The 144,179-nt window shown below is 39.7% G+C and overlaps 2 protein-coding genes across 2 annotated transcripts; both read left to right on the forward strand.

The window, feature by feature from the left end:
* The first annotated feature begins 18,400 nt into the window (after window positions 1-18,400).
* Window positions 18,401-92,983, forward strand: LOC124118066 (probable G-protein coupled receptor 83). Its single transcript, XM_048393522.1, has 5 exons — window positions 18,401-18,584; window positions 64,377-64,635; window positions 71,122-71,268; window positions 79,855-80,113; window positions 90,048-92,983. The coding sequence occupies exon 5, from the start codon at window positions 90,064-90,066 to the stop codon at window positions 91,405-91,407; it is 1,344 nt and encodes a 447-aa protein (XP_048249479.1). The 5' UTR covers window positions 18,401-18,584; window positions 64,377-64,635; window positions 71,122-71,268; window positions 79,855-80,113; window positions 90,048-90,063; the 3' UTR covers window positions 91,408-92,983.
* LOC125378280 (enterin neuropeptides-like) lies at window positions 26,935-28,260 on the forward strand. Its single transcript, XM_048393738.1, has one exon. The coding sequence runs from the start codon at window positions 26,935-26,937 to the stop codon at window positions 28,258-28,260; it is 1,326 nt and encodes a 441-aa protein (XP_048249695.1).
* Window positions 92,984-144,179: the final 51,196 nt, after the last annotated feature.

Raw genomic sequence — 144,179 nt, forward strand, 5'->3', positions numbered from 1 at the left:
CAGAATTTCCCTATCTTCATGTTCGTATGTTTATTAACATTAAAGATTGGAATATTCCGCTCCAATAAATGAGCAATTCTCGCTGTGTCCTTTATCAGTAAAAGAGAATGAACTAGTTGGCTTTAACACTAAATAAAATATAAGTTAAATCTCGACTTGTCATCTTAATGTGGAAGAGTGTAGGACCCAAATGTTTATAACTGTTACAGTAGCAGCAACAACACCGTCTGACGTTTTATCAAAGAAATACTTCTTGAGTGCCCGTATGTGTCTAATGTGTGCGAATGGATGCGTAATTTGCCTATTAAAGATGGTACTGCGAGTGTTTGTCTCTGGTCTATGGAAGCCTAAAAGGCCACTTGTTTCTCTTAAGTTTTTTCTTGAAATTTCAAGATATCATTGTAAGTTGAATGTTAACTAAGATGCTATGTTGAAATTCAAAGATACTATATGTTGAAATTTAAAGTTACAATACTAAAATTTCAATTTATAAACATGAAATTTCAAGATCATTATCTTGAAATTTCAACTTAATATCTTGAAATTTCAAGAAAACAAAACAAAACAAATGGCCTTAAAAGGCGTCCTCAGTGGTCTAAGATTTCAGGTTAATATTTACACAGCAACGGCATGGATCCAGATGATCGACCATCATGACGAAGGCAAGATAATATCTGGAAATTACAATGAGAGATGAACTTTCATCCTGCTCACTGTACATGTGCCTCCTCAAAGATTTAATACGACATAGTAAAAATTCCATATTGCTAGAGTCATACGTCTTCACAGTCCATACAAATCTAGTTAACACAACAACGCAACGCAGCACTCCCACATTTCATATCATCCAACGCCGCACATCCAACGACAAAACGACACTTTAATCCTGCACATATCTCTGTTAAAAATATCTGCTTTTCCTCCACTTGAAACTGAACAAATAAATGTATGTTGTACTCGCTTGCTACATGCTATGTATTTCCGTAACTGTCAGACTGGCCAAAAGCTTTTTGCTTACTGATCACTCAAGATAACGACGGAATCATCGACTCGGATGTACAGGATTGACTGGAAGAGGTTTACAAACATTGTGAAAGTAGAGACGCCATAGATTGGGTAGTAATATTACTTGAGAAGAAACAACATTTAGTTGGAACAATGCAGTCAAGCAGTCAAACAAAATTGACTCACAGCACGAAATCGTCTTTTTCAGGAAATGGATTCGGAATTTTAAAAATGTCCTGACAGAAATGTGTATTGTATTTAACAAAGCCGATTTTGTATTTATTGTAGCACAATGTGGTTTCTTTTGTCTAGGACCTTATGATAATACTTTATGTAATATTTCTTATAAAACTTCGTTTGGAAAGATGATTTCTGATGGATGTTTGCATACAAAGTTTTCTGATTTTTTTATATTAAAGTCATATACCTATACCGCCATAAATCCTGTGTTACCAAAATGTGGAAGGCTGGCATTATTGATTTTTTGTTGGGAAATTAGGACCGGTAATTCCGGTTTGGATATGTTGGTAAGATTTGAAAGAAGACGTTTTATTCTAGTTACAGCTAATGGATTTAGTGCTGTTGACTTCGATAGACATGCGATTCACCAATAATGCATATGGTAATAATATTACATCAGCATATGTTTCAAAAGAAAAAGAAAAGAAAAAGGACATACATCAACTGCATCTGACTTACTTCTCACTAGGAATTATGTCCAATGTTGTGTTCTCAATCCAATTAACCGATGGCATTCACACATTCCTTGTCAGAATTTTACACATCAATATCAAACATTATGTCATACTGGTATTCGGAATCGCTTTAGTGTTTGTTCATGGTTTCAAGTACACGACTCATGTTATGTCATAGTGTTAGGGCATTAACTGCTGAAACAGTATCGCTTTGGTTTTGTAACCGTATATCGTTGGCACCACAAGGTGGACAGAGATAAATGGAGTTGATTCAAAACAGCCAAATAAAGATGTCGAAATCAAACGTTAATGGATTTAATGGTGAAGACTCTATGCCAGAACACACTCTATTGTGAACTCATGTTCGCATCCACGTCCCACGTGGTCGGTGTAGGTTTCATGTGGAACATGTTTCTCATACATTGACGCTCTCAATCTGTTCTATTGACACCTAATCAATTTCATTTCAGTTTGGCCGGTAATGAATATTAACCAGTGATGGGGTGTGTGTTTACCTGCAGGTTAAAGGGAAACACCTGATTGATGCAAATGTTTTTTTCATTGCCATGCTGAGTGACATTTCGTTATCAAGAGTGGTTACAAAGAATGGTTTAGCGATAAAGTCGGTCGTAGAAATAAAAGCGATAAAACAATTTCTATAATAATAAATCTTTGCTAAAACAGCATTGTGCGATACCGACTAGCATATCATGTGTATGGATCACTATCAATTACTGAAATCAGATGTTCTCGAAGAAATCCTGCCACAAACACATGCAAAGGCAAATCAAGTGTGCACCTGAACAAATACGAACATACAGTACAATGTATATGCACCAATAAACATACATACTAGGGAACATTTTGATCACTAGTGCGTCAAATTTGAAATTCCTTCATATGCATAGTCCATACAACATTTTAAAAGCTTTACTAACTTAAGTCCTTGGATATTGCAACTCTGATAAAAAACTTTTGAGTAGTGTGACGCTCTTTGAATTCTTCGTTGAAAAGCATATTCGAATGTACCTCAAAAGTTGTGACAAATAGACATCAAAAGCCGGAGCTCCTGTTATATTTCTCTATAGAGAGGCAAAGTTGATTATTGGACCGTTGAAGCTATCCTTCACCTCCTCCTTTCCTTGACGTATGGCTACTTTATTAACACTCTTTATTCATAGATTTAAATATGAAACGGATAAGGCGATTTCACTGGTCTATTTTATTTCTAGTTCTGGTGGGTAAATCAGTACAAGACAAATGACTATTTGACAATTATTGGACGACCGATAAACGTGGAGCTAAAGTTCTTTGCCAATTTCAGTATTTTGATTTTACAGAAAGTGTAAATATATGAAACATATCTTCTACTTATATGAAGGTTGTAACACTAATTGAAAGTAAATCTCGTTTTAAAGTCCATATTTTTATCGTTTTGAGACATGATAAAGTTGTTCTATATGTTAATAGTTTTTAGATACAGCCCTAGCGACTTGCAAATAATAGAAGTATCACATAAGGACCGTCCGTGTCAGGTACGTGGTTTTAAAAAGGGCGTTTGTTAGGTTTTATCCTTGTCATAGAGATTAGTGTACATAACATGTAATGGTGATTGGGTAACCATTGACGTGTCCTCATGCCGACGACCAATGTTAGACTCTTCACATGTGTACTTTGCAGGAGGCCCACTCTGGGAGCCAAGCACCGTGATATAGCAGCTGGAATATTGCTAAAAGTGGCATCAAACCCAACTCACTCACATCATGTAAGAGGTTTCTTCTATCTGATCAGTTTACCCCTTCATTGTACTGTGTGAGAACAAATATTTGCACCAAATGAACGAATCGAAGTAGTTTACAGTGAGATCAGTTTATCATGGTTGCGCTCAACATTTCAGTTTTACAAGGCGCATCATCTAGTGGGGATAAACATGAACTTGATTAAACCAACGAGCACGGGTAAGTTGCTGACAGACTCGGGATAATCGGGGTAATCTCGGATTCGATAAAACTGATGCGACGATATATTGATACATCATGTGTATAGAAATACAATGACCAAAACTTTATTAAAGTTTAAGCACAAGTTTGTGTTACAGTTATATAACCATGAGTCCTGAATGAGCAAAATATCAAACATACTTCCAGAACTTGAACAAGACATTTACAATCATAATGCTCTGATGGCTAAAATGACTCCTTGCATTAAATGCTTATTATCCTCGGAGGCAACCAAACAAAAAGTGTGGATCGAAGACTGAAAAGCTCGACGGATGCGTCTTGTGATAAAAACGTAGCTTAAGCTTTTTTATTAAAAGTATTTCCGACTTGCCTTCCTGTAATGTAGGTCATCCACGCGAGAAGAAAGAGTACTTGATGTGAATCTTTTGTGTCGTTAGCAACTATGAGTGCTGTTTAAATGTGTTCTGCATGTCCTCAATGGCTGCATAATGTTCAATACCTTTCAGAATGATCACACAGAAGCAAATGGTGTATAAAGTTTCCGAAATCTGATTAAAGGCTTCAACAATAATAATACTTTCACTTTCACAAAAATGTATTTCTTGTGTTCTCGATTTGCGAGTGTAATTGGATATTTGATGTTACCGCGCATATTATGCGAGGCATAATTTCAGTTTGCAATATTGAAATTAATTCTTGACTCTGAAGTAATGGAAATCTTTAGAACCTTTATGGTATGCTTGTTTAGTCTAAATGTGAGGTGAAATGTGGGGGCACGTCGCGTACATGCACGTGTGTGGCTTCCAGTAATAGTGCCGGTTTTATAGTGCTTGCCGACTTAGATACCATGCAACAGTATACCTTGGATACCCCTCTGAGACAATCTGGCTCCAAGTCGACCTGTTCGTATGTTATCCCCTTAGTGCTTAGAACCAGGCAGGGTAAAATACGCCATGATCTTTCAATGATTTTGGTTTGACGCGGCAAGGGGATCGACCCACCGACCATTAGCTCTCCGAACCAAAAGAATCAGAAAAGAGTTTGCATTATATATGTTTGTGTGTGTGTGTGTGTGTGTGTGTGTGTGTGTGTGTGTGTGTGTGTGTGTGTGTGTGTGTGTGTTCTAATATAATAAAGTAAGAGTATGATTACAGTTGCATTTGTTTTTAAGTTGTATATCATGAATACAATATGTATGACACTGATAAAAAAATATACTTATCAAGTAAAACATTGCTGCACTGTTACATCTGGTATTTTCCTCGTGTACATTGAAATGCGTGTACTATAGGCCTGTGACCTTCAGTACTGAGAATAAATGATTATAACTATGACTATCCGTGATTCGAATGGTTTTTCAAACAACCAGATAACGAGACAATCTCCTAATACTCGCTTCACCATTCAGATTGCCCCCTTCTCCTCCAATGTATATCTGTAGTGATTGTAGAATTGTTTTGGGCTCCCTCATCTCTGAGCATCTGAGCCTCTTTGCCTCTGGGCCATTCTTCTGAAGGCTCAAACATTCAGAATAGACATCATCATTTAAATTAAAGTAGCCGGGTCATTGATACCAGAATATCATCGTCTGATGATATACTGCAGGTGTATTTTCAAACCCTTCAGGGGATTTCCGCCACTTTTCTAATCAGAGGAATTACCCTCTCCATACAACTGTCCCTACGTTATCTAAACCCGTTCCATCTTCCTCCGCCCTTTCTAAATCCTGGCGCGCATGTAAACGACGAAGTTTGGAGAAAGAGATCAAGGTATAGAGAAAACGTGGAATTCTGCATCACACAGTGTCAGGATCAATGGTGCCATCACAGTAGATGATATACTCCCAAATATTGATCTAGGCAATCACATCAACTTCGTGTTTACGAAATCTGGTCTTCGAGATTTTGGTACAACGAGTACGTCCGTAGGTGTACGAAATGGGAGAGGGGCAAAATCACGTGACAGTTCGGGCGACTGTAGCACCAAATAATTTCAGCGATTTAATCGTGTCACTAGGTGACTCGTTTTCGAGCAGTCAATAAGAACAATGTTTTGAAGCAATTCGATTTTTAGTGCTTCCTCTAATTGGGATATAGGTCACACTCTATATGAACAAAACAGAAGAGATATTTATTCATGAAAAAAGACTTGAGCTTCTGCCCCTTGTCTAGCAGATACAACAAAAATATATATTGACAATACAGGCAGGACACGATTTCATATTGACTGTAAACAGGATTTAAGATATTTAGAAATGTATAACAATTGTGTTTTACAACTTGGTTGTAGCAGGTTGACGAGTTTTAATTTAGATTGCCTTTCCCAAAAATATTTATGTATATATGTTACTCTGTTATCTTCAAACTTGGGACATGTTAATAGGAAATGATACTCAACTTCAAGTACGTTAACACTTCTAGCTTGACTGTAATCACAGTATCTAAGAGCTTTGATAATGTTGTGATAGCGTCCAACTTCTATTTTTAACTTGTGACTCGATATTCTAATCATTGTTACATATTTCATACAAATATGTATGACTGCGACTACTGCTGTTGCTGCTGCTACTACTACTACTACTACTACTAGTCCTTGCACTTGTATCACTCATAGTGTGCTCAGTGCGCTTTTCGATGTGCAGTACTAGTGATCGCTCATCAGTCAGACTGCGAAATGCAATGCCACATGTGCATGCGTGAGAGAGTAGATATTGGAATATCTAAAACCCCTATCCCCAAGACACTCCATTACCACCACAACAAACGTAAATTGTTACTGTTAACTTCAGCAAACACAGCTGATCGGTTTTTAGTTGACATAAGACTAGAGTTCATGAGGTTTGTTGATGAAGACGTTATTTGCCATATTGATCCTCGAATAAGTATATCGTGATGCTCTTAAATGATTCAATAGCCTGGGTCTGATCCGGGAGGGTGTTTCAATTAAATGAAGCTGCAAAGCTCAATGTCCATATCCTTTGGACTTAGCTCTTCGGATGTTAGAGAGTGGGTCTAAGTGGACATGATGAAATGGATACTGCCGAGTGGTCAGACAAGTAGCACGGGGCGTCATGTTGCTAACATTTGTGGGCTAGACCTCGGATCTTAAGGACCATTCTGGCTGATATGGGTGAAGCTTCACGGGAACAGGTGTAATACATATATAATCCAATGTTTTGCTTGTAATACACGTGACAGACTCTGTGGTCTAGCGGTAGACCGTCTGCCCGGAGAGTTGAAGATCGTGTGTTCGACCCCCGGCCGCGCCTACCAAAAGACTTTTAAATATGGTACTTGTTGTTACCTTGTCTGGCGCTCGACATTAAGGGGCTAAAACAAGGACTGGTCAGCTCGGAGTCAGTATACTGTGTCTGAGTGGGGTATTCATGTTAACCTGCGGCATGATATCTCAGTGGGCTAGCACTATGAATCGGCATAAGTCCGGACAAGGAGCCACACACACACGTGCATGCACGTCGCTATATAAGTGCAATAATCTTGGACCCGACGTTAAACCCCATTGGGGTGGGGTGGTTAATTAACATTGAGGCTCTTTATGATAGAATTGTTTTGTGCACATTTTCACACATTTAATTGTCTGATCATCCTCTTGTGAAGCATGTCAAGACTCATGCAAGACGAAAACAAGGCATGTTTAAGTTTTCTTAAACGAGCCAAGGGTGTGGGGCATATTCTCAATGTCAATTTTGATTTTGTTGATGGTTCTGTACTGCTGGATGGTGCAGATATGAGTGTCAACCAAGCGAAGTGCCATATCAAATCGGCCAAGACTCGTTCTGCATCGAGTTTTTGTGCAGTGTGTTGAGAAGTACAGCAACCAAACAAAGACCTTCGCTTGGATGAATTCGGCTAAATCAAACAGAAAGCTCTCTGATTGCTGCTCAGGGCCAGTCACTTCCCACTCGAAACCGTCAATGTGTGAATTTGCATCAAAATTTAAATATGAAATGTAGATTATGCAATGAATTTAACGAGAATGTGGAACCAATTGTCAGTGGATGCCCATCTTTGGCACAAACACAGACTTTTAAGCGACATGAAGGGGTGGCTCGATCCTTTTACTACCGTCTTCGCCATGCTTGTGGTTTTGACACAGATGCCCATACGACCCAGAATAAGTAGTGGGTGTCATGGAAAATGATAAATATAAATTTCTTTGGAATAGGCCCTTATACAAGCTCAGACCTATCCTAGCCATCAAACCTGATATTGTCATTTTTGATAAATCCAATGAAATAATATATATCATTAAAATCTCTGTCCCTTTTGACACTAATGTAATTGACAAGATTCAGGAAAAACATGGAAAATATGCAGACCTCGCTTACGAAATGTCATGCTTGCATCCCATGTACCAAGTTGTCCGACTCTCCATTGTTCTCGGTGCCTTAGGTTTGGTACCTCCCAATCCGTTGACTGACATTGGGAGAGTTCCCGTGTTTGTAAGACAGCTTTTCTGACAATCTTGCTAACGCAGAAGACTGCACTGTTTGGGAGCCTTCACATTCTCCGAAAAGTTCTCGATGGATTCGACTAGGCATGCGCAGCGCGTCCTTGGAGAAGTCTCATTCGCTGTCTGGACTGTGTGCAGAGGGGGCAAGGGTCCTGAGCTGATGATGAGCATGACAAACCTGACTGTGCCAGGATCACCCAGACCCTCTTTGCTGCATTTGTTATTTTAATCTGTAAACGACGATGGTGATAATAATAATATACCAAATGAATTCTACCTGGGTTGCAAATAAGATCAGAGATACCGATAGTGTCGTACGTACTTTGTCGGGTGCCTCCCAAATTCTTTATTTGTAAATATTTCTGCCCATGAGGTGTCCTCCTTTAAAATTCCAGTCCGCTCATCACTACCCACTGATGATTTGTCACTTAATTGCTGTCACTTCGATGTCCTTGAACACCATAAGATAACGACACACACATAAGACACAACAGCAGGACAAACAAGATACTCACGAAACATTTCTTCATATATCTAAAAGTGATTCCTGAGAACCCAAAACAAGTTATGTACATGTACATAATTATTTTTATTTCAATATTACTGTGTTTGTTACTTCGTACAATGTCAAGGTAATTCCACCATGAACAATTGTTTGACCAATTTGTTGAACATTCCTACTGTGGTGGTGTTTTCGTCCTCTATGTGCCTGTTATCGGCATCCAATCGTGAAGGAAATCAATGAGGGGATAAGAGCTTGCTGATGAAACAGGTGGCAGATAGGCCTGGGCAAACACTACTGACTTCTGTTTCGGCAGCAGCTGACCTGGCTTCAGGGTTAATGGTACCACTTGCTTGGACATAAGCTGGCTATAACAAAGAGATGGGTATGGTATCATATATTCATGTGCTAAAAATGAAACAATCGATGACTTTGTTATAGTCAAGGTTTTCCTTGAAACAAACACAATGTAAAGGACGTTTTGATTGTGAAAGGCCTGGATAACACCAAGTGATGGTGCGAAGATCATGTGCTCCTATAAGTAGGGTCTGTGGTAGGTTGAGGTAATTGTGCAGGAGAATTCGGATAAACGATCGGCGACACATTTCGCTAGGTATTTTTGAGCATCAGAATTGTCTGCTTTTGAGCTTTGAAAAAATAGTTTTGTGACGTTTGCTGATGAACAAAATGTTTCAGTTACCAATCTCCTCAAAGGACCTTAGGCGATGTATTACACTCTGAGCAGTTACAGTTCAATAAAAGACGAGATTTCTTGTCTTTAAAAAGGTTGAAGTCCAATGCATGTGATAGGCTTTTCTCTTTATTTTCGATTTTTCTCAGACGAAGACAACATGAGGACCATTTTAGCGATAACAATATTGGTGGGAGAAAATACGGAAATGGGGTAAATTGAAGCCTGTATTTAACGTGAGTGTGTCAATGTTGTTTTACGTTGCGTCACAAATATTCAAACTACACGTACATGTATATCTACGCCCAATGGAGTTTGTATGGACGGGCAATCGAGACTGGTTATTCTCTGGCGATAACGTTTTATACTTTCTTATAGACATGTTCGCTTATGACTTGGACTGAGTATATCTGTAGAGTTGCGATCAATGGGAATAGGAAGTTATATCTTGGCAATTGTATCCTTAAAGTGAGAAGAGTAATCCTACTTTGGAAAAGTATTAATTGAGTTGTGGGAATTGTGATTATATCGTGAGACATTTCTATAGGATTTTGAACAGTACGTCGTGCTGTAAACATCGATTTCATATCGAGTGTGACATATATAATTCACTATGTATTTCGCGTAGATTTTATTACTTCCATTTTGGTTGGACAAGCGTCTTACATTGACGAAAATGTAAAGTCATGACAAGTGTTGTCCTAAACAAACACGGGAAGTCAAAATAGGGAATTGCATCGGACATCATTTCGTTACTGATGCGTCACCTTTGTCCTCCATATGTCTAGCATCAAACATTTTGAAAGCTTCACTAACGCCTGGTATGCTGTAACACTGATCAAACAATTTTTTAAAAAGAGTCATGTGACCCTTTTGGAATCTTTGTAGAAAGAGCAAATATACCTCGAAGGTTGTGAAATGTAGACACCAAAAATCGGACCTGCTCGACATGAAGTGAAGGTTGACTGTTGGAAAGTTGAAGTCATCCCTTTTGTCATACAGTCTTGTGAGCTTTTTTTTGGCATTCTCAATCTTTAAGCATGAAACATGAGAGAGACATGATACTTTATTTCGGAACTTGGGGGCCAGTCCCATGGTACAATAGGCATAAGAATTCTTCTTGGCACGGTGAGAGGTTACATGATTTAGACACAAAGTGTCTGTAAGTCACAGGTAAGAATTAGCTTGAGCAATAATCTCATAACGTATGGTATTATGTTGCCTGTACATTACACAGGTTTAATAAATATGTAGCAATTTTTTGAACATGGTTAACATTGCTATTGTTCAATATCAGTGGACTAATGTACATGTATGTATGGACCAGTGCTAATGTATGGAGTTAATCTTCTATGAAAAATAAAGTTTCCTGGAAACAATCCAAACAATATATTCGATTGAATGGGGTGCCTTTAAATATACCCATTTTTGTCATTGATTTCAAATTGCTACCTTTGCAAAACATATTTGAGTTCACTTCGGATGACAATATCCAGGTAACTTTCAACATGTAGAGGGAGTGAGGATGGCTTTACGCCGCTTTTAACAAAATTTCAGCAATGTCACGGCGGGGGACACCAGAAATGGACTTCACACATTGTACCCACGTCGGGAATCGAATCCGGGTCTTCGGCGTGACGAGCGAACGCTTTAACCGCGCGCTAGGCTACCCGACCGCCCCAACATCTTAAAGACAATTTAATCTTTTACTCAGAGACATCTCGTTTAACTCAGAACACCAATTGTTTGTTTAAAGAAAAACAAAAACATTTTCTTGTTATCTGTCTCTTGTGATTCTAAGCATACCCAAATCCATACAAATATAGCATATTCTTTATCTTTAAAGCACAAGTATCTTTACCATTTTCTGTCATAGATTTTTTCATTTTTTTCAATTTGGGCTTATTATACAATCAAATATTCTGAACATGTATTCGATATTACTTTCCCTAAATTTCTTCTGAAATGCCAAAACGGACCCATCTACTTCTCTTGCTTGATTTCTTAAACAAAATGTTGCTTTCGTCCAAGAGAGGTTTGGTATAAACAACACACCTAAATATGCATAGATCTAAATAGGAAACAGTTGAAGCGGTTTCACTGGTCTCAATTATGTCTAGTTCAGGTGGGTAAATCAGTGGAAGGGGATTGGTTATTTCACCTTTATTGAACGATAAAAAGTGAAAGTAGAAACGTGTTTGATAGGCTAAAATGATACAGTCGATAAAACTGGAATATATTCGCAAAGTTTCAGATTTTATTTCTTTTACCGTCTTCATCTACTGTCACTTAATGATTAAATGTTTATATGGACATTAACGTATGGGACATTATCGTCGTTATGGTACAGACATTTACAGAGTTAAATCAAATAGACTTTTATGACGAATACTAGTATTTCATAACCACTTCCACTCCATCTTTAGTTTAACTCCCGAGACGCATCATGGACTAAATGTTATTATTTACTGCTGCCTCGTGTAGTAGTGTATACATTTTTTTATTGATACTATATGACGTTTATTATTTTAACACTCATTTTTCAGAGATTCCTACATTTAATGTGACAATATAATTCTCAGAGAGTATGCTGTTTGTACCGACAGTGTTTGATATGTGTTTATTTTAAGAAGCATATCGATTGTAATACTTCAAATATGGTAATAGACAATTACTGGAATTACCGATTTCCATACATTGACCACCACAAATACATATATCATACGTGTATTATTAATGATACATTGTAGACTCCGTGTATATTAATATCTGTTTTGAAGGTGAAGTCTAGAGTCAAAATTATTACACGTGTATATATGGCGACGTGCATGCGTGCATGCTTGTGTGTGTGTGTGTGCGCGCGTGCGTGCTTGTGTGTGTGTGCGTGCGTGCTTGTGTGTGCGTGTGTGTGCGTGCGTGCGTGCGTGCGTGCGTGCCATGAGTCCTGAATGAGCAAAATATCAAACATACTTCCAGAACTTGAACAAGACATTTACAATCATTATGCTCTGATGGCTAAAATGACTCCTTGCATTAAATGCTTATTATCCTCGGAGGCAACCAAACAAAAAGTGTGGATCGAAGACTGAAAAGCTCGACGGATGCGCCTTGTGATAAAAAACGTAGCTTAAGCTCTTTTCTTAAAAGTATTTCCGACTTGCCTTCCTGTAGATGTAGGTCATCCACGCGAGAAGAAAGAGTACTTGATGTGAATCTTTTGTGTCGTTAGCAACTATGAGTGCTGTTTAAATGTGTTCTGCATGTCCTCAATGACTGCATAATGTTCAATACCTTTCAGAATGATCACAAAGAAGCAAATGGTGTATAAAGTTTGAGAAATCTGATTAAAGGCTTCAACAATAATAATACTTTCACTTTCACAAAAATGTATTTCTTGTGTTCTGGATTTGCGAGTGTAATTGGATATTTGATGTTACCGCGCATATTATGCGAGGCATAATTTCAGTTTGCAATATTGAAATTAATTCTTGACTCTGAAGAAATGGAAATCTTTAGAACCTTTATGGTATGCTTGTTTAGTCTAAATGTGAGGCGTACATGCACGTGTATGGCTTCCTGTAATAGTGCCGGTTTTATAGTGCTTGTCGACTTAGATACCATGCAACAGTATACCTTGGATACCCCTCTGAGACACAACAATCTGGCTCCGAGCCGACCTGTTCGTATGTTATCCCCTTAATGCTTAGAACCAGGCAGGGTAAAATACGCCATGATCTTTCAATGATTTTGGTTTGACGCGGCAAGGGGATCGACCCACCGACCATTAGCTCTCCGAACCCAAAGAATCAGAAAAGAGTTTGCATAATATATATATATATAAATAATATATATATATATAAAAATAATATATATATATATATATATATATGTGTGTGTGTGTGTGTGTGTGTGTGTGTGTGTGTGTGTGTGTGTGTGTGTGTGTGTGTGTGTGTGTGGCTGCTTGTACTAGAATGGACTAATGCCGAGTTTGCAGTGGAAGCTCACTGAGATACCATGCCGCAGTTTAACACGGGTACCCCAATCAGACGAAGTATATTGACTCCGAGCCGATCAGTCCTTGTTTTAGTCCCTTAATAATGAGCACCAGGTAGACGCTTTACCACTACAGTGAGTGAGTGAGTTGGGTTTAACGCCGCTTTTAACAGTATTACAGTTTTATCACGGCGTGTCAGCTCATCGCGAGAGGAAAGCCTGAATTGATGCAGGTCTCAGACGTTTACCACTTCGGTGAAACCCACGAACCCGGGTATGGTGCTAGCAAACTTAGAAACATAATTGGGGCGAACCGGGATTTGAACCAATTCGAACCGGTGCCCCATTTACCACTAGACCACGAAGACTTGAAGAATGCATCAATATGAACATTATACCGATGGAGATATATGACAGATTCACACATTTTCAATTAGACTGATCAGGTTGAAATGTATTTGCATTTGGTATTTAGGACAACCAAATGAGTTCGAGAGAACCGACACATCCATGTAAACTTATCAGGGGTCAAATAGGGACCCTATTCCAGCTATATGACGGAAGCCTGCAAATATTCGAGTCTGGACCTGATAATCCAGCGATTAATATTGTCACCAATGATCCACACAATCGGCGTTCAATGACACACAATCAACCAAGACACCGGGCAGGACCGTCCGGTCTATTTGGTGGCGTCCTATCACAAACACAGGTTCTATTTTACCCCGAAATCCCCACAGGATATTAGAATACTTAATCAAGGTTGTCAATACTGAATTTAAAATAATATGATACTGTGTTACAATTATCAGTAATGCTTGCCTTAACTGGAAAGTAAATTGTACCCATTACAAATGCCATAAATTTACACTGACTATTTTAGGTAAAGTGTAAAACGACGAGCCGATTCATGAAGCTATACTCTTCATTTATTTTAAAAGTTACATTGATTTCACTAAGGGTGGGCACAACAAAAAGAAAACAACTAACTGGAAATGTGGCACAGTCCTAATCATGCCATATGTACCCTTGGTCCGTCAGTATGTCCTCGACAGGGGCATATTTTGCTCGACAGTGTATCCTCGGGCTGTCGATGTATCCGTGACAGTTGTATCTTCGGTCCGTTTAGGATATCCTCTCTCCAACGGTGTATCCTTGACAGGTGTATCCTCGTACGATGGTGATTCTTTGATAGGTGTATCCTCGGACGATGGTGACTCTTTGACAGGTGTATCCTCGGACGTCTGTGTATCTTTGACTAGTATCCTCGGACGTTGCTGATTTTTTGAAGGTGTACCCTCGGACTTTGGTGATTCTTTGATAGGCGTATCCTCGGACGTCGGTGTATCTTTGACAGGTGTATCCTCGGACGTCGGTGTATCTTTGACAGGTGAATCACCGAACGTTGGTGTATCTTTGACAAGTGTATCCTCGGACGTTGCTGATTTTTTTAAGGTGTTTCCTCGGACTTTGGTTACTCTTTGACAGGTGTATCCTCGGACGATGGTGATTCTTTGACAGGTGTATCCTCGGACTTTGGTGTATCTTTGACAGTTGTATCCACGGACGTTGGTCATTCTTTGACAGGTGTAACCTCGGACGTTGGTGATTTTTTTGACAGGTGTATCCTCGGACGATTTTGATTCTTTGACAGATATCCTCAGACGTCGGTGTGTTATGTCGAGCCGTCGGCTAATCCTTGACCAGTACCTTCGGGACGTCAGGGTGTCGGTGAACCCCTTGGTGTAACATGAAGCCATCAGTTTATCCTTCGGCTGTCGGTGATATGAAGCAGTTCAAAGGACCCGCAAATGGGCGGAAATGCCACTGACAGAAATGGTATTGCCCTGCACGTAAACTGCGATCAACTGAATGAATCCCTCACAAGTTTGGGTTCATGAAATTCTCAAAAGGACACATTTTGCATCCGTAAATAACTTGTTAAAAGCTTAGTGTCAGTTTGAGTTTCAATTTCAGTCGGAATTCAAATGACGATGACAATAAAAGATCACCAACATCCAATTGGAAAAACACTAATTGAAAAATTGCTTTTTTAAAAATAAAAAAAATACTGAGGGAGAACTACCATGTTGCAATGATATATTTCAACGCGTTGATTTGATTCATGTTATATATAAAAATGTTGTCAAGGTGTTCAAACCGTTTTATCTGATGATAATACTTTGATAATAACTATCCTAATCTCCGTTATCATCATTATCATCATCATCGCCATTTTCATCATCATATAATAATATCATAGGCAATGGTACTTTGCTCATTATGTCAACCTCTGGCTTGTCTTGCTCAGACTCGGCAATTAACCGAATATCGCTTATTAAAAAAGAAATAAGAAACGAATCGGTTCGGTTTGGCTAAACATATAATTCAAATCACCAAGGTCGCTCAACAAGTTGGTCAGTTATGAAACCAGCAACGTCTTCACTGCTAGCACGAATTCATACCCATCATGACTGCCATGACACTTTGTTTCCTGAATGGATTAGCTTGTCCTACCCTATCGGAAACGACCATCATAGGTTGACGGCCGTAGCGAATATAGCCATTTTCGATGTCCATATACTGTATTTTCGTCTTAAAATGATTCAGAGTATTTCCTGAGATGATAGCGAAGCCGTGGATAATGTACAGAAAGACGATTTAGCTTAATGTTGGCTGTCATGAACAATCTAACGAGACAGTTGTTAAATGTAAATCGGAAGTTCTCTTGAGTACATTAGGTTCATAATTTGACATTAAAACTCAAAGAAGAACATTCAGAAAAATGGTAATTCCACAGATATATATCCTGTCTGGCGAACGACAGTGAATAACAACTAACAGCACATTTCCAGGTGCAAGGGGGTGATGTGATGTGGGCTTTAGCGCCGCATTCAAGATTATTGCAGGTATGTAGCGACGTGCATGCACGTGTGTGTGTATGTGTGTGTGCTTGTACTAGTATAGATTAATGCCAAGTTTACAGTGCAAGCCCACTGAAATACCACTGCCGCAGTTTAACATGATTATCCCACTCAGGCACAGTATACTGACTCCAAACTGACCATACCTTGTTTTAGCCCCTAAATGCCGAGCGCCAGGCAGGGTAATAACAAATGCCATCTGTTAACGTCACTTGGTATGACGCGGCCGCGGATCGACACCATGACCTTCCGGTTTCCGGATAGACGCTCTAACCACTGAAGCGGTCCCCTTGTGCAAAGGGGGTCGTTGGAGTAGCCTAGTGGTTAAAGCGCCCACTCGTCACCCCCGATGCCGTGGCTTGACTCCCAGCATGGCCACGATGGGTGAAGATCATTCCCGGTGCCCCCCCCCCCCCCCCCCCCTAACGCCTCTCCCAACTTGTCGGTGAAATCCTCGAGAAAACAAGATGCGACGCTGGCCGTCACTAAACTCCTATACGAGTCTCTGTTCAGTCGCAGATTCGCCCTGATTATGTTTCTTGATTTGTCAGCACCAGTTCCGTTTTCTGGCTATTTCCCGTGGGTTTTATAAAATTGGCAAACGTTTCGGTCTGCATCACTTCCATCTTTTTCCTCACATGAATTGGGTCTTCAGCAACCCATGCTTGTCGTAAGAGGCAACACACGGGATCGGGTGGTCAGGCTCGGTGTAGATGCATGTCATGGTATCCAAATTGTATAGATCGATGTTCATGAATGTCAGTCACTAGATTGTCTGGTCCAGACTTTATTATTCACAGACAGCCTTTATATATATAGCCGAAAAATTGCTGAGTTCGGTGTTAAACATCAAACAAGCAAACACATTTTCCACATGAAGCTGTCACGCCGATACATAACTGAAATTCTGTTCAAAGTGGCGTTGAGCCAAACTCAGACACGACAAAGTTTTATAACTTCTGAGAACGACGTAAAGAAATGTCGAAACAATTCATTTTGATTTTCACACTGATTGCATAATTCCAGTTTGATATTTCACACCTGTTTTGTTTCACATGCCATGTTTCTGCGGCGTTCAGAAAGTCATCCCCTTGATGAAAGGGGCACTATTGGTCAATTATTTTTTCGAAGCGGCACGTCATATAAGCGCATATATAAGAGAACATATCATCTGACGTCGTTTGAAAAATTGGTTGGGTTTGACAGTGTCTTATTAGGACTAGCCATTTGATGACTCGAAGTTGCGGAATCTCTAACTATGGAGAGGTAACCGGTAATTCCTCATTACCTCGTTGGGGCGGGCGGTATTGCGTTTGTTCATCTCGTCAAAGCCCCAGGTTCGATTCCCCACACTGGTAAACAGTAGTGCCCATCGTTGGTGCATCCACCGTGGTAACTGGTATATTTGGTATAATTTAACTAACACCTGTGTAGCTCATTCAACTTAAGCTATTTTCAGAATATGTAAATAGTGTTGCAGTTAGTTGTTGTTTTCATATAGAAACATTTTATCACCGGTCTCGCAAAATGATCATTCCAAGCTGAAAAAGAAATGAACTCTTATTCTAAACTTGGTTTAGTGACATATTGTATCAAAATTTTGATTGCGCTGGTTTGTGAATTTGCATCACTGATAATATATAAACACCATTTAAAAAAAATAAAATATTTTTTTAAAACGATATGAAAGGCTGAACAGTTTTTGAGTATAAACATATTTTCTCTATTGAAACAATGTGTGTGGTGAAACAATGCTATTTATAAAATATGTTTTCATCCGCTGTCTTGATTTATCTGGAACATAAATGAAAAAGTTTAAAGAACGGATCTTAAACGGTTCTATTCATTGTTTGAACACAAAACGTGTTGCCACGCACCCAAATCAAATCAAATCCGTCATAAGCATTCGCTAGCTTTCACTGTTATACTTCCTAGATGCACGACTGATAAAGCAGGCAAATCCCTTCATGCCTCCTTCTCTCCTCCTCTCACAGGATGCTGAGGTACAGCAGCCAATAGTCACTCTCATTGTCATTTCACCAGTAATCTTCAATCTAACCTGATCGCAACCACTGGGTCATTTCAAACGAATTTCTCGGTAATAGATAGTGGGGAATCGCACTATCAAGTCACGGCAAATCTCGCCAAATCTCAAAGTTTCGAGTGTTTGTCAGGACGAGCAATGCGACAGCTGTTTGTGCCGGTAACTAAGTTCCCCGTGCCTCTCGATGAGAAAATCAATTTGGATCGTATAGGAGTTTAGTGACGGCCAGCGTCGCATCTTGTTTTCTCGAGGATTTCACCGACAAGTTGGGAGAGGCGTTATCGGCTACAAGAAAGGTACGTTGTATTGTTATAAAACGAATTCATCTTGCTTTGAAAGTTGAAGCAACGTTATTTTCTTGACGTCGTGGGTCGTTCTTGTGTTGCCAATGTGGAACTACTAATAACTTATGTTTTAGTTATGTTTAAGCTATAATAATAGTAGAATTGTACTTGTACACTATCAACTGATTAATATCAAGATGTAAAGGTGTCCACATCTTGGCATTTTGAATCATCTTTCATTGCTAAAACTTGAATACTTGTAGTATATATACTGACATGCTAACTGGAATACTGTGGAATACGACGTGAAACCCAACTCACTCACTCTCTAACTCACTCCTACATACATACTAACGAATATTATTAACGTTAACCTTTTGATATACGTTACGGTACCATCTGTATCAGGGTTTATTCATTTCAAAAGATAACAATGAAATACACCCATCTTTTGAAGTTTCGTTAAAAAAAAGTTAAATGTTGAAATTGTATTTGGATATCCTCAACGATATGCATGTCTGAAATATATTTTGTTCGGCTTTTATATGATCTATAATAAATAGAAACTCATCTGACCGAAAGCGAAAGTGTCTTTGATGAAGACGAGAACAACAACAGAATCATCCAATGTTCAAGCCGTGTGCCTGCATTATATTGTCTATCACGTACTGCAAATTAGTAGCGGCGCAGAGTTAAGCATCCCAATTATCCATTGAACACAATTCATCTGACTTTGCTCAAAGCTAGAATCAGTCACGTGGGAAACAGGAATATTTCGTCAGACCCATACAGTAAGGAAAAATGAATCGTGCAATAAGAGAATGTTTATATGTACATATGCCCCTACCAAGAACACCTAATTACAGATGCTTATATCTTTGATGGAAGTTATATAAACCTGAATACTACATGTACTGACACATGAACCTACCAAGAACACTTAATCTCAGACACCCGTAAAGATCCGGGTTAGAATAGGTCTTCAGCAACCCATGTTTCAGCAACTTGATTATTTACAGACCGCCGTCATATAGCTGCAATATTGCTGAGCTTGCGGTTAAACGAACAAACAAACAAAGTTAATCGCAGATGCTTCTGTCTTTGTTGGAAGTTGAATAATGAATACTTTATGTACTTGCGTATACCTACACATATGTACCGTCCAGGAGCACCTAATCACAGTTGCTCTATCTTTGCTGAAAGTATTACACGCTTCTGATTTAATTAATCCGATGACAGACTAAGATTAAATATCAGATATGAAAAAAAGTCCAAGGATTTCATTATTAAATCTTCCATGTTCTTGTAGTTGTAATACTGGGTTGTCTGATCACATATTTGACGACTTGACTGAGGGGTGGAATATTAGTGTAAACTCTCTCCCGTGTTTGATCTCTCCAGATCAATGTTTACTGGATCAATGGGCGGCACAGCCTTTACCCCGTCAAGTAGTTGTGGAGGGTTTACATAGCTATACCTAGTGTCCTTGGAAAACCGTGCATCATTACAGAGGGTAGGGATAGTTCTTAAATAAGTGTAGGGTCTGTATGCCTGTAATTTGTTAGCAGTCCTATCACATTTACTTTGTGTCATGTTCAGTACCATTAAGGTACTGTTTAACCCCATGACTCACAAACGAACGGGACCGGAGTGAGATATATTTCGGATTAATGAATCGTTGCTGCGTAGTAATGCCCCTTTTGTTACAGTACACACACGTGTATAACAGTAAGTGGGTTTTACGGACAAACGGGATCTGGATTAACGGGGGTTCATAGCTTACAGGGACTTGATAATTCCAACTCCTTTAATTTGGACTATCGTTTAGGGTGATGCAAGATTATGGTTCTGATATAATCCTTTTCTGATCCCGTCACTCCGCTTGTCTCGAAAAAGGGATAACTCGATATATTGCAATGATCCCCATGACGATGTTTAACTGTATATGGATATGATTGTGCGTGTGCGTTTTCGTTTGTGCTCGTGCGCGTGTTCGTTCTTTAAAAAAGCATATCTGCTTCACTATGTTATTATCATTGTTTGTTGTTCAACGCCGCACTCAACACTATTCCAACTATATGACGGCGGTCTGTATAATAATCGAGTCCGCACCAGACAATTCAGTGATTGGCATCATTCGCATCGATCTCCGCAATTTGGATACGATGACATGCATCAACGAAGTCAGCGAGCCTGACCACCCGAACCCGTTTGTCGCCTCTTACGACAAGCATGCTTCACTATGTTTTTTTTTAGTTCAATACATATACAGTTTGGATGTAAGCTAAAGGGTGACTGAATGTGTTTCACACTGACTTTACAAGGAAAAGGGAAAGATCGTTTGGCGTTTTATTGCGATTTGCTTTTACAAACGATCTGTCACACAAACTATCTTGAGTTGAGCCTTGCTTCTTTAAAATATAATTCTGACATAGGAATATATGAATTGGATATTAATAGTGTGCTAGAAGGTATGATAACAATATTGCATGATCGCTTGAAATGTTTTATTAAAGCATCAATCATAGTGTTATCGGTAACGAGAGGCGGACAAATGACAGCCCAGATCCCGTAATCGTTTTCATTAACGACGACATGAATAGTACGACCGCACAAGACGGAACGTGTTGTACAGCAATATTCAGTCCAGGGAAAGGTTGGACGATTCATTTATTGGAACACATCATGCACACTGTGGGATGAAATTGGGTTGAACATCGCGATTGTTGCACTTATACGGCGACGTGCGTGCTTGCGTGCGTGCGTGCGTGCGTGCGTGCGTGCGTGCGTGCGTGCGTGCGTGCGTGGCTGCTTGTACTAGTCCGGACTAATGTTGATTTAATAGTGCTAACCCACTGAGATACCATGCCACAGTTTAACATGAATACCCCACTCAGACACAGTATATTGACTCCGAGACGACCACCCCCTAATGCTGAGCCCCGTAGTAACGTTTTTTAACGTCTTTTGGTACGTAGCGGCCGGGGATCGAACCACCGACCTTCCGCTCTACAGGCAGACACTCTATCAACAAGACCACCGAGGCGGTCTGCACACTGTTAATGGGGCGTGATGTTTATATCTTGCAAATATGTCATTCTAGAAACAGTTTCGATCAGTTTTCAACTTCACTTGAAGACGTTTTGAAGAATCAAGTTCTATGCAAGCATTGCTGCCAACAGAAGACATATTGGCGAATAACCTCCGACAACCACAGAGTTATCTGCCCTGAGTATTTAGCGCTGCATTCAGCAATATCCCAGCCTTAACACAGTGACATTGATATAAGTGAGTCTGGACAGGCATGCTAGTGACTGAAATCATGAGCAAACGTGTACTGTATCGGGGTGCGATGACTCGCAGTCAGCCAAGTCGCAGAACCCGATCCCTAGTTGGGCTCTCACGGCGAGCAAGAGATAAGGGTTCTACTCGTATCCGCAATCCGAACAGTGAGTGAGTGAGTGAGTTGGGTTTAACGCCGCTTTTAACAGTATTCCAGTTATATCGCAGCGTGTCAGCTTAATGTGGGAGGAAAGCCCGAAGTGATGCAGGTCTCAGACCACGGTGAACCCACGAGCACGGGTATGGTGCTGACAAACCTAGAAACATAATCGGGGCGAACCGGTATTCGAACCCACAATCATAGGTTTCTGGCATCTCTGCACAGCGAATCGCGGCGCCTTAGACGACTGGGCCACCCGTGTCCCCAAATCCGAACAGAATTGACTTACAAACCGATTTGGACTGAGGAGATTAAGTCAGGTGTGCGTTCGTGCGTGCGTGCGTGTCTGTGTGTATCTTTGCGTGTGCGTGCATGTGTGTGTTTTGTTTTTTTGTTTCTTTTTTTCCGAGTAAATTATTCTATAGGGCCCATAAAAAGACAACGCATGGCCAACTGTTGTTGTGACGACGTGACATGAGCAATTCCGGGGTGTCATTAACTCTATATAGTGGATGACGTCATGTTCAATTATATCAACAATGAAAAGATATGTCGTTATCTTGCTAATGCACGCACTGTGAACAATTTCAACACAAACAGAATTGGTGTGATTTAGGCAATCATCGTGAAGCTAAAATTACGTTCCTCATTAAAACATTGCATATTCTTTTCTTATATACTTGACCCAATTGTTATTTATACCAATCACTGCGGGAATACGACGGCAAGGGTGAGTACGTCAGTTAATAGACCCGTGAAGATTCCGGGGTAGAATGGGTCTGCTGCAGCGTTGATGATTGGGCCTGACCAGCCCACGAGTCCACGAGACCTGTGAAGATCCGGGTTAAAAAAGGTCTTTAGCAACCCATGCTTTCCCGTAAAAGGCGACTATGCTTGTCGTAAGAGGCGACTAACGGGATCGGGTGGTCAGGCTCACTGACTTGGTTGATGCACGTCATCGATCCAAATTGCGTGGATCGTCGTTCATGATGTCAATCACTGGATTGTCTGGTCCAGACTCGATTATTTACAGACCGTCGTCATATAGCTGGAATATTGCTGAGTGCGGCATTAAACAACAAGTAAACAAAACAAACAAAACGTCAGTTAAAATGTTTGAATGTGCAAATATGCAATATATAGTGACTACGGGTTGGAATGTGTAACATATTTTCATTGTACACATTGGAACATGTAACATATTTCTATTGTACATTTGAATTTGTAATATTATTTAATTGCACAGATTGGAATCTGTAACATATTTGTTTTGTACAGGTTGGAATCTGTAAAATATTTCTATTGTACAGATTGGAAATATGTATCCTTTTTATCGTACATATTGGAATCTGTAAAGTTATCAAATTGTACGGATTGGAATCTGCAACATTTCTATTGTACATATTTGAATCTGTAAGATTATTTAATTGTACAGATTGGAATATGTAACATATTTCTACTGTACAGATTGGAATCTGTGACATTATTTAATTGTACAGGTTGGAATCTGTAACATATTTCTATTGTACAGATTGGAAATATGTATCCTTTTTATCGTACATATTTGAATCTGTAAGATTATTTAATTGTACAGATTGGAATATGTAACATATTTCTACTGTACAGATTGGAATCTGTGACATTATTTAATTGTACAGTTTGGAATCTGTAACATATTTCTGTTGTACAGAGTGGAAACTGTAACATATGTCTGTTGTACAGATTGTAATCTGTAACATATGTCTGTTGTACAGATTGGAATATGTAACATATTTCTACTGTACAGATTGGAATCTGTAATGTATGTCTGTTGTGCAAAATGGAATCTATAAAAATATTTGATTCGATAGAATGGAATCTGTAACACATTTGAAGTCTAAGTTTACAGACCAGTAAATATAAAAACTATTTCGATTTTACAAATATCGATTTCGATTGAAAAAAATCTGATCTGCAAATAAATCGATTGAACAGATTACAATCTGTAACAAATACCGAGTGTAAAGATCACAACAAAGTGTGTTAGTTTGTTGGCGTTAGTGTATCTCCATGCGTAATATGTAAGTCAGTTACTGATTTTGTGGCCTGTAGATCAAAGTATTGTACAGAGAAATAGTGGTTGGCAGCATGAACACCTAATTGTGACCACGAGGTTTACATTTGTGCCGGCTCTTACCACACACATGGATATTGTGGAGCCAAACTACAAGCAACAACAAACATCTTCAGTATCGCGAACCCACAATTCTGCGACTTATGCGACCTTGCCACCGGTACCCTCAAAGCATGGAAACCTCATATGGTCTGCGAATGTATAGAGGGGCTTGTAACCAACCGAATCCGATTGTATATATACTGAACCGCAAAAGAGACGTCACCCCAAGTAACATTGCATGAAAAGTTGTCATTTAAATATCTGGGTATTTTTTGTCAAAGTTTCTAAAATTTAAAATTACCTTGTCCGGAAAAATGAAATTTGATGATACAAAAACAAAGCAGATGACAATAAAACCGATCGCCCAAACGCATCACGGCAACGGCCATGGTAACCCGATGCACGTGAGTTCCGTGCAAATTGAAATGCACATGCGTTCCCCCATTTCTTGCCCTATAAACATCCACCCAGATCGGATAACATTCATTCGTTTTTGAATTGCTACCACATCAGCGACACCAAGCCCTTGGACGGTTGCAAGCTGGACAAACCGTCCGGCAAGTAGCCAAGGCATTTCAAGTCCAACCATATACAGGCTCCAGCAACGGTACCAGACCACCAACACTACAGATTACCGACCACATAGTGGAAGACCAAGTGTCACCAACCGACGTCAGGATCTTCAAGATCGCTTTGTTACTCGACAGGCCATGGGGAAACATTAGTGCGGACACCGTGCGTCGACGATTGACGAGCAGACAACTCCACTGTCACAGGCCACACCAAGGACCCAGAGAGAGAGAGAGAGAGAGAGAGAGAGAGAGAGAGAGAGAGAGAGAGAGAGAGTCTGGCGACGCCGTGGGGAACGTTATTTGGATACTTGTGTTGTTGAGAGAGACTCGTGGGGTAGCCCGAGCATCATGGTGTGGGGTGGAAATGGTCTTGCACAGAGGGTCGACCCTGTGGTCTTCAAGAACATCGGTCCAGGGAGAGGCAATGGTGTCCACAGCAGCTCAGTACATTGATCAACTCTTGAGACCACACGCCATACCTCATTTGGCACGTCGCCGCAACCACGAGTTTCAGCATGATAACGCCCCGTGCCCACACTGCGAGAGACTTCCTCCAGCAGAATGACAGCAGAACCATGCAGTGGCCTGCCCTCAGTCCCGATTTAAATCCCATTGAGTACCTGTGGGATGAGATTCAAAGACGGCTGAATGAGGTCCGAGCAGGGTCGACAACTGAAGCTGAACTGCGTCAGGCGTGTGGGATCAAGTACCTATAGCTATGGCCTTCATCAACCGCCTGATCCATTCCATGTATCGACGTTGCACGGCAGTCATCAATGCACATAGCGGACACACGAGATTTTCTCAGAGACTAGTCTTGTCTTTCACTTTAAGAACATTTGACACTTTAATTTCAACCTTGATGATCAGTTTTGCCAAGTTTCTTCTTTTTAATAAGTCTCAAAGTATGTTTACAATGTTTGGACAAATAATGTTTCTCATATATCTATCCATGGTGATGTTTCTTTTACGGTTCAGTATATGTTGTTTTCGAACAAAATGCGCGTTATTAAATTCCATGTCGATGAAAAAGCGTTCAACATTGTCATTACTCAAAAATATATTCCATTATATACGCAATATTAATTTACAATTATTGATGCCTTATATTCATGTCAAATTGACCGAAACAGACGGTCATTGTTTAGCTGAGGACATCTGTAGATTTTCAAAACGATTGACATAAACATAAAATGATTTAAATGTTTTGAAATAATCATGAGATTTAATTTCTCCAGAAAGATCTCATCCCCAGTGACATCTATGGAAACAGAAATGAAATGAAGACGTATGGAGTTTTAACTTATCCTTTCTTGCTTGAATTTCACACACATATTTGATTACTAGTCACTCAAGCATCATCAATAGAAAATCTACACAATTCAGTCCTTTCTGTCAGGAATTCTGATAGTAATGTGTCTGTAAGAACTGCCAAGTAAACTGTTTCTAATGACTCAAAACAGAGGCTAGTCACAGTTCTTTGAAGATTATGGACACAGAGACAGACTATCTTTGAGCAGTGGACACGATACAACCTGTGACGACTTCCCTGTTGTCATGGATAATCTAGATTCTACGTTTAAGTGAATTAGAAAGGCTAGTGCATCTCTTTGATAACTTATGTAACTGTATGACTGGCAAATCCCTCATGTTTAGAACAAAGCACCTGTGCATTTCTTTGGAACGCTTCTATCTAGTTTCTTTAATGTCAGCAATATGTGTTGCTTCCACTGGGGGATGGTGGAGATAATTTGACTTTATTATTGTCTTGACTGACGCAATGCCACCGCTGTTTTGTTCCAGGGCTGATTGATGAGTTCTGAGCCTCACATAGAACGAATTGCGTTGAAGCGAAATCTTTTGTTTTGGATATTACATGATGTCATAGAGGTATAAACAAAGCACTTGAGTGAAATGAGCAAATTATTTCGCTGCGAAATGTCAGTAGCTTGAGCAGAGATTGTGAACTTTGGAAAATGGACAAACTTGATGAAAGTGCATTGATCACATATCATTACAACTGAAACTTTGGTAATGAAGAGAGTATCAACACGTTGAATTCCAAAGCTTCTGATAAAAACCGCATCCGTCACAACATGTCTCTTGATAATCTAGCTCTGTTAAAAGCTGTTCCACAAACATTCTTGCAACGATTTATGATTATGGAATAAACCTGGGTTCCCAGATCAAACAATGATCAATATTGTGGAAGCCTCCACCAACGAATGTAAAGTCTGTCTCATCAGCGGGAAAAATTATGGCATCCGTGTTCGTGGATGCCGAGGTATGAAGAAGTTCCCACATGCAGATGGAAGATCTGGTACATGGACATTCACACATGCAGATGGGAGATCTGGTACAGGGACGTTCACACATGCAGATGGGAGATCTGGTACAGGGACGTTCACACATGCAGATGGGAGATCTGGTACAGGACGTTCACACATGCAGATGGGAGATCTGGTACAGGGACGTTCACACATGCAGATGGGAGATCTGGTACAGGGACGTTCACACATGCAGATTGGAGATCTGGTACAGGGACATTCACACATGCAGATGGGAGATCTGGTACAGGGACATTCACACATGCAGATGGGAGATCTGGTACAGGGACATTCACACATGCAGATGGGAGATCTGGTACAGGGACGTTCACACATGCAGATGGGAGATCTGGTACAGGGACATTCACACATGCAGATGGGAGATCTCGTACAGGGACGTTCACACATGCAGATGGGAGATCTGGTACAGGGACGTTCACACATGCAGATGGGAGATCTGGTACAGGGACGTTCACACATGCAGATGGGAGATCTGGTACAGGGACGTTCACACATGCAGATAGGAGATCTGGTACAGGGACGTTCACACATGCAGATGGGAGATCTAGTACAGGCACGTGCACACATGCAGATGGGAGATCTGGTACAGGGACGTTCACACATGCAGATGGGAGATCTGGTACAGGGACGTTCACACATGCAGATGGGAGATCTGGTACAGGGACGTTCACACATGCAGATGGGAGATCTGGTACAGGGACGTTCACACATGCAGATAGGAGATCTGGGACAGGGACGTTCACACATGCAGATAGGAGATCTGGTACAGGGACGTTCACACATGCAGATGGGAGATCTGGTACAGGGACGTTCACACATGCAGATGGGAGATCTGGTACAGGGACGTTCACACATGCAGATGGGAGATCTGGTACAGGGACGTTCACACATGCAGATGGGAGATCTGGTACAGGGACGTTCACACATGCAGATGGTAGATCTGGTACAGGGACGTTTACACATGCAGATGGGAGATCTGGTACAGGGACGTTCACACATGCAGATGGGAGATCTGGTACAGGGACGTTCACACATGCAGATGGGAGATCTGGTACAGGGACGTTCACACATGCAGATGGGAGATCTGGTACAGGGACGTTCACACATACATCTGGGGATTTGGTATGAGGACGCTCCAATATTTACATGCGGGCGGACACACAAACATTGACATGCACAGCTCTTACAGTCCGTTTAGCCCCAGAGGAGAACGATGAATTGCAAAATAACTCAAACCCGCAATAGTCTATTAAATGTCAATACGGCACACGGCAGGGATTCATTTACTCGCTTTTCTACATCCCGCGTTCAATCGTCCAACTTCACCTTTGACGATACCCCATATCAACCCTATATGGTTCAGATCGCAGTGGTAAGGAGGAAGTCGTAAGACATAGTGAGCTTGACCTTTGATGTTATTTTAAACCATACACGCGGGCTCAGGTTTGTTAGATTTGGTGAGTTAATGGAGTTGTGGTTTTGTAGCCCTTGAAGGAAAGGTCATTTTAATCCGTTGCAGCCACGCCATCATATTTCCTTTGAGGCTGTTGGACGTCGGGTCCTTGTTGTCTGGATCCTGCATACTGTGATGATAATAAGGTATTTGACAGGCATAGCAGCGACCAATTTAATTTTCACCCACTCCAGAAATATCTTGCCGTTCATTTCTGTGTGGTGGTCCCTGTTGTTCTTTGCCTTGGCTCGAAAGACGAGGTCACATCACGGGAGAAAACCCTGACCAGTACAGCCAGCATAGAGAACGATAAGTCTTTCACCTTTTTTCCATTGGTAACTTTCTCCAAGACTCCTTACAGTCCCCACTGGGTACCCACTGACTGCTGGCTGTGTGAGAGGCATTTACCCACGTCTCATCTTTGAAAACAGGCTCATTTCCTTCTTCAGAGAGTGAGTGAGTTGGGTACAACTCCGCTTTTAACAGTATTCCAGTTATCACGGCGTTTCAGCAGTTCTCAGACGTTTACCACTTAGGTAAAACCCACGACCGCGGATAGAGTGCTGATAAACCTAGAAACATCGTCGGGGCAAACCGGGATTCGAACCCACAATCACAGGTTTCTGTCAGGCACAAAAGCCGCAACTCTGCACAGCGAATTGGTGCCTTTAATTTAACATATAGTCCCCGATAAAAAGTTATGCTCAGATTAAATATAAAAAAATCTTTATAAAGGAACCCGCAAGGCTCTTACTTTCTAGAGCTTGAGGGAATGAGACCGGACTAGGCGTGAAGGTTCCATAAAACATATGCACGAGGGTCCGTAATAAATATGCTTAATAAATCATAGTGCACGGGGTACATACTTACATATTTATAACTCTCGCTATGCCAGGCAGACAGTGGTCGATAGAGACACCACTGTGTATGTTAGGATTCGACCAATTTATAGGCCCCTTTAAGTAATAGGAACGGCTGTTGGTGTGACACTTAATCTTTCAGACAGGCAGCACACGTTTGCGACGTTTGGAGAGGTTTGGAGATATATGGTCCTTAGAATGTTAGAACAATTTTACCACGAGTACCTATTTGCTTGATACTTCTATTTGTGGATGGAGGCTAACAAGGTATCTGGTTTGTGTGAGATGGAGTCTTCTTTAAGTCATTGCGAACTGATTTATTTGAGTGTGATAGTGTTTGGACTGGATCCCTGAATGGCAGTTCTGTTTTTATTGCATTACTGCTCCAAAGCGTGAACCAATGAATGTTCCTTTGAGCACGGGCGTCGATTTTAGGATAGGTCACATAAACGTCACTCGCGTTTGTGCTTTTATCGAGTGAAGATTAATAAAAACTGAATTGGACAGGCTGTTGAGATAGTACCAATCAAGCGTATGGACTTCGTGATGTAGGTTAACCATATTTGAAATAATGAACAAATTACAGCTACACACCTCTAGTGAAGCATTTACTAAATGCGAGTTATTAAAAATGTTGGATACTTTGGGATTTACTTTCTTTCATGTGTAGGTTTAAGGTGCAAAGATATTTGCATACTGGCACGTAATCTTGAAAAAAGGTGAAACGATCATTCGACACCGAAAACATCATTTGACGATGATCAGAGCACAGATTGACAAGATCGTAAAGTGTTACGACTGCAGTGGCATCCGGGTATTAGCGTCTATCCTCGGTGCAGCCATGTCCCTTCGGTATACTGAAATGTAAAAATCCCATTCTGCTATATTGGTTTTCCCACACACGAGATCGCAGACTGAAGCAATCAGATGCAGGACGAGGTCGGTGTGTGCTTCATCTGGTGACATGATGAAGGATGAGGTACCGTACTATTTACTTAGCTAAATGATGTTACACGACGATAAAGTTGGCTTGTTACTAGTCCAGACAGTTAAAGGAATAGATGTGTTTTAACCTGAGCGATATATGAAGATGTCTATACTTGTGTTTTTACGTGTTCCTCTTGTAGACCATGGGTAGTTCATATACTGTGATTTATTGATTGATAATGAAATAGCACATCCACGAGTTGACGATTATTTGTTTCTGACTCATCTTTATCATTTCTTAGGATAGATAGGGATAGTGGAGTGATTAGAGCGTACGCTCTCATCTTCATCACTTCGCCCGTGTTCTAAGAATATTGGTCTTAAAGCGGCGTAAACACTTACTCACTTTGTCAGTTAATCGTTAATCCTTATCTGAATAATATGCCTCTCGCTGACTTTGATGTTGAAAATAATGATTATTAATGTTCATTATATTAATATAATGTTAATTGATTCTTCTCATTCTATATAATATTTCATAATATAACTATGGCTGCTGAAACAAATCACATAAAAAAAATAAAAATTAATGATCTATTTTACTCGGACCACTGCATCAATCATGAAGACTTGATATTTAATGGAATATCCATACACTAGCATGCATTTCACTTTTTTCCGTGGATAAGACCATAGTGAAACACGCGACAAAGAACAAATGGAAAAATCTGAGGCAATACATCTTAAGACAGAAACTTGAATTTCTTCAGTTTTCTTTGGCTCATTATACTTCATGTCATCGTTCACGATTCTGCTTATTTATTGAATACAGAAGGATAAAAGGTTGTCTTGTACTTTGATATCTTGGTTTGAATATTACTGTTTTGCAAACGACGCTGGCCTCCATATCGAATGCATGTGTAATCGGCAATATTTTAAAACACCATCTATCATATAACAAAGTAGAAGATGCCCAGGTCACCAGAGGCGTACAGTACTGAAGGGGCGAAAACAAATGACCTTTCAGAATCTCAAACTTAGATTTCATGCTGACTTTGAATCCTTGCAATATGTCATTTTTTCGTCCACATCATGAAACAAGGAGTTCCATTTGAATCATGACATGTCCAATTTGCGTAAATGATCACTTCATCATCGCCTTCAGGCATTTTCGAAGAACCTTATAAAGTTACAACATCCATCTTTACATTAGATTCCACTCAAAATGAAATTATGGTAGTCATCACTGAGGCATCAAATGGAACACCAATGGAGTTCTTGCGAGCCATCCCTTTTCCAATCAAAGGGATGTGTTTATGAATCACTATCAAATGTTGATGATACGAGGTTTTCGTTAAAAGGTAAGCGTACCAACCCCACCGGTGGCACCCGTCACAGACACAAGCAAAGACAAGTACGTTGTTCACCTGAAAAAACAACAACACGGAACATACAAGTCAATCTGGGGAACTGCATCAGACATACGTTTTGACACTGAAGCGTTACAACCAGTTTATCCAAGGCAATAACCATCTAGACAAAGATCTACCTTTCACCTTACGTGAATCCTCTTTTACACAATTAAAAAATGTTAACATTACAAAGTTCCAGTAGAAACTGAAAGAAAATCATCCCGGTGTTGACTTATATTTATAGGATATTTAGCTATCTGCCCACTTCATGTCAAGTTTATGTCCCCAAAAGAATTGTCTCATTTCACGATATGAAATACGATGCGTTTTAATCAATTAACTACCACATTACGCATAGTATTACCATCACATCCATATGATATTGAGACCGCTGAATTCTTTTAGAATTAATGGCAAATATTTGTCAAAACAAAATAGCTTTTAAATCCTTAATTGATATATGCTTCACATTATCTTACATCGATGAAATAACACGTTATATTTTGAAATGAGAGAAATTCCTTGATCAACCATCGCGACTACACACCTTGGCAAGCTGCTACAGACGTACTTGACCTGGTTGTATCAAACCTTAATTAACTAATGGGTTCATCAAGCACAAATTGCCATCTGCCAAGCCGCATGAGTAGAAACAGTTCACTCGACTCGAAAGGACATAATTGCATCACTTCTGACGTTAATTTTGTGATGTACTGAAGGTGTTTTGGGGGGTTTCAGTGCAAACCTTTCTCGGGTCCTTGCATTTTAATAACGTATTAGCGCATATTATTATGTATGTTTGGTTTAATGACAGGTTAATGACACCCCCAAACCTCATTGACCCATTAATGTACGAATGGTGTTATTAAAAGTTAGTTTACAGCGGAATTTAATGGCACATTAACTAATAGAGATTTAATGACACGTAAATGCTTCATTAAAGTTTGATACAACCGGGTACTGGACAGTCAGGCTTACGTCAGGATTGTCTGTCCATAGAGCTAGTTTGAAATAATAGTAGCAATTTTACTATAAAGTAATTATTCATGCTAAAGCACATTTCGATCGCGTAGCTACCCGTAACTACCACATGCCTAGTGGAGTCACAAGTTCTCAATCTTTTAAGGCTCCGCAATTTGCTGACAGTCAAGAGTTCCTTAGCCGTACCAGGCTACGATAATCGTGGGGGTGAAATACTAGATGCGCCACGATTGTGATCATTGGTTTCTCAGTTTTTGGTTTCCCAGAAAAGGTAATCTGCTTCATTTTGAGCTTTTCTCACATATCAAGCAGACATGCAATGACACAACTGAAATACTAATCGGCATAAGACCGAACTTGAGGACACAATTTCGACTTACGCGCTTGCGGTTAGTCGGAACCAAGACAATAAATGGCCATGAATATGAAATTAGTCGATATTCGGCTTGTGGTCGCCATTGTTGTCACAAACACCAATCCCCATTTGCATGTATCTGACATTTGCTTGAAGTAACCATGTAGGAAACTCCGGACAGAAGACTTGACGTGAAGGCATAACTGGTTTAAGAACGATTGGTATTTAACAAAGACACACTTAGCCGAATGCCAGTCATATTGTATGATAACCAGTCATTGGAAACATCACATGCACTGCACAACACATGATGTGACGATTCTAGATATGTTTACACTACCTGGGCAATAAGTGAATGCTCTGTCGATGACAATTAAACTATAAAGCTGAGGTTTGGGAGCATCTTATGTTAAGATCATTGTATTACCAAGTTCAAAGACAAAATAACTTTCTAATATTTTAGACACTATTAACCTGAATTTAGGCATCGCTACATAAGTTGATTGATCGGAAATCCCGGTATAAGTGAAATATCAGACAATTTGTTACGAGTTGATTGCCAAGTTGGAACCAGAAGGTTAACAAACAAATGGGTACGTACAGAACTGTACATCAGTAAATGACCAAACAAGATCAATAAGTAGTTAACACATTTATATTGAAACACGCATGGTCAGGTTTACAATCATACAATTCAATACAAGTGGTCAAATAGGCGGAAGCAGCCATAAATAACAGGCCCCATTACATAATTGTGTGCACTCACAAATGTCTAGAATTGGACACAGTTAAGACAATTATATTGTCTTGGATCTTATCTTAACAAAACCACGCATCAGCACGATCAACTTTGGATTTGACTCTGAAACCCCAAGACATGTCCGTTCCTCTTTTGTTCTAGATCCTAATGCACCATAAAATTCGTACAAAGAAATATGTATCCAGCATATGTGACACCCTCTGTCTCAAAGCCCTAATCTCTAATACAATCAAGGAAGGTGTTTTTTCACAGAAAGAGAGACAAGTAGAATTAATATCGATATGGGCTGAAAAACGCAAAAGATCTGCCTGAATGTCTGTAACCCCGGAAAAGAACCAATTACCTAAACTTTGCACAGCACTATTCACATGTGAAGGAAAACGTCATTCCTTGATAAAAATGAAAGCAAATGTCGTCTGAAATTTACTGATAAAGGAAAATGACTTCCCCATTGATAACATCTATGTGAAATTTGGGGATAGGACATACAGGCAAGGCGTTGGCATCCCAATGGGCACCAATTATGTTTCCCTTCTTGCTGATCTGTTTCTTCTTACATACGACTCGGAAATTCTGCTCGGATTGGCCAAATCCAACCAAGTGATTTTGACCAGGAAGTTCAACTTAAGCTTCAGGTATATCGTCGATTTAAAATAAGTTGAGTAATGGTCAAATAGAGAACTCACTTCCACTAATTTAACAACCTGAACTAGAAATAATAGAGACAAGTGAGATCGCCTCATCTTTTTCATAATTAGATCTATGCATATAGTTTCAGAGTGACAAAATCTCTCTACAGACTATGGCAAGAGGGATGACTTCACTTTCCAATAGTCAACTTTTCCTTTATGCAAAGCAATATTCCTGCAAATCCAGCTTTTGGTGTCAAGATTTCACAACTTTAACTTTTGAGGTACAATCGAGCTTGCTCTTTCAACGACATTTCAAAAGATATTTGATTAATAAACAAACCTCCTTTAAAGATAAAAAAAAGTTTTGTGGTATCATATGAAGGACATTTCCAAATTTGGCACATCAGTGACCAAAATGATGTCCGAGGCAATTGCCTGTTTTGACTTGTACCATGTGTTCCCGTGTTACATTTTCAGGTGTACATTTGACTTGCCTTTGCATGTGTTTGCAAGGTACGCTCAGCTTTTTACGAAACCTGGTATTCCACAATATAATAAGTATTCTTAAACACACGCTTATGATGCAGTCTAAATCGTACAATGGACAATGCTAGCAGCAGAAGTTTCTTATGTTTATGGAAATCGATTTTGTCGATCAAATTATTGTACAAAATAAAAATACGGCTAGACGGCATGGATATCATCATATTTACTTGATTATGCAACGTAAAGTCAGTCTTGCCGCTTCCCAAGTTGAATGACGTTGTTAATGGACATTAATTTACTGGTTGGACATCTGTGGTTACAGGTAGCTTAGTCGTCCCAGGCGCCGCGATTCGCTGTGCAGAGTTGCGTACCTTGGACATGCCAGAAACCAATGACAGTAGGTTCGCATCCCGGTTCGCCCGATGATGTTCCAAGATTTGGCAGCACCATACCCATGCTCTTTGTTTCACCAAAGTGGTGGTAAACGTCCGAGACCTGCCTCACTTCGGGCTTTCCTCCCACATTAAGCCAACACTCCGTGACATAACTGGTATACTGTTCAAAGCGGCGTTAAACCCAACTCCCCCTCTCCCTCACTCCCTCACTGGTTGGACATCAGCTCGATAGGAGCTGCAGTGCTAGGAGAGGTGATTATATTTAGCGTACCGTCTTGTTTCATTTGTGTTTATCGAATCGAATCATTCAAACCTGTCATTAACCAAACATACCTACTAATATGCGATGATACGTTATTAAAATGCACGAGAAAAGTTGTGCACTAAAATCACCAAAACACCTTCAGTACATCACAAAATTAACGTCAGAAGTGATGCAAGTGTACTTTCGAGTCCAGTGAACTGTTACTACTCAGGGTTGGCAGATGGCAGGAAAGAGAGAGTGCTTGTTTGCTTGCTAAAACGGAGTTAAGCCTTCATTATGGGTCTATGATAGGGACAAGTTAATGGCAATTTCACACTTAAAGTATCTTTAGTTAATGACAGTTAAGGAAAGACATTGTGCTACACATTCTAATACCGCCATTATCTAATGAAACATGAAGGATTTAATGAACAATTTGTGCTTGATGAACCCATTAGTTAATAAAGGTTTGATACAATTATTCAAGCCTTTTCACGATGGCGTGAAAATAATAGAGTCTGGACAAGGAACACAGTGACTTAAAGCATGACCAACGACCCACGCCTTCAGGTATGATGACACACAATCACCCAAGACACATGCTTGGTCCCCAGAGCCCAACTTTAGTTGAAGAAACATGATCATGAGATACTTGTAACCTAGTCCGACCAGGAATTTCCCCACGGGAAACCCAGTATTAAGACGCAATAGACTTTCTGTGTTATATCTATCAACTTCTGAATGAAGTTTGAGGATGTATTGAGTACGACGAGAAGATTCATATTTTTCTTTACAGAGATAAAAGTTGGAGCATGAAGTCTTTCAAAGGATGTTTTAAAAAACACGTCTCTTTTGGTGTATCGTTTTACGTCATAGTCAGCAACATATCAGAAAATCACGGCGGCCTGGACCATAATAAATCGAGTCTGGACCAGACAAACCAGTGATGGATATTATGATAATAAAAGCGACAAAACCCTTTCCACATTCAATAGAAGTCGATTGTACGATTCTGACTATATCCCTATGAGCATGTAATCACCAGGGTACGATGCATCAACCATTTTTTCTCAGTGACGGGTACTGGATAAAATGATCACAATTTCTAGGTTACCTAAGTCTGTGCACGCATTTTTTTCTTTTTATAACCATGCAAAACACTATATGCAAATACGTTTGATGACTAGATAACTGAGCAATTAATTCACACCAGTTCCTTTTTCTTAGAAGTTTCGATTTATATTTTCTGAACAAATATATTCAGCAAAAGTAAGTAAGATCAATAATTCTGTTGATGACAAGATAAACTAATTTATAACTGTAAAATTAATTCATGGTCCTACATTGATGTTATGTTCGCAGTATATTTCGTTATACATTTTCGGATCAAAGAGAAAAACGCAAAAAATACGGAGAAATGTTCGATAACACTTTTGGTTTGGAGGTTGTTTTGTTTACGTTAATTAGCAAAAGTATTGACCGTAGAAGTAGCCTGCAGGGTAATTCCCAGAGGCATCCTCCTTACCATGTCAGTACTTCACCACAAGGGGTGGCCAGTTCCATCAGCGGTGTCTCCATAACATGTCTTAGTCCAGGAATCACCCAAGACTATTTATTACTTTGTTTCTGTGATACCTAAATATGTATCAGACGCGTTTTTTTCTTTATTTCAAGACTCTAAAATTACCTTTTCACAAAAACCAAAATGTTGTCAATAATACTTCAATTTAATTTTAAAATACAAAAATGCTGAGGTTTATGTTTCCTGTTTCTTTTGAACATTTTCAGTTCAAGACTACTGGTGCAGTAAAGCCTCATGTAATACGTACATGTATCTATGACACTCGCACATGTATCTTGAAGATTTGCTTTTTTAATTAAATATATTTCGGTATTTCATACACACTTGCCAATATATACAAAATAATATGCATTCAGATCTTTGTTTTATACAATTCATGATAATGCTTATACATAAACAAGTGATTTCGTCAGGTGTATGAGCATTAAATATACAAAAAGACAGAGTCAAGATGTTCGTGCTTGTCAAAACTCCTTTATGCATTCATAGAAAAAGATGTGCACTCGTGTCTCTTGCTCCTCTGTGAACAGGATTTCAACATATCCCATTTTGTAAAGTTAGTTTTCAGTAGATATTCCCTGATGGTGCTTGAGCTCTCAAAGTGTAAATTTCCCATTTCGTAAAGCTAACATGTCTGCGATTACTTTTAATAGTGAGGTACGTGTTTTCTGATTGAATGTTGGAGCATATCATAAGAGTCTCTTCTTCACTTCACCTCCGTACAACATTTGCAAAGGAAATATATATAGGGGATTATTTCTGATGATATCCTACAATTGTTGACTTTCACGTTACTCAGAAAGTTTTGCAGTTTTCTCTGCTTCATCTTTTGTGCCTTTTCCGACTTCTAAGATCAACAACTCTTTTCCCCATGTTTCATTCTGCCTGATTTCTTCTATAAGTTTTGATGAACATACTGAATTTATAGGTAAAACAACTGCTACGTTGATAACGAACGTTGTGCATTACATTATATCTGATAAAATAGCATTTGTTTGTTAATCACTAGGGAACAGATATTAGGGTAATTGTGCTGAACATGATCTTATGTAATCTTATAGAGAGGACCCAAGCTACAACATTGTGTCGCTGGAGTTAATTATACATTACTTTTTGTATCAACAGCGACCCAAGAGTATTCTCGACTGATATATTGGAGGCAGAAAATGTTATTATATAGAATATCTTTTTGACGTCTTGGATGTTTTCATTGCCTCATTCTTGTAAAGTGTTCAATATGTTCAGGTGCAATGTCTCAGAGTTAATAAAATTACATGTACATGTATATATGCATTAAAATTACCAAGAAAATTTGTTGGCATCAAGTTGTGTTTTTAAAAAATAAATATTATCCAGTTATCCAATAGAATGCGACAATAGTGTATAAAACAAGAAAACATTGTTTTATAACAGCAGTGCTGTTATGTCTCATGAACAGCAGATGTGAAAAAATGTTAACATACGTTTACAGGTAGCAGTCCCAATTGATTTGGTTGGTTGGTTGGTTGGTTGTTTAACGCCGCACTCAGCAATATTCCAGCTTTATGGAGGTGGTCTGTAAATAATCGAGTCTGGACCAGACAATCCAGTGATTGACATCATGAACGTCGATCTATACAATTTGGATACGATGACATGCATCTACGAAGTCAGCGAGCCTGACCACCCGATCCTGTTAGGCGCCTCTTACTTGAAGCATAGTCGCCTTTAATTGACCTAAAAATAATGTCATTGATGTTACAGAAAACCTTCTCTAGATAATGCATATCTTTATCTTAGTTTGGCATTGTCCAAAATTAAGTGTCTGTCCCATGGCTTTTGGAAATAGACATGCATTTTCTAAATATGTATGTATCCTATCACCGACATACGGAGATACATTATGAATCCATGGGTGGTGTTTGTGCGTTGTTTAACGTCGCACTCAGCAACACTCCAGCTGTATGGCGGCGGTCTGTAATTAATCGAGTCTGGACCAGACATGCACCAACCAGGTCAGCGAGCCCGACCACCGATCCCGTTAGTGACCTCTTACGACAAGCATAGTCGTCTCTTACGGCAAGCATGGGTGGCTGAAGAACTTTTTTAACCCGGATCTTCACAGGTCTCGTGGACTGTGGAAAGGCTGGTCAGGCCCAATCATCAACGCTGCGGCAGTTCGCTGTGCAGATTTGCGTCCCTTAGACGTACCGAAATCGTATGATCGTGGGCTATAATCTCGGTTCGATTACTATATTTCAACACCATACTGTACCTGTGTTCGTAGTTTTCACCAAAGTGGTAAACGTCGCAGAACTATTTCACTTTGGGCTTTTGTCCCACATTAAGCTAAACTTAAACCTAACTCATATCCCTAAATGTTATATATTTCATATCGATTTCCTCCTTCCAGCATGGTTCATCATCTTCTCTAGTGTCAGAACCGTACGTAACCGAACAAGACAAATAACCATGCTTCATAGAAAGTGGTGTAAATTTTATGTTATTGGAAATAACAACATAATATTTGGTCATTCGTCTGATCAATGTTTTATCATAACAAATTCATTGACAAAACCCATACCTGGTAACGGGAGACAGAGCGACACGCCTTAAATAGGGGTGGTGTTACCAATAAATGTACAATTTCAATATCGGGAGTGACTACCATTTGTGTTGATGCAGGCGAGGCAGTGGAGGTGCAGAGAAAATAGTCTTGGGAATGTTGTTCCACGTGTTAACCAAAGATAGCTAGCGTTACAGGCTGGTTCTGTTTTATGCGTCATTTCCCTTTCATCCCAGACATATTCTATGGGATAGAGGTCTTGAGAAACAGCCGACCATGGCAGTACAGTAATGTTATGCCACCTCAAAAAGTCTGCTACAGCACGTAGACGTGCATTGTCTTGCTGAAACGTGACGTTACATCCCTTCATTTTCACAAAAAGTAGACCATAATCTCGAACGATGTCGCCCCGGTAGCGTATGACATTCGAACTGCCATTAACAATGATGAGTTGTGATGCCACCCCATACCATGACACTTCAACCCCCAAACTGAAGCATGAGTGGCGCATGCGTCGGTAAAAGTTCTCCTGGAAGCCACTGATTGATCTCAACCAAGGAATTGTCCGAGCTGTTTATGAGGCAGTTTGGTATCTATTCCGTAGATGCACTAATTGAATATGTCTGTCTTGTTGACGTGACGTTACACGTGAACGACCGGCCCGTGGCAAGTTGTGAATGTTACCGTGATGTAGATATCGTCACTAAAGGGATGAAATTGTGTTTCGATGAACATTAAAGTGTCTGGCAACTTCGTTTTGCGCTATTCCTGTTTGCAGCATACCTACGGCGCGAAGAAGATGATTTCCAGCTAAATGTTGGATTGCCTAAGTGTAATTAACGATTAAACAAACGTGTTTAATGAACACCTGTTAAGCTAAACAACCATCGTGTGCTGTTCACATTCAAACACCATGTATGTGAGTATATATATCATGCTCCCAAAAAACACACAAACATCGAAATTGTGCTCCGTGCATGAACACGCGCGTGCCAATTGTGAATCACGACCTTAAAATATAGATCTCTTCATGAATATGTATTAAAAGATGCATTATGCAGTTTCAGAATAAATGTATTTTTATTGAACTTATATAGAGCACAGTTACTTTGTTCCGTTAGTATACCTAGATATTGCATCAAACTTAATAAAGGTTTCGTTAAGATCTATATATGCAGTAGTAAAATAATAAATTGAATTGAACACCGACTGCACTGACCGACCAGTTGTATATACCGACCGCACTGACCGACTAGTTGAACACAGACTGCAGAAACCAACTAGTTGAACACTGACTGCACTGACCGACTAGTTGAACACCGACTGCAGTAACTAACTAGTTGAACACTGACTGCACTGACCGACTAGTTGAACACAGACTGCAGTAACCAACTAGTTGAACACTGACTGCAATTGACCGACTAGTTGAACACAGACTGCAGTAACCAACTAGTTGAACACTGACTGCACTGACCGACTAGTTGAACACAGACTGCAGTAACCAACTAGTTGAACACTGACTGCACTGACCGACTTGTGGAACACCGACTGCAGTAACCAACTAGTTGAACACTGACTGCACTGACCGACTTGTGGAACACAGACTGCAGTAACCAACTAGTTGAACACTGACTGCACTGACCGACTTGTGGAACACCGACTGCAGTAACCAACTAGTTGAACACTGACTGCACTGACCGACTTGTGGAACACCGACTGCAGTAACCAACTAGTTGAACACTGACTGCACTGACCGACTAGTTGAACACCGACTGCAGTAACCAACTAGTTGAACACTGACTGCACTGACCGACTTGTGGAACACTGACTGCATTGACCAACTAGTTGAACACTGACTGCACTGACCGACTAGTTGAACACCGACTGCAGTAACCGACTAGTTGAACACTGACTGCACAGACCAACTAGTTGAACACAGACTGCAGTAACCAACTAGTTGAACACTGACTGCACTGACCGACTAGTTGAACACCGACTGCAGTAACCAACTAGTTGAACACTGACTGCACTGACCGACTAGTTGAACACCGGCTGCATTGAACAACTAGTTGAACACCGGCTGCATTGAACAACTAGTTGAACACCGGCTGCATTGAACAACTAGTTGAACACTGGCTGCATTGAACAACTAGTTGAACACTGGCTGCATTGAACAACTAGTTGAACACCGGCTGCATTGAACAACTAGTTGAACACTGGCTGCATTGACCGACTTGCTGAACACCGACTGCATTGAACAACTAGTTGAACACCGACTGCATTGACCGACTAGTTGAAGATGGTCAAGACTAAATTGTTACAAAAATGATACTGCTTCAAACAAATGCTCTTGACGCTGACAGTAAACGTTTTCGGCGTTTGCCTTGTGACGTCATTGGTTATTGAAAGTGTGTATGATGTAATAGAGGACCAAATACACCCACACATGACATGACAGAGAACGTCTATAAGCCATGGGTCTGAAGTTCGATATGGGAGTTCGCAAATAACACCGCCATACATCCTTAAGGTTTCAACGTACTGGTATACGCATAACGTATATTAGGCATCCGCCAAAATGTTTGAAGTGTATTCTGGTCCTGTGTGTCAAGTTCTTGTATATACCTATTTGATGTGTATTCGGGTTTTAGGTGTCCAAATATGTAAGCATGACCTCATAGTACATTGACGCCGCGCTCAGCTATATTCATATATATATGAATGACGATGGCCTGTAAATCCAGCCTGGACCAAACAATCCAGTGACTGCTATTATGAACAACGATCCACGCCGCCGGGTTACAATGACACCACAATCAACAAAGTCACCGAGCCGGACCACCCGCACCAATTTGTCGCCTTTCATGAACAGCATAGGTTGTTGGGGACATATCCTAACCCAAAGCCCCCCATGGGAGGTCCTACATGTAGTTGTCTATATGTATTTTACTATGTATATGTACTTGGTAGTTTTGATGTGTCCTCGTTGTCTAAATGTGAACACAGTCTCTTGTTGTATCAATGTGTTACCATGTGATTCTGGAAAGGATTTGTTGCTTCTATTTAGGTGTTTTAATATAACATGGGCATACATGGCTTTGGAGTTCAAAACCGCGCACAAACATAACAAATGAAATATTAGGAGTAAGTAAATAAGTAATTGTTATTTGACACTGAAGTCTTTTTACTTCTTTAAAAGACTCACATAATAATTATGCATACATGTCATAGTTGTCTATGTCGTTCACAGCAAGAAAGTGAAATCATTGGAATTCTATAAACGGGTGCGTTTTCTTTATTGCTGAAGTTGGCAATATTACACTAATATCAAATCTGAAGCAGATAAGCCAGTGGCTGACAACATGTTCAACGATCTACACCTCCGGGTACGATGACACACAATGACCTAAGAATCCACATTTTAGGCGCCACTTTCAAAAGTTAAGGGATATAGCAGACCTGTACCTACACCACAAGTCTAAAGTAACACGGAAGGAACGCGTTCCGTTCGAGTGGCAGACGCGTTCCGTTCGAGTGATAATGCCTTCCTATAACGTTGCATCACACATGAGAACCTCGTACGCAACGCGTAATTTACGTTTGTGATGTAGTGTACAACCGGTTCCAGATACCACCCCAGAAAATGATAGCAGCGAATCTCAAATGCAAATCAGACACCTGGACCGTTTTGAACCAAGACAAATAGCGTTATTCTCAGGGGTGATATAAACAATGTGTTTACTACAACATTGACCATTAATAGAATAGCAAACGTGACAGTCTTATTAGACGTGCCAATGGATCGAATAAGATCTAATCTACGTGAGGCGTTTTTTAAGGAAGTGAGAGAACACCGTATTACGAGACTCCGAGTTAATATATACATCGGATGTGGAAAATGAGATTCTGAAACACATTTGTACAGGTAATGTGAATAATATGCTGTAAACACGTTTGCTATGAATAACCCTGGGGCGAGCCCACTAAACCACACTATCGATAATATTGCCGTTGCAATCAAACAGCAGATGTGCAGCAAACAAAGGTTAATATGAGAGCGGATGGGACACTGGATTGATACGTTGTGTAAACGCTTTCCCCATAAACATTGGTGACGAATCAGCCCCCGCGACCCATTCGTAGACGTCTTTTCCTGTTATTGCTGAAGGCAGGATATTATTCAAAAGTAATCATTTCGGATAAAAATGACATATTGATGTGGCATCAGTTCTGAAGATGCATTCCACCAGAAAATCGGAATAGAAAAGCATGAGAGTTTTCTACATGTATTTCCGATGGAAACACTTCCATTTTGATATTTATCAGCACTTCCCATCACTGGTCTTGGCATTGAATCATTTGACTTCCGTGTTATTAATGATTGATATGCATGTATATGTCTGAAGACATGAATACGTCGAATGCTTAAAACAATCTGCTAATACTATACTACTATAACACGGAGGGAGGTCAGGTAGCCTAGTGGTTAAAGCGTTCGCTCGTCACGAAGAAGACCCGGGTTCGATTCCTGACATGAGTACAATGTGTGAAGCCCATTTCTGGTGTCCCTCGCCGTGATACTGCTGGGATATTGTTAAAAGCGGCGTAAAACCATACTCACTCACTCACGGGTGTCAGGCTGTGAAGGGGCGTGCATACTGCCATTATGAGTACCCATTGTTCCCGAATACATGTTTGCACATTTAGATCTGCATGACAAGAGTGACACATGCCCACAAGTCTCTATGACGTGATGGATCGTCCTTCCCTTTATGTCCAAATATATGATAATCACAAAGAACAATGAAGAACGAAGTTTGTTTATTTCACGATAAAACATTGTTCTAACGTGACGTCGATTCTGGAGATTCGAACATGCGCTCGCAACTTGATTACGTCGTATATTGGACGACGTTATTTTTGAGAGGTGAGTGTCTTGTCAGATGTAGCTGGGCACCGTAGATAAACGCGATGGCCGAACGATCGCATCCAAAAGCGGGAGAGATGTGACAATCATTACTGAGAGAAAAGTTACGGGTAACTGACATGAGAATTGTCAGAATATGCGGGAAATACCCACCTGTGCATAATATGGACTTGGCCAACATTGCCGAGGTCGGATTCTATTGAGTCATCATTATTAAATACGGGTAAATATATTTAAACTTGTACATTTTATCATCTTTCTTAAAGAAGTTGTACATGATGTTGATGTCTCATATAAGAAATAAACGGCTCGTGGTCGTTGTTTACCGTAAAATACTCGTCGTTCATTTCTAAAATATCCAGGAATATTCCAGCAGCTCCAGCCATAGGTGTCTACATTTCACAACTTTAGTGATCATACAATCGAGCATGCTATTTCTACCAGGATTTCAAAGACCGTCATACGACGCATACTCAGAAGCTGTTTGATCAAGGTTACAATATTCAAGGCCTCAGATAAGCTTTCAAATCAATTTATGGTAGACATGTGCAGGACATTTCCAAATTTGACGCATCAGTGGCAAGTATGATGTCCGATGCAATTCCCACAGGACGTCGACGAAAGTTGTTTGATCATGGTTACAGCATTCAGGGCCTTGTGAAAGCTTTAAGGACCTTTTCATGGCAGACACGTGGGGGACATTTCCAAATTTGACGCATCAGAGACCAAAAGGAGGTCCGATAGAAGTCCCAAATTTACCTGTACAATGTTCCCGTTTTGTTTCAGGTAGACACTTGACTTGCATTGCATGTGTTTGTGTGTTTGTTGCGGGTTCCACCGGTTGGGCAAGATACGCTCGCTCACCTTTTCGCGAACATCTGGTATCATCACTATCTAAGAGTGATTCATTAGCGAGTGCTCATGACATAGTCGGAATCGTACACTGGACTCTGGAGTAGTTACAAGTCATACTTATGATTATGGAAATGGCTGCGTTTCTATTATTTGAATTCAACAGTCCTACGAGCTTCGCTTCCAAAAGCGACCTAAGTGATGCTTTACTTACGCGCTTGTATTTGCGCATGGTGTTGCTGGGCCAAATAACAATTATTTTTTTTACATCATCGATGAGGATAAGACGCTATACGCAATAAGATGTTGCAACCTGGTTGCCCAGAGCTAATTTGGCCTTTCCCCGAATAACATGCCACTAATGTACGTGCCGTTGATTATCGACGAACGCAAGGTACATGTTTTTTAGGTATGTTTCCTATTACGGTTCCACACGACTCCTCAAGCATTGACATACGTCAGAATCATGACGTCATGCACTATCCGTATTATTAAGATTGTGTAACATTCCCTTTCAAATACGTGAGGTGAGGTGAAATGGGCTTTAACGTCGTGTCCCAGGTTATTGCCCTTATATAGCGTCGTGCATGCACGTGTGCTGCTTGTACTAATCCGGACTGATGCCGATTTATAGTGCTAGCTCACTGAGATACCATGCCGCAGTTAAACATGAATACACCACTCAGACACAGTATACTGACTCCAAGCCGACCAGTCCTTGTGTAATCCCCTTAATGCCGAGCGCCAGACAGGGTAACAACAAATACCATCTTTTAACGTGTTTTGTTATGACGCTCTTCGGGCGGACGCTCTACCACTGGACCACGGATGCGGTCACCTTTGAAACAGACTGTTGTTGCAGAAAATGCATTTACATCTAACTGCAAAGACAAAGAATTGGTTATTTCACCTGGGGAATAATGTTAAAGAAAAGGAGAATTCTTTTGTCAGCTGGCTTCACGTTATCAAGAGTTGTTTTTTTCCTTCCTTTATAAATAAAGGTGTGAAGGTTCCTATGAATGTATCGCGGAAATAAATAATAACATCATTGAAAGAAAAGAAATCTCCAAGAACTCAAGTCGTCCAATAACGTTAAAGAGTATCAATGACCATCGATCGTTGTCCGGAGATTCTCTGTATAAGTGGGTGAATGTTGTTATACGGTCAACAATATTCAAGTTGTATCACGTTGGTATTGTGAACAACGCTATCGGGGCATGACGAAACCCAATCAGCCACGTCACAACTGACCACTCCATCCATTTCAGTCGCATGATGTTAGTGGTGCCAATACAACCTCGGAATCCCCACAGGTTGGATCAATAATTTTTGTTTGTTTGTTTGATGTTTAACGCCGCACTCAGCAATATTCCAGCTGTATGATGGCGGTCTGTAAGTAATCGAGTCTGGACCAGACAATCCACTGATTGACAACATGAGCATCGATCCATGGGATCGATGACCTGCATCAACCAAGTCAGCGAGCATGACTACCCGATCCCGGTAGTCGCCTCTTACGACAAGCATAGTCGCCTTTTACGGCAAGCATGGGTTGCTGAAGACCTATTCTACCCCGGATCTTCACGGGCCATTGGATCAATAAAAAGACAAAAACCATAAAAGAGATCATAAACAACAAAGCCCAGATATGCCGTCCCACGTGCCAATGTCTTTGGAATATAGTAATATTTCAAAAGAATTTTATTTTAGAAATTACCATAATACGGGTGAAGTCCGATGACCGAGAATAGCTTGATCATTATGCCGAGCCTGTGAGGAAATGAATCAGAAAAGGAAGAAAAAACAATATATTTGTCACAAGTAATTCCTATTACCGTAAAGTTTATTACATATGAAGCAATTTTAAAAGGATTAGTATTATTGAATCTTAGTCTCTTTCCGCGCCACAAGGTTTCATTATTATCGACTGGTAGCATAAAATGTCTTATAGCTCAAACGGCTCCGGCTACCGGCATTTAGGCGTCTTCCGTTTGAAACGTAAAGCCGTCTGAATTGGGATTGTATGGAAATTCGTCCATGACGAAAGACATTTATTCTCGGGGAATGCTTCTTTGATGGTTCACTGGAAATAAGAACAAAAGACCCATTTCCCAAGTATTAAGCTGAACGAAGAATTTATCGCTGCCTGAGAGATACAATACTTTTAGACTGAAAATATTCAGTGGCTGCATTGGTGAATTGCTTGAAGGTGAATTAATGAATTGCGTGATACACACTCGTGTGGTTCATGATGACTACCAATGGTTTACAACAGAACTTGCTGCAACAATACATAACCAATCGCATACCTTTATACCTTATGTGCTATATAAGATGAGTGATATCATTGTTAAACGGGCCTTTTGGATTTAATACACAAGATGTGACTCCACACAGACGGGTACTACGAACTCCATTGAGATTTTAATAACCTCCGAGTGGGATCTGTACATTTTAGGTATTTACTGTAATTTTATCCGTTAAAGTAGCAAGAAGAATGTATTCTGCATGATACGTTTGTATAGAAACCGAGACATATAAACAACTCTCTCTCTCTCTCTCTCTCTCTCTCTGGTCTGTCTGTCTCTCTTACTGTTTCTCTGTCTCTGTCCATGTGTCTCTCTCTCTCTGTGTCTCTCGTATAACACTTGCGAAAGGCATACGCTGAAGAAGAAACCTTCATCGTCTATTTATATCTGTTAAATAACCATTCATGCCGGTTTTAATGGTAAAATTGTTGACGATGGTATTGTACCAAACAACGCAGGGACATACGACGCTAACCTGTAGATACATCGGTACAAGCTTAAGGTCATTCTCCACCACATAACTAATGATCAAATGCGTTGCCTTAATGTGCCCATCGGTCATAGATTACGTTTACCAGCATCGAGGGGTAAAACGGCCCATGAAAATAAGGCAATGCGAGACAATGAGAATATTCAATTATGTCTGTCCCCAAGTCATCTGAAAGGAAACCATACAAGGTGGGTATTTGTGAGGTTTCCAGAAGTCCTTGGATGACTTAAGGACACCTTCTAATGATTCTGTACGTTTAGACTGGTTTCCTGAGGTTCCCCGCCATTAACGAATGTGCCAAACAGAAGCCACATTTCCCATATCTCGTTAGTGAATGTTTGGTCTTCAGGTTCAACAGAAGACGTTAGTGTGTAAATGAAGAATTACAACTGGTTTATTTATCCAAGCAGCACATCTCTTGCACATCGTAGTTTTAACTGGAAACCGTAACATATGATATAATATGAATGCGTTTTACGGTATTGTTAAACAGGTGCCTTAACATTTTCATCAACTTTTAAAAATGAACACAATTCTGATCTCATTATGGACTGTACCGCTGTTTCACACTACATGAAGGTAATACAGCCAGTTACCAATACAGTTATTAGGGGATGGTCATCTGATCCCGTGGTTTTAGTGCTTGAGCAATGGAATACACGTATACATTCAGCAACACCATTTGTTCATAGGAATATCTACGTTTATTTAATGTTTAGTTTCAAAAGACCATAATCTTGGACATAGAGTAAGAAAGACAAAACAACAATATTTAACTTTCTAGTATTTTTTTTTGAGCTGTTTCAGATTATTGCACTCAAATTTTTGTTTTGTTTTGGGGGTGTTTCATGTTATATAAAATAGGGGTTGTTTCTATAATGTAAATGCGCAAATACAAGTTTTCTTTTATAGTCGAAATAGTTCACCGTACCTCAACATAGTTATAATATCATTTCTGTAAAATAATTTTGAACAATATTATTCATGACATGTCCTCACAAAATGAACCCGATGTAAAATAGGTTATCAGCTACACATGCCTTTAATGTAGAGGTATCAGAGATAACTGAAATATCATTACGAAGAACCCGGGCATTACTGTGTTTATTGGCTTCATCGTTTCAAAGAAATCCTACATGGGATGAAGGATCGAAATCCTTTTGGGGATTAACTCTCTGTCAATGAAGATCACATCAAGCGAAATGTAGAAATATAAAACTCGACGTCGAGTTGAGATGTTTTGATACATCAACAATCTGTTATCTCCGATTTTGGGATATTTGATCAATCAACATGTTAAATCGGATTACATGTAGCTGTTTTGAGAAAGTTAGAGGCTTTAAGGGTTTGATATGCTTTGTTATTCCATGGAATCTATCTAGGTATATGCATGTTTGAGAATGTATTGTTTCGCTGGTATAAAGATTTGTAATTGGTAGGTGACTTGCCTTACTGCACCGTATCGTACACAGATGGCGTGGTGGGGTGCTCATAGTAACAACAACTGGTTTGTCTGTTGGTTCTGAACCAATCATCGACAGGTTGCTGTGATGTACTGTAAATTGTGTCGAAAACAAAGAAGCTCGAGGGCATGATTGTTGTGCAAAACTCGAAAGCATGGACGTTACGCAAAACTCGACTGCATGTGTGTTGTGCAGAACTCGCGATCAATCAACATGAATCTGTAATTCGAACTTTCAACATGCGTGTCCTGGCAGCTAAGGGAGATAACACTGCGCCTCGACCTATCCTGAGTGTTGGGAGCAATAAGGCCTCCCTATGGCCTTAGCTTGTACTGCTGTGTGGCGTTAAGCCTCAAATATACACTTCATTCTTTGTGGAAATTGCGGAAGTGCCGGGTGCCACTGGCATCATGGTTATAACATACTAATCCATTGTGAACCGACAAAATGACCATTAAACTTAAGCTCCCGGTGGATAAGTATGTATGATCCTTGGTCATTTAGCACAACAACCATGCTCCCGTGTCCTGCACAACAACCACGGTCTCGAGTTCTGCACAACACCAATGCTCTCGTGTTCTGCAAAACACCAATGTTCTCGAGTTATGTACAACACCCAAGCTCTCGTGTCCGGCACAACCGCCACACTCTCTAGTTCTGCGTAACACCAGTGCTCCCTAGTTCTGCACTGCACGAGACAAATGGGGTCCATTCAGTGGAAGCATAACTTGCATCTCCACATCCAATATTCCCTTTAACTTTTCACGGTTACTGTAGTTTACATGGAGTTGAAGGACATACCCAAGGGACGTGTAATCCCATTCCATGCAAAAAAACCAACTAACACAGCACATGCACAGTCTGACTTCGTAACTTACACGACACTGTAGTTGAATGTAGCTTTATCAAGGAGAGATCGTGCCTCTCATGTCAGCATAAATAACGTCAGACAGACCATTAAGTTGTCAACATGTCTCGTATGTAGATAATGTGTTATTCTTGATTAAATTTCACATGTGATAAATCGTTTTATTACTGGTTTTTATATCGTAAACTCCTCGCGAGAATACACTAACACGTGATAGACAAGGGTGATACAAATTATACATCAACGATTGTCTGCTCATGAAAGAGCCATTACTGAGCCATCACCGAGAACTGGAGACAGTGTGTCTGTCATCAAATGAAACATTCCCAACCTGTTCATGTGTACTGTAAGTTCCATGACTGGGAAGAGGTTGTATTCTACTTGCAAGGAATGTGTTTTATGTAACAGATACATTCATGTAAATGATACATGCTTTAGAACAATAAGATAAAAACATTTGTAGTTTCGAATTTCGTGAAAATGTTTGCATGTATTAATACTTTAAGGCAATAGAAACTGTAATCACGTTCTTATTTATCATACAAGGAATTATTGTGCCTCTATTGTTCTTTGAAGATTTGAAGTGTACTGCTCAAATATTTCAAGTTGAAGTTCTTCCTGCGCGCTTGACACAATGTATTGGGAACATCTGTGATCTTTCTCCCATGAACTTCCTTGCAAATTAACTTGGATTGTTTATTAACTTGTCATTAGTTGTGCAGAGTGTATGGCATACCAAAAAAGGTACAACTGAAAGGTATAACATTCAGCCATGTTTGACCTGTGGCACACACACACGCACGCACGCACGCACGCACGCACGCACGCACGCACGCACGCACGCGCACACACATACGGTTTGTATCGACCTACACGCTATGCCTTTTCAGATTAAACAGCGGGCGACGTGTATAATGACTTGTATAGACTGTCGCGAAATAGGTGGAATCGTTTCTAATGTGTCAGACAAAATGACGGTATTGAACATGATAAATCAGCATTAATGTGTTCCGAAAGGAAGAATCGTTGTTCAACACACACACACACACACACACACACACACACACACACACACACACACACACACACACACACACACACACACACACACACAGACACGCGTAAACACGCGTAAACACACACACACGCGTAAACACCCAAACGCGTAAACACACACACGCGTAAACACACACACACACACGTAAACACACACACACGCGTAAACACACACACAAATACATTCATATATGTGTCGTCTACTAAAACATTATTCGCGCTCTGCTTGAACAAAATCTGATAATGAGTACTGGTCATCCCATGCCCCCCCCCCCCCCCCCCCCCCCCCCAATCATAGAACAAATAGCTGGGAACAGGGTATAATATGGTCTCTGATGTAAGTACGTCCGTTTATTGCGAAATCCATTTAGCTAATAACAAGGTTACTGTTGCTTGCCAGAGATGTATAGATCCTTGCTTGAATATACTTGATACTGAGCCCAACTCAAACGATCTGGAGATAAATCTGGTCAACCAGACTACACAAACACTATTTCGGAGGACTTCAATGGGGATGTTATCAGTTTACAGCGGAATATAGCACTTCTAACCTCCTCTTTTCCAACAGGTCTGTTCAATAAAGAATCAGGAAACGCTTGGTCTACCAGCCCTTGATCATAATACAGGTTGTTGCTAATGTTCTGTAAGTACAGCTAATCGTACGCCTCCCCATCGTCAGATTCTGAATGTAATCGAGAGTAAACTGCTTCCAAGTGTTTAACACAGTGTCAGTGTCTCGGTCTATCAGTCCTTCATCGCTGATAACGTCCATTGAGCCTTGTGCACATCCGGGTTAGATATGATTTTCAGCACCCTAAAGTATGCTTTTCGTAATAGCCGACTAACGGGATCGGGTGGTCAGTCTGGCTGACTTGGTTGATGCATGTCATTGTATCCCATTTGCGTAGGTCGATGCTCATGATGTCAATTATTGGATTGTCTGGTCCAGACAAGATTATTTACAGACAGCCGTCATATAGCTGGAATATTGCTGAGTGTGGATATAAACAATAAACAAACTTCCATTGAGATACCAGTAACTGTTTTCCTAACAATGTTTTTTCTCCGAAAGACACAGTTTCTTTGCCTGGAGTCATCCAATTGAGGCTTCTTTTGTTATTGGTATTGGCGTTTTGATCGATTTAAAATTATGTTGAATTGCTCTCTGTATGACTTTTTTACAGTTGTTTTGCAGTGCCTATTGTTTGATTAAGGTCCTGTGACGTGAGCTTCATAATCAGTTTCACTTTTTCCTTCATTTAGCAGACATTCAAGTAGATTACGTGATGGTTATTAGTCAGGTGCAGGTTATTGGCATTTAGGGGGTATTAATCTACTCTATGCGGTGTACACCGTTCTATCTGATAATAAGTACTGGTCTTCAGAAAATCCGGGGGCACTGGTGGCCCAGTCGTCTTAGTCGCCGCGATTCGCTGTGCAGAGTTGCGTCCCTTGGGCACGCCAGAAACCTATGATTGAGGGTTCGAATCCCGGTTCGCCCCGATTATGTTTCTAGGTTTGTCAGCACCATACCCGTGCTCGTGGTTTTCACCGAAGTGGAAAACGTCAGAGACCTGCATAACTTCGGGCTTTCCTCCCACATTAAGCTGACACACCGCGATATAACTGGAATACTGTTAAAAGCGGCTGTAAACCAAACTCACTCACTCACACTCACTTCAGCAAATCCTGTGGTATACATCAATTTTATTTTATTTGTACCTCCAAGTAAACTTTCTGGTTCTGTTGTGGTGCTCCATTCTATTGCTTCATGGTCTGTGGTCGTGCTGTAGGCGTGTTTATGGCATGCTGAATGAGATTAGTAATTAAGTCTATGACGTCCTAATACAGTTGAACTTGATCATAGGGTGTCCATGGAGTCCAACACTTACATTCCACGATGCGAATGTCTGCAGTTATGAATCCCCATTCTACCGTGTAATGTACACATTTACTATTGGTCAGGAAGTAAAAAAACAAGTCCCCGTGGCCATTTTCTGTTTGCTCTCTCACATGTCTGGGTGGAACGTCATCAGCTCCAGTAATAAAGTCACCCCTATGCCCGCAGCGTGCGTTGAAGTCACGACAGACGTAGGAGGAAACACACACAAACACAGACCACAGAGCTCTTGGCCTTTCGGGAAATAAACTTCCCCTGAATCATCCAATATTTCATAATAATAAATTTCTAACACATACTTCCGAAAGAACATACCAACATCTCCTGGTACTTTCTTTGTATTCTCTTGCAGTAATTGTCTATAAATGCCCCCCACAGCTGAAGGAATCTGATGCAGCTGATTCGTATCAATAAGGAACGTTTCACAGATTCAAGTAATTTAATGGTTAAGATTATTGAGGAGTGATTTTCTGAAACCTGATTTTTCGTTGCTTTTACTTGACCAAACGCCCACGTTCAACAATCCTATTCGGGCAAAACTCTAATTATATCTTTCCTGACTCTTCACATGTTCTTTTTTTACTAATCTTCCTGATATAATTGTATACACATCACTTTCTCTACTTTTTTCAGTAATGGATTTCTGTTTGATTCCGCTTTCTACATTTGTCATTCTTAATATAGACTTTGCCCTTCTTGTTCTGATACATTAGATTTCTCTTTGCTTTCGTAACTGTCGACTTTATATCTAATGCTTCTTCAGTTGCTATCACAACAATTGGGTGCCTTCATTTACTCTCCTTTCTCTCCATCCGTGTTATCGCCATCCTTATCTTTCAACCCATTTCTCAATAGGGTAGAAACCGTATTCTTTGTGAGGGTCGAGTTGATGATCTCCTGTCAACTGGCAAGTTCTTCACAACGAAATCTGTGTCTCGTTGTGATTACATGACCCTAATTACCCCCTCTTTTACACTTTAGCACAACCAACTGTTCAGATCATCGATCATGATCAAGTGAATGTGATCACGACTTTGTCTTTATACACGTACTTTGTCTCTTATCAACGACTCTGTCGATTCTGGCAGCTAACCTCTCTTCTATAAAACTTCTATTTCAGTGTATTAACATTTTGGAACATTGAATGCCCATCACGCGTGAGACTGAGAAACTAGATTTAAGTTCTATAATTTCTTCTTTGGAAATTGGCTCACCATTATCGTTTAGTGATTGAGTCTGTACTTTGTGTGGGTCTCTGCTGTTGTTAAAGTGACATGTGCCCTCGCCTCACTGGGTGTGTTGTTCAAATGTACCACCCGACTCGATGATCACAGGGGAGGATTTTCTTTAAGCTTTCTTGGTAGTTTACTTTCATGCCACTCACATTGCGTTCTCGTGAGCTTCCCCGAGACATTGGTAATCTTGTCTTCCCAACTACTTGATGAGAAGTTTCACATGACTTGAAAAAGTCAATGAACTTAATACAGCTTGACAATTTGTCGACTGATACTCAAGGGAGCTAACTCATGCATGATAGACAACAGTTAGTGCTAGAACTACCCATCTCAGAAAGAGCACGTGCAGCGGTTAAGTTATCTCAAAGGAACAACGTTGAAATAACGTCTGTCCCTGACTACATACTATGTACCGTTCTCCAAATATCCCTTGGGCCATAAATATATGGTCGTAAAAAAAAGTGGCCGTCGATTTGCCGGCAACGGTCAAATCTTCCGTGTCTCAACCACTAATTGTATTTAAAAGTTTCTGATAATTTCCGAGGTGTATTACGCTTCAATTTTGAGACTACATATGCAAAAAATGGAAGCGAAATTTCATCACATAACATCAACGTTTACGTGTTGTTACTCCAGCCTTACAATAGAAACACAACCAGCAAAGCAAAACAAGCAAAAACAATCAATGCCCCTCAACAATGGATGCCGACTTTTATATGAAGCCTGCATCATAGATGGTACACTCACTCACTCACTCACTCACTCACTCACTCACTCACTCACTCACTCACTCACTCACAGAGATGGTTGCTATTATTAGTGGGCACTATACATGTACAGATGGTTGTTATAATGTATGTGTTTGACAGAGATGGTTGCTATTATTAGTGGGTACTATACAGATGGTTGTTATAAGGTGTGTGTTTGACAGAGATGGTTGTTATTATAAGTGGGCACTATACATGTACAGATGGTTGTTATAAGGTATGTGTTTGAGAGAGATGGTTGTTATTACTTATGTATGCTATACAGATGGTTGTTATGATGTATGTGTTTGACAGAGATGGTTGTTATCACTTATGTATACTAAACAGATGGTTGTTATAATGTACGTGTTTGACAGAGATGGTTGTTATTACTTATGTATACTATACAGATGGTTGTTATAATGTATGTGTTTGACAGAGATGGTTGTTATTACTTATGTATACTATACAGATGGATGTTATAATGTACGTGTTTGACAGAGATGGTTGCTATTATTAGTGGGTACTATACAGATGGTTGTTATAATATATGTGTTTGACAGAGATGGTTGTTATTACTTATGTATACTATACAGATGGTTGTTATAATGTACGTGTTTGACAGAGATGGTTGCTATTATTAGTGGGCAGTATACATGTACAGATGGTTGTTATAATGTATGTGTTTGACAGAGATGGTTGCTATTATTAGTGGGTACTATACAGATGGTTGTTATAAGGTGTGTGTTTGACAGAGATGGTTGTTATTATAAGTGGGCACTATACATGTACAGATGGTTGTTATAAGGTATGTGTTTGAGAGAGATGGTTGTTATTACTTATGTATGCTATACAGATGGTTGTTATGATGTATGTGTTTGACAGAGATGGTTGTTATCACTTATGTATACTAAACAGATGGTTGTTATAATGTACGTGTTTGACAGAGATGGTTGTTATTACTTATGTATACTATACAGATGGTTGTTATAATGTATGTGTTTGACAGAGATGGTTGTTATTACTTATGTATACTATACAGATGGATGTTATAATGTACGTGTTTGACAGAGATGGTTGCTATTATTAGTGGGTACTATACAGATGGTTGTTATAATATATGTGTTTGACAGAGATGGTTGTTATTACTTATGTATACTATACAGATGGTTGTTATAATGTATGTGTTTGACAGAGATGGTTGCTATTATTTGTGTATACTATACAGATGGTTGTTATAATGTATGCGTTTGACAGAGATGGTTGCTATTATTTGTGTATACCATACAGATAGTTGTTACAATGTATTCATATGGCAGAGATGGTTGTTATTATTAGTGTATACTATACAGATAGTTGTTACAATGTATTCATATGGCAGACATGGTTGTTATTATTAGTGGGTACTATACAGATGGTTGTTATAACATATTCATATGGCTGAGGTGGTTGTTATTATTAGTGGGCACTATACAGATGGTTGTTACAATGTATTCATATGGCTGAGATGGTTGTTATTATTAGTGGGTACTATACAAAGGGTTGTTATAAATAAATGTTTTCATATGACATAGCTGTGTGTAATAGTGTATGCGCACATGTACTGGGCAGTGGATGTGATGACCCAGGCAAACTAGTCGATCACAACACGAGCACAGATCCACGTCGTCGAGGTACGATGAGCTAGGTTACACAACGGAACCATTGAGTCCGGAATTTTAGCGGCTCTTACAGCAAGCACGGGGTGCCATTCTGGAATCACCACGGTGAATCTCCACGGTATGGAAACAGGTTGAAAAATATGTGTTGAGAACCTCATTATCTCACACCGGAAATCAAGTATATCCCCTCCATTGTGTACGTGGTGATTATTAGTGTCGCTCTAACGAGGGTGGTCGGCGTGACATGTTAAAGTATTCGCTGCTGTATCTGCTAGTCAACAACCTCATGGTAATCCTGTTATGATTTACCATTATTACAAAATGCCTGTGGTTATGAAATAATGATCACAAACCGACGGTGAAAGGGAATTCAAAGTGTATACTCATAGAATCCACTCAAGTATGAGGACGCTCGTACAGTATCATTGATAACAATGTCTAGAGCTATCAAACATGGAGACCACCACTGATTGTTTTCAGGAGGAGATAAGTATTTCCCGTCACAAAGTGTGGTGTGTCCAATACATTGAATGAGTAATCATTATAATGGTAAAAGCTCAAAATATAACTTCAGATAAAATTGAAACCTAAATTTATCATATTACTCATCCGGATAGGACTTGATATCTCTTCCATCAAAGGAATTTGTTCTTCATATTAAAAAGTATGAATACCTTGTTGCCAATTTTCTCGTCTTCAAAATTAACGACACATCGATTTCAATTCAATTTCGACCAGAGAAAAAGATCGTATCACGATCCGAACGAAACCGATCGCGACTCAATCGCAATCATGAAATGGAGCGATTGCGACCCGACCGGGATCCGATCCGAGAGGACGTTAGTTTTGTAAGGGTTGTGTACCAAGTAGCAATGTAACTGTGTCTAACAATCGGTATGTGAAGGCGATATTAATGATGGGTCAGATGTACCATATACCCTGAAATGTACATGTTTCTTTTATTTATAAAAGATTACGGATAAAACAAATGACTTCGTGCCATATTGACGAAACCAAGAACCGGCTCTCAAATCGTGATATGTTATTTATTTGGAATTCGCAATTCCGGCTGGTAATTTCCCATCTCTAGATATCATTTCATACAAGATGCAGAGGACAGGCAGACATGGCCAGGTACGAGGCTATATGGACGGCGCCCTGTTGAAGATGTCCTATTTGTCACATCATTGTAACTGAGAAGATTCATTCTTCTTACTGCGTAAGATTTCATTTCCTTCTGACAGGAACACGATTATTCCACTGTTTAGACTCTCATAAAATATATTTACAAAATTTGTGTGTTTTGTTTTTCGCGGTTCTGTTTGACTGATGTGGAATCAATAATGAATGCTATTTTACATTAACTTTTGAAATGGGAACCACTTTCCCAGTGCACCAACTTGCAACATTTGAAACAGTGTCTAAAACAGTATCGGGAACGCCCTTGTATCGGACTGCCATTTCATTACGAGGGCCTCTATCATGAACCATCAATATATCAATTAAAGAAACTATGCAAAGGAGAAGATTTTGTTGCTTGTTTTTATTGCATTCATGATATCACCGAACGTCTATTACGTCGCTCGGTCTGAACTCCATAACCTCGATCGTGTAAATCTGCAGAAATAAGAGCCGTAAGAGCGTGATCTATTATATACATTTACAGGAAAGAAATGATTATTTGAAGTGGCAGATGGCAAATGGAGGTTTCTGATATAGACAAAATTGTCATTTCTGTGCTGAAACACCAGCTACGTACAATTCTGTCCTCAGTTTCCTTTGCCCTGCATTTGGTTAACCTTTATCGCGGACCTACATTACGGTCATATACATTTCCAAATACATCCACTTTTAATACTATAACTGTGATAAGAACTCCTCGTTTAACTTTAAATTCTCACTCACTCACTCACTCACTCACTCACTCACTCACTCACTCACTCACTCACTCACTCACTCACTCACTCACTCACTCACTCACTCACTCACTGTAATCTTTAGTTTGGACTTTGATGATTTTATTCAACCCGTAAACGAAGCGACCAGCAAGCACGACCTATATTACTTTCAGTGACAATTGTACTTTAAAAGATTGTTCATTGTTTATGTCTATATCTTAGGTCTCTTTTGGAAACATAATCCTTTACATATCATGTCGCCATGTTAAATCAGCCTATTGCTGAATCAACATAAAATTATCCCAGCCCTCATTCCGTGTCCACCTCACACAAGTAACTCACTGTCTAACCGAATTAATATAAACTGATAAATATACAATCATTATGTATTGATAATCGTACCGAAACCTAGCCTAGTGAAGCCTTTGTATTGTGCGACTAAGCGTCTGAGGCTTAACTTCCGAGGTTTCAATCTGACATACCTGTCGTCCAGAATAATCCCACTAGTTGTAAATTACAGTACAGACAGTAAGGTAATGCGTGTGTTCTTAATGTAACTAAACGTACTGTAGTTGTTTGGGTCTCCTTCGTGACAGCCTCATAATATACTAGTATACGAGGTTTCGGTCACTGGGTACGTCGAATCTTCATTATTAGATTGAATTCACATGATGGACAGGTGAAATTGTGCTAAAGGCGATAAATTATGCAGATCCATATCGTCGAAAGAGGGCCCTTGTCATTCGTCATTTTAAGTGTCTAAAGCTGTTTAAAACTGTTTCAGATATTTTCTGTATCAGGTGAAGCGGTGAAATTGAGGTTTCAGATTATTGCTCTTTTATTGCGACGTGCATGTACGTGGCTGCTTATACTAGTCCGGACTGAAGCCGATTTTATAGTACTAGCCCACTGAGATACCATGCCGCAGTTTAGCATGAATACCCCACTCAGACACAGTATACTGACTCCGAGCCGACCAGTCCTTGTGTTATCCCCTTAATGCCGAACGCCAGACAGGGTACCATCAAATACCATCTTTTAACGTCTTTTTGACGCGGCAGGGGATCGAACCCGGACTTTCCGCTCTCCGGGCGGACGCTCTTCCACTGCACCACACACACACGTTCATGCGCATCGCTATATGAGTCGTTAATTTGGACGCGACGTTAAATCCCATTTCAGCTCACCATGTTTCTGTGTAAAAGATATACTTTGTTAAGGGGCCAGATATAATCCTTGTCTTTAAAGCGATGCCCGTTACCAAATCACTTAGAACGTTGCCCACCGTTAGTTTAGGACCAACGTGTAACACTTTGGTCTAGTTCTAAATATACTAAGCGGCATACTTGTGTACAGGTAAATGAAATACAAAGACACATACGAATCACAGAGACACTGGTCATAAAAGATCTTCGTTTTGATTTTTTTCCCAGACAAACTTAACTTTTGGCGTTTCGGTAAATATAACATTCCGCCCAAGTAAAATAAAACATATTTCCCACTTTGATAATACACTTCGTCATTGATCATGCTTCTTTAAAATGCCACTTAAAGATATCGCTTAAATGTCTTGAAGTGGTTCATATGTCCATAAACGTGACAAGTGTCATAGCGAGTGCCACTCTCAATATAGCTGGATAGTGTTTCCACAAAAAAAGGAAGGCCAGCGTCACTCTTAATATGAAATGAGGCGTTTTATTTTACCAAAAAGACAAGGGATTATTAAGTTATATGACAGATAAAAAGGGTGGTCGAACATATCCAAACGAAAGTCTTGCTGAGAGTCAAATTAACTAGGGTCAACACCTGGTGTTATCGCTTTAAGATTTAAAGTGATTCGTGAACGTGATCTTGGTGGCAGCAGGGGTGGCCCAGTATTCTTTGTAGCCGCACTTCGTTGTGCAGATTTGCCACGCTTGGATGTACCAGATCATGGGTTCTAATCTTAGATTCTCGCTGATTCTGCTTCTAGGTTTTCAGCATCAATCCGTGCTTGTTGGTTTCACCAAAGGGGTAAGACCTGCATCACCCGGGCTTTTTCCACACACCAAGCTGACACCAGTGCTATAAATGAAAAACTGCCAAAAAAGCATTAAACTATACTCACTCATCATTATTTTACATACAGTGAGTAAATGAACTGTTAACATGCCTCAAACGGTTTATTGGCTCTATCAAAATGTCTCGGCGATATAGAAAAAAACATGTGGGAAAAATGTCGTACTAGGCAATATTGTACACAAAATGTGGGGTGCTATTTCGAATTGTACCAGGTGAACAATGTATTGACTTGCCTTTGCATGTGTTTGTGATGGGTGCCACCGGTGGGGCAGCATACGATCACCTGTTCGCGAACACCTGGTATCATAACTTTCTGACAACGATTCATAAACACATGACATAGTCGGAATCGTACAATCGACAAGGTTTCTTATGCTTTTATTTACATGTGGGGACATGAAGGTAGAAGTCGCTCCAACATGAAGCTAACACGCCGTTACTGTTCAAAGCGACGTTGAGCCCAACTCACTTACTATAAACTAGTGTTATGCTTTCAAGTATGTTCCTTTCTTCGGACAAATCTTGATACACCCACACGAATATCCATTATCATCTACGATAGGTTACAACAAAGGAACCTGCTGCGCGTGACGATATCCAAATAGAACGCATGGTTAAGTCCACGTACGCCCATGTTGAGGGTCAACAGAAACAATTATCTTGAAAGTTAGAGCTCCGACTTAATTCAAGAAAAGATATATCATGGTTCACGAAAACGTGGTTTGAATAATGATATTTATTCTGCGTAACACGTTGAAAATTAGCATTTGCTTTCTTTAAACATGGCAAATTTGAGGTTTTTCGTGTTTGTTGATGTGTTGTTGATATGTAAATGTGTTTGGTCGAGTGACAATTAACATGGAAGGCAACCTCGTGGGCTTAATGTGAAACAAGCAATCAGTTGAATGGGAAGACTCATGTAAATTGTGTCATGGCTCACTTGAGGTTAATGTTGTTGAAATTACTTTCTAAACCTCAGTGCTTCACACATTATTCTCCAACAGACATGAAATAGGAAGCTTTCAGAAGTGCTGATTCAGTGTCTAAACAATTTCGAGAGCAAGACAATGTTAACCAATATCTGGTATTGGTTAATGTGGCACCATATTTTGTTCCGCAATAGTCTCTTAAAGATTTAATTAAATGAATCTAACAAAGTGTGTGTCATGACCCCCTTATTCTTTGAATAAAATCCGAATATTTGGCAGCATCAATATTGATGAAATGCCACCTCAGCCTGAAGTCGATTGTTTGCTTTTTAGGGGAAGTTGCAGGATTGGCCAGGGGATGTCATGGGATATGTAGGCGACAGTAAGAGATTGTCCATAGAATAGACTTTGTCGTGAAGGAAATATCACTTATTAGACTACCGAGGGCTACACATCCATCAGTATCCGAATTATTAGTTTCCAAGAACAACTCGTTTTCAGTTGGCTGTATTGTGTCCATGGACTGGTTTCATCGACATTACCTTGTAACTAATCTTCTATATATTGTTTATTGCGAAAAAACGTCATTATATTAACCATTTGGGCACGGATTGCAATGAATATATTTTCAAAACCTCTCAGTACATTCTGCACGGATGATCCATAATTCCATGCAAGGTATTCTCTAAGTGTGCTTTCTATTGCCACCCAGAGGAAGGATACGCTCACCTTTTCGCGAACACATGGCATTATCATGATCACTACTTGATAGTGATTCATGAACACATGCTCATGATAAAGTAGGGATCGTACAATCGACTCTGCTTTCGGAAAGATTCTTATGAATATGGTCGCTTTTGTTATTATTAATTATTGATGATAAATGTTATCCAGATTCGGCCTGATCAGGCATGGTAAACGTCTAAGACTTGCATCACCAGTATAGGATGTTTTGAAAAATATGTATTCAGCTCCACCTTTCACAGAAATGGATTGCGTGTTTTGACGCATTAAGTATTGACTGAAAATATATCCTGTCTCGAACACGAACCACACCTCCCCGATCCCCACTCCCGTGAATATTAAATTATCGGTCCTGAAACAACATACAGCAAAACCAAAGGTAAAATATGTTCGTTCACGGGGGTTATATAAACAGCGTTGGTGTAGTTTCATGTGTACTAAAATCAACGTTATCATTGAGATAGGATATATGTGGGCTGTATTTGTATTTGTGGGCAACGGATTGTTATTTGCATTTTCATTCACTCTGGACGTCTTCTCTATATACCAGTACGACTATTTTACTGTTTTGTAAATTATAATCTATAATCAACTGTGGCACTTGGAGAGCTGTTCTAGATCTTGTTTTCTTAAACACCTTTTAGGTGCCATCTCTTGGATTAAAACATATCTCCTAGCTGTACATGGTTTAAGAAAATTGAGAAGTGTTTAAATGAAATGGCACATTGTTGATTTTCTGGACGGCATCAATGATTGAGGAATGGGTTGATAGTTGAACTCATCACACTAATCCTGTTAGTTATATGAATTCACACAGCGGAATGTGTTCGAGGGAGAATTTCTTTTTTACACAGAACAAAATGGAATACTGCAAAAGACTGCCAAAGTTCCATTTACCGAAAGTTTACAACGACGGAACTGGAACTTAACGACGATATTTAATCTTAAGATCACTGTGCAAAAACACACACGTATTCCTAAATTACGCTTTGGGTAGAACGAACGTTTTTGGAACTGTTAACTGTGAAAGTTCATACCATTCATCGACTCTTCGCTACGAGACTCCAGTTTGTACAAATAGTGAAGGAGCTCATGATCAGACTGAGCAGACATGTATAACAAAGCTGTAGCTTACAGAACTCATCGTGACAGTCTTCTGATTCCTCGACGTGGCAATGGTATTTACTGAGAGGTTACTGGGAGTAAACTATCAAATGTCATGTTTTTAAAGGCAGTTTAACTAGAAGGTTTATCACTAGAAGGTTATATATATATATATTAGATTTCCTTTTCCATCTTTCTTTCCCAGGTGAATGAAATTATTTCATCCCTCATATGCTTTTGTGGGAAAATTGAAATATGTCATTGCTTTTAAAAATGAAAAGTATTTATTGAATAACATACATTTGTCATTAAGATAAGTAATAATTTTTAAGTATTATTATTTTGACATGTATATCGTCAAATATTCTGGATAGATCGATCAATGATTCTTAAACATAACATTTTATTACAGTTTTTAGGTGTTCGGTTGGCAACACTCCACGGTGCATCCTCAAGCCATTGAGACGCCCACCAGTGCACTTCAGTGTGCAGGCTAAAGACATCGCCTCAATGGCAGTGTGAACAGTGCGCCTGATCAGTCATAATGGACATATGACAGGTACTTGCTGTACATGAGACAGAGCATGTGTACCACTGCATGTCGCAGTTAGACTTGTGCCGTGTTTCTGGTCAGCGGTGTTTCTAGGATAGGATAACGCATCAGCTTACATGTGAGTACGTGGCATATTAAGTATATTGAGTATGTATTCTTTGTGTGCGTTGGTTTATCGGTTAATGGGTAAACGAAAACCGTACAGGAGTACACTGCACTATTTTTGTTGTCTTCCGTCATGTATGACTGGAATATTGCTAAAAGTGGCGCACAACCATTCCCCGAGGCTAAAATGTGTACCTTCAGTTTACATGGAAGTAACTATCTATGTTCGAAGGATTTTCCACATTCCACACAGGATAGGGGTCAGGTGGTTGCAAATTCATTTCTTACCCTGTTCTTCATTGAACCAATTTATATTTATACAAAATTACCCAGCCACAGATTACTTTTTACAAACTATTGTAGGAACGAGTGATGGTTACGTGTATGTAGATATAATAAAATTTAACAACAGTTCTTTCAATTTTCAATTACATTAAAAACAAACTCGGTGTACTTTCTTTTGCCCCTCGGTTTATGTTTATAATTGACGTGAACATTTAGTAACAATTATGTTGACTACTCCGTATCATGCCGTGTTCGCAGTAAAATACCCAGGGTAGAACAATTGATGATTCCTAAACACCAGCTTTTATAATCGATGTGAGGTAACCAAATGGATACCGCTGATCAATAGCAGACAACGAAATCACGTAAGAATAACGATTGTTTCGATATATGTAGCGACGTGAACAGAAACTATTGTTGACCCGAGGAATTAACTAGCCAAATTACCACACTGTTGGTTACCGGAAGGAAAGAAACATGATTAGATGAAACGTCACACTGTTGATTATCTGGTCCCAAAGGGAATTAACCAGATAAGATATCATTGTCGATTATCTGACGAAAAGAGAAGGAATATCACACCATCGATTTTCTCAACCAAAGAGAACAAACAAGTCAAACAATTACCCTGTTGGTTATCTGACCCAAAGGGAATAAATAAGACAAAATACAACACTGTTGATTTTCTGACCTAGAATTAGACAAAATACTAAATTAACTGGCCATACTATATGCTATCCCTGGTTATAATGCCACCCTGTTTATAAGCACTCACACACGCACGCACGCACGCACGCACCCACGCACGCACGGTTTGTATCGACCTACACGCTATGCCACTTCAGATTAAACAGCGGTCGACGTGTATAATGACTTGTATAGACTAGCGCGAAATAGATGGAAACGTTTCGAATGTGTTCCGAAAAGAGGAATCGTTGTTGAATACGTTGAAGTAGTAAATTGGACATGCAGTCTTGAATCGTTTTCCTTTCATTGCATGATCATATTAATACATACCCATGTCATTTGAAACATTCTCGACGTTGCATAAATGCAATAAGATCTACTTAAAGAAATAAGCATTAATGGTGATGTTTATTTGTAATCGGAATACATGTACTTTTACTGATAAAGAATAATACGTGACAATACAGGAGCAAAAGGGAATGGTACAATTGTCCATGCGCCTTTGTTTAAAATTTATATTTATAAAAAACTTACTCCCGGGAAGCTCTGCCTTGTCAAACCCACCCAGAACTTTTCGGAGAATGTGAATACTCCCCAAAACTGCAGCCTTCTGCATTACCCAGATTGTCATAAGGGCTGTATTCCTGGTAGCAAACCCGGGAACTCTCCCGATGTCAGTCAACAGATTGGGAGGTACCAAACCTAAGGCACCGAGAACAATGGGGAGTCGGACAACTTGGTACTTGGGATGCAAGCGTGACCTTTCGAAAGCGAGCTCTGCATATTTGCCATGTTTTTCCTCAATCTTGTCAATCACATAACTGTCAAAAGGGACAGAAAATTCAATGATATGAATGATTTCATTGGATTTATCAAAAAGGACAAGATCAGGTTTGTTGGCCTGAATATGTCTGAGGCTGTATACGGGCCTATTCCAAAGGATTTTGTATTTATCATTTTCCATGACGCCCTTTACATATTCCGGGTCATACCATGGGTGGACCTCTGTGCCAAAACCACAAGCATGGCAAAGACGGTAATAAAATGATCGAGCCACTTCATCATGTCGCTTAAGATACTGTGTCCATGCCAAAGTTGGGCATCCACTAACAACGTGTTGGACAGTCTCATTAAATTATTATTATTATTATTTACAGATTAAAATAAAAAATGCAGCAAAGAGGGTTTGGGTGATCCTGGCACAGTCAGGCCGGTTAGGCTCATCATCAGCTCAGGGCCCTTGCCCCCTCTACACGCAGCCCAGACAGCGAATGGGACTTCTCCCAGGAAGCGCTGCCTACTCAAACCCACCCAGAACTTTTTGGAGAATGTGAAGACTCCCCAACACTGCAGCCTTCTGCATTACCCAGATTGTCATGAGGGCTGTATTCCTGGTAGCAAACCCGGGTACTCTCCCAATGTCAGTCAACAGATTGGGAGGTACCAAACCTACGGCACCGATAACAAAGGGGAGTCGGACAACTTGGTACTTGGGATGCAAGCGTGACCTTTCGAAAGTGAAGTCCGCATATTTGCCATGTTTTTCCTCAAACTTGTCAATCACATTAGTGTCAAAGGGGACAGAAAATCCAATGATACAAATGATTTCATTGGATTTATAAAAAAGGACAACATCAGGTTTGTTGGCCTGGATACGTCTGAGGCTGTAAATGGGCCTATTTCAAAGGATTTTGTATTGATCATTTTCCATGACGCCCTCTACATATTCCGGGTCATACCATGGGTGGACCTCTGTGCCAAAACCACAAGCATGGCGAATACGGTAATGAAAGCATCGAGCCATTCCATCATTTGGATACTGTGTTTGTTTTAAAGCTGGGCATCCACTGCCAATGTGTTGGATAGTATCATTAAATTCATTACACATTCTACATATCATGTTCAAATTTTGATGCAAAATCACACATTGACGATTTCGAGTGGGAAGTTACTGGGCCTGGGCAGCAAACAGAAAGTTTTCTGTTTCACTTTTCAGGCCAGCTGACTTCATCCAAGCGAAGGATTGTATTAAGTACAATACTTCCCATGCCTGAGGGCTGCAGTTGAATCACATACACAACCAGCCAGCATATCTATGCAGGCATTAGAATGACTAGGTATTCACTGTTGATGGAAATTGACAACATTCATTTAGCTTCCGCACTGCCATCAAGTATCTCCAATTGAAAGAGCTAACAGCCGTCCATGCGGACATTGTTTCCACTCCTGATGATGCTCCGTCCTTTGCCACTGTTGAGGGGTGGGCAGAAGAGTTCAAGAGGGAAAGAGAGAGAGCCTGGACGATGATTCAAGATCTGGAAGACCTTCAACTGCCACAACTTAGAACAATGTTGACACGATACATGAGTATGATAATCGACGACTCACCACACGTCACATTGCCAATACCGATGGCATCTGCCACGAGAGAGTAGAGGAATGAAATGGGCATGGCAACGGTTTCAGCGCGCTTGATCTTGATATACCGACATATCTTGATATACCCACATGAATATCCATTATCATGTACAATAAGTTTCAACAAAGAAACCTGTTGCGTGTGTGGCTGTCCCAATAGAAAACATGGCTAAGTCCATGTACGCCCATGTAGGACAATGTCCGTTTCTGTTAAAGGCCAACAGAAGCAATGATCTCAAAATAGCTATCATGGCTTACGAAACCGTATTTATGAATATTGATATTTATTCGGCATGTAACGTTGAAAATTAGCATTTGTATTTTTTAACATGCCAACTTTAGGTTTTCCGTGTTTATTTGTTGTTGACATGTCAGTGTGTTTGGTCGAGTGACAATTAACATAGGAGGCAACCTCGTTGGCTTAAATGTGAAATCAGTTGAATGGGAAGACTAATGTAAGTTGTGTCATGGCTTGAGGTGAATGTTGTTGAAATTACTTTATAAACCACAGTGCTTCACACATTATTCTCAAACAGACATGAAATAGGAAGCTTTCGGAAGTGCTAATTCGGTGTCTTAATGATCTCGAGAGACACGACAATGTTAACCAATGTATGGCATTGGGTAATGTGGCACCATATTTTGTTCTGCAATAGTCTATTCAACATTTAATGAGTTGAATCTAACAAAGTCATGACCCACTAATTCTTTGAATGAAATCCGAATATTTGGTAGCTGGCTCCAATGGGTCTTCATTGAAAACCAACAGCATCAATATTGATGAAATGCCACATCGGTCTGGAGTCGATTGTTTGCTTTTTAGGGGAAGTTGCAGGATTGGCCAGCGGGACGCCATGGGATATATAGGCGGCAGTGAAAGATTATTGTCAATAGAATTGGTCGAGAATTTAGACTTCGTCGTGAAGGAAATATCACATATAAGACTACGGAGGGCTACAAATCCATCAATATCAGAATTATAAGTTTCCAAGAACAAACTCGTTTCCAGTTGGATGTATTGTATCCATGGAGTGGTTTCTTCGACATTACCATGCAATCTGATATTCTTTATATTGTTTATTGCGAAAAAACATCATTATTTTAAAATTAACCATTTGGGCACGGATTGCAGTGAATTTATTTTCAAAACCTCTCAGTTCATTCTGCGCGGATAATCCATAGTGAGTGAGTTTGGTTTTACGCCGCTTTTAGCAATATTCCAGCAAAATCACGGCGGGTGACACCAGAAATGGGCTTCACACATTGTACCCATGTCGGGGGATAATCCATAATTCCATACAGGGTATTCTCTAAGTATGCCTTCTATTGCCACCCAGGGGAAGGATATATACGCTCACCTTTTCGCGAACACATGGCATCATCATTATCACTAATGGATAGTGAATCATGAATACGGTGGGGAAGGATACGCTCACCTTTTCGCGAACACATGACATCATTATGATCACTATAAGCTACTTGATAGTGAATCATGAACACGTGCTCATGATATAGTTGGAATCGTACAATCGATACTGCTTTTGGCAGAGATTTCTTATGAATATGGTCGCTTTTGTTATTATTTATTATTGATCATATATGTTATTCAGATTCGGCCTGATCATGCATGGTAAACGTCTGTATGGGGTGTTTTGAAAAATATGTATTCAGCTCCACCTTTCACAGATATGGATTGCGTGTTTTGACGCATTTAGTATTGAATAAAATTATATCCTGTCTCCAACACCTACCCATACCCCTACACCACCACATAGTCGATTTTCTTGACGGCATCAAGGATTTGTCTTTAACAATGTATCGATAGTTGAACTTATCACACTAATACTGTTAGTTATATGAATTCGCACAGCGTAATGTGTTCGAAGGAGAATTTACTCTTCACATTGAACAAAATGAAATACTGTCAAAGACTGCCAAAGTTCCATTTACTGAAAGTTTATAACCGTTGGAACTTAACGACGGTATTTAATCTTAAGATCACTGGGCATAAACACGCAAGTGAGCCCCAATAACTCTTTTGGGTAGAACAAACGTTTTTGGAACTGTTAAATGTGAAAGTTCAAACCATTCATTGACTCTTTCGGGACCTGAATGTTTCAAGGCTGAACTTCGCTACGAGACTCCAGTTTGTACAAATAGTATATATAATTACTAGATAAAGATGATGCAGACAAATGTGATACCGACCACTTAACCCACACTAGCTCTTAAACCGAACGCCACATACTTCTATCAATACAGTTCTTTACAGAGGGATCTGAGCCTTAACAGAAACACTTTCCTTTTAAACATCCCTGGAAATTCAATGTCGGCAAGTAAAACGTTTCCGTAATCTTCGTGCAAAGCTGCCATGGTACCGATAGAGACGTTATTCCAGATCGTTTTCAATAAGCTGGCAGCCAGTCAATGATCGATGATGAAGGAGCTCATGATCAGACTGAGCAGACATGTATAACAAAGCTGGAGCTTACAGAACTCATCGCGACAGTCTTCTGATTCCTCGTCGTGGCAATGGTATTAACAGAGAGGTAACTAGCAGTGAACTATCAAATGTCATGTTTTAAAAGGCAGTTTAACTAGAAGGTTTATCTGTTAAGTCACGAGTGTGTTGGTTTGCTATCACGTTAAGGTGTGAGAACAGTATTGTTTACAGTAATGCACATGTGGATTGAATTCTGCTTATTTGATATATTAGTCATTTAAGTGACTGTTCAAATGTATAATGTTAATTATGAAAATTATTTCTTGTTTGAAATGTTCATAAGAAAGATGTAAAAAGAATATATATATATTTCCATTTCAATCGTTCTTACCAACTGTTGTTTCATAAATCTTTTATCACCATTTATAAATCAAGTGACATTAAGCATCTGTTTCCCAGGTGAATGAAATTATTTCATCCCTCATATGCTATTGTGGGAAAATTGAAAAATGTTACTGCTTCTTAAAACGAAAAGTAATTACTGAATGATATACATTTGTCATTAAGATAAGTAATAATTTTTACGTATTATTTTTTTGACATGTACATCGTCAAATATTCTGGATAGATCGATCAATGATTCTTAAACATAACATTTTATTACAGTTTTTAGGTGTTCGGTTGGCAACACTCCACGGTGCACCCTCTAGCCATTAAGACGACCACCAGTGCATTTCAGTGTGCAGGCTAAAGACATCACCTCAATGGCAGTGTGAACAGTGCGCCTGATCAGTCATAATGGACATATGACAGGTACTTGTTGTACATGAGACAGAGCATGTGTGCCACTGCATGTCGCAGTTAGACTTGTGACGTGTTTCTGGTCAGGGGTGTTTCTAGGATAGGATAACGCATCAGCTTACATGCGAGTACGTGGCATATTAAGTATATTGAGTATGTATTCTTTGTGTGCGTTGGTTTATCGGTTAATGGGTAAACGAAGACCGTACAGGAGTACACTGCACTATACGGCCAGATTCGATTCAATCAGGAGTACAGTGCACTATATCACCATATATACATATACATACCCAGGACATTTGAAACTTCCGTGACGTTGCGTAAATGCGATTAGGTCTACTTAAATAAATAAATATTATGCCATATCGATGCCATAGACTATCGATAATTTCGATAGATGTAGTGACGTTAACATATACATGTAAACAGCGGAGCCAATGAAACTATGCCTCTCAATTGATTTTATCATATGTTTGCATTTCAAATGATATATCTTAAGTTAGAAATATTATATCTAAAACCTGAACTGTACTGGCGATAAGTCATCACTCAAAGAATACTTCTACATTGTTTTATTTTTTAATATATGATTTGTTTGAAAACTTGAAAACTTAAAATTGTTTTTACACAATTGCTGATGGGTATCCTAGACATAATATCTTTGAAAACCCATAAATGTGCTTTCTTCGGCACACATTCGAATTCCACACAGGATAGGGGTCAGGTGGTTGCAAATTCATTTCTTACCCTATTCTTCATTGAACCAATTTACATTTATACAAAGTTACCCAGCCACAGATTAATTTTTACAAACTGTTGTGGGAAAAGGGATGGTTAAGTCGACATCATCAAATTTAACAACAATTCTTTAAATTTTCAATTACATTAAAACAAACTCGGGAGACTTTCTTTAATTTTGCTCCTCGGTTTATGTTTATAATTGACGTGAACATTTAGTAATAATTGTTTTGAGTATTCCGTATCATGCCGTGTTCGCAGTAAAATACCCAGGGTAGAACAATTAATGATTCCTAAACACCAGCTTTTATAATCGATGTGAGGTAACCAAATGGATACCGCTGGTCAATAGCAGACAACGAAATCACGCAAGAATAACGATTGTTTCGATATATGTAGCGACGTGAACAGAAACTGTTGTTGACCCGAGGAATTAACTAGCCAAATTACCACACTGTTGGTTACCGGAAGGAAAGAAACATGATTAGATGAAACGTCACACTGTTGATTATCTGGTCCTCAAGGGAATTAACAAGCCAAAATATCATTGTCGATTATCTGACCAAAAGAGAAGGAATTAGACGAAATATCACACTATCGATTTTCTCAACCAAAGAGAACAAACAAGTCAAACAATTAAACTGTTGGTTATCTGACCCAAAGGGAATACATGTATATTAGACAAAATACAACACTGTTGATTTTCTGACCTAGAATTAGACACAATAGACTGGCCATACTCTATTCTGTCGTCCATGGTTATAATGCCACCCTGTTTATAAGCACTCACACACGCACGCACGCACGCACGCACGCACGCGAGCGCGCACGCATGCACGCACGTACACACACACGGTCATGAATGTCTAATCTGCCATAATAATCATTATCAAGAGTTTTAATGCGAATGTTCCCCGTGATCAGCAAAAACAGCATGTGTCGTAAATACGTGTTTAATGACCTGTATAGACTTACGCGAAATTGACTCAATCGTTTCTAATGTTTCAGAGAAAATGACGGAATTGAACTGATAAATCAGCATTAATGTGTTCGAAAGGAAGAATCGGTGTTGAATACATTGAAGTAGTAAATTGGAGATGCAGTCTTGAATCGTTTTCGTTTCATTGCATGATCATATAACTACATACCCATGTCATTTGAAACATCCTCGACGTTGCATAAATGCAATTAGCTCTACTTAAATAAAAAAGCATTATGGTGATGTTTAATTGGCGTCGACGGAATACATGTACTCTAAACGTTTGTGATAAAGGTACGTGACAATACAGAAACAAAGAGGAATGGTACAACTGTACATGCGTCTTTGTTTAAAATTTATATTTATAAAAAAATACCCAGCCACAGATTACTCTTTACAAACTGTGGTAGGAACGAGTGATGGTTAAGTATTTAACAACAGTTCTTTCTGGTCACAAGGCCAATGCCAATGTTTTTTTCCAAACGAACGTTCCAATTCCCTGGTTATAATACCATTTTAAAGTTGTTTTCTCACATAAAATTGGCAATGTAGTTTCTCTTTGGAAATAAGTTTCTCCTCTAAGTTAACAAACTAATTTAAGTCATCTCAGCTTTTACAGCTAATCTTCACACATGGAATAACTTTCTTAAAATAACGTACAAGTTAGTTCCATGTTATCCATTTCTGTAATAATATCCTCAATCCCTGTTGTTTGAACACATTTAATTACAATCATTCTGTGGAAACGAATGTACAGTCCTCCCTTGTTGTAATGCCAGACGAAGGGTGGCAGACAATGTATAGCATTGCAGAGTACATGGCCAAGGGAGATTCAGATAACACATGACTTTGGAAGTTAAATTCAAAGAAATCAAATTGATCATACGTTTTTATGTTTCTTGTACTTGGACAGAGATCACATTACAACAATATATGAACATATTTTAACACAATGGGTTAAGCATATTGAAGATACAGCCCTTCATGTCAGCCATCGTGTGGTACCTCAACATTTTCAGGCTCCAGGAAAGTAATTACAGGTGCATTAAATTACCAAAATTGTAAACACACTGGATGATCAACATTATTATTCCAGTCACTGTCATGTCTCCAAAGGGGTGTGTGGTGGTGTGTGTGTGTGTGTGTGTGTGTGTGTGTGTGTGTGTGTGTGTGTGTGTGTGTGTGTGTGTGTGTGTGTGTGTGTGGTGGTTTTGGGAGTGTTGTACAAACTGCTCAGCCGACAAAAACGATTGTCTGTCTCGAACATGAAAATATGGTGTGAGAAAGAGACTGCCAGAGTCCAGAGTCCAGATATTCGTGCTTGTCAAAAGTCCTTTATCCGCACAAGATCTTTCACCGTTCAACGGCTCTTCGGGTGTAATGAAAACTTTACATTGTAGTGCTAGGCGACCACAACAGTAGTATGTGTGGCGCCATAATGCCTTTGATGTAACAGTGACAATAGAGTGAGAAGTAAAACGTAGTCCTAGGCAACAGCCAGCATTATGCTTTTGACGTCATAAAGCATATGCCGTCATAGCTAGTGATAATAGCGGGAGGCATGAATACATTATAGTGTGAGTGCACAAATACACATTGAGCTATATGGGGAAGTTTTGAAAATTATACTTTTGAATTAAGTTAAGGTTTCAAAAGCCTAATGAACATACATCTTTTCTTTTTCCATTCGTAAATGTTTGTCATTATTATTATTATTATTATTATTATTGTTATTATTATTATTATTATCATTATTATTATGACAACTTGGTATTTGGGATGTAACCGTGACATTTCGAAAGCGAGGTCCGCTTATTTGACATGCTTTTCCTTAATCTTGTCAATCATAAAAGGGACAGAAATGATTTCATTGGATTCATCAAAAACGACAAGATCAGGTTTGTTGGGCTGATAGTTTTGAGGGTGTTTACGGGCCTATTCCAAAGAATGTGTATTCATCTTTTTCCATGACGCCCTCTACATATTCCGGGTCGTACCATGGATGGACCTCTGTGCCAAAACCACAAGCATGGCGAATACGGTAATGAAAGCATCGAGCCACTCCATCATGTCGCTTAAGATATTGTGTTTGTGCCAAAGTTCGGCATCCACTGACAATGCGTTGGCCAGTTTCGTTAAATTCATCTACATTTCATATTTAGATTTTGATGCAAAATCACACATTGACGATTTCGAGTGGGAAGTGACTAAGCCTGAGCAGCAAACGGAAAGATTCTGTTTCACTTTTCAGGTCAGCCGACTTCATCGAATCGAAGGATTTATTATTATTGTATTAAGTACAATACTTCCCATGCCTGAGGGCTGCAGTTCAATCAAATACACAACCAGGCAGCATATTTATGCAGGCATTAGAATGACTAGGTAGTCACTGTTGATGGAAATTGACAACATTCATTTAGCTTCCATACTGCCATCAAGTATCTTCAGTTGAAACAGCCATCGATGCGGACATTGTTTCCACTCCTGATGATGCTCCTTCTTTGCCACTGTTGAGAGGTGGGCAGAAGAGTTCAAGAGGGAAAGAGAGACCCTGGGCGACGATTCATGATCTGGAAGACCTTCCGCTGCTACAACTAAGAACAATGTTGACACGATACATGAGTATGATTGTCGATAATCGATGGCATCTGTCACGCGGGAGTAGAGGAATGAAATGGGCATGGCAACGGTTTCAGCACGCTTTGTCCCAAGGTTTAGACCACTTTTCGTGTATCGGCGGCCAAGTCGTCTAAAGCGTCTCAATTCGCTGTGCAGAGTAGTGTCCCTTGGACACGCCAGAAATCTGTGGCCATGAGTTCGAATCCCTGCTTCTAGTTTTGTCAGCACCATACCCGTGCTCGTGGGCTTCACCAAAATAGTAAACGTCTGAGACCTTCATTGCTTCGGGCTTCCGTCGCACATTTAGCTGACACGCCGTGATATAACTTGAATACTGTTCAAAGCGTCGTTGAAACCCCAATTCACTCACTCACTCATTTTTTCGGGTATCGTTTGAAAAAAGTTAAAGTGTTAGCTTCGTCTGACCAGTGGTTTCTGTGAGGTCTAAATGGGGTTCTTCTCAAGTTCATAATTCGGGGCTAATTAAACTAACAACAAAAACCAACAAACACAACGTTTGGTTCCAATCCATTAGTTCTACATACCAAAGTGTACCTAATTTAATTAACCTCGTAGGGATTTCGGGTTAGAATTGGTCCCCAACAACCCAATGCAGTATGCTCGGCGTATGGGCTGGATCGGGTGGTCAGGCTCGGTAACTTGCTTCATTGCGTATTGCCGTAACCCGACGTCGTGGATCGTTGCTCACAATATCGATCACTAAATCCTCTGGTCCAGACTCGATTATCTACACATCGACGTCAAATAGCTGGAATATTGCTACACGTATTTAATAATGCCAATTGATTTAGTATGACCTGTATTAGTATTCATCTGTTGTCAACAATCGCCAACATCAGCACACTCTCGACTGGATCACAAAGAGAACATTTATAGGTGGAAACTTAAAGCTTCATATATTGAGGCAATGGTTTTATTTCGCTGATGTGTTGCAGAGAGAGTGAGAGTGAGAGTATATCTTGATATACCCGCATGAACATCCATTATCATGTACACGTACGATAAGTTTCAACGAAGGAACGTGTGTGGATATCCAAATAGAACGCTTGGTTAAGTCCATGTACGACCATGTAGGACAATGTCTGTTAAGGGCCAACAGAAGCAATGATCGCGAAATAGCTCCCACTTAATTCAAGGAAAGATTTTTTCCGCAAAACCTGTCATGGTTTACGAAAACGCATTTATGAGTAATGATATTTATTTGGCATGTAACGGTGAAAAATAGCATTTGTATTTTTTTAACACGCCAATTTTAGGTTTTCCGTGTTTGTTAATGTGTTGTTGATATGTAAATGTGTTAGGTCGAGTGACAATTAACATAGAAGGCAACCTCGTGGGCTTAAATGTGAAATCAGTTGAATGGGAAGACTCATGTAAATTGTGTCATGGCTCACTTGAGGTTAATGTTGTTGAAATTACTTTCTAGACCTCAGTGCTTCTCACATTATTCTCCAACAGACATGAAATAGGAAGCTTTCAGAAGTGCTGATTCAGTGTCTTAATAATCTCGAGAGACACGACAATGTTAACCAATTAATGGCATTGGGAAATGTGGCACCATATTTTGTTCCGCAATAATCTCTTAAACATTTAATGAATTGAATCTAACAAAGTCATGACCCACTAATTCTTTGAATGAAATCCGAATATTTGGTAGCTGGCTCCAATGGGTCTTCATTGAAAACCAACAGCATCAATATTGATGAAATGCCACCTCAGTCTGGAGTCGATTGTTTGCTTTTTAGGGGAAGTTGCAGGATTGGCCAGCGGGACGCCATGGGATATGTAGGCGGCAGTGAAAGATTATTGTCAATAGAATTGGTCGAGAATTTAGACTTCGTCGTGAAGGAAATATTACATATAAGACTACGGAGGGCTACAAATCCATCAATATCAGAATTATTAGTTTCCAAGAACAAACTCGTTTCCAGTTGGATGTATTGTATCCATGGAGTGGTTTCTTCGACATTACCTTGCAATCTTATACTCTTTATATTGTTTATTGCGAAAAAACATCATTATTTTAAAATTAACCATTTGGGCACGGATTGCAGTGAATTTATTTTCAAAACCTCTCAGTTCATTCTGCGCGGATAATCCATAGTGAGTGAGTTTGGTTTTACGCCGCTTTTAGCAATATTCCAGCAAAATCACGGCGGGTGACACCAGAAATGGGCTTCACACATTGTACCCATGTCGGGGGATAATCCATAATTCCATACAGGGTATTCTCTAAGTATGCCTTCTATTGCCACCCAGGGGAAGGATTTATACGCTCACCTTTTCGCGAACACATGGCATCATCATTATCACTAATGGATAGTGAATCATGAATACATGCTCATCATATCGAGGGAATCGTACAATCGACTCTGTCTTTGGCAGACTTCTTATGAATATGGTCGTTTTTGTTATTATTTATTATTGATGATATATGTTATCCAGATTCGGCCTGATCATGCATGGTAAACGTCTTAGATTTGCATCACCTGTATGGGGTGTTTTGAAAAATATGTATTCAACTCCACCTTTTACAGATATGGATTGCGTGTGTTGACGCATTAAGTACTGACTAAAATTATATCCTGTCTCGAACACCTACCCCTGCACTTTACACCACCTACCACCCCGACCCCCACTCCCACGAATATTAAATGGTTGGCCCTTAAACAACATACAGCCAAAACAATGGTACAATATGTTTGTTCACGGGACCTAACAGCGTTCATGTTGTTTCAACGTTGTCATTCGTACCGGAGTTCGGCTATACATGTGGGTTGTGTTTGAATACAACAGATGTTTATGTGCATTTTCATTCACTGTGGACTTCTTCTCTATATACCAGTACGACTATTTTACTGTTTTGTAATCTATACTCAACTGTGGTCTAAGAAAATTGAAAATTGTTTAAATGAAATGGCACATAGTTGATTTTCTTGACGGCATCAAGGATTGAGGAATGGGTTGAAAGTTGAACTTATCACACTGATACTGTTAGTTATATGAATTCACACAGCGGAATGTGTTCGAAGGAGAATTTACTATTCACATTGAACAAAATGAAATACTGTCAAAGACTGCCAAAGTTCTATTTACAACCGTTGGAACTTAACGACGATATTTAATCTCAAGATCGCTGGGTATAAACACACAAGTAAGCCCCAATAACGCTTTTGGGTAGAACGAACGTTTTTGGAACTGTTAACTGTGAAAGTTCATACCATTCATTGACTCTTTCGGGACTTGAATGTTTCAAGGCTGAACTTCGCTACGAGACTCCAGTTTGAACAAATAGTATATATTATTACTAGATCAAGATGATGCAGACAAATGTATAACTGACCACTTAACCCACACTAGCTCTTAAACCGAACGCCACATACTTCTATCAAAAGCGTCCTTTACAGAGGGATCTGAGTCTTAACAGAAACACTTTCCTTTCAAACATCCCTGGAAATTCAATGTCGACAAGCAAAACGTTTCCGTAATCTTCGTGCAAAGCTGCCATGGTACCGATAGAGACGTTATTCCAGATCGTTTTCAATAAGCTGGCAGCCAGTCAATGATCGATGATGAAGGATCATCAAAGTTCATGATCAGACTGAGCAGACATGTATTACGAAGCTGTAGCTTACAGAACTCATCGCGACAGTCTTCCGATTTCTTTGTCGTGGCAATGGTATTTACAGAGAGGTAACTGGCAGTGAACTATCAAATGTCATCTTTTGAAAGGCAGTTTAACCAGAAGGTTTATCTGTTAAGTCACGAGTGTGTTGGTTAGTTATCACGTTAAGGCCCGAGAACGGTATTGTTTACAGCAATGCATATGTGGATTGAATTCTGCTTGTTTGATATGTTAGTCTTTTAAGCGTTCAATTGTTTTGATATTAATATTTATGAAATTAATTTCTTGGTTTGAAATTTGCATTGTGATTATATATATTTCCTTTCCCATCTTTCTTACCAACTGTTGATTCATACATGTTTTATCACCATTTACAATTTCAAGTGACATTAAGCAACTTTTCCCAGGTGAATGAAAAATAATTTCATCCCTCATATGCTATTGTGGTAAAATTGAAAAATGTCATTGCTTCTTAAAATGAAAAGTAATTATTAAATAATATACATTTGTCATTAAGATAAGTAATAATTTTAACATATAATTATTTTGACATGTATATCGTCAAATATTCTGGATAGATCGATCAATGATTCTTAAACAAAACATTTTATTACAGTTTTTAGGTGTTCGGTTGGCAACACTCCACGGTGCATCCTCAAGCCATTAAGACGTCCACCAGTGCACTTCAGTGTGCAGGCTTAAGACATCGCCTCAATGGCAGTGTGAACAGTGCGCCTGATCAGTCATAATGGACATATGACAGGTATTTGTTGTACATGAGACAGAGCATGTGTACCACTGCATGTCGCAATTAGACTTGTGCCGTGTTTCTGGTCAGCGGTGTTTCTAGGATAGGATAACGCATCAGCTTACATGTGAGTACGTGGCATATTAAGTAAATTGAGTATATATAAGAATGTATTCTTCGTGTGCGTTGGTTTATCGGTTAATGGTTAAACGAAGACCGGATTCGATTCAGGAGTACACTGCACTATTTATGTTGTCTTCCGTCATGTACGACTGGAATATTCCTAAAGGTGGCGCCCAACCATTTCCCGAGGCTTAAATTAGTACCTTCAGTTCACCTTGAACGTCACTACTATTGAAAGATTTTCCGTCGTTTTTATGGCACTCATAAATACATAGACACACTCATGTACACACACACGCACACGCACACATACTCCCCCCCCCCCCCCCCCCCCACACACACACATACGTATATATATATACATGCACACACATACGCACCTATATTGATACACATGCACACTTACGCACATACATTTGTTTGTTGTTTGTCGTTTAACCCCGCACTCAGCAATATTCCAGGTATATGATATACGTATGTACACACATACACAATACATTCATACATATGCACAAACATAAGCAAACACACACACTTGTGTATAATGACCTGTATAGACTTACGCGAAATAGATGGAATCGTTTCTAATGTTTCAGACAAAATGACGGAATTGAACTGATAAAACAGCATTTATGTGTTCGAAAGAAGAATCGTTGTTGAATACGTTGAAGTAGTAAATTGGACATGCAGTCTTGAACCGTTTTCGTTTCATTGCATGATCATATAAATACATACCCATGTCATTTGAAACATCCACGACGTTGCATAAATGCAATTAGCTCTACTTACAAAATAAGCATTATGATGTTTAATTGAAGTCGGAATACATGTTCTGTTTGTGATAAAGAATAGTACGTGACAATACAGGAGCAAAGAGGAATGGTATTATTTTACATGCGTCTTTGTTTAAAATTTATATTTATAAAAACTTACTCAGCCACAGATTACTCTTTACAAACTGTGGTAGGAACGAGTGATGGTTAAGTATTTAACAACAGTTCTTTCTGGTCATAATGCCAATGCCAATGTTTTTTTTCAGAACGAACGTTCCAATTCCCTGGTTATAATGACATTTTTAATTTGCTTATCCTCACACATAGAATAACTTTCTTAAAATAACGAACAAGTTAGTTTCATGTTAATGATAATATCCATTTCTGTTATAATATCCTTAGTCCCGGTTGTTTGAACACATTTAATTACAAACAGTCTGTTGGAAACGAATGTACAGTCCTCGCAATTTCCTGAATCTTGTCAAACACAAAAGGGACAGAAATGATTCCATTGGGTCTGGGTCGTACCATGGATGGACCTCTGTGTCAAAAACACACGCATTGCGAAGACGATAATTAAATGATCGAGCCACTCCATCAAGTCGCTTTAGATACTGTGTTTGTTTTAAAGCTTGGCATCCACTGACAATGCATAGGACAGTTTCGTTAAATTCATTGCATAATCTACATTTCATATTCACCTGTTGATGCAAAATCACACATTGACGATTTCGAGTGGGAAGTGACTGGCCCTGAGCAGCAAACAGAAAGCCTTCTGTTTCACTTTTCAGGGCAGCCGACTTCATCCAAGCGAAGGACTTATTATTATTGTATTAAGTACAATACTATTCCAAAGAATTTTGTATTTATCATTTTCCATGACATAAACTGGATGCAATGGTCGCTCAGAAAGCCTCTCTTTGAAAAACTGAGCCTGGGTCGACTTGATATGGCACTTCACTTGGTTGACACTCATTTCTGTACCGTCCAGCAGTACAGAACTATCAACATAATTAACACTGACATTGAGATTATGTTCATGTGAGGGTGTCGATGTTATGGTTATTATTTACAGATAAAAATAAAAAATGCAGCAAAGAGGGTTTGGGTGATCCTGGCACAGTCAGGCTGGTTAGGCTCATCATCAGCTCAGGGCCCTTGCCCCCTCTACACACAGCCCAGACAGCGAATGGGACTTCTCCCGGGAAGCGCTGCCTAGTCAAACCCACCCAGAACTTTTCGGAGAATGTGAAGACTCCCGAACACTTCAGCCTTCTGCATTACCGAGATTGTCATAAGGGCTGTATTCCTGGTAGTAAACTCGGGTACTCTCCCGATGTCAGTCAACAGATTGGGAGGTACCAAACCTAAGGCACCGAGAACAATGGGGAGTAGGACAACTTGGTACTTGGGATGCAATCGTGACATTTCGAAAGCGAGGTCTGCATATTTGCCATGTTTTCCCTCAATCTTGTCAATCACATTAGTGTCATTATTTTTATTATTATTATTATTATTATTATTGAAATGGTCTTGTCGCTATTATTTCCTGCCAGAACTGTTCAGAGATACTCACTTTTAATATTTCAGAATAACTTCCAGGTGATGGAAGATATTGCTTTGCCTTCTTCTGCTTTTTAATCTATTGCACAGAGCACGCTAACACTAAAACAGAAAACAAGATCCTTATCTTAAATACACCAAGATCCACGAATAATATGAATTAAATCCGTAACCAATGATTAATTAAGCGTTGATCAAAAGGAAACAGACCACAAGACGCCGGGGTTCACAAAAAACCTGATTTAACTTCCACAGATGTCAACTGGTATTACTCTAAATTTGGGTTTCTGATTGAGAAAGGGACGATTAGTCTTGACACCACATGAATGCATTGTTAATGTTTTTACACTGCTGAACCAAGTCAGTATATTTAGTTATTCGAATCGGCTCCGTTTCCTCGGTATGATTTCATAGAGGGTGCGTGAGCGGGTTTTACGCTACTTTTGACAGTATAGGAAGTATGAAAATAAAATCATACTTGTCATTTGCCAAGGAATTTGTAATCGTTTGATAACTCTTAAGTCACTTTTTTAAAACATAAAATGCATTTTCCCCCCATGATTGTCAAGAGTATATACGTATCATTCCTCAAGTTGTATTATTCCATTGAAATATCAGAAGAAAAAACAAAACAGAATAAAAAATGAATATAGGAATGATCATTGTTTCTATTGACAGTGTTTGTCCCATATGTCTTGCGTTCAATAAATCTCTTTGGTATCTTTAAAATATATTTTTTATAGGGAAGAGCAATTAATTGGGATTGCCTAATTCATGTACATGAAATATGTTTTTATTTTAAGTTAAAGGTGATTTGAAAAGAAAGTATTTTTCTGAAGAACAAGTACAGTAAGCTACGGTTTGTAATACCACACGCAAAAACCTCACGAAACCCTTGTGCAAGATGCACTTTCACATGTATCCGAATCCCACTGTGATGGAGAGAAATGCTTCTGTGCTCATACATCTAATGGTCCTCTTGAACTACGAATGTACTCACGGTATTTTCTAAATCACTCATGTGTGTGACATATCTTGAAACAACAAGGGGATTAGGCTATAGACCGTTTCTAGGAATAGAGTATAAGAGTATGGAGCTGTTTTACAGACTTTTATTACATATATATTTACATATGATTCACAACACACTTTCCATTTTATCATGTACAATCGAAAGTTCTTACATACATATGGACAAAAGACATGGAAGTTACATACATGTTAACAATTATCAACCATATGGACAAGAAAAAACATTTACAAGCCAGTGAGATAAGAACCTGGAACAGGGTACTCATAAATTGTCTTCGTTCCGTTTTGCAGGTGTTCTTTCTGTGTCTACAGTCTTGGCTCAGGTTCGCGATATTTAAATTTCGTTGTGCGTTGTTTGCCGTTGGCGTGTAGCTAGATAATTGTTGCTTCGATGTAGAATTGCTCAGATTTGAAGAAGTTAATGAGTTTGAAGATGTTGGGGTGGGTGATGTTCTACCACTTTGAGGGTGAACCGCGTACACCTGTAAAACAGCTTGAGGCATGGTTTACTGCGAGATGTCATAAAAATAGCTTTTAAATAAATCGTATCCTGTATTAATATACTGACGAAACACATTTCTTTTAGTGTGACAGGTGGCATTCTAATATTGAAATACAGAAATCGAAATCTAATGATGTGTTTTATGACTATTAAATGAAAATAGCCATTTGACTACCTTTTCAATTGCCTCCTCTAAATGATATTGTGAGTGGGTGTGTATGGTTGCGAGCCGCTTTTAGCAATGTTCCAGTAGTATCACGACAGGGGACATCAGAAATGTGCTTCACACATTGTACTCATGTTGATAATTGAACCTGGGTCTTCGGCAGGACGGGGCGGTGGGGTAGCCTAGTGGTTAAAGCGTTCGCTCGTCACGCTGAAGACCCGGGTTCGATTCTTCACTTGGGCAGAATGTGTGAAGCCAATTTATGGTGTCCACCGCCATGATATTGCTGGAATATTACTAAAGGCGCCGTAAAACCTCACTCACTCACTCCACTCCACTCCACTCCACTCCACTCCACTCCACTCCACTCCACTCCACTCACATAAACAAAATTTCTGGGCAGCAGATTCTCAAAAACATCCGTATATATGCAACCGTACAGTTGCAAACACCTGATATTTTTATAATTGATAGTTATTTCTTACAAGTTAAAGGATGACAAAGTAGACAAAAGTTTATGGATACTTTTAATCCATTTAATGTATGATAAATGATGTTACTGTTAATCCTTCACCTACGATATATAATTCTGTACCATGTTCATTATTCAGTCGTGCTTGACAACAGTTTAAGGATCAAAACAAAAAAGAAGTTGTTTTCCATAAACTTTTGTCTCCTTTATCATACTGCTGCCTTCACAATAAAGTGAATAACTTGAGAAATTGCATAACAAACGAGTGAAATGCGAGACATATTACCCCACAGAAACAGACCAAATTAGAAACGTTGCAATGCGTCAAGAATGCCTATTTTAGCAACCTGTTTCTAAAAATGGTCGATAGTGACAGGTATGCCAGGAATATAATGTCTGCGGTTCGCTAGAGTAGATCGATTTCTTAATAGCACTATAACTATCCCAGAAATTAATCACTCTCATGCTGGTAATGGTGACCCCAGTAACAAAAGAAAACTGTATTAGTTTGCTCGTTTAATGCAGTCTGCCCGCCAATTCCCCCGAGGAACAAATATACAGGAGTCGTTCATCAATCTGCTTGACTAGATGTCTCAGGGCATCGGCTCACATCAACACTTCAGACACAGATTAAACCGTTTAATCATGATAAAACCATTCAAGTTTATAATCCACGTCAACACGGCAATGATTGTTCATAGGGACACATATGCATATTAATCATTGTTGCAAAGCGTTCTGAGTAAGATGAGGTGAAATTGGGTTGAACGTGTGTGTGTGTGTGTGTGTGTGTGTGTGTGTGTGTGTGTGTGTGTGTGTTTGTTTGTACAAGTCCGGATTAATGCCGATTTATAGCGCTAGCCCACTGAGATACCATGCCGCAGTTTAACATTGCCGCATCTTTTAACGATTTTTTAAATGAAGCGGTCGGGGATCGAACGCAAGACCTTCCGCTCTCTGGTCAGACGCTCTATCCACTGGCATATAACAATATCTATGAAATATAGTTGAAAAGTGAAGAAAGCGTCAGGTTCATACGTCACTAGATCTGAAAATATACAGCTACTTCACAATCTGTATGATATCTGTATCTAAAATTTGAGGTGAATATATTTTCCAATAAAACCCCGTTTACGCGAAGCCATCAGGTCAATATATCGGGTGAAAGGAATTCGAGTCTCACCACTGGAGACGTCGTCGCTGATGTTTGCCGTCCGGATCCGCCTTCTGGCTGGGCGCCTCGCACGGATGCCGTAGATGCGTAGACGTCGTAAGACTAGTACTGTCCTCGCAGATCGCCTCTGTTGCTGTCTGGACCTGTGTCGGAGATGCGTGTTTGAGGGGGCCACTGCGGGGACGGTCTCTGACGTAGTCCTTCTGTAGATAAGGTCGCCATAAGTACCATCTAGTGTTCCTGTAGACGTTGAACTGACGTGCAACGTCACGCTGCGAGGTATTGGATTCAAGCATTCTTTTGGCCAAGCATGTGTCATTTTCACTCAGAACAGTTGAATTCAGGGTCCATTTACGACCCCGACCATACCATATTAAAGCATTTATTTCATCGCTATTTTTCATTAACACCCAACGGAGTCTGCTTCGTTGGAAATTCGAGACTGCTCATAAGTTTGCGTTATATATATTTTGAACCACTAACAAATATGATACTAGGTGTACGCGAAAAGGAATTTCAAAGCAGTTCTCCCGAATATTCGTTATTTCTTGCAAAACACACGCAACAGATGTGAAAAGGTCCATGTGACTATAACTTTTGACTTACTCACAAATTCAGTATGTTACAATCAGTGTGCCCCACCCCCCACCCCCAATATAGATTTTTTTACTGTAGTGGGCTTATAGGATGTTTTAGTAATTGATTTTGTGTAACAATAAATGTTATGATACGTGGATCCTGTGTTAGGTATCCTTTGTGAGACAGAGCAAGATAGTTGAATTTTGATTTCTATTGTGTTTTGTCAGATGAACCCAGAATACGTACCTTTCGTTTTAAGTTACGTTTTCTGAGACAAGTCCGGAATTGAATCCTCTTGAGTTAAATTAGTTTTTTATGTGTGACAAGTCTGGAAAAGATTCCTTTAGTTTTCAGTCTTGAGAGACAAATTCGGATATTTAGATACAGTCATGTTCCATATCACACATCTGAGTTTCATTCTGTTTTCATACTACTTTCTGTTAGCCCTATCTGGAATGAATGCCTTATTGTCTTTTTATGTTGGCTGATCTATAATGGATTTCTTGTGTGACTATGTGTCTCTTATCACAGGGTCCGACATGTCTTCCGTCTTTGTAAGATTTATTCGGATTGATCCAAAATGGCTTCCTTCTGTATTTTATATCTTCGTATCACTCATCCATAAATACATTTGCCTTTCGATGTTTGGTACATGTATTAAATGAAATGTGATTTAAACCGCGTTAACCCAACTCACTCAAGGTCAAACGAATGGTCAAATAGTACCACAAATGACCACAACAACAACACCTTACTATAATCATGACAACGTTTCATAAATGGTCAGTCCCCAAATACCAATATACTCATGATAAAGTTAGGATCACGCATTTAGCTGTGTTGTAACGAGTGTGTCGTACCAAGTTTCAATGAAAAGAACAACATTCCTAATTTGCCTGTGTATTTGCTTTTCAGTTGTCTTGATAATGGTGCCCGTATCTCAGGAAAAGCTACGAACATACAAGAGTAAAAGGCTACACAAATATCTATGCTCAAAGAACATTAACATTTTAACAGTTAGGCATTGAACACAGCTGTATGTACTGAGGTTTCGAAAGATTTGGCTCAGGCCGACAAATGAGAGAGTGATTGATTTAGCGTGGATTTAGCACTACTTCAGTTGTGTGGTGGCGTTGTAGTTGCTACACTGAACGTCCTTTTAGCTCGTTACAGTGCGAGACAATTACGGATAGTCTAATCTTGGAATAGATCAACTGGTCCTACTGGCAAGGCCCGCTAGAGAGAGAGAGAGAGAGAGAGAGTGAAAGAGAGAGAGAGAGAGAGAGAGAGAGAGAGAGAGAGAGAGAGAGAGAGAGAGAGAGAGAGAGAGCAGTAAAGTTCCAACTCTCAGGCACAGTATGGTGATAATTAAAATTATATTAGTTAAGTAAGATTGAACACAGTTTAATTCGCTAGCGCTTTCAAATCGTGCCACGTAAGAGTCTCATCAGGCCATAAACTAAATGGCATCCCCTAACCCATCACCCCCCCCTCCCCCCAAAAAGAAATTATTAAATAAAAAATTAAAAATGATAAATAGAATGATCCACCAAACCTCCCCATAAAAACAGCAAAGGTATTAATAGCGTTCATTCACACTTCAAAAGCTTCCACTTCCGAAATGTTTTTACTAGAGCGACAACAGTAGAATTATCACAGAAGTTAACACAATTTCCTTTTTAACATCCCATATGTCTTTAGTTTTACTATGTATACAAATGTTACTTCTTACAATAGACCTGTGAAGAGTCCGGGGTAGAATAGGTCTTCAGCAACCCACGCTTGCCGTCAAAGGCGACTATGCTTGTCGTAAAAGGCGACTAACAGGATCGGGTGGTCAGGCTCGCTGACTTGGTTGATGCATGTCATCGATCCCAATCGCGTAGATCGTTGCTCATGATATTAATCACTGGATTGTCTGGTCATATAGCTGGAATATTGCTGAGTGCGGCGTTAAACAACAAACAAACAAACAAAAACAAAAATCTTGAGTTTTACCTCGTTTTGGCTCTCACGTAAAGACTACCCAAACTGATGAATGCGAAAACGGATAAACCGACGATGCGTTAGAATGGTCTGGCTTTGCTTTTAGAGCATTTTGATTGTAGGTTATAGGAGGACCTGCTGAGTGTGGAAATAAAGATTTTGAGATGAGGTGCCAACTCATTTATTGATGCTGCCGCGGCTGACGGTTTGAAGGGTTTTCTGTAGTTGCACGTTCACGATGGCTTCAGTAAGTCTCTTAGATGCGTTAAAAGTTGAAGTGAGACTGTATCGTACATACAAGCTGTGTGCTATTCCGACTACTGAACAATCATGTACAGTTAATTCCAACTTCATAAGGAACATAATTATATTTTTGCTGTCTCATATCACTTAACGCCAGAGGCATTTGGATGTCAGACGATTAAGGTTTTCGTATAGGCAAATTGGTGTCCCTTTAATATTTGTCGTATTTAGTACTTAGAAGAGGTTAAAGAACACTCAATTGTTTCATATTACTGTAGCCATGCCATGACAGATTGACTCGAGTGATATGAAAGAATCGTGTTCCTTTAACGTCCATTGAGTTGCATATTTTTACCTCGATTACCGAAGTCCGTTTTAGGCTTCTATTCATGTCAGTGTCATAGAATGATTAAGAAACTGCGCAATCATGCAAAAAGTTTGTTAAATCACATGAACAAAAAAAATCCAGAAGAATATGAATATCAGTCCGAAAATATTGACATGTATCATTCGTTGAAGAATAGTTTATTCTACCATACTATAGTAAAACTCTTTTTAATTTGGCATTATTCACGGAGGAAACATAAGATTTCAAAAAGCCTCATACGGCTCTTGCCCAAAAGTTGTAAGAACAGGTTTGCAACGTTCAAGGCCATAGTGAAGCATTCGAAACGTTTTATGGTAGACATGTGGAGGACATTTCCAATTTAATAAATCCGTGACCAAAAAGATGTCCGATGCAATTCGATACTTTGACTTGCACCACGATTCCCTATTTGTTCAGGTGAACATTTTACATGGCTTCACATGTGTTTGTGACAAGTCCCTCCAGTCGTTCAGGATAGGCTCGACTTTTCACGAACAAATGCTATCATCATGATCTGATAGTAATTCACGAAACACATACTTGTGATAAAGTCTTAATTCTGAAATGGACTGTTTTGTCGCTAACTCAAGTGAAAATTGTTAATCATTGCTGTTTTCTCTTCTTTGTTCCTCAAGTATGTTTTGATATACTCATGATTTACATTGATAATGTAAGGAATTTTGTGTTAATGAAGATATGTCAACATTATCTATGAACTTGAAACGTCAACACCAGAGAATAGTGAGTCCCTTATATTATCCGGGGAAACAGTTTCCATTCAATCAGAAGAAAGCTTATTTTTTAATTATATGACTTGTTTTCTAATATACTCATGGTTTACACTCATGTAAATGTAGGTAACACTTTAAATATGAAAGCTATAAAAATATTGAATTGATAATGTGAGGGATTTGTTGTTAATGAAGATATCTAATAATAATCTATGACACAATCTTATGTCTTAATCATATGACTGGTTCTTTAAAAGTTACCATGCATTGTTTAGAAATCCTATGCTGTAAACGTTTGATATTATCTCTTGAAGCAATGTTTCAAGAATCACTATGTTTATGTGTTTCAGAGTTTCCTGTGAAGCAATGGCGTACGACGACGTGTGGTATCTCTTGGGACTTGATGACAAGAATGTAACTCAGACCGACATTTCCCTATGGCTATCAAACCAGTCCAATGGGAGCTCTTTCAAGTCCCAATCCTTCAAACGTGACCAGACAGTAGAGAATATAATAATCATCATCGCATACAGCATCTTAAGTCTTATCTCCTTCTTCGGGAACTCTCTTGTTTGTTATGTGATTCTGAAGAACAAACGACTTCACACAGCTACCAACTTCTTCATTGCAAACCTAGCAATCTCGGACCTTCTTATTACCTGCATTAATGTCCCATTCAATATTCTCAGACACATATTGGATGAATGGCCATTAGGAGATTTTCTGTGTCACCTTGTGAACTTCTCGTTAATGGTCTCTGTGTATGTGTCAACCTATACCCTGACAGCGATCGCCATTGACAGGCATCGAGTGATTCTGACTCCTCTAACAATTCGTATGTCCAAGCAATTGGCAATAACGGTTCTTGTGTTCATATGGGTATTGGCCATCTGCCTCTCTTTACCATATGGCATCTACACAAGTGTGCAGGAGGTCAATCTTTTCACATCAAAGCTTCGACGATGTCGATCATCATTTCCTGAATCACTAGATTCATTTGAACAGTATCTTACTGTGGTTACCATCATCATGCAATACTGCATCCCGTTGACCTTCATCGCCTTTGCGTATGGACGTATAGTTCGTAAACTATGGGCAAGAACCCATGTCGGGGCTGTAACCGAAAATCAGCACCAATCTCAGCAACGTGCGAAAAGAAGAAGTATTAAGCTTTTGATCGCAGTTGTGATTGTGTTTGCCTTATGTTGGCTGCCACTTATTCTGTACCATCTTCTGACAGACTTTCATCCCAATGCTGAGGTATTCCACCATGACAGTAGAGCCTTCTTCATCTGCCACTGGATCGCCATCAGCAGCACGTGTTATAACCCTTTCGTCTACTGTTGGCTGAACGAGAATTTCAGAGAGGAAGTGAAAGCTAGATTCCGATGGTGTGGATACCGAGCTTTTAAGATTTACCCAGGGTGCTCTGAAACAGATGGCGTTCTGTTGAGGAATGACCGCCGAGATCGAAAAAGAGGTCGAGGTATGCCGAGTATCACACGGTCAAGTATTGCATGCTCAAGTAGATCGACCAGTGTTAAAAGGGACACTTCCATAACGCCTGATGAAATTGAAAATTTTTGTCCGTTCAAATTCAATGGATCACCTCCGCGAATCGACGAGAAAGACACAATAAAGGAGGAGACGACAGAACTTATTCCCAAATGTGACATTTCTAATGGAAAGGTGGAGTTGCATCTGAAGTAATCGAAACAGTGTTACCATAGGTCATGGAGAAAATCTTACTGTCCACAATGATATTTCTGGAACTGCTAAAGGCCTAGCAGGATAAAACAACATTGTCAGTTTGCTATAAACTTGGAAACATTTAATAATATTTTGAGAGAAACCAAATACTGAAAAACATGTCAGCATCTAAATTGTTGTCTTCAACGCTACTGATATATCGTTCCAAACTGTATCCAAACGGTTTGAGGAATCCCGTTGTGATTAAGGAATTTAACGAGTCCTTCAATCACCGCACCAGAGTGACCAACAGACACATGGAAGGAAATTGAAATAGCAAAATCAATATAGGTTGTTTGCTTTTGAGATGTTTCACTATTTGTAACGAAATTGCCAATATTTCAATGATTGCTACAAGAATTTACCAAGACCAAGGACAAAATACCAGTCCTTAATCGTGTGTACATAGCTTACAATACTGTTGGAGGACCATAGTGGAATGTGATTCCTTCACTATCAGTTAACATTGAACATTTTCCCAGACGAGGTTCTAAAATCAGGAGAAAGGCAACCTTGTGACACCATCGTGATGTTCTCTGGTGTAAATACTCCAGTGAGATGATGCCATATACGACAATGCCATTTCTGAAAAATGCATAAGAGTAGAACCTCAGTGAGCAGCAGGGATGCCCAAGTTGTTAAGGCGCTGCAGCTTCATTTTTACAGGTTTAGAGTTGTATAACTTTATTTGCCTATTATTTCTGATAACGTCACATGGAATACAGGACCAGAAAAGTTGTAAAATGACTAATATTTTATTTTCATAACGCAAACCATTTGTTGCTGATGACGCATTTAGTGTACACACAGATACATTGGTTTAGTTAACACACTTTCGAGAAATTATTGACTTCAGCTTTACAATTGGTGAAAAACTCATATTTTAAGGTTTGAACCCTTTTATCAAGTCAAAAATCAATGATTATCAACGCATGTTTAATGGCGGTCCCCACTGGGATACCAGAGGAGTAAAGAAGTAGCAAATGCTTATTGACAAATGAGTATCGGGTGGTTACAAAGAGTGTCTGATTGGCCGAGACATTACGGATCGTTGCTCAAGTTATCAACCACTGGATTGGTCGGGTAAGACTGTATTATTCACAGACCGCCGTGATGAAGCTGACTAATACGGGAATGACCAATTTCTTATATGGGCCTATACACGCCACTAAAAAAACCGATTGCGAACATGTTCTTACATACTGTACGTACATTTAAATGGATTTGTTGTTGCACGTTATAATCGTCACTGCACCATCTCATTATGCACTAAAATATAACAACATTTTTATGGATGGAACCAAAGAACAACAATGCATTAACTTGATAAAATAGTAACAATATTTATCATTATATCTTATCTTCAGAATATATAAAAATGACATTCCAAATCAGAATTTTATCACACAGGTGTGTTTCCTCAGAAATGGAATACAGGATATGAGTTTTTAAATGCTATTTTATATGGAGATATATAGTAAGCGGTGATTAACTGCACACATCGTGTAGTCAGCAAAACAAAGTCGTTTTTACTGACTTGAAACATGCACATGCTTGGGCTGCAAATTTGATGCTGTCGATACGTAAACTCATATTAAACTATTTCCTGATGACATCATTCCATTCCAAATAGACACAACTGCATCAACCAAGTGACGATATTGGATACTAGCTATAGTTTGTCGTCGTTAATAAGCAAAAGCGCAGGTACTTGATCGTCCTTATGGGAGATATTTGTGAGTTTCAGAGGTATACCTTATCATATTACATTGGGTAGTTGTAAAACAGTAACACAAATGGTGCCTTTAGTGCTGTTTTATGACATAAACATTTGCTTTATTTGCTCGAATTGTGCAAAATCAAAACTTCAGGAACCTTGATGATCTGATATCGTTAAAAAATGGTCAAATAGCCGATTCAATTCCTCGGGTTTACCTATCTGAATAAGAAATCGAAGAGACCCGTGAAACCGCCTTATCTGTTTCATATTTAGATCTATGCATGGAAATTTAGAGTGACAATAAATTATCTACAAGAATGTATGCCAAAGAGGATAATTACATTTTCCCTTTTTATCGAGCAATATTCCAGCAGCTCCCGCCTTTGGTGTCTACATTTCACGACTTTTGATCATGCTCTTTCTAAGAGCGTCATACTACTCTTGCTCAAAAGTTGTTTCATTACGATAACTAAAAGCAAGGCCTTAGTAAGGCTTTATAAAAAAGTTTATGGTATATTTACATATTTGACGCATCATTGACCAAAACTGTGTCCGATTCAAATCCATATTTCGACTTATAGCAATATGTTCCATGTTGTTTGCCTTTGAATGTGTTTTTGACCTTTTCGCGAACACCTGCTGTTACCACCAATTGATAGTGATTCATAAACACAAGATTATGGTGTAGTCTGAATCGTACAATAATCTTTTAGCAGGTACTTCTCATGATTATGGAAATGTTTTGGTCGCTTTTATTTTATGCTATTTATTTCAATTTATTGATAATAGTGCGGTGCGCAGAATGGGACACGGGTGGCTCAGTCGTTTGCGGTGGCTCAAGTCGCTGTATACATCCGCGTCTTCAGGCCCATTGAGGATGCCCTGGTGGTTGGTCCGAGTACTATATTCACCGAGATTAATATGATCCGTATTCAGTCTGTCAACCCTTGCTTGTGTGTTCCACCAAAGAGGAAACAAACAAGTTGGACTTTCCTCTCAAATTGAGCTGTCACATCGAGATGTAACTGAAGTGCCGTTCACGGCGGATTAAAGCCCAAATAACTCAATAACTCAAATAGGCACGTTTATTGCATAATATATTTGAATAGCTCATATTGTACTTTATCATTGTATTACTCAGTTCAGGACATGTTTGATCATGTGAGACAGTACAGTCAAACACTGTTGTGTCGAAGTTGAAAGGACCCACGTTAATGCTTCGAGATATCCGAGGTTCGACACAACCGAGCATGACGAATAAAAAAGGAATAAGCAGGATCCATGCTTTAACTTCGAGACAACCGTAAGTTTGACACATCAAACAGTGTTCGTCTGTATTTTAGAAATCTATGTAAATGCTGAAGCCTTTGGAAACCCCCCTTTTGGGGCATCTGTCCAGCTATGATGAGCTTCGCTACTTATTCAACTGGTTTTCGACCCATCAATCGTGTGATTAACAACTTTTAGTTCGTAGAGTGCGAATCGAGGCAAAATGGCCTCATTCTGGAAACAAACTTATCCCGACATTTTGCAGCATGTTTGGTTGTATATTAATACACAAAACTATCATGATCTACATGAATAGCTCTCGACACGAAGCTTTGTATTCTGTTAGAGAGGTCTAGAACTGGGCCTAGATACCAACAGTGTTCATATAGCGCCACAATTATAAAATGTGACGTCATCATTGTCGTAAGCAACAAAAGAATTGAGTCATATTGGAATTATTCCGCTTGTCGTTGACCATTTGAACTTTAGTCTGTGATTATCGTTTCGTTTCGTATCAGCGATAGCTCCTTTCCTAACTTCCTTAGCCAAGTTTTTCACCACAGTTCACACGTACCATGCCTAATGTACCAGTGTTGCGTCAAGGGCAAACAAGCAAGGAATCGCACCTGTAAATCGGATATTTTGAATGACGTTAAGCGTTAACGACGTCACCAAATTCGGAAATACAATTGTACATTCCACAACATAGAAAGTAATGGATATGGTAGAGATTTCATCCATCCCCACGTAGGTAATTCTTTTGCAACCCTCACGCAATTTATATTCGTTTCATGTCGTAGAAGTGTCATTTATAGTTTCCTGAAAATAACATAAATCATTGTACACATTTTTAGCATATACAATGTGTCCTTGTTCACAACGCATCTCATAATTATGTAATTTCTTTATGACCTTTCTCAATAGTGTATAATATGTCCATACCATTAAAATTGCGGGGGCACGGATGGCCCAGTCGTCTAAGGCGCCGCGATTCGCTGTGCAGAGATGCGTCCCTATGGCATGTCAGAAGTCTATGATTGTGGGTTGGAATCACGGTTCGCCCCGATTATGTTTCCAGGTTTATCAGCACCATACCCGTGCTCGAGGGTTTGACAGAAGTGAAAAACGTCTGCATCACTTCGGGCTTTCCTCCTTCATTAAGCCGACACGCCGTGATATAACTTGAATACTGTTAAAAGCGGCGTTAAACCCAACTCACTCACTCGTTAAAATTGATAGGTGAAATAATCTAGAACACGACATTAATTGCCATTCAACCTCACCTCACTTTCTAAAGAGAGCGTAATTTGTTTATGAGACCTCCAATCATATTCATGACCATACCCTTCATAACACTCGACAGGTCAGCAAGTGGGCGACAGGCTGAACCATCCAGGCAATTACGAATTGTTTAATGCACACAGCTGCTATGTCAATTTTCCTTATATCGTGTGCTATGTGTTATCAAGTCATGCTATTTTCCCATCATCATTGATCTCATTTGAGAATAAATGTATATGTAAATGCGTATTATCCGTTTTGAGACGCCTTGTTTTTGTGTATGAATAAAGCATAAAATGTTGCATTTCGTCCTTTGTTATTGAGGAACTAACCTCAATGCTCAGACATCGATCTTTATTAAGATGGGTTAATGCTTGTGTTGACGTGTCTTAGCATATTCAAATATTTCCATCAACCACAAAACACTTCGCCCGCTAGAATATGTCCTGAGCAGCCCGTGCTTGACGAAATAGATCGGTGACTTGGTTGGTTGCGTGTCATCGCTCCCCGACGGGGTGGATTGTTGCTCACAATACCGATTTTTGGATAGTCTGGTCCAGACTCGATTATTTACAGGCCGCCGTCATACAGCTGGAATATTGAGTGTGGCGTTAAAGAACAAACAAACAAACAAAATCAATTATCAGAGTCACCCTGGTTATGACCATGTGCTGGTAAGCGCTACACACGTACTCGTAGGTGTCGACTATGAAGCGCTAAACGAGTACGACCTGCGCCTCGGATTTTCCTCCTACATTAAGCTGACACGACGAGGTACGACTGAACTACTTTTGAAGGCGACGTGAAACCCTCTCACTCACCCATGACGGTGGTGAGCAATACTTCGTTGCAGACATGTACAAATTTAAGTGTTATATTATCGACATTAATATATTGTAGCAACACCGATGTATCCCTTGTTAGCGGTGTCCTCCCAAAACTTCTACATGTCTTCTTCTTAATTACAGGAGGACTATACCATTATAACAATAGGTAAACTCAATCAGCCATGACAACTCTCTGTAGATGTTTTGGCATGTAGAAGTTTTGGCATGTAGAAGTTTTGGGAGTGAACCTTGTCAGCATATATCAACAAACCGCATCAATACCTGGCGCCAACGTACACTGTCAAAACAAGTAATCAAGCATATTAGGATATCAACATACGCCGTCTACAAGTTCTGCAACATAAGTTGTGAAAACACGTCAACAAACGGCACCAGCACCTAGCGTCAACATATACTACCAACAGGCATATTCATCATTGGATGGCAAGACACGTCAACACACGCCATCAACACACACTGCCAATGCATACAACATACAATCGGCATCATTACACAGTGTCGACATAAGGCATCACCACAGTGTCAACATCCATGTACGTCAACACACGATATCAACATACGTCGTCAGCACACGCCACCAGCATACACTGTCAACAGATACTAACAACATACATAGGCATCATCACTCAGTGTCAACATAATGCATCACCACAGTGTCAACACAAGGCATCACCACACGGCTCCAACATCAATATACGTCGTCAACACACGATATCAACATACTCTGTCAACACAAACAACATACATACGGCATCATCACACAATGTGAACATAAGGCATCACCACAGTGTCAACACAAGGCATCACCACAAGGCTCCAATATCCATGTACGTCGTCAACACACGACATCAAGATACATGTACTCTGTCAACACAAACAACAGACATACGGCATCATCACTCAGTGTCAACACACGGCATCACCACACGGCTCCAACATCAATATACGTCGTCAACACACGATATCAACATATGTCGTCAGCACACGCCACCAGCATACACTGTCAACATATACGAACAACATACATAGGCATCATCACTCAGTGTCAACATAAGGCATCACCACAGTGTCAACTCAAGGCATCAACACACGGCTCCAACATCAATGTACGTCGTCAACACACGATATCAACATACTCTGTCAACACAAACAACATACATACGGCATCATCACTCAGTGTCAACATAAGGCATCACCACAGTGTCAAAACAAGGCATCACCACAGTGTCAACACAAGGCATCACCACAGTGTCAACACAAGGCATCACCACAGTCTCAACACGAGGCATCACCACAGTGTCAACACAAGGCATCACAACAGTGTCAACACACGGCATCACCACAGTGTCAACACAAGGCATCACCACAGTGTCAACACAAGGCATCACCACAGTGTCAACACACGGCATCACCACAGTGTCAACACAAGGCATCACCACAGTGTCAACACAAGGCATCACCACAGTGTCAACACAAGGCATCACCACAGTGTCAACACACGGCATCACCACAGTGTCAACACACGGCATCACCACAGTGTCAACACACGGCATCACCACAGTGTCAACACACGGCATCACCACAGTGTCAACACACGGCATCACCACAGTGTCAACACAAGGCATCACCACAGTGTCAACACACGGCATCACCACAGTGTCAACACAAGGCATCACCACAGTGTCAACACAAGGCATCACCACAGTGTCAACACACGGCATCACCACAGTGTCAACACACGGCATCACCACAGTGTCAACACAAGGCATCACCACAGTGTCAACACACGGCATCACCACAGTGTCAACACACGGCATCACCACAGTGTCAACACACGGCATCACCACAGTGTCAACACAAGGCATCACCACAGTGTCAACACATGGCATCACCACAGTTGTCAACACACGGCATCACCACAGTGTCAACACACGGCATCACCACAGTGTCAACACAAGGCATCACCACAGTGTCAACACAAGGCATCACCACAGTGTCAACACACGGCATCACCACAGTGTCAACACACGGCATCACCACAGTTGTCAACACACGGCATCACCACAGTGTCAACACAAGGCATCACCACAGTGTCAACACAAGGCATCACCACAGTGTCAACACACGGCATCACCACAGTGTCAACACACGGCATCACCACAATGTCAACACACGGCATCACCACAGTGTCAACACAAGGCATCACCACAGTGTCAACACACGGCATCACCACAGTGTCAACACAAGGCATCACCACAGTGTCAACACAAGGCATCACCACAGTGTCAACACACGGCATCACCACAGTGTCATTACAAGGCATCACCACACAGCGTCAACGTACATACATGTTGAATGAAAAGAATATTGGGGACCCTTGTATATAATCAAATGAATAATATTATACAGTTGCAGTTATGAGCAAATATAAAATTGTTTACTTATATAAGTGTGTACCCATGAGGGACCTTTTGATATTCTCACAGGAATGGGTTTTTTTGTTTCTTTTTGAAGCATATAATTTGTTCCGTCAAAAAAGCTGGAAAAAATAATTTTCCTCTTTTAATCAAATATATTGTTCATTTGAACATATATTGAGTACAGTTATGACAAAACTCACTCGCCACAATGTGTTACCCTCACGCAATTTATATTTATTTCATGTGATAGAAGTGTCATTTATTGTTTCCTGAAAATGACAAACCATTGTAAACAGTTTTAGCATAAACAATGTGTCTTCGTTCACGACGCATCTCATAATTTTGTAATTTTTGTGTGACGCTTCTCAAAATTGTATAATCTGTCCATGTCTGTCGTTAAGATTGATCGGCGAAATAATCTAGAACACGACATTAATTGCCATTCAACCTCACCTCACTTTCTAAAAAGCGCGTAATTTATTTATGAGACCTCCAATCATATTCATGACCATACCCTTCTTACACTCGACAGGTCAGCAACTGGGCGACAGGCTGAACCATCCAGGCAATTACGAATTGTTTAATGCACACAGCTGCTATGTCAATTTTCCTTATATCGTGTGCTATGTGTTATCAAGTCATGCTATTTTCCCATCATCATTGATCTCATTTGAGAATAAATGTATATGTTAATGTGTGTTATCCGTTTTGAGATGCCTTGTTTTTGTTTATGAATAAGCATAAAATGTTGCAATGTCGTCATTTGTTATTGAAGAACTAAACTCAATGCTCACACAACGATATTTATCAACTTGGGTTAATGCTTGTGTTAATGTGTCTTAGTATATTCAATTATTTACGTCACACCACCATACACTTCGCCCCGTGGTTCTTGCGGCTTAAGAATAGGCCCAGAGGAAACCCCTGCTTGTCTAAATAGCTCGGTTGGTCAGGCCTCCGTGACATGGTTGGTTGAGTTTTATCCAACCCTGACGGAGTGGATCGTTGCTAACGATACCGATATTTGAATTGCCTGTTCCAGGCTCGATTATATACATGAAGCCGTCATACATTTGGCAAATTGCTGAGTGCTTCATTAAACAACAAACAAAACTAACAAATGAAACACTCCGCTGTTCACAGTTGTGTTGTGCACCAAAGTTTTATGCATAAACAGTTAGTACACAACATATATGTATAGTATGTTAACCTACAGCAAATGACGTTACAATATGGAATGTGTTATCCTGTCTGTCGGGCGCTAGACATTGAGGGGATAAAACAATACACACGCCATCAACACACTCTGCCAACACATACAACATACAGCATGATCATACAGTGTTAACACAAGGCATCAGCAGACGCCGTCAACATCCCTGAACGTCATCAACACACGAATCAACATAGGTCGTCAAAACACGCCACCAACATTCAATGTCTACACATACCGTAACAACAGAAATACAAGCATCATCATACAGTGTTAACACAAGGCATCAGCAGACGCCGTCAACATCCATGTACGTCATCAACACACGAAATCAACATACGTCCTCACCATACTCTGTCAACACATACAACATACATACGGCACCATCCCACAGTGTCAACACAAGACATGAGATCACCAGACTAAGACAACATGCATGTGAGCGAGTGAGTTGGTTTAACGCCGCTTTGAACAGTGTTCCAGTTTTACCACGGCGTACAATATATATGTACGTCAGCAATAGGTCGTCAACACACATCATGTCGAATACAAAACGGATGGGAGACCATTGTAAAATCCAATGCACATAGGGTTTAGTAATGAGCAAATATAATGTGTTTAAAAATGATTCAAATGATTCATGTAAGTATGGTTCAATTAGGGACCTTTTGATATTCAGGCGGGGATGGGGGTCGGGGTGGGGGTGGCTTGTGAAGCGAGTAAAGGCCTTCTTTAAACAAAAAATTTGTTTGAACAAAATTTACTGGAAAAATATCAGTTATCAACTTTATCATCAGACATAAATATATGAGTTATCAACAAATGTCGAGCAATATTTCTGCAGCTCTAGCCTTTGGTGTTTACATTTCACAACCTTTTGAGGGCTGGAGCAGCAGGAATATTGCTCGACATAAAGGGAAAGTTGACTATTGGAATGTTGAAATCATCCCTCTTAGCATACGGTCTTGTGAAGAGTGTTTTCTCACATGTTAAGCTGAACCCAATGGTCCATCTCGGAGTCAGCAGGATTTAATCCTTTTAACTTTTGAGTGTGTTTGTTTGTTGTATAACGCCGCACTCAGCAATATTCCGAAAGTAGGGCGATCAGCTCATTACGATCAATATCGATAAACTTATTATTTCACTCATTCATAATCACGATTGGACCAAACGTACAAATTGCCTTTGGTATTGAAAATAATGAAACGCTTAAAATACAGCACAAATATTATTGAATTATTTATGGTGAGAGAATAGTTATATCTCTCCCTAATCTTCGTACTGCGTTCTCAAACAGATGGAGTTTGTCCGTAATAACAGTTTCTCGAGAACAAATGACAACAAGATTACAACTGCTAGTTCGCGGACATACGTAGAACCACTCCCTTAGTGGGAGTATATAGTTTATAGCTAATCAAAACATTTGGAGCTGTTCACGTCAGATTATTACTACATGTATATTAATGAATAACAGACATAGCACATATTTCAAGGAATTTTATAGAATGGTGATGTTGATAACCCTTTAATTCTGAAGGCCATAAGAGGACACAGTTGTGACAGACCTGGACAAGTCGACTGAAATATGCTTCGTTATTTTTATCTCAAATGCTGGGTTTTACCTGATCGGAGCCTTATTCTATTTCTCCTCTTCAATTTTTATTGTTTCACGTGCCATAAATTCGAATATCAATATGACTTGGATTTGGACGTTTGGAAGAAACATGTCACAGAGATATATTTTGTTTTAGTTAACTTGTAACAAACACAGTGACTGCAGACAAAAGAAATCCATAATCATAAGACATCTCCATTGTACGATTCCGACTGAGGCCTTGAATGTTGTAACCCTTATGAAACAACTTTTGTAATATACTTTTTATAATATTCGAAGAAAGGGCATGTTCGATTGTGCCTAAATAGTTGTGAAATGTAGACACTAAAGGCTGGAGCTGCTGAAATATTGCTCGACATAACAGAAAAATTGACAGTTGGAAGCTCGAAGTCATTCCTCTTGTCGATATTTATTTTGTCATTCTGAATCTTTAAGGATGGATCTAAATATGACGCCGTGATACGGGAATACTGTTAAAAACGGCGTTAAACCCTACTCACTCACTCTGAATATGAAACAGATAAGGCGGTTCCACTGGTTTCTTTTAGTCAGGGGGGTAAATCAGTGGAAGTAAATTGGCTATTTCATTGTTATTGAACAATGTCAGATCATCGATATAAATGTCTTGGCCAAATTACCTTGTTTTGATTTTGCAAATCCTTTTCGAAGCCCCGATTCATATACACAAAGAAACAGATAAAAAGCAAGTAGGGGAACACAATTAATTTTAGCGCCCAGGGGGATGCCTAAAAGTCTTATCGCCCAAATGTCACATAGATGTTTTCAGTGAGCAAGTCCAGCATTTCAAATTATGTTTTCTTAAAAAACTTCTTGTAATATAATCTTACTTTCATTCTCGACATATTGTCCTGAACCTTTGCATATAAGTATGAACCTACATCTGTTATCTCCGCGTTTAGTAACAAATGTCCCTTGGATTAAGGAATGGAGTTGTTCTTTAAATTGTCGTGTGGGACAGTGGTGTACACTATTTTGGCATAATTGAAATTGGATCTTTTCTGAGATTGCAAAACTGTAAGCAAATCGATCCCTTGAGATTTTAAGAAAAAACATGCTATTAATTCAACATCTCTCAATACTTTTTGTGAACACGAAGAAAGCCCTTCTTTGATTGTATTTAGTATTATGGTTACAGGGATTTGCTGGTTTATTTGTTGGACCCAGCAATATATCTGTCTTTGCACGGATTTTTATGGTGCTTTGGAATCCATTACACAAGAGGAATGGACATGTCTTCAGGTTTTAGGGTCTCTTGGATGGCTGCTGACTGTGACAAAATAGGTTTATTCCAATTCTGTTTCCTCTTTTGCAGTTTATGTAGTTTATCAATGACAATATCACGCACCAACTTAAGACACTCTGAAAAATATTCAACAGTTCCGTCTTCTCTTTTGGCCGATTTTAGTCTATGCTACAACAGCATCCGAAATTATTTTAAATTTGTGATGCCATTTGGAAAAGAGAAATCAGTGTTTTTGTATGGCCGCATGGTTGTAGCAGTATAATGAGTCTTGACACACACGGGTAGTGGAATTTACATCTTAGCTGCCAAGTCCTCGTTCTGAAACACGTTCCTATAATTGAACAACTTGGATGTGATGGTGTTCATATAGGAATATGAAACTGTTGTTGGGTCTTGAAAGTTGGAAGATTGTGGGACAATTCGGGAAAGATGTTTTCGTTTTCAGTTAAAAGCATCCCTTGTTTGCAGGGTTCAAATTGAAGAACATACGGTCGTTTAGTGGAGCGGAATTCGTGGAGTCTGTTTCTGGTTTGGATAAAGTTTGCAAACCATATCAAGAACTATACCCTCTGGTCGATACCGTAGGAGTTAACCGTTTGTAGAGCAAATGGAAATGAAATCGAAGTATGTTTATGTTAGTTTGTATGTGTTATTTCTTGTTTTTCTTTATTTTCTTTAACAACTCAGGTGTGGGTGCGTGTGTATGTCCTTTGTTTAGTTAGAGCCTGAGTAACATAATGTTAATGAGGTTACATGAGCATTCATGACAAAGGCATTATTTCATGTGAAAATACATCAACGTTAGCCCAATAATTCATATACTGGAAACATAAATGTTTTCGTACCAGTAATATGAGTATATGCAAACTTTTCAAATACATACCCTTGATATCCGGAATGGTACATACAATTTCCCAGGCATGCAAACAATTTACAAATGTTTTCTCACCCAAGGAGCGAGTGAGTGAGTATGGTTTTACGCCGCTTTTAGCAATATTCCAGGAATATCACAGCGGGGGACACCCGTGTCGGGAATCGAACCCGGGTCTTGGGCGTGACGAGCTAACGCTTTAACCATTAGGCTACCCGACCGCCCCCACACCCAAGCAAATATACAATATTTCAAACCTTTGTATATTTAGAAAAAAGTCAGAAAGTTTGGTACCCACCTTGAGGGTCATGCCAATCCGGTCATAGCATTGATGACAATGGTGCTTGTGCATACGACAATACAGGGTGATCATATGTTACAGGCGTGAAACTTTATATGAAATAACCGCCCAAACTTATTTCATATCGGTAATCAAACACAAATCTGGCAATTGTCATATCCTTCTGAATCAGCGTTGGTTTCAAACGTTTCATTCATTCGTTTTAGTGAAAAGTGTAGAGCAACAATGCGACACTAACTTAGTAGTTGATAAACGATAACCCATTTAGCATAGTTAAAGGTTATTTAGAAATACCTGTCAAATATTTTATTTTCCACAGTCAATTGATTTATTGATCAAAATAGAAAACAAATCTTAACGCACGTGTTACTGATCACGTTTCGTTAGCAGTCTCCTGTGACGTTCGCTTATCAACATTCTGTCACTAATACATGTATGACTTCCCAGCGACTCGCATCCATCACCTGCGACCCCGTCGGGTGAAGCCCGTCGTATCTTCCGTTCTGTAAGATCCCCCACCGTGAAGCTTAATGCCTCTTAGTCCCGAGTGCACTGTGTGTTTTCGTTAATCATGTAATAATGGATCTAAACGTGCATACATCACGAAACGAGAACAAGTTAAGAGAAAATGTCTCATTATGTCGTCTTAAATTTCGAACTCAAAGAGATATGCTCGACCCTATTGTGACAAAACCGTTTAATTAAACATATTCTATTCGCATGACAAGATAAAGTACAGGTTCTTGCAACTAAGATAATACTCTCCCAGATATTTTCATAAACGGCATTTTGAAGAAGGAAAATATGTGTGTACATTTCGACCAATTGAAAGTTTCCGTCATAGTAATACATCTTGTACCAAAGACTGATAAGGGCGGTGGGGTGGCTTAGTGGTTAAAGCGTTTGCTCTTCACGCCGAAAGCCCGGATTCGATTCCCCACACGGGTACAATGTGTGAAGCCCATTTCTGGCGTCCCCCGCCGTGATATTAATGGAATATTCGAAAAAGCTGTATAATACTATAATACTGATATCATTAAGAGAACCAGGAAGCTCCACAGTTTCCTATAATATCCATTCAATATAAACATTTAGCAGTTTTTATATTGTCAATCGTACATGGAGTTCACATGAATTCATTTATACGTACATTGAAGTCTGTCTTATTGATAAAACGTTTTACAGTTTGGACCATCGTTCAAACCTTTGTTTAATAAATCCCATATTGAAGAAGTGTCACCATGTTTTAGTTTAGTATGCAGTTTCCTTCTCATACCATTTGAGCAAAAAAGGCGGTGTAATTGAGGTAACAGGAAACAGAGTACGGTTGTGGAACAGCTGCATTTCGTTTGTGGAATAGCCATATTAAGTTTGTGGAATAGCCATATTAAGTTTGTGGAATAGCCATATTAAGTTTGTGGAATAGCCACATTACGTCTGAGGAACAGCTGCAGTACGTTTGAGGAACAGCTGCAGTACGTTTGTGGAATAACTGCAGTCCATTTACGTTATTATTGTTGTTTCTTCACGAAATCGTTATGTTACTTAAGTTCACGAAGTTTTGCCGTTAATAATTCACCAACAATCAGCAACATTAATGGTTGTGAGCAGTGTACATGCTATTACTTTATATCTCAATTTCTTAAAACCTATGCATAGAAATATGTTGTAAGAAAATACTCATGTTCTTAATTGGATTTAGGTTTTCCTCATTTTCCAAACCTTGTTGGAGTTTGTTTACCCCTTACTATACTGTCCTTAAAATCAATAACATCACATAATGCGTTAAGTTAGTCAATCTGGTACACACACAAAAACATCCGATCTCATGTGGTTTCTCCATTATTGTGTATACAGATGGGTTCCTTCATTAAACATACTCGACACAATTGCCCATTAGTAGTCCGGTAATGTTGAGAAATGATGTAAACGTCTGTTTAATCATGTGACATCATATACTCTTCAAAAAAAGAAACGCAGGTGTGAGGTAGGCAAATACATGTATACGAGGAACCGTACAAGGTATTGAACCAAAATGTTGTGGAGAGAACACTTAGTGATTGTAGTCATCTTATGGTGACTGTAGTTATTGGTACATAGGAAAAGTCCAAGGTGATGGTCAGCTACCATCAATAACGCGTATGTCCCCCGTTGGAATCGATAGCGACCTGACATCTTCAGCCACTGGATGAGACGAGTATGCGAATCACATCCTGGGGAATGGTAGCCCACTCAGTCTGCAACGCAAAAGCCAACTGCAGCAAAATCATGGGTTGTGGTTGACGAGAATTTCGTTGATGTATCGTTGAGCCATAGGATTGCCCTGGATATGGACCAAACCTGTCCCTGCCATGATGAGAGATCAGCCTCCCACATCATAACGCTACCCCCACCCAACTTGTCCACTTCCTGAACGAAGTTTCCGGTAACGTTCTCCCCGACGTCTGTTCTCTTCCACCCCCTGAGGGAGGAGAAATCTTGATTCGTCGCTGAACCAGACACCTCTCCGTCGCAGTTGAGGCCATACCCTGTGTTGACGACACCGATGCAGTCGATGTTAACAACGTTGTCGACTCAATATGACGCGTCGAACAGGACGTCTCTCTCGTAGACCTGCTGCGTTTCGTACGGTCTGGTCGGAGATTCTGCGCAGTCCGGGTATTTTGGATGCGGTTTCGGTTGCTGTGGTCGTCCTAGGTGGGCGCAGTCGGATGTAGCGATCTTTGGCGGGGGTGATTACCCTTGGTCGCTCCGACCTTGGCCGATCACGTGTTGACTCATGCAGTTGAAACCAATCTCACAGCCTTGTGATAGTGCTGGGCGCTACATTGAAAACCCTGGCTACAGCTGATCGGGATTCCCCTGCCTGCAAGCCGCATATAGCTTTATTTCTTTGCACTTCTGTTACTCTTGGCATGTTGTTGCACTGTCACTGTTCAATTGACTCAGATGCCAGGCAATCAAAAACATTGCACTTTTAAAGCGTTCATAGTGCTGCTGCACTTGCAGTACGTGCAGCTCCATGACCCTTTTGCTAATGCAATTGGTGCGTTTTTCCGAATCGTACGTGTTTCCCGACTAATGTCCTTGTTGCTATTATTTTGATCCGTGAAATTTGTCACTGACACTATAACACACTGAACCTCTTCATTTTGTACCTCTTAGTCCGCTAATTTTGCTTTTATGGCCAAAAATCTCCGTATTGCGTTTCTTCTTTTGGAGAGTATACATCTAATACTGTGACACGGATGGCCACTAATTATGACATTTTGACGCCAGACCTCTTACTATGTAATGCCTATACTAAATGGAAAACGAAGTGTCACAGTGTCCTTTTCTGTCGCATCAGTGACCAAAATGGTGTCCGATGCAATAATCATATGCATGTGAATGATTTACTTGCTTTTTTTGCATGAGTGTGTGACGGATGCCACAGGTGGGGCAGGATAAGCTCACCTTTTTGGTCTTATCGCTATTTGACAGTGATTCCTAAACATATGCTTATGATGCAACCTGAATCGTACGATCGACTCTGCCTTCGGCAGAGGTTTCCTATGATTTGGGTGCTTTTATTTACAAGAACCAAGTCAATTTGTCTGCTGGTGGTCATTTTGACTCCGAGGCATGTCACTAGCTTTTGAACAGACGAAGGAGAAACAGTTTGGGCCAAGACGCACCAACACGCTGTCCAACATACGGAACTGCTGTAATATATGGTCTAGACTGCAGGCCTCGAGTAGGCCTCCATGATCTCTACCTATGTGCAACATGAAGTCAATTTGATTTTAAAAACAAAGGGACCGCTTCCGTGGACATGTGGATAGACCGTCTTTCAGTAGAGGGGAGGTCGGGTGGCCTAGTGGTTAAAGCGTTCGCTCGTCACGCTGAAGATCCGGGTTCGATTCCCGACATGGGTACAATGTGTGAAGCCCATTTCTGGTGTCCCCTGCCGTGATATTGCAGGAATATTGCTAAAAGCGGCGTAAAAAGCATACTCACTCACTCACTCACTCTTTCAGCAGAAACGAAGTTTGAGGGTACGATCCTAGGCCGTGTCAAACCCAAATATGTTAAAAGATGGTTCTTGTTGTTTCCTAGACTGGCGCTGTATCCACGTTAAACTTAGGAATGGTCTGTCAGTTGGCAGGCATTATAAACCCATTATTAGTCTTTCTCACGCACACACACACACACAAACACACACACACACACACACGGATATATATATATATATATATATATATATATATATATATATATGTTTGTGTGTGTGTGTGTGTGTGTGTGTGTGTGTGTGTGTGCACGTACGTCGCTATTTAAATGCAATGTCTATCTAACCTATTTTCTTTTCAAAGATTCATTTACTAACATCATAAAATGTACAGAAAAGGTAGAGGACATGTTTCTTTCGGACCAAGTCCAACCAGTATTTCTTCATGTGACACTAGTGACACTAACATATAATATGACATACATGATATACAGAGAAAATCAATGGATTCGACTGTTGTGTACAGCAATGTCATATGGATGTTATGACAAAACTGAGACGTTGGCAGTCTTTCTAACCAACAAACTGCGAATGTATTAAGCCTGTCTCCGGCATCCTAAAGACGCCGCCGTCGCAAGAAAGGACGAAATCCAAAAGATACCATTTATTTGGAATATGTGTTGCCTCTGCTTCAGGAAACATAGGGGCAGCACAAAGTTAGAACAAGCCTATACCACATGTCGTTGAAAGAAATCAAACAACTCCATCAGTTTGCTGATGATGACTCAACAAACAGTAAGGACCTATGGTATCGACTAGAGTTTAGTCCTTGGTATTGCATTGAAACGTTTGGCCAAACTAGAAAAAGACTCCACTAACTCAAAATAACACAGCATGTTCCTGAATTTTAAATCTGCAAACAACGGAATTGATGCCTTAATGTAAGTAAAATTCGCAGACAAATATCAGTTTCCCAAAATGTACAACAATCTTTCAACTTTGAGGACCCACCATCAGTTTCATTTTCCTAGATGAACCAAATTGTTCAATTACAGGAACATGTTGGAGTTTGTTTACCCCTTACTATACTGTCCTAAAAATCAATAACATCATATAATACTTTGGGTTTGTCACTGTGGTACACACAGAAAAACATCCGATCTCATGTGGTTTCTCCATTATTGTGTATACAGATGGGTTCCTTCATTAAACGTACTCGACACAATTGCCCATTAGTAGTCCGGTAATGTTGAGAAATGATGTAAACGTCTGTTTAGTCATGTGACATTATACATTTAATACTGTGACATGGATGCCCACTAAGTATGACATTTTGACGCCAGATCTCTTTCTATGTAATGCCTATACTAAATGGAAAACGAAGCTGTCACAATGTCTTCCTTCTGGACATTTCCATATTTGAGGCATAAGTGACCAAAATGGTGTCCGATGCAATTCCATATTTAGACTTGTACAATATGTTCCTGTGTCTTTGTTGGTGAATGATAGATAGATAGATAGATCATCTTTATTTCCTCCAGTTGATGAAGATACATTGATATGAGATATAAATGTATTTATATAACAGCCGATATATTGTATGTACAGACAGTTTCACATCGTTATCAAATAATGTTTCTTAGTAGGTTTTTCCACGTTTTAACAGTTTTACATACACGAAGCATGATATTTGCCCATAGATTGTATTCAATTGCCATAGTACTTTCTGTTGGCAAACCGCCAAGTAAAAAGGACAGAAAGGTATCGTCATCATCGTTCCAGATACTAGAAAAAGTTGTCACATCTAGTAAATCAATAATAGACTCAACAAGAATATTTCTTTGTTGTTGAGTCTTTTTACAATACATAAACACATGTTTGATAATATCAAAAGCAAATGTGCCGCATAAACATTCATCAGATTGTATACTGTAGGTGCTAAGGCATAATAAATATGCTAAATCATAGAAGTGTTCCGGCCTTTCAATTGTTAGTAACCAAAGTCTGTGTACCTTAGGTGATCGTATAAGAGAGTATCGTTTTAGGTTTTCTCTTGAATGAATCTCTGCATGAATTATGTTATGGTCACATACGCTTATTTGTTCTTTAACTCGACTCGCCCATACATGTTTTGAGGGGAAATGAGAATAAATGGTATATGTGTTTATGTCATTATTGAGTTCATACTTGTTTACAAGTGAAAGCATGTGGTACACGGGTGACATTTTACATTTATCATCTTTTTCTTTAATTGTATCGAGTTCAAACTGAACAAGTCTGTGCTGAAATAGTCTTTTAAATGCAAAGTTAATGTCACTATTACATAGTCTTCCCAGAAATAAGAGAGCTCGTTGATCAATGTACGCCTGGAGAGAAATTAAACCCAGACAATCTCTGGTGACGACGGAAGGAGTGCGTCTAGACAGTCCTTGAATCTTTTTACAAAAATAACGTTGAATAATTTCAAGCATTTCGTATTCCTTCGGTGACAGTTTACCCCATACACTACAAGCAAATAGTCCACATGGTAAAATTACCCTTTCCCATATACGAACAGCTGGGATAGGATTTAAGCCACCAAAGTATAGTCCATGATTATAATTTATATTGACTAACATTCTGAGTTTTTCACATATTAGATGGGTACGTTCTAAGGTTTTCTTTGATGTACTTAGAAGCAAACCAGCATAAGTTACATTTTCCTTTTTAGGAAGTACTTGTGAACCAATGTAGACACATTGACAGACAGATTTGCGAATATTCCCAAACAGTAGAAATGCACTTTTACTGGCATTATATTTCAAATGCCATCTATTAGCATGTGACATTATACATTTAATACTGTGACATGGATGCCCACTAAGTATGACATTTTGACGCCAGATCTCTTTCTATGTAATGCCTATACTAAATGGAAAACGAAGCTGTCACAATGTCTTCCTTCTGGACATTTCCATATTTGAGGCATAAGTGACCAAAATGGTGTCCGATGCAATTCCATATTTAGACTTGTACAATATGTTCCTGTGTCTTTGTTGGTGAATGTGTGACTTGCTTTTTTGTGCATGTGCGTGTGCGTGTGTGTGTGCGTGTGCGTGTGCGTGTGTGTGTGTGTGTGTGACGGATGACGGGGCAGGATACGCTTACCTTTTTGGTCTCATCGCTATTTGATAGTGATTCCTTGCAACTTTGTGGACCCACCAGCAGTTTCATTTTCCTAGATGAACCAAGTTGATCAATTACAGAAACATGTTGTCAAACGTGGTCGCAGCCATGATGTAAATTCCGCTACCTCATGATACTGCAAATAGTATGTGGCCATGCATAAAATGACAGGTAACTTCTCTAGTGTTGACAATGACAACCTTCGACATTTATCAACATACGGACCTAAATATCGATAGCAGACTCCTACAAATTAACATTACAACTTAAAATCATTGCTGTTGAAGCATGTGCCAATTGTGCGCTATTAAACCTGGAGATGAACATATTGAATGTCTTTCCACAGTTTCAAAAGTACTGATATTTTGAATCATAAATATCTTCATTCTTGGTAACGTTTATTTACTGATCTATTTTGGAGATGTTAAAAATGTTTTGAAATTTTAAAAGAAAGAACGTAAAATGTCAGTAAAATTTGAAGTTTAAATGGAAACGAACATACACGTACACAACCATGCATATACATATGCATGTCGACAGAGCATGTTCTTTCAAAAAGTGTACATGTTAGTAAATCAGTGGAGCAACATGCAATTTTGCTTTAACCTCAATTGTATATCACAAATGATCACGTTAACTAGAATAGCAACACTAAGTAATCCCACTTTATCTGAAGGGGGAAACGAAACATGGCTTAAATAGCATGAGTATAAGCCAAACGTGAACATCATACAAATGTATCATCACGAACATTATTTGTGTGCTGGAAATGTAACACCTACTGATTTAATATTAAGAAAATATTTTTCAATTCCTTCTGATAACGAACAGCAGACGTTGCTTTGTCCGCCCATTACACACATAATGTGACCTGCTTATCACATGAAGTATTTCACGTCAGCAATATGCGACGGTGCTGCCACTACAGGCATGATTTGACAACTGAAGGTGGTTTCAACAGCCCGCGTGTTCCTAGGAGAATTGAAATGATCTATTGACTACGTGCTTTGAATGCTAACGATGAAAAAGACAGCTCAATTGGCAGGGTCGTTTCCACTGGTACCACAAATCATGGAAGCGTTTGTAACCCTGAAATCCCCGAGAGTACATAGAAATTGATTATATTTTGCCTGGTAATCGAGCCAATCACACAGAAACTAGTGGTTCTGAGACTTGAATTGCGCGGACGTGATAGAAAGCACCAAGACATCATGAAGTCTCAAACAAATGTTTACTTGATTGGCTCGGAGTAAACCCTGCTTAAAAGATCAGATCTCTTGCTTGATCGACATTTGTCGGTAGGTCTAAAGCTTAAAGTGTGGATCAACTGTGAAGTTAAAGAGACGATTGTGATCTAAAGAAAGAGTTCAAAGGGTTAAAATAACCGTTCAACACTGTGATAACCTTTTCCGACACATAAATTTTTAAGTACTTCTTCTTACTACATAATGCATCAATGTAATTAGTGGTTAACCAACATGTTCAACTTTTAATTATTCACGAACCTCATGGAGCACACATAAAGTATAATTTCGCTGATCGTTATCAATCTCATACATCTGGAGTCGCCAATTTCATCAATCCTGTACATGTAAAGAGGTTTAAAAGTCAGGTCAGAACAGCCTTCAGTTGTCTTATCATAGGCCCTTGACACTTCTGTTGATACAAGGGAGAGATGTGCTTTTTTAACCAATACACATGTATATTACAGCCGTTGAAAGAAAATGAGACAAGAGTATATTTGTTATTTGCAATAAAGAGGGTCCTTCCACAGGATAAAGATAAAGACCTTTTGCGACTTTTGCGATGTATGTCCTGCTTTTATCACACAATACTAAAGTCAGAGAAACTTAGATCTCATTAGTTTTTTTCCCGAACCAGACACTTTATACAAAAATCTTCGCCTGCCCAAGGAGATAAAATGAATGGCTCCTAACAAGTTTTTTTGTCAAATACCTTGAGAAGCTTATGGCACAATACGTTAATAGACGCTATTAAATGTACAGACGTACAAGGACGCTAGACCTCGTAACATTGGAACACATACAAGAAAGACATTAGGGTTCAGACATACGTCCTCCATGTCTCGTGTCGACATTTCAAAGTGAATGCCCTAATGTGTCTGTCTGTCTTAAGATACCAAGAATGGTGTCGTGGGTCAATGGAAAATGACAAATGTGTTGTGGAGTGTGATACATGGATGGCTCTGTCTCATTACTACGGATATAGATACACAGACACCACTCATGGGGTATAAAAGACTTTTCGCCAGTAAGCTTTACAAGCTAGCAATATTGATATAAAAATTGCAAACTGCATGCGTTGGAAGAATGAACCGATATAGCGCATGATCTTCGCGACTCGGCATTAGACAAACTTTGCAAAGAGGGTTCCATCGAAGCATAATTCCTTTTTTTATGTTAAGTCGATCGCTTATGAAGTAATATGTTTGTCGGAAGGTTTGAAGATATGTAACTAATATTAGCTGGTATATATTAAAGTTAAATGCCGTCATGATGCAAAAGCTTGACAATTCCACGATTTGTATAATCAATTACTGGTAATGTCTTCTTTCAATTCAATAAGAGATCTCTGCTTACTGTAGATATTCTACCTATAATGAAAGGCTTGTGAACACTGTCACGTCGAGAGAATAATTAAATAACTTACAGAAAGTAAAATAAATTTTAATCAATGATTAAATCGATTGCTTTTTCAACGAAATCAGCATATGCGCTACCGTGTCACTGGATTATCTGGTCCACCAACACTTGATTGTCTGGTTTGTTTACATTCCGCCGTCGCATGGCAGGAGAAGGGGGTCGTCCCATTTGTCAGACACCCATTTGTCAGACAGAGGACTGTTGTTTAACTGAAACGAAACCCTTTGTAAATAAAAGTTTAGTTCTATTCAGTTGTCACTGATATGTTCACCGTGTAGATATGTTTAATCTCATAACTAAATTCCCCCGAGTTGCTTCTTTGATAGGCATTTAGAGTTGGAACACTAAGAAAGGATAAGAATTTATGGATGAACAACTTCTTTATCACAATTAAGAGCGACGTTTCGGTGTAGGTTCTAACACCGTTATCAAGCAAGTGAGTTGTTTTTACTGAAATTAGTAGCTGCATGTATATTATATAAGACACATGTTCAGAAGAATGGATACCAAACCACTGCGGGAGCTGCATAACGCAAAGTTGAGTACGTCACATCCAACTCTGGCTTCAATGACTGACAGTACATTGACATTGATGTGGAAGTAATATTACTTCATGCATATAATGTAAAACTCCTTAAACTGAGCAATATATTCCAAAGTATAAAGCAATAATATATCAAGAATAAACACTGATTTGTATAATTTATGTTTTCTTTTGTACCAGTTGTCAGACAGTTGTTGACGACAGAACTAGTCTATTCGGATTTTAGGGACTACAACACCTGATGTGCCCTTAACCATAAAAGTTGTGGTTTTAAGCTGTCTGACAAATGGGGTGTCTGACAAATTGGAGATGACCAAGGAATACTGATGTGTAGGGTCATAAAACACACCGTTATGTTCTAATGTAAATTGTGTAGGTGGTGGGTGCATCCGGTAGGGTAGGGCATACTTTCCCTTTTTGCAAATACCTGGTGATTTTCAGTGATCAATTCATATAATTTCCACCGCTATTTTGCCTTTTACGCCCAATAACCGAGCCTTGGTTTTCTCTGGTGTTGAAGTAGTTTTTATAGTATATAAAAAAATCCCGTTTAGATATCGATACGTCTTAGATTTTTCCGAATTTGTTGTTGACTAAGCTCTGTGGTGTAGTTTCCTGATCTCGAAGGCTTTGTGGTGTATCCCGTAGTGATGTGGCGTCAACAGGTTGCATGAAGACATATAACTGAAAAAATAACTGCTTCATATAAAGTCCTTTAAAATAAATTATATTTATTCTGAAACTAAATAATGCTACTTTCAATACAGAATAATGAAGCCATATCCTCGAGCCTGCACGACATTGCCGTTCTGCCTTGGGTGGTTGTTTCTCCAGACCACTCCTCCATGGAACATGTCAGGGATGATATAAACGACGCCTACGACAGGACCAGAACCAGTCGGTAACGCTAGCTCAGTAGGTAAACCTTTGGTTGTCATTTGGAAGACAACTCAATCTTCCCGTGTCTTCCATGCGCTGCCGCTGCCTGTCTCAGTGGATATGGTGGTCACACCCGAGATTGACATTGTTGATTGAGTTGTTACACCACCCCTCTTTTAGGGCGTGTCGTTCTGTTTCCTGTTACCAGGTATGGGTCTTGTGATAAATTTGTTATGATAAAGCATTGATCAGACGAATGACAAAATACTGTTTTGTTATTTTTAATAACACAACATTTACACCACTTTATACGTAGCACAGTTAGTTTTTCTGCTAGTATACCTGCATACGCTCCCTTACATTTCGCTGCAGGGTTGTTTAACATCACCTGTAGGTCATTTGTGGTCCGTTACAACTTCTCCCTCACCACATGATGGATAAAATTGAAACGCGAAACCAGACGAGTAATACACGAAACTGTAACTTCTTCTGCACATATTCAACAAATTGCAGAAATTGTCTCTCCGACTAAGCCATTTAAAAGCATAAGCAGCTATTAAATCTTCATTACTGATTGATAATGTTTAATGTTTATACTTTTTCGATTCTGCAACTAACATTAAATGGTTGACTAACGTGCCGTGGGGGTCTCAACGGTTGCTTAGAAGTTAACGTGACGTTAAAATATACGGGTTTTGTAAAATATACGGGTTTTGGCCCTGAACGTTTTCAGTTTGAATTTCTGCTGACAATGACTTAACCAAAGTCACGCGATCAGTCTGATGACAATGAGGGAGCTAGGAGTTAGAAACTTGATTAGTTTTGTTTTCAAGTACCTAGTGAGCGTCTAGCCATGTCTAGCATGTCATCTAAACGGAATTTATTCAACGGCGTTGCATTGTGGAGTGAAACAAGTGCCCTGCGCATCAATATACTATCTGTAAAGAGAAGGATGTTAAGAAGGCGACTGAAGTGAGGGGTAGCATAGTGTACAGTCAAACACCTTTGTGTCGAACTTTAATGTGTCGAAGTTACGTGTGTCTCGAAGCATTTGCTTGGTCCCTGCATATTCCTTCTGTTTTCACCATTTTCGGTTGTGTCGAACCTCGGATAACTCGAAGTATTTACGCACGTCCCTTTAACTTCGACACAACGGTGTTTGACTGTATGTATATAACAGATGAAGAGTAATTTTACACCAGAACTTTAATCCGTATCAATATATATATGCTAATATAAGGTCCAAACATCCTATGATGAACTCAGTATTTCGTATGCATAAATTGAAATTCGGATGTAAACATGCACATACTGGAATAATTTAATTATTTGGATATGTCGTTGACACGAGAAATCTAGAATGTGCAATCGGAATTGTTTCAGTTACATGTAAATGTACAATACGATATATATTTTTCGGAGTTTCGTATTCATGTCATCAAACCGTGGCTCGATTCAATCATTTTTATTCTAAATACAAGAGTATGTTTTCTAATTGTGCTGTTATGAATTCAGAACATTGGCACCCGCCATGATGTGTAGCTTTTTAAACGTGTCAATCATATTTTTGTTCTATTACCGCTTTCTTTCTCCCATAATATAAACCTCCCACAGCTTTTACCCTTGAAGATTGAAACATTCACGTATCTCATCAGAGTCTGTGTTGTTATTATCAACCCTTCATATATACGTGGTGAACACTATTTCCGAGGCTTCTCTGTTAATGAATAAGAGGACATTATTTCCTATTGCCAGTTTTAGGCGCACTACCTCGCGTGAAAAGTTAATTCCCAGGTTGGTAGAAATCGAGATGAGATCTATTTGTATTCATTACTTCTGTTTTTGAGGTATTATTGTGTTAGAATAAGTTGCTGATGGAGACATAGCAAAGCAGCTAGAATGAAAGTTTGTTACTTGATATTAATGCACATTTGGAACACGGGAACTGTGAACAATATGTTAAATATCAGGCTCAGTGCACTTGTACCACAGTGGCTTTGTAAGTGTCTTTGTAAGGACAGTACTTTTGATATAAGCAGACACCAGTGAGTGAGAAAGGTGGTGGGTGGGTTGCTTGCTTTCAGTGACGGAGTGGAATCGAACACACAATCATACAAGAAGTTGCGTGGCATGCTTCCCAGCACTGTGAATCGCGGTGCCCTGTCATTGGGCAACTAGGTTACCGGAGCCTTCCAACATACACGAGTAATGTGTTTACAACATCGTTACTTTGAAACTCATGCAAGAAAGACATTGACGTTCAGACACATGCAGGAATGCATGTCGTAAGACACTTGATTGTGTTTAACTAATACCCCGTTCACATGCACCACTATACATATGTGTGTCTGTGTGCATACGCTTGTAGAAATACATAAGTGAGTATACTTGTCATGTGAACGCTTTTACTCATGTGTGTTTACACCAGGAGGAAATTTGCATCATGTCTCGAGCAGGTGCAAATGTAATGTAAATTTGCACTGTATGGTTATGTTGCAGTGTGAAGGTTTATGTCAACGTCAGAGGATGATCAACTTACCATATATCTGTTATGTCGCCAACACCAAACAAATTGTAAACACATCTCTTTTCTGAAAATGACACTATTCAGACTACAGCAATACCAACTTTTATGCTGACTTTCAGAGCTGGGTGGACGGTGTTTTCTTTGGGTCTCAAGGAGTAAAAAATTGGTGTACATATTAAATCAGACACAAGTTGCTTCATGCGAAGGTTTCTGTAAGGTAACTCTCTTCTCATGATTCAAAAACAACCTTTTCATGTTGAAAGTCGTGGACAGACCGATGAATATGTGTGCCTCACACCATTGACCTACCTTATTTACAGGCCTAAGTTAAATTTTTATGTTAATGCATAGTAAATCTACATATACACATGTGTGTATAGTTACACATGTACAAAATTACTTATTGCATGTTGTGCATGTGAACGGGGTATATGTTAGTTTACTCTGCGTTCACGTGAAGATTAACTTAATAAATAATTAGGTATGCAAATAAGGTATGTTAAGGTGCAAGGTACACAAATTCATCAGTTTGTTCACGACTTTCACCACGAAAAGGTAGTTTTCCAATCAAAGTCGAATGAGAAGAGAGTTACCTTACAAAAATCTTTGCACGAAACATGTGTTTGATTTAATCTGTACACACATTTTTGACTCTGAAGCCAAAGAAAACACCGTCGGCTCAGCTCTAGATGTCCGCATTAAAGGTGGTATTGCTGTACACTGAATAGCGTCAACTTCAGAATACAGAACCGTTGACAATTTGTTTGGTGTTGGCAAATAAACAGATATATTAATTAGATCATCTTCTGACACGGGCATGAACGTACACATAACAACACATACATACAGTGAAAATTTACATTTACACCTTTGCACCTGCTCCAGACATGAAACAAATTTGCTCCTGGTGTAAATATACACACATGAGTAAACGCGTTTACAAGATTAGTATTCTCACTGGATATTTACACATATATGAAAAGGTGCATGTGGACGGGATATAAGATGTGTACGGATAAATGACCTTTGTGGTATACAATATTTAGTGGAACGTATTAGCCTAAGCACAAAACACATAATTGTATCTGTGTAGGGTTCACAAAAAGATGCCTTAGTTGAATGTTTACCAGCAAACAATGCCGATATAGACAAAGTGCCAGACTACACACAATCAATATCAGGAAACTTTAAAAGAAATATAAAACATCAAAGAAAAAACGAAAGAAAGCCATCAAGTTCTTGTACAACATTAATTATGGTTCGACAACGGCGTGTATCTGAGGCGTACAATTCACCTCGTTAATTCAATGTTCGTGACATTCACTTGGAATTTTCTGGAAATCTTACTAAGGGCGAATGCTCAGGGATTTCCTTCAAATCATGCACATGCTGAAGTATTCTCGGCTCTCCCTTCCTGGCTAGACAGCATATCAGATACGAAGCACGACACGACTCACTAATCTGTCAGCTTGGTTTCTGGCTATATGTATAATTATGCCTCCAACGTAAATTTACACATGTCCCGCTACCGTTGTCCGGGAAGATATTTCCTTCATAGCAAAGAACTATACCCATAGGAGCCCGCCGGGTATCGCGTCCGCTTCGGCTATCCCTGTGTAAATAAAATAAGATTGCTGAAGACCTATATTCTAACCCGGATCTTCACGCAGCTCTCCGACATGAAGTTGGAAATTTCTGAGTGTTAGACAACAAACAAACGAAAAGGCTCAGTTTAGTTTTTTGCCAGGAAATATTCTTTTTTAATCTATGAACACGTGCAAGCTTATAACCCAAGTTAATTTTCATAGGAGATGTAACTGTATAAAACTATGGTCCTCTTGGGTCACAGACTTGTTCATACTTTGGTTTTCAAGTTGATCTTTACATTGTCACGAGTTATACATAAACTGTCCCAGAAGCAAGTCAGGGCAGTAATTTTTATATGCATAATGGTTATTCATTACCGGCAGTTATAATTGTTTGTGAAGAATTTGGCTCAGGCCCGATCGTAGAACACTATAGTTTGTAACCAATAAATTATATTAATCCAAAGCCACGAATTATAATGACAAGCTTGAGGTTTCGCAAACAGATTACAGTTCTGGTTGTGGTTGCAGTTGATGAGTCTTTATATCTGTAATACTTTCGACACCACATACATTAGCGGTTACCGGTTGTGTGATACTGGAACAATATCTCCATCCTATTGTATCTGTCGATGTCATTTTTCGTTTCATATATATGGAGTTATAATGCTGATTCTACCATGAATTTCGAAATTAGTCGATTCTGATTGGTCAATCAGAGGCTATTAAAACACAATAAACCTCCTCTGACTAAAACAGCTGGTTTGACGGCCGCTTCACCGCGGAAGCTAATATTCATAGAATAGAACTTTTTTCAATCATTGTCGGTAGGCGTATATAAATAATTACATTTACAATTATAGGTTACAAAATGCAAAGTTACTGTTACTACAAAATTCAAAGGATGTGTGGCAGTACATTTCGTGCAGAAAACACGATAGAAATCAACATAGGGAGTGTATTTTAAGTTTGGTGGACAACAGAGAGCTTGTAATTTAGCGCTTTTCTATACACGACTGTGACGTCTTATATTTTACGTCACATTGAGCGATATGACGTCATAATGGTGACTTTCGGTGTAGATCGAAAGCTTTGCAAAGCTTGCTTAGTTTTCTTTAGGCGTGCCCACCTTATGTTAGTTTTCCAAGTTACCGTGCCTATATGCTGTCAATGTCTGTCACATGTTCGAGTGAAGTAATACGGTGTAAACAAACTGCCTGAGCAGATACAGCGCCATATTTGGTTTAAAGACTGTTGTCGGTGAATCCGTAATTCACACCGATAACCCACTCAGAACACTGGACTCAACCCTTGTCGCTTCGCTCAAAATATTTCCTAGCACCAAAGAATTCGCATTTCATTTAGTCATTGTAGAATGACTGTGTTTATCTCCTAATTGACCATTTCCAAAGGAACAAGCAGGATAGTCTTTTAAATTTGTAACCTTTTTAACCTGTAGCGGTGATCGTGGATCGAATTCAACTATGTTCCTATGTTTGTCAGCACCATATACCGATGTTCATGGCTTATGCTCAAAGTGATCATGATAAACGTCTAAGACCTGCAACACGTCAGGCTCTCCTCATCATGTCTTGACTAACAACCCAGGTAGGTATGACCGAGTATTCGTTTAAATTCATGAAGTTCATTGCAATTGATTCCTACCTGGGTGTCCCACCCTGTTTGCATGAGATCCCGAGTATAACTTTTGATAGTTGGTTTGAAATCGATGTACGGGATAAGGAGTGGAGATAACGGTTTGTCAAGAGCTGCTTTAGCTTTACCGTAAGCCCCCATGATTCCCAGCGAGGTTGCTGGTGGCCTTTTGCCTGTGTTTTAAACTGTATAAATGATATTGTTATGCCCAAATGTGTTTGATAAAATGTTTTCTTAATAAAACTTTGCATTCATGAACCACTTGTGTATATATCAACTTGTTCCCGTCGCTATATGGCTGAAATAATGCCGATGCGACGTTAAATTTTAACTCACTCACTCAACAAACCACACCCAAATCCATGTAATATATTTACCTGCTCTCTAATGTGCTTGGTTTGCGTTTTCGTAATGAAATGAAAATGAATGTTAAAGAATATTTCACCAAAATTAAGAGGTATAGCAATAGGTATCTGTATAGTAGAGTGTAAATTCTGATAAAGACACGCCAAGCAGCGGCACACCTACACAAAAGAAGCATGTAAAGTAACGAATTTGGTATGTTTTTACTAGTGTTTACTATATATATTACGTTCATATTCCCCATCACATTAAACATGTGAACGGAAATACAATGAATTCTTATTTTAATAACATTCCTTTGTTACAGGAATTTCTAATTCGTCCTCAAATTTGCATCTTAATCTGCACTGGGGGGTGGGAGTGGGGCTGTGTGTGGGTGTGTGTGGGGGTATCTCATCCCTTAAGTTGATGATGCCCACCAGCCTTCTAAGGTAGCACAACCACCGCCTGCCACCTCATCCTTTCTTCGTGGCTTTACGGGTCCTATTTACCTTATTAACGATGTAAAGGTTACTGTCGGAAGGTATATATATAACATATCAGTGGTGTCCACGTATAAAAAGGTCTTGGAGCTTAACAATGTAATTGTACTGAGGCATCCAATTATCATACTCCACAGCACAGTCGTCACTTTCATTGACGCACTACATCGTTCTCGGTATCTTAAGACAGACACATAAGTGCATTCACGTTAAGGAGTCTACACGAGACATGGGGGCCATATGTCAGAAGCTTAATGTCTTTCTTGCATGAGTATAGCGTCCCCATACGTCTGTAAATTTAATAGCGCCTATTAACTTATTGCGCCAGAAGCTTCTCAAGGAATTTGACGTCGAAACCAGGTAACGAGCCATTTGTTTTGTCTCCTCCGGCAGGCGAAGGGGCTCTTTTTTATGGATTTGTCTGGCCCGCGAAGAACTTATAGGATATAACATATTTTCATTGATATAGTGTGTGAATATAAGCAGGCAAAATATCATCAAGAACAAAGGTGACCAAAGGTGTTTTATCTTCTGGGAGCAAATAACACATAAGCTGCAATTTACAGCTGTATTGATCAAAAAGCACATCTCCCTCTTGTATTCACAAACCAAGCAGTGTGGTCAATGACTCATAAGACCTTTTGTTCTGCAGTGATGTGTCAACATTTAGAGGTTGCTGAAATATGTTTCAGATGTATGAGATGGTATTGTTACGTGTCAATTCCCAAATTGAAACAAAATGTTAACGCAGAGATTTGTACGTAAAAGAATTTAGAGTGAAAAACCAACTAATAACTAACACATGGAATACTATCAACAATTGTATTTCAAAATTAACTACGTTTACAAATCAATACAAATTACTGCATAACAATTACAATGGCAGAACACAATAGAGTCGTAGAACGAAATTCAATGGCAGTATAAACTGTGAGAGCAGTCGACATGACAATGACAAGAATAATAATCACCTCGCCGCAACAGTGGTAAAGCTTTCAAGATAGGCCGAGGCTGAACACCAGGCTGGAAAGTAATCTTCACACAAAAGCTGGTCTTGATGTAATGTCAGATGAAACATGAGATGAGACAGGGACGCACAAGCTCCAATTATATAGTCTAACCAGCTTCCACAACTTTTTACACAATGCCAGACAAGTTCAGTGTCACCAGAACATCACAGAATATTCCACATGTTTCTGTAACGTTTGACACCCATTCATGCTATTTCGAAAGTTTACAGATAATTTTAGCATCTTAATAACTTCTCAACAAACGTTTACATTAAATAGTAGCACATTGCTGACAACTAATCATTTAAAAAAACACTTAAAAATAACTTCTACTGAACCTCAACAGAAACAATGTAATGCACTTGCAATAATTGTTTATTACACTTCTATATAACACTCTCCTCCTTCGGAGAACTTTCTTTGCAAATAAAAGTACAAAAACTGCTAGACATTAAACATTATACGTCATAATTATGAGAAGTGTTTACAAGAATGCAAATCATATTTTGCAGTCAGAAGTGATCACTCCCCACAAACTCGGTACAATGCATCAGCAGTAACGTTGTCTTTGCCTTTGATATGCTTGATGTCTGAATCCAATTCTTGCAAAGACAAGCAACGGCGCTTTGGGAATTCGTTTTTATGAAGAAAAGTCTGGCGTTGACAAGGTATTGTATTAACTCACTCAGTCCCTCACTCTTGCGTTGACAAGGTATTGTATTAACTCACTCAGTCCCTCACTCTGGCGTTGACAAGGTATTGTATTAACTCACTCAGTCCCTCACTCTGGCGTTGACAAGGTATTGTATTAACTCAGTCAGTCCCTCACTCTGGCATTGATAAGGTATTGTATTAACTCACTCAGTCCCTCACTCTGGCGTTGACAAGATATTGTATTAACTCACTCAGTCCCTCACTCTGGCGTTGACAAGGTATTGTATTAACTCACTCAGTCCCTCACTCTGGCGTTGACAAGATATTGTATTAACTCACTCAGTCCCTCACTCTGGCGTTGACAAGGTATTGTATTAACTCACTCAGTCCCTCGCTCTGGCGTTGACGTTTTATGTAAACAAGCTTCTGACATTGGGTGTAGTGATATGTCTGTCTCTAGTTTTCACAGAAGAGTTTTTGAGAATCGAAAGTGAAATTCGTGCCAAGTATTTGACCTTCAAACAATCGACGATTCAGAGAGAGTTTCATTTCCACTGTGTGAAAAAACGTGGCAAAACGAGAGAAACGTCTTTTCCAACGCGCATCTTGAAATGTCATACATTATTGATAAGTTAAAGTGTAAAGGAACAGAAACGTATATAAAAAGTTTGTGGCTGCTTATATGGTTTTGAGTGATTGAGTGGATTAATATTGCTTAGCTCTGCATCAACAATCTTGCAGATATTGGCGGCGGGAAGGGTCACTACAATCTTAGTCAAATATCCAATCCAAGGGTAATTAACTGATAAATTAAGATCTACATTTTATCACAGAGATTGCTTTCTTTCAAATATGTTAAATTAGGTTGTTAGAAACTGTTTCAAAAAGGCCAGATAAGGCATGAAGGTATAAAAGCAGTGTCTGACATGTGTAAAATCAACACACTCAGCAAAATGTGCTTGATAGTAATTGGATAATTTCAAGGGATACATGCTTTGAGGTGGATCCTCTCGATATAAATGAATGTGTGTTATAAACTGTATTCACTACGGCATCGCCGCAGGACTTCTTCATGACGAGCTGGTCGAGAACATTCACAATGATGTAGTTACGGTTTAATGCCACGAATCTCAAGGGGCACCTGTTTATTCCAGTTATGCTGTCATTGATCTTTTATATGTAGTCTAATTGCAGATTTAGTGTCAGCGAATGGTAGTCGTTCGTGTGGTTGTTACTGACGTTTCAAGAAATTATTTTAACGAGCCATTAAATTCAAGTGATAATTAATTCATAATGATGGTTTTCATTTGATCTAACAGATACATTCGTAAGATGCAAAAAATCACATTCAACTTTCTGAACCAATTACAGGATGAAAGGAAAACAAATCTTATAATGTTAATGGATTGACAATGTGAACTGGTAAAACATTCCTATACACAACATGGAACGTTCGAATCCTTAGGAATAATAATAATAATGTTTATCCCTCTCCCACGAATGTCCATGTATTCCAAAGCAAAGGTTGATAAATCTCTCAGATGAGTTGCAAGCTTCTCAACAGAAGGCTACATTGCATTGTATTTAAAAGATCGGTGTGGTGTCAACTGATTATATTTAGGTCAAACCTTTCGCTCGGTCAGATACCATAGAAAGTCCACTCGTTTCGTAAAAATGGTATGTAACGAGAATGAGTGTGGTATTTTATTTATTATCCATGTTAGATATATATCTAAATGTAAAACATAACAACTTTCGTTCATTTGCAGACCAAACTGAAACCGATTGCAAATCTGGTTGCGCGTGAATTTTGATATGCCCAAATAAGGGCATTGTTGACATTTCTATGCATACGCATTAACAACATGCGCCTGCAGTTGTGTTTGCAAACATAACAGCACCGACACTCAAGATCCTTTTAGAAGAATTTCTTAAACTTATGGTAATTCAAGTGCGATATTGTTAGTACGCAGGACACCGATAAGAAAATTTTAAAAGACACATTAGCGCCGCGCTTGAATGTCGGACAAGCAGTCGGGGGTCCCGTCTGTGCATTCACAATTGGATGGTTTCCTTAGTCTATAAGCTGAATTTATATCATGTCCGTACCAGTTTTGGAAGAGGGAATCATTGTGTTCGCCAAAGACATTCATGTTAACTGTACCACCATATACTGAAGACGTGAAAATCAACAAACTCAAGTCTGCTTGCATGTCAGTGACAGCTTCGAACGAAGGGCAAGGTCACCAACGGAATAAGAAAAGACAAACTTGATCTTCTCACAGTGTTTTACGCAAGAGATAGGGAATGTTATTGTTCACATTGGGATATTTTGGGCCACATAAGCTGAAATCAGGCACACTTCTAGTTTTCAAATGATTTGTATCGGATTTACTTTGAGTGATCTGGTTGTGCAGTCGTGAACAAACAACAGTGCCACAAAATACGCTTCGAAGGGGACACTGATGGCACAACCGGATCATCCAAAGTAAGTCTAGATATCTGTCCAGATAGTTTAAACTGACTTCATTTCACCACGCCTATCCTTTTACGTTAAATCAAATTGAAAGTTGTGAAAGTGGTCGGGTGCGTCACACTCATGGGCCCCCCGCGATCTATTGATCGGTAGTCGTACATTGTAAATGGATATAGCTCGATTATAAAATGTTGATAGAAGCTCGATGCATAACTTATATAGAGTGCACACCGAATTTGATTCGTGTGACTATCTTGTTTGTTTTAATAAGGTGTTTGTATATATATCTCTCACTCATGAGATTGCTTCAGTTCAGCCTTGTAGTTGCAAAATGAATAACGTCTCGCGATTGTTTATGAATGAAAAAAGTAGTCCCGGTGTGACAGAGGTCACGGTTATCCAATCAAAACGAATAAAACAAGGTCAACCTTGTACGACACACGCATGATGTACGGATTTAGTATCTTACCACCTGTATCTTTACCACTTGGGTAATAAAGTGCAAATACATTGTATGTGCGGTAAAACCCCGCGAGCTGAATCGCCCAATTGCAAGTCGATAGCGAAGGAATGAATTCATGTTATTTATCACTATTGTCGTAATGGTAACAGGAATTGTTTTCCATGTCAATATTACGACATCCACATGACTTAATCAGTCACAACGGTCACTGATACTGATAAAGTTTTGAAAATATCAATCATATCAAGAGAACTAATTTTTTTAGCTTTCTCGTAAACAGAATGTACCAAAACATGATTTGTGCACGAACATTTCCTTTTAAATGATCTTTTGCACTTTTTCTTTTTTTATCTTTAAGATTAATCATTAGTTTTGTCCATCTGTGTTGTTTCTGTCGTGACATCCAATTCAGTTAGCTGGTTGCATTGTTCTTCGCTTCTCGTCATTTATACACAGGAACAGTGTCACTCACACTTATCAGTGTTTCCTGGTACTTTCGATGGAAAAAAGTGCTATAACTTTTCCATGATCGGAAATACTTCCTTACAAGAATAGTTCCAAATGTGGATTGCTTTCGTTACTAGGACTGTTTGATTGGTTTGTTTGTTTGTTGTATAACGCCGCATTCAGCAATACTCCAGGCTCAGTGACTTGGTTGATTATGTGGTATGGATCTCATTTGAGAACAAATGTATATGTAATTGTTTGTTATCCGTGTTGTTTATGAATAAAGCATAAAATGTTGCAATGTCGTCATTTGTTATTGAAGATCAAACACCAATGTCCACACAGCGATATTTATTAACATGAGTTAATCCTTGTGTCTTTCCATATTAAAATATTTCCATCAACCACAAAACACTTCGCCCGTTAGAATATCTTCTGACCTGGTTGGTTGCGTGTCATTGCGATCGTGGATTGTGGATCGTGGCTCACAATATCAATCACTAGATTGTCTGGCTGCCGACATATTAAATGAATATTGATGAATGCGACCCTACAAACAAACGATGCATCTAATGTCACCTCCTCCGAACAGGGAAAAGTAGGTTGGTAATTGTATTTGTGTACCTCTCTCTCTCGCTGACTTGGTTGATGCAAGTCATCGATCCCAATTGCGTGGATCGATGCTCATGTTGTCAATCACTGGATCGTCTGGTTGAGACTCGATTACTTACATACCGTCGTCATATAGCTCAAATAATGCTCAGTGCGGCGTTAAACAACAAACTCTCTCTTTCTCTCTCTCACTCTCCGGAATCCGACCCAGACGACACGTTATCGTCTCCGTTTTGCACAGATCCATCGACAGCGACGCTGATGAACACCTCAGGGATGAGCTCGATCGACGTATGCGTCAACGTCAGAAATATATTACATTAAATATATCGACTTTATAAGGTACAATAAATTTACTAAAAAATTACCTGTGCGTGTCTTTTTTTGAAGAGCGTATATTAAGAAGGGGGTGGTAGAAGTTCCAGTAGCTAATGTACGGAAAACGTATTTGGTACATGTCTCTGAATGAAAGGTTTTGCATTAAAACCTAACTACCGAAGCGTAGTAGGACCACGGTGAATTCTTTTTTGTCTAAGTATCTCCTACGTAGGACTTATTATCTCCTACGTAGGACTTACTATCTGTATGGCCTAGAATCACTATCTCCTACGTAGGACTTAGTATCTCCTACGTAGGACTTATTATCTCCTACGTAGGACTTCCTATCTCCTACGTAGGACTTCCTATCTGCTACGTAGGATATACTAAGTCCTACGTAGGAGATAGTTATTCTTGTCCATACTAAGTCCTACGTAGGAGATAGTAATTCTAGGCCATACTAAGTCCTACGTAGGAGATAGTAAGTCCTACGTAGGAGACAATAAGTCCTACGTAGGAGATAGTAAGTCCTTCGTAGGAGATAGTGATTCTAGGCCATACTAAGTCCTACGTAGGAGATAGTAAGTCCTACGTAGGAGATAGTAAGTCCTTCGTAGGAGATAGTAAGTCCTACGTAGGAGATACTAAGTCCCACGTAGGAGATACTTAGACAAAAACAAATTTCACCGTGGCCCTACTACGCTTCCGTACCTAACCTATAAGCTTCTACACATTTCATGAAATTATCTTGCTCACAACTTGAATTGACCAGTTGCCCTACCAAGAGAAATTATTTTCGAAAGGTCACGTCGATTGGAAATGGTGTCTCCTGACACTTGATTGAAGTCGTCCCAGGAGATTTCAATGAAATACAATTGATCCGAGCCCAGATTTGACATGTATTGTACAGAGAGCCGCAACTTGACATGAGTCCTCGGTGAGTAATGTCCGCGTTTGACAAAGTGTGTCGAACTAAGTCAAATTAGAGGGGAACATTCACTGTTAACAAAATAGCTTGGAACAGACAAATACTAATCTATCACTGTACATACTAAGATTATGAATACAGATTTTAATTGTTACAACCCCGTGGTTTATTTATGAGGAGGGGACACAGGAAGGCCCACTGTGCAAAATGTGTCTAAAAGACAGAACGATCCTACTTTTTAAGTTTAGTTTGCTGTGTTAACCTTTACTATGATATTTGTTGATTATTGATCGAGGAGACAGGGTAGTATTTGCCCGTCATTGATTGGAACTCGGCCTTGGTGTAGGTCAAATGGATGAAATCCCCTTGATTATCAGCTTGCCGACCCACACTTGTGTATTCCGTACACTGGGATACGAGTATTTGGTTGCACTATTAGTTTACTGTTAGCGTGGTTAGGTTTCCCATATTATGAACAATGCATTTTATGATTGCTATTGGGCTTTCCGGGAACACAGAAAGGATGATTATTTTTTATGCTCATTCGTGGAAGTGATTTTGAGACGGTAGGCTGCCCATTGACCCGGTTTGTGAATACTGATTGACTTTTGCGTGGGATTATGTTTGTCAAGTTTGGGTTTTTGGAGTAGGTACCACGCCTACTTGACCACTTTGGTAATTTTGGTCCAGATTTGATGTCTTTGTCAGCTGTTGTAATACATTCATGAGCAATGTCGTGTTGACGTGAAGGAGAATGCGTTGTTAGTCTTCTGGAGTAGATTAGTAATTGAGGGAAATAGGAGTGTGATTGTGGTGACTCTTACACATGTGGCCAGCAAGAACTAACGGCTTGCACTACGACACTGTGATATATTTGAAACACGATTCAAAGCTCACTCTCCCACTATGGTTTGTTCGTCTGTTGTTTGTTTAAATTCCAGCTATCGGCCGGCGGTCTGTAAATAATCGAATCTGGCCCTGACAATCCAGTGTTTGACATCATGAGCATCAATCCACGCAATTGGGATACGATGACATGCACCAACCAAGTCAGCGGGCCTGACCAGCCGATCTCGTTAGTCGCCTATGGCGACAAGCATTGTTTGCTAAAGACCACTTCTAACCCGGATCTTCACGGGACAACTTAGCATTATAAATGAATAAATATGGCTTCTTGAATGAAAGACGTCGCCTGGTCTTGTGTCGAGGTAACGTCTAGTCTCATAGGCAGTAAAGTATATAATTACCGTTACGCGGATTTGAAGTTTAATCTTACTACACAGACCGTCATTATGTACCTTGACCATGGCTGATTACACAACATCAACTCGTGCATGCGTGTTCTCCTGTTATACTGAAGGGTGTACAGTGTTGCTTGAATGGCGTTACTTGGAACAGCAAAAATGTTTATTTTATTTTCAAGTGGTCGTTTAACTGCATCCGGAAAACACCAGAAGGCACGAGATTATTTTAATAAGTAGGTTGATAATCACTCGACCTCAGGACAGAATCATAAGAGTTCCGTTGATACTGAATTTGACGCAAATGAACATCTCAAACTCTAACATATTTTTAATAATACCCGCTATCACATTGACACAGTATGTATAGTAGATGTACAGTTGTTGTAGTCTCAAATGTAAGAAGTTACCTGTCACGGAGCTGGGCTCCAATGATCAGGGGTGGCATTAAACAAGAATCAAGCAATGATGAAAACGTGCTGATAGGCTCACAGGCTTATTACTAGCAGCTCATTGTATCAATAGACGACAATATAAAAGATACAAACGCCAATCTATACTGACGATGGTCGCTGATCAAATGAATCAGAGCAAATATACAAGCGGCTTAGGTAAGCAATTGTATTACAGTAATAAATTGAGAGTAGCTAAAACGCAAGATCCTGACACAGGTATATATATATACCTGTGCACGGACCTCGGAGAGAACAAGCTCTCCTGGACCGCCGGGGAATGCAATGGTTTAACGTCGCGTTATAATGCACTTATATAGCGACGTGCATGCATGCATGCGTGTGTGTGTGTGTGTGTGTGTGTGTGTGTGTGTGTGTGTGTGTGTGTGTGTGTGTGTGTGTGTGTGTGTGGCTGCTTGTACTAGTCCGGACTAATGCCGATTTATAGTGCCAGCTCACTTAGATACCATGCTGCAGTTTAACATGATCATGAATACCCCACTCAGACACGGTATACTGACTCCGAGCCGACCAGTCCTCGTTTTAGCCCCTTTGTGCCGAGCGCAAGACAGGGTAACAACAAGTACCATTTTTTAACGTCTTTTGGTAAGACGCGGCCTGGGATGAATAGCAAACCAACTACTATATCCATACGAAAGACGTAATTATAAAAATGAAGCGCTGAACATACGCTAACCAACAGTATCACTAAAGATTTACAACATGCTATGTACAATTATTGAGGAGGCAAAATGATCATAAATACATTAGAAATATCTATCCTAATGTTTGAAAATCACAGTCGCAAAAACAGTTTCAACACATGAATAAGGCAGCAAGCACATATGAGACAACATACATCAAGTCAATACATGGTAAGAGTGTGCCATTAAATCACTAGAGAATGAAATAGTCGGGATACTAATTCTCTGACAAAGAATACAATGACACTGTGTAACGACGACCGCCGGACTTTACCGAACGGTGTCGGAAATTGAGCAATTGAAGCCAGACCGTGATAAGACATGTTTTGTGACCAGCTGACATTACCGCACCAAATCAAAGTCGTCTGAGACAGGGCACCTCAGGGACTCTTGTGACACTTTAACTTAGAGCAATGGTATCTCACACTGGACCCCAGATATTTGTAATATATAAACATGAGTAACATCTTTTATTCCTATGTTGAGGGAATTGGATTTCCAACCTTCAGGGAATACAACTTTAAGATAATCATTTCCGTGGCATTTCCCCATGATTGGGTTATTGAACATGAACGAAATAGAAAAGGATGTAAGTACTACTATTTACTGTAATACACATGGTCATGGAAGATTATTGGCGTTATTATCCCCGCCACGAAGTGCGGTGGGGGATATTGGAACGGAGTTCGTCCCTCCGTCCGTCCGTCCGCTTCTAAATGGAGACACATTTTCTCAAAAAGTTTTTAAGTAAGAGTAAGTATTGAAGTTTTACACACTGATGTGTACTGGTCACGATCTCCAATTAGAGTCTTCAACTTAGTGCATTCTGAAATGGGGAAAAGCTTTCTCAGAAACTACAGAAGTTAAATGAATGCAAGTGTGCATGCCTATCTGAGAAGATTTTCTCATGACATAAAGCCACATTAGTGCCAATCACTTTTTAAGGATATATAGGACTATTTTTATGGGGGGCACGGATGGACCTGTGGTCTAAGGCGCCGTGATTCGCTGTGCAGAGTTGCGTCCCTTTGGCACGCCAGAAACCTATGATGTGAGTTCGACTCCAGGTTCGCCCCAATTATGTTTCTAGATTTGTCAGCACCATACCCGTGCCCGTGGGTTTCACCGATGCGGTAAACGTCGGAGACCTGCATCACTTCAGGCTTTCCTCCAACATTAAGTTGACACGTGCACGCCGTGATATGACTTGAATACTCACGCACTTTTTGAACTATCGTATATCAAGAAAAACAGTTTTAATGTGCCCCATGGCGGGGGATAGTGATACCGCTGTTTTCTTGTTACTGAAGGTGCCATCACCTAAATCCAGTCTTAGTTTATCGTATTTGTTGACTCATCTGCAATTACCAGGCGTTCTTGATATTTTAGAACCACACGTGAGTAGTACTGTGTAGACGCTGGATATAACAGTTGCCTGGTTGGAAAACCTTCGAATATACTCCGCCAAAAGAAACGCGTATCATAGAAACATGTAGAGAAGTATGTATGACTGTTAAGAAGAGATGTTTCCAATGTGTACCACTTAATGACAAAACGAACAATCAGTCAAGTGTTATCACAGAGTGTCTTTATCCATTATTCTTATGCTGCACGTGATTTCCAAACTTATACGATAACCCTGCACGAGGCAAATGGTGCCTCTTGAGTCATGGATCTATGACGTCACATGTGATGTGTTCATGAGCATCTTAATCACAATGTATGGTATCCGCGTTTATTTTGGCGGTGAGTATATTTTAGCATAATGATGAATTTCTTGATGTAATAAACTAGTGGGCAAAAGAAAGTATACATCCATGTTTGATGGTCAATAAAATGAAAAAACCCACGAGAATGATATCCAATGATGGTGTATTTGCTAATAGGGTCAAATGAGATGGTCCGTGCACAATTTCAGTGCGAAACTCAAAACAGGTGACGTGTACATGACGTTTACATGAACATGGGGGTAGGCAGATCACAGTTCACAGGAATGATCAGAGTCAACCAGGTACTGTACATGTCTTTTGTGGTCTTTAACGCTCAGTAACGAGTATGACCACCATGAGAAGCAATGCACGCCCAGACTCACCGCCTCATTGATGTTGTCAGCCGCCTATGACGTAATCGGGAATCCGATTCCTTTCAATTCTTAAAGCGTCGGCAAGCTGTTGCTGGTGGATGTGGACGTCTTCGGATCTGACGCCTCAGATGATTCCACAAGTGATCAGTTGGGTTAAAGTCAAGTGAGAGTGCGGCCCGCGGAAAAACGTCGACGTTGTTCGTATTCAAGAAGTCCTGGACGAGCCTTGCAGCTTGTGATCTAGCGTTGTCATGCTGGAGGAGTGTTCCCTGTTGTTGTTGGCGAAGGAATGGAAGCACCATGGGTTGAAGAACATCATCTCTGTATCGCTGCCCGAAGAGGTTGCCACGGATGATGACAAGTCTTGTCCGTTGGTTGCAACAAATTCCACCCCAAATCATCACACCACCTCCACCATAGGGATGAACTTCTTGAATGCAGCCTGGCACCAAACATTCCCCCCTGCAGCGGTATCCTCGAGCTCGATCTTCGTTGTGAAGCAGCTGAAACCTGCTTTCGTCAGAGAAAAGCACTCTCTGCCAACCACGGACATGCCAACGTCCTACTGACGGCGTCCTGGCCCATTGCAGTTTTCGACGTCGATGTACCCGGGTCAATACCATTCCACGGAAGGGACGGCGAGTTCTAATACCTGCGTCACGTAGACGTTGCATTGTGCGTCGACTAAAACGGTCCTAACGCCGTTCTGTCGTTTCCGTCGCCGTGACGAACCTGTTTCTGAGATGATACGTGCGCAAGAGCCGATCTTCCTGTTGCGTTGTCACTCGTGGTTTACCCGTCTTGTGTCCTGCCAGTCTGTCTGAAGCGTTAAAACAGTCTGACGACCGTTGCCCGTGTACAATTTAGGTTTCTTCAATCTGGGTGTGGTTGGCTCCCATCTGCTCCATACCCATGGCTCTCTCTCTTTGTTCCGTAGTTAACCGTGGCATATCTTTGGTGTTGTTTTTTTTAATACATGTGATGTCTTAGCAACGGTTCTTCGCCTTTTTATACAAATTCAACACGTGCAATTTTACGAATACCTAGAAAAGCTGTTGGGTAATTTTTGGCCACTGCAGTGCATCTTTACGGCCAACGCTTTGTGTTTTGGATATTGATTTTGCAGTTCTTGAGCAACTGTTTTAAGCCTTACACCATTTTGCTCACTTTGATAGTTTATGGGAAAATATCAATTTAAAAGTTTTTGCCCATGAGTTTATTACACTGTAGCCGATACTCTGACCCAATTTAAACACCATGCATTCATAGTGGAATGCAATGACATTTAATTTGTGATATGTTGTGAATGAGTTAGGTTTAACGCCACTTTGAAACGTATTCCAGTTATGTAATATCACGGGGCTGTGGTGTGGCCAAGTGGTTAACGCGTTTGCTCGACACGCCGAAGGCCCAGATTCGATTCCCCACATGGGTACAATGTGTGAAGCCAATTTATGGTGTCCACCGCCGTGATGTTGCTAGAATATTCCCTAAAGCGGCGTCAAGCCACACACACTCACGGTATCAAGGCGTGTGAAACCCATGAGAACGGCGCGGGTATGGTGTTGACAAATCTGAACGCATAACCAGGACGAACCTGCTGCCCGAGTATTGACGGCTGTAAACAAGCCGGAGACGTACACCAATATATGATGGCATATAATTTAGCGTTGAATTGCTGGAACATGTCACTTCCTGCACAGCATCAGAAAAGTGCATTTGAAATGTTTGTACAGACCGAAGTTCTATTAATCCGTGTAACCTTTATGAAATACCCCGAGGTATAGTATAGTTCTCTAGGTGTGACAGACCGATAGGCAAATAACAATCCGTGAGCTTTGGTCTGACTCAGCAGATCTTTGGATATTTCAATTGCGATATTGCGATAACGTGATCTCGATGACACGTCTTTAATAATATTTGTAGTTTCAAGCAAGAAGAGTGAGTGACTTTGGTTCAACGCCGCTTTGAACAGTATTCCAGTTACGTCATGGCGTGATGTGGGAGGAGTTATGCAGGTCTTAGATGTTTATCCCTTTGGTGAATCCCACGAGCACGGGTATATTGTTGACAAATCTAGAAACGTAATCGGTGAACCGGGATTCGAACCCACGATCATACTATTAGGCTTCTGGCATGCCCAATGTACGCAACTGTGCACAGCGAAGCTGTTCAAGAAAATAATAATTTGGCCTCAAAATAATTGTTCGGTAACTCTGGACATTGTCTCAATCCAAGTAAAAACAATATTGCATTAATAGATGTATATCTACTTCGTTAAATGACATTACGTAGACTGGCAAGGACACAATTAGCCACACTGTCTGTGATTGATTTTCTGAACACAAAAAGCAAGACCTCGCACTGCTGGACTGGCATTAATTATATCTGGTTACTGAAGCAAATAGGTTTCTCTTTCGCAATTAACTGTAGTTCTAAGTCGTTTTGTGTTCTTCGCCGTATAGGATTTCGTTTAAAGACTTTTTCGTGATGTTGAAGATGTAACCTACATTAAAAAACAGATCCTTACCATGGGAGAACAAATATCTGTAATTTATTTTGTTTTATTCGTAGACTTTTGTTTGAAACCCAACTTGTCTATATTCGTCTTTCTGATTGATATGTGAAGATGGCAGTCTCTACCTAGTTCAAGTACAGTGTTGCGTACATGTGCACTTTAAATTTGAAGAACCAGGAAAGTATAAGAAGATGACATGCGAATTTCGTGAGGTTTTATGCACCTCATGGTGCTCTTACATTTGGGTAATGAGATTTGACTGTTTTCTTCATATTATTCTTCGTAAAAGTCTTGCAAACTATGAAATGATCTTTTTTGTGTGTATCATTTTTAATTTGCACGATAATGAAAACAGTCTAGATCTTACCGATCTGATTCAGTAAAAAGATCGGTGAAATGAAATGAACCTCTTCGATTCTTAATAAAGTTATTCAAACTGCACCATACTCGTTTCAAATTAACACGAAACTTAGATGAATATCAGCGACTGAATGCTACATGCTATACAATGTATGTGACTCGAATTCGACTCGACACAAGGCAGAGGGACGTATCTCATTCACGATGTCATTCTATTTAGTCTCTCTTGATACCATCTCATGAACCGTTTTTTGTAAATTGTTTTACATGTCAGCTTAATGTTGGAGGAACGCCCGAGGTATAGAAAGACTTAGACGTTGTCAATTAAGAGCTAAAAGCATGGGTATGGTGCTAAAAAAACAAATAGATCACATTAATCAAGCGGAATTTAGATTCGAATGATCAAAAAGAGGATCATGGCCTCAGACGACTGGGTTACATGGATAGTCCTATTACAATGGTTGGAGAAATAGTTACAGTCGTATTACAATGGTTGAAGAAATAGTAATATCCGTGTCTTCAAGTGTGTTTTCCTTACATGTACTTTTAAAATCCTTTTGAAAGCGGAACAAAACTGATAATAACTGAACTCTATGAAAAGGATGGGAGAAAACAGGTCACTGTGATCTATTTTTCCTTGACGGGTCCTCGTGGTATATTAAGGATATTGACTTTTTATTGGTATTAGGAATTGTGACTGAAGAAATTGTAACATTGATTACACCTTGAGCTAGGGATAAAAAGAACATGAAAGCAACAATGCATTCTGAAATAGTGAACATTTGTAAGGGTTAGACGACATGCCCTTGGTCAGATGAAGACTCTTAGTAATGTTGAAACTACATGTAACAGGGAGAAGGAACATACGAGGGGTGGCAGAAACATTCTGAGTCTTACTATGATTGACTGCATTGATGCAGTTGGTTGCAATTTATTTTCAACGTAATACCCTCCGAGCTCCACACACTTCGCCAACGATTCTGGAGTGTCTGGTGGGGTACGCTTTATCCTGGTGCTGTAAAACATCCTCCTCAGCAGAAAAGAGAATCTTAGAAAATCGAAGTCATCACCTTGCCAGCCGATCGAACAGACTTTGCCTTCTTCGTAGGAGAAGACATGATATGTTTCCCTTGCTCTGACTGTTGTTCTGTAACTGTTGATGTGAACCATCCATGGTTGTAAATCGTTCAACAAAATCAGTTGGGTCCGCTTCAAAACGACGAAGCGTCTCACGAGAGCGTTTCTGATCAGGAATCAGAAGCCTTGGAACCAAGCTTGCTGGAATCTATGTCATGTCCAGCTCATTCCTTAGAATTTTCTCGTCTCTCTCAAGAGAGATGTTTACACGTATCTGTTATGTGACGTGTGGCCAGTCGTCGATCATCCATACTCGTATCATGTATTTATGAACATTTTCCTTGTTGCAGTGGACGGTCTTCCTGACCTAGGATCATCTTGGAGGCTCCCCTGGAGGTGACATGTATGCATGGAAGTTGGAGATACTTGATGGCATCACGGAAGGCAAATTAATTATGTTGTCCCTTTTCAACAACAACAAATAACAAGTAATTTGATGATACCTGCATAAATTAAAACTACTGAACACAAGTTCACAAATAAGTTCTCTATTACAATCACTAGGAGTGAATCTGTATCACATTTAACAGTTATGGAGTTTGAGACAATAGATAGAATGTAATAGAAAACATTGCGACCGTAACTCTGATGATCTTAATCAACACACATGTCAATAGCACTGAACGTCAAAGACATTCAACGTCTATTGGGCACGAACTTATATTCTGGCAAATACAGAAATTAAACAGATATGCATTGCACGTCAAGTATCAAACATGAATATACAACAATGCATCCATGTACACTGGCCTCCTCAATATGTCACACAGACACATAAACAAATGTTTGGATTCAGACCCCAATACAGTCACGCCGAGCAAACACCAGCTCAAGCGTGTAAATTCAGGAAAATGCAAAATATGGCCACTTTTTAAACAGAAACCAAACTCAAACATCAATATCACGAAAAACCACAAACGTGCGCATACACACACGCAAAAATATACATACGCTCAAGACAAACAAAGACAAATTCAGAAACGCGTGCGTCCGCGCTTGCACGGACATATTATCACAAACGCACACACCCGTGATTACATTTACTGACACAAACAAAAATGCATACACAACTACATACTAATCTTAGCAGGCCATCAACTTTGAACTTTACTTTCCTCCTGTCGACAGTAAGGCAACCCTTTCCATCGTCAGAAATCCGTGCCAAATGCACTCAAGTGTAGGATTCCGACTTTAGCATGAGCATGTGTTCACGTATCACTGACAAATAGTGATCAAACCAGGTACTCGCGAAAAGGTGAATGTGTCCTGCCCAGGCCAAGTTGAAAAATCAAATGTTTGGACAGAAACAGGGGACGGACATCACGGTGGTCCAACTCATAGTTTCCAAACTTATTTAAAACGCCATAATTATATTCTGTTTCTAGGAAAGGAAGAGTCAAATAAAGTAAGTTGTTTCACAATACATTGTATTTCAGGTCCAGCGAACACATTATTTTGTTACAGTTATTCTAGGGACAAATTACGGTCTTTTTCACCCCTTGTTAGTTTGTGACTGCAGCACACTGATTATATCAAAAGAGAAACAAGCAGCATACACTTTGGAAAATAAAAAATGTCGTTTTATAAGATGCCATGATGTTTCGATGTTGTATTAATGTAATCGTCGATTATTTGAGAAGAAACACAAACGCTCGGAGTATGATAGATGTTAAGACTACTGAAAGATCCCGAAAATGGTTGTCCTACCTGTTCATTTGTGTTCCTGTACTTCAGATTTGCTGATTAATTGTTTTGAGAGGATAATATCTGGAAAACATCAGAAAACTGAACTTGCCAATAATATTTTACACGGATTTGAACTCGGTTGGAAGCATTTAACTTAGCCGCTTGTTGACGCAAAGTTGTCCCTACCTTAGGACATGATTGTTTGGTTAGGATTTACTGTTAGGTTAATAACCTTAAGGTTAGCTCTTAGCTATTATTTTGAAGATACATGTTTAAACTGCTTGCATGCTTCTCGGGACACAATACAGATTACGATGTTTTATGCTTAGACTTAGACGTGCTTTTGGTAGAATGTCCCCTGACCTGTCTGTGCCTTTGCCTTAGATTGATGTTTGCTAGGTTTGGCATTTTGGAATGGATACCAAACCTGCCTAACCACTCAGAATAATTGGCATACTAATTGTACATTTGATGTCAGTATCAGTGTTTGTGATATATTCATGCGCTGTCGCGTTGAGGTCAAGGAGAGTGTGTTGTTTGTCTTCTAGAGTAGGTTAAGTCATTTTTTAGGGACATAGGAGTTTTGTGATTTGCCCTCTCAACTTGGAGGAATTTCCCTCTTGCTGTAGACACTGCAGGAACTATGGAAACGTATTGGTGTCTCATTTTAAAAAAATATATGAATTATATATAAATGTCATGTCACATAAGGCCACAAGGTTGCGCTGAACTCTCGTGTATCTTGTGTGACCGCCCCGGGCAGCAATCACGGATCTGCATCTCTTCGGCACTGACTGGATAAGTGTACGAATTCGGTCCTGCGACATTCTGCGCCATTCTGCTTGTAACGCGTTGGGCAGTTGTGGGAGTGTCTGTGGCGTATTCTGACGTTGATCCCAGAGGTGTTCGACTTGGTTGAGATCTGGAATCTAGACGGCCAGGGCAAGAAGTTGACGTTCCGAGCTGTGTGCGGTGGAACGTTCTCCTGTTGAAACAGCTCCCTCTGGCGGTCAATGATTGGAAGAAGGTGAGGTTGAAGAATTTGATTCATGTAGCGATTTGCTGTCAAATTTCCCTGAACCCCAACCAAGTCAGATTTCGTGGTGTAGGATATGGCCCTTACACCATGACACTACCGCAACCGAATTTGTCGAATTCAGGTACACAGTGTGGGTCAAAACGCTCATTTCGACGACGATAAAGATGTTGTCTTCCATTTCGTCGGCGAAGAAGAAATCGTGATTCATCGCTAAACCACACTCGTCTCCAGTTTATCAATTTTTAAGGTATTGCACCAACGCAAGCGTCGCTGTCGGTGGAAACTTCGACGATAACTGGTCTTCTGGGTCGGATTCCAGCATCGCGAAGATGGTTCCTGACAGTCTGGTCCGATATCCTCCTTAAACCAGGCATGCGTCCTGTAGTCTCCGTAGCTGTGGCATCGCGATGACGTAGGTGGAACAGTCGATGTAGCGATCCTGTGCAGGGATGGTAACTCTTGGTCGACTGGTTCTCGGACGGTCTGCAGTAGAATTGAACTGTGTGTATGGGTCACAAAGGCGGTAAATGGTGCTGTGGTGGACGTTGAAGGGGCGTGGAACAGAAAATTGCGAGTCCCCTTTTTGGATACGTCCTACGGCGATGTTCTGATCGGCATTTTCGAACTTGAAACATGTTGACAATTGAATGACAAATTATTGGCTTATGTTTGACTTTTTATAGCCACTACCACGAATGCCATAACTTGCATGAACTATTATCGCTAAAATATAAATAAACACAAATAAATTCATTTGACGAAACTGCGGAATTGTAGCATTCGTGCTTCATATGACCTCAAAAATGACTTGTCAGTGTTGAGAGTCAAACAAATAGGTAATTAGTATTTAAGCCAGAGGTTATATGAAACTGACTCGGAACCGTTGTCGATTACTCGAGAAAATAGTGTTACCATAGTCTTTAATTTTGATAGTAGGTGATACTTCCTTCTAGTTAGACGTGATTACTAACATCTACGTTGATGATATTGTTTTTAAAAATGTAACACTAATACACACCCATAAGGAATATACCTCCAAACGTCAATCGTTTTGTTTGTTTGTTGATTAACGCCGCACTCAACAACATTCCAGCTGTATAACGACGGTCTGTAAATAATCGAATTTGGATGAAACGTCCATATATGGTCCAAGGCATATATATTTCAGCCAATCAGATACTTGCCTGACCTTGACAAAGGGACACTAATCGCACGTTGCGCTGGCACTACAAATGTATGTACCACATATCTTCGCGTTTTAAGACATCCCTCCAATAATTGTTGATATTGATGGAAGAGTGTCAGTGAGTTGGTGTAATGCCACCTTCAACGGTGTTTTGATGTATCACATGGCGTGTCAGCTTGATCTTGCAGGAAAGCCCGAAGTGATGCAGGTCTCTGGCGTTTACCACTGATCTTGACAAATCAGGACGATCCGGAATTCGAACTAACGATGAATTGTTTCTGGCACACCAAAAGTGTTACGATTCAGATTCAGTTTATTTCTAAGAAAACACTTCCCAGTTCTGTACAGCAAATTTCGGTGCCTAAGAGCCTTGGCCACAAGGGCCCCCTGTTGATACGAAGGCTGGTCAAAAAGTTATAGTCCTAACAACAAAACGAACAATTGTGAAAGTGTTTTTAATTTTATTTTTCCACATGATCTCACTGCTTTTCAATACACTTCACATATCGACAGAGAAATTTTCTAAAGCCACCCTGAAAAACCCATCCGCGGCAGCTTTGAGGTCATCGTCGTCGTCCTAACCCTTTCAACGAATGTGTTCTGTCAGTTTAGGAAACAGGTGGAAATCACTTGGTGACAGATTTGGCGATTATGGGGGGTGAGGAAGGTCTTCGAACCCACATTGGCGCACAACAGCCCTTGCAAGTCCAGAGGTGTGAGAAGAGGCATTGTCATGAACATGAATATGTAGAACTCCAACAGTCAGCATTCCTCGCCGCTTTTCTTTGATAGGATCTCTCAGGCGATGAAGCAAATGAACGTAGTAGCCACCGGTAATCGTCTTTTGACTTTCTAAGTAATCAACAGGATTCACACCCTTTGCATCCAAGAACACAGTGGCCATAACTTTCTTCACTGATCTTGAAGACTTGAATTTCTTTGGTGCCGGAGAACTGGAATAGTGCTACTCCATGGATTGACGTTTTGACTCGGGATCACAGTGGTAGACCCATGTTTCATCACCCGTTACTAATCTCTTATTGAATTTGACGAAATCCTTCTCAATTAGCTCTAAATTGTCTCTGGTAATGTCAGTTCTTTTTTCCTTAGATCAGAATTTAGAAACTTTGGCACCTATCGAGCAGATATCTTAGTCAACTGTAAATGTTCATGAATAACAGTTTCAATGGATCCATGGCTTAGGCCTGTGTCTTCCTCAAGTTCAGGAATGGTGATACATCTATCTGATCATGACAGTTTAGGTTTTTCTACCTCCTTGATTGAATCTTCATTGATAGAAGGGTCATAATCAAGGTTGTTCGCTCAACCTTAAACATAGCTGCCCAACGTTTAACAGTGGAATAGCGAGGGCACGTATCCCCGTGCACTTGTGAAAAGCGGTCATGAATTTCTTGGGGAGTACTTTTCTCTACAGTCAAAAAATTCTTTTCCATTTCTGTGTATATTGGACCCCAAACAATGTACTACATTGACTAGTTCACTTTGTTATGGACCATAGTTGAAGGTTAGTCAGGCTTAGAACTTTTGACCAGTCCTTGTATCACTAACGTCATACAATCAGGATAGGTCTGAATTAAAGATTCATTTAGCGCAATAGTAATGTAGTAAATACGAGGGGTGATTGAAAAGTCAAAATACAAAGTATGTATAGTCCAACCTTAAGAGTTTGCATGTGTTACGTAAAATACAGCCAATGCTAGACTAACATCGAGTCTAAAAAAACACAGTTGTTAAAATATCTTCATAAAAAAATATAATAAAAAGGAGCCCAGAGACTCTCTTCATTTTCAGATACTGCAGTAATCTTGACTTGCCAAACATTATAGCCTTTCATGGGCTGTATTGGATATATTTGTATCCGGGTCTGTATGACAGACCAAGCCTATGCTTACAGTCTGCTTTGGACCCAAGTACACAACCAGGAACAAAAGTGTCTCGGTATTCGCTATTGATGAAAATGGACAAAATTGCCTACAGCGGTGTCCTCAAGTAAATGAAATGGCTTACTCCAACCGCCATCCAAGCAGACATGATGTCAACCTCAGAGAATGATGCCTTCAGTTTGGGTTCGGTCTAAACGCCAGCGCATATATCGAAATTTAGCCATCACGTTGGGTTTAACGCCATGAACATTGTACGATATTTCAGTCATACAATGGCGTGTCTGCAAATGTGTGAGAAAAGCTCAAAGTGGAGCAGATGGTATACGTAAACGTTTACCTTTTCGGGGAAACCTACAAGCATGTTGCTAACAAACCAAAGATCATAATCGTGGCGAATGTAGTATTTGACCCTCATGGTCATTGTAACCTGGTATCGCTGAGGACTCTTCACAGAAAATTGCGGAGCCCTAGGAGCCGTGGCACTTGTGACTCTCCTAGACATGTAGTTTCACGATCAAAATAAGTAATTCTACATCAATAAGTACCTTAATTGTACACTTGCTACGATGTTCTGAGGCTAACGACTAAGATGTACAGTCAACCATAACAAGGTGCATGTTAAAGTGCAATAAATGTTTCCAATCCTTCACAGGCTGCATTTGATGCGGTTTTCTCTGTTGATGAAAACAGACAAAAGTGCCAACCATGATATCATCAAGCATCTCCTAAAGCCAAACATGCAGGCATGGTGTCAACTAGGTGATAATGCTCCGTCATTTGCCATGGTTGAGTTAAGCATAAAAGACGACAGCGAGGGTTTGATTGAGAATGTAAACACCACAGGGGTGAGAAAAAAA

This window comes from Haliotis rufescens, unplaced genomic scaffold (genome assembly GCF_023055435.1).
Source record: "Haliotis rufescens isolate VD_foot unplaced genomic scaffold, xgHalRufe1.0.p SCAF_12, whole genome shotgun sequence".
NCBI classification, from domain to species: domain Eukaryota; kingdom Metazoa; phylum Mollusca; class Gastropoda; order Lepetellida; family Haliotidae; genus Haliotis; species Haliotis rufescens.

Bases quoted from the DNA above. Each gene is read 5' to 3' on its own strand.
- LOC125378280 (XM_048393738.1), top strand. From the start codon at position 26,935: ATGATCAATATTGTGGAAGCCTCCACCAACGAATGTAAAGTCTGTCTC.
- LOC124118066 (XM_048393522.1), top strand. From the start codon at position 90,064: ATGGCGTACGACGACGTGTGGTATCTCTTGGGACTTGATGACAAGAAT.